We start from the raw sequence: 144,179 nt of genomic DNA on the forward strand, positions 1-144,179 counted from the left end.
TTAATCTATGCATGTTGGCGCCCAGCTACAATTATAACTAGTTGAAACAAAGTGATCAATTAGTATAGCTGTAACCTATTAATAATAACACCTTTGGTACATTTATTATTAATCATCAAGTTTTTTTTTAAATATGAACTCTTTATAATCTCAAAAAAATAGAGTTGTTGAAACTTAAATTGTCTTGTAACAACTAGTATATTTCACATTTAATTTTGAGAGTGCTAGCTTACCTAATCTTTCAAGGACATAGAGGGAGGGGTAAGTCAAATTTGTTTTACTATAACAACATTAGCCTTTAGATTAGATGAAGGCCAAATTATAAACAATTAGGGCCATAGGGGGGGTAAACCATGTTTTTTACAAGTTGATCTTATTTTACAGAGTTTTTTCTAAGCTTCAAGATGCTTTTTATCGTTTTAAAAAGTTTGAATTATTTTTTGAGATATGACCAGTCAAAGCCGGGCCGCATAACAGGTTCCTTATGGCAAGGGAAAACTAAAACAGCAAAAAAAGACTGTTTCATTTAAAATCTATCTCCTCCTACATTTTTCAAGCAATCTTCTTCAAACTTTCACAGTCTAATCTTTATACAATAACAAAAAAACATTACTTTGAAATTGAAAAAAAAATTTGTAAAAATATTTTTTTTTGAAAAAAAAAACACTTTTTTCTTTAATTTTTGTGATAAAATTTTTATTTTTTTAAATTACTAAAATTCTAAAGTAGCGTTTTTTTCCTTTTATATTTTTTAAGGAACGTTTCCTGAAAATTTGAAAAATATTGCTTGAAAAATGAAGGAGGAGATAGATTTTTAGTGAACTTTTAAATTTTTGAGAAAATTGACCCCAAAAAATTTGCGGTCCATACGTTTATACTGGAAATTTTTTACAAAAAGTTAAATATCTCAAAAGTTAAATGATATTTTTGAATTCTATAAAAACTGGCTTATAGTTTCTACTTAAAGCTTTTATATAAAAGCTAAAGTTATTTTTCGTAAAAATATTGCAAAAATCATTTCCTGAAAATTTGAGGTAATTATCTCAAAAAACGTAGGAGAAGATAGATTTTTAGTGAAATAGTCTATTTTTGCCGTTTTAGTTTGCGCCTCCCATAAGGAACCTATTGTTGCCTCTGACTTTGACCGGCTATATCTCAAAAATTATTTTGAATTTTTTTAATCTTTAAAAAGCATTTTGTAGCTTAGTAAAAACTATATAAAATAAGATCAAAAACCAAAAAATGGTGTTTACCCCCCCCCCCCCCCCCCTATGTCCTTAATAACTTGGGAGGAACATTAATTGATCATTTTTATTACTATACCCCTCAAAAATTATCAAACTCAAATGCACTTTTATAGGATATTTCTGATCATTTCCCACTCTATGTAAGAATAAAGTACTGTAACCTAAGTAAGACCAATATAAATTCAAAAATTTAATTTTACCAAAAATAATCTAAAAATAACACTCAAAAACTAATAATTAATACTTCTACAACTTTCAATAAACTTCAAATATATAAAATTATTATTTCTATAGACTCAATACATTCAAAGTTCAAATGCTTAACTGATAAATCAAAGAAATAAGTGATAAAAATATTCTAATGAAAAAACTTTCAAAATCTAAACTAAAACTTAAGTCTAAACCCTGGATTACCAGAGGTATTCTTAAATCTATTAGGCATAAAAACAAACAAAATACTTTGCAAAAATAACTTTAGTAACATACACCAAGTAAAAGAATATAAAGTTTACAGAAATAATTCAATAAATATTAAAACAATGGGTCATAATAAAAACTTAGCAGAGCTGTAAGATTTTTGAATGATATTACAAACAGACAGAAAAAAAATATTTTTTTTCCTCATAAACTAGAAACAAATGAAAAATATTTTGTTAATCCAGATGAAACTGTAAATAACTTGAACCTACATTTTGCCAACATTGGAAAACAAACCTATTCAAAAGAGAAAAATTATCTAGAATCCTCTATTAATAGCCCAAAAAACCACTATAACAGTTTTGTCTGGTTTGATGTAGATGAAAATGAATTAGTTAGTATCATAAAAACTTTAAGTTCAGATAAAGTTAGTGGTGTAGATAATATTTCTCTTAAAATCTTAACTATTATAAACTATCATGTAGCTCCAGTTATTAGTGAACTAATTAATCAAGCATTTCAGGAAGGTAATTACCCAAATTGATAAAACTAGCTGAGATTATTCCTATATTTAAAGCAGGTTCAAAAACACTTCCAGGAAACTATAGACCAATTTCACTTTTGTCAAATATTAACAAAACTATAGAAAAAGCTATGTATAGTCGTTTATACAATTTTTTATTAAGTTCATTATCTTGAATACTTTTCAGTTTGGATTCAAGGAGGCACACTCTATTACCTTAGATCTGTCAGAGTTTGTGGAAAGTACATTGTCCTTTTTTTACAGGGGAAATGCAGTTTGTGCTGTTTTATTAGATCTGAGCAAGGTCTTTGACAATGTGGGTAGAAAAATTTTGTAAGACAAATTCGAATATAATGGAACACATGGAAAAATGCATAAGTTATTAAAATCATAATTAACTGAAAGAAAACAATTTGTTAATTTTGTAGGGTATAAATCAGACTGGGAGGGTACAGAAGTAGGAGTGCCACAGAGTTCTGTGTTAGGACCACTATTTTTTTTGGTATATATAAATGATTTACAAAACAACACCAGTCTAAAAGTATCAAATTTTGCAGACACTACATTTACCACTTAACCACATTTAAAAAAAACAATTACAAAACAGACACTGCATACCTTAATCCAGAACTGGATAATATATCAAAATGGTTTAAGGGTTAAACTTAATACTGATAAAACAAGATGCATGTAACAGATTATTGGAAAAACATAATTTTAGATATTAATATAGATAACTCATTTATAAAAAAAAAAAAATTAGTTACAAGTACTTGGGTATTACACTAGATAGTAATCTAAATTGGACTTACAGGGTTGCCAAATGTTTTTGGCAAATTTTCTCCAGGTTTTCAAAATTTTTTTCAGGTTTTTAAAAGTACACATTTTTGGGTCTATTTTTAGTTAAAATTAAGATTAAGGTAAGAAACTGTGTTAAAATGTATAAAAAGATTAAAAAGATACTGTAAAGCTTCTTTAAATGTGTTACTTAATAAATAAAAAAATTGACAATGACAAAAAAAAATTATTGATACTATAGACTTTTTGAGTCAAATCAAAATTTTACTACTTAGCATGTAAAAGTTGTTAAAAATTCCAGGATTTTCCAGGTTGTTTTCAATATTTCATAAATTTCTGGTTTTCCAGGCTCTTTAGCCTACATTGTCAAATTCCAGGTTTTTAAGTTTTTGCCAACCCTAGACAGAACACATAGACAGGGTTGTTACTTGTTTTTTCAAAATCTTATCGGGTTTTCCAAATTTCTTCTAGGTTTTCTTAATTTCTTCCAGGTTTTTCAGATTTTCTTCCAGGTTTTTGAAAGCACATCTTTTTTGATAGTTTTAGTAGTAAGTTATTATTTATTTGAAAAAACTGCTGTTCAAAATATATAAATTACTTAAGAGTTACTGTAAGTATTGCAATTTATTTTATTATGTTGGAACCTGTACTAAAATTTTTAGAATGATCAAAAGCAGGATGTTGGTTTAATACAAATAATTAAAATCTACTTAATTTTTTTCTTAGTTTGAAGGTGTTATCTTTTATTAATTCTTGTTAAATTATTTTATTTAATGATTATTTTATATTTTATAAGTTGCTATAATAAGTCAAAATATTATTATTTTTTAAACAAGAACTAAGTTCTAGAAGTAAGTGCTAGAAATGAAATAAAACTTACCGCGTATCCCATTATGATAAATACTTACATCAGTTTTATTTCCTCCTGCTATTTAATATTTTAATACATTAATATTTTGCTCCAGTTGAATGATTTTATATTAATCATTTTTTACTAAATAAAACAGCAAGTGAAACTGCTATTTCATCAAAATATACATACATTGTAACTAATCAAAATAATACCTTATAAGCTTTATAAAACTTGTTTTTTTAATTTTAAGAAAATAATTAATTTTTCTGAAATTTATTATAAATCATCTTGTGCTAAAATAGAAGAATGACAACATACAAAATGTACATTGTTTAGTTTACTATATTTTTTGTTAAAAAAGTTTGAAGAGTTTTGTTAATAGTACAAAGTAATGTTTTTAATTATTTTCTAATGACTTCTACTCACCAACAGTATCAACAAAAAAATAATGTTAAAACATTATTGTTTCTATAACAACAAAGTTAGCTAAAACTACAGATTTATAAGTTATAAGAACTATAAGTATTTTAATTTAATCAATTTTATAAAAATTAACAAAAACTCAAACTTCAAAAATTCCAGGTTTTTTTAAGTTTTTTTTGCCTAAATTGTCAAATTCCAAGTTTTTCCAGGTTTCTAGGTAAAGTGGCAACCACGATAGAGAGTTTAAAAGTTAAATTACTAAAATCAATAGCTATTATGTATAAAATAAGATATTATTTAAATGAAATGCTTTGTATTATTTCTTTAATTCACTTTTAATGAGACATATAAGGTATGGTTTGCTATGCTGGGGTAGGGCCAATTAAGTTAAAAATAATGAGATTAACAGACTTATAAACAGAGCAATAAAATGCATCAATTTTAAAATTTAAAAGACAATGTTGGCAAAATAAAAATAACAAAGAAAATATTAGACATTGAAAAAATGTTCAAATATGACTTACGAATTTTTATGCACAAATTCAAAAGAGATATATTCCAAGTTAATTTTAAGCCTTACTTTTCAAACGTTAAAAATTTATAATCATTTAATAATATTTTCAGAAACAAACTGATTTATTCTCAGAGTAAATAGTCTTTATGATCTTAAGTCATTATCCTATCTTGGTTGTAAACTATGGGAAGAATTGCCCAGAAAATTAGAAGATTAGAGCTATCTTAGTGCATTTCAATTTTGACTGAGTGATAAATTACTTAAAAGACAATCAGAAAAATATCAAGCATAATCTTTACACATCATTAATTAAACTTATATCTCTGTTATTGGTGTTTGTACTTTCTCTGTTTTTGAGCTGATTGCTGCTGGTCTCATAAACTGGGTGTAAGTAGAGCTGGATTTGTATAAGTTAGTCTCATTATTGTTTTTTTTAATTGTTTCTTGTATCTAAAATCTAATATTTTTTTCATCCTCATTGACAGTGTAATTAATTAAAAATAGGTGTACTATTTTTGTATTATTTTTTATTATTTGTTTCACTAGATCTTAAGTGTTATATCTGTTTCAGAAGATAGAGATCCTAAATTTAGGTATATAAACTTCATATTATTTAGTTATTTAATGTTATCTGTTAAAAACTTTAGTTTTATGTTTGTGTACAGTTTAATTAACTCCCTTAAAATATTTAACTATTATTTAATATTTTAAAAAAAAATTTAATATTTTTATTTTCCAAGTTTAGCTGTTCAGTATTAGGAGTAATTATATTTTATGAAGTTTAAACAAATTTAATAAACTACTAGTGCTAGATTAATCTGAATTGTTTACAAATAAAAAAATAAAATAAAAAAACATTTAATAACTTTAATGTTTTACCTACCAAAAGCACATATACAAAAATTATAGACACTATTTGAAAATACATAGTGCTCTTACAGTATTATTATGATTACACTAAATATTTTATGTATAGTGATATTACCAATTCTGCCCTCTTATTTAATTTTGAGTTATTTGTTGCATTTTTTGTGGTTGCTCTTGTAGTAAGGGCAACAGGAAAAATGTGAATGTAAATGATCCTAAAATCAAAATCTAGGGAAGGAGACGGTGTGGAGCCCATGGTAGACTTTAGTTTCCATGGTCAATATTGGCAGTAATGGGTTAAAAAGGGTGCTTACCATATTTGAACTTATAAATAACAAACAACAACATGTAAAATTTCTCCAATGCAAAACAAAAAAGTGAAAAATTTAATTTCCGTAGAGATTACGTCAAAGGTACTCATTCATTCGAATTCAAATTTTGTATACATAATGAGTATGACGTTAGAATTCTAGTAAATTTAATGATTAAAAAAATATTCATTTACAACATCAAAATTAAAAAAAATGGTGCTTTCCATAGAGATTATGTCACAGTTACTCATTCAATCTTACCAAGCAGGGTTAAGTACAAAGTACAGAAGCAAACGTTTGTGAGTCAAGCTAAAAAAGATTTTTAAACTTGATGTTTTTAATTTTTAATGATTATCAAATTACTTTTTTTTTAATTAGCTCAAAGGATTAGTTACAAGCAAATGATGCGCAGCTCCAAGACTGAAACACATGATGAGCTCTAACTCACTCACTAGACCTTCAGAAAACATTTATCATTGCAGAGGGGAGAGTGAGTTATGATGCTTTTCTACCTTAAAAAAATGTCTTTCTCCACACCAATCCATTTACCTTAGTTGTGAGGGTCACACTTTTCTTTCATAAGAACAAAAACGTAGAAATACTTATTGAAGAGTATGTTATGCAAAGTAAGAAATCACAATAGGGTCTATAAATATTTCTTATTTTGTTTATTATACTTATGATAAAAGATTAAAAGGGTAGCTATATATTTTTTAAAACCAACTAATTTTTGATCAAGCAAGAATACCCTAACTGAAGACCAAAAGTGAAAAAACAAAAGTGGCAAATATCTCAAAAGTTAAAGAGCGTCATTCCATTTACGGCACTACGACTTTTACGGTTTTTACTAAAGTTCTTTAGTTTTCACGCTCACTCGCATCCTTGTTGTTACTTCTACATTAATGTTTTATACATCACCTTTTAGCTTAGAGAATCTAGTTTTTGAATAAATATTTTTCTTTATAGTGTTTTACTATGAGTGGTGCTGTATCCCATAGAAAAAGTGGTACATTATGGCTTTTTTTCAGTTTTTTTTTGAAAAATCTGACGAAAATCAAATATTTTTTCCTTGAAATTTTTTTAATAAACATAAGTAACATTCTTCTCATTCGCTATGTACCATTTATTATAAAACAAATTATTTATAAAGATATCGTCGATCTACTGTTTTCAGTATATTATGGTAAATCTCAATAAATATAGAACTAAAAAAAATTGTTTAAATATCCACACATACTATTTAATATGCATTATTACCATACACAGTTTTTTATTTAACTGAATACTTTAAAAAATATTGTTATATTAAATAACTGTGAGCTATTAAGTCTTTGTAGTACAAAACAAATGCAAATTATTTGTTTTAAAAACAATTTTATAGGTGGCGCTAAAAATCATAAAACGAATTAAATACATAACTTGATGTTTTTTTTCATCAACATAACAGTTAAAACATAAGAGAACAAAAGTATACTGTTTACAAGTAATATAATTATATTAAAAACACTACTTAGTTTTTAAAATGTTTTTTGAACTATATTGTTAAAGTACTTTTTATTTAATAGTAAACTAAAATTGTAATTTTATTTTAATAAGATTTAAATTGTAACTGAAGATCCCTTAAAGGGTGAAACTTAGTTTTGCAAACAAAAATCTTTATTAATTAATCATTTATATCTGTCTCCTTATTTTTAAATAAGTTGAGAACTAATTTTGTTCGATTTAGAACCTGAAATATAAATAAATATATAAACTAAAAGTATAGAACACAAATTTTACAGTTTTTACTTAAATTCTTTAGATTTCACATTCAATTGCATCCTTTTTTTATTTCTTTAATAACGTTTTATAAATCATCTTTTATTGTAATGAATGAAGTTTCTAAAATAATTTTTTAATATCAGGCAGTATGAATGTAAAAATAGCAAGTTTGATTGAAAAAATATTTTTAATTAATAAACTTTTTATATATACGAAGTACCAAAATTTAAATATTTAACAAAACAATTATTTGTGCTCTTTTTATTTTTTGTTGTTCTCATAACATCACAACTATTGTTTGTTGTAGATAAAAACATACAATTTTTTGTTTTTGATTTGCAGATGTAGAAACTTTATGTTTTGATTATTATTTTTCAAACTGCTAACATGTGATCTAAATATGAATAGTTGACAACATACTTTTTTTAAGTAAAAGTTTTTACAGCATATTTTAGTTTAATGTATCTAAGTTAAAAATATTTTTTCTTTTTTTTTAAGTTCGGTTGAAAGATCCTGTAGCCTGTAGAAAAAATGGTTATACGCACGAATATGTGCCTATATTACTCAACAGAATTCACAGGAACATTTTCGATTTTATTTAATATTGGAATTTTTTTTGTGTAAAAAAACTTATTATTAAAAAAAAAATTAAACTAATTTTTCAAACTTTTGGTTATAAATTATTGTGATTGTGTGTTTGTAAATGTATGACTGTTGAAAAAAGTTTTTTTAATTATCTAAAAAACTTTTTACAATAAATCAAATAGTTACAACCACAGTACAATGGAAACTTAAAAAATTAGGAAAAACATCAAGAGTAACTATGTTAGCTTTGTTGACAATTTAAAATAAAACACTAGTTCAGGGCTTAACGAGGGTAAAGGTAAAGGTTACTCAAATACTATATCTCAAAAATTAATACAACATTACACAACCCAACAAAATTATATCAATTTTTAAATATCAAAGTGGACCCACCGTATGTCTCAACTTTTGTAAAAAAAAAGTAACCTTTACCCACGTTGAGCCTTGAACTAGTGTTTTATTTTAAATTGTCAACAGAGCTAACATGGGTAGGTTTCAGAAAAGCACAGCATCACTTTAGCACGGGGTGACACTTTAGCACGGCGTCACTTTAGCCCAGAGTGATACTTTAGCGCGGAGTGTAACTTTAGCACGGCTTCACTTTAGCACGGAATGACGCTTTGGCACGGAGTGACATTTTTGCACGTAATATTTTTAAACTTTTTAAAATATTTGTTTAGATGATGTTTAATTATCTAAAATAGTTAACATAACAAACAAATAATAGTGAAAATTAGTTCTCACACTTTTATAAATAACGTCTTAAAAAAAATTATAATTTAAGTTTATAGTATGGGTTTAAAATGAAATAAGAAAGTTTATAATTTTTCTATATCTCACTTTTTATTTAAAACTTACGCATAAAGTTTAGCCTTATTAGAATAATTTAAAGCATTTAAAAAAAAAAATAATAATCTTAGAGCCTGTATTTATTGCTAGCTTTATTAAAATAGTTTTATTTCGAATACTTTAAAGTAAAAGTATCAAAATATTTTCATCTAAAATTAAAAAGTAAAACAAGTTAATAAAGTTTTTAAATTTATTTTTATTTTAGTTTTAACTAAAGCTTACATTTTTAACTCATTTAAAGCCTATTAAATTTTAGTTTATATGTTGCACAGTTCGTTTTTAGATTTTTAAACAAAACAGTACCTAATGAGATTTAATATAAAAAAAATTGCCAAATAAAGTCTGTCCTAAGATGACACTCCGTGCTGAAATGACACCGTGCTAAAGTGACACTCTGTGCTAAAGTGTCACTTCGTGCTAAAGTGTCACACCGTGCTAAATTGTCACATTGTGCTAAACTGTCACTCCGTGCTAAAGTGTCACCCGTGCTTTTCTGACCCGTTCCCATAGTATTTTGAGTAAAATGTTTTCTGTACAAACATATGGACTGCAATTTTTTCACTGTCAATATAATCTAAATTAATAAAATATCTATATTCTCCTTTATTTTTAAGCTTTTTGACTTCAAATTTTTACTAAATGTTCCGTAAAATATAATAAATCATAGTTTGTAACTATAAAATTAAACTAACTTCAAATAAAAATTTTATTTTTATTTAACTAATTGCTTTGGTTTAAAATTTACAGAACTTTTAATATTAAGACTGTAAATTATCGTGATTTTGAGCCGGTCAATTACTAGTAAAAGTTAGATAAATATCAAAAAAATAGTTAAGTTTAATATTTATAGTATTACAAAGGTAGAGTATACAATTTTTTTTCTATAATTATTGATGTTTACACTCCAACTTATCATAAAACTCAACTTATCATAAAATTTTTAAATATTGCACTATGAAGTTCAAAACTAAAATATCAATAATAAGTTAAATTAGTTCTCGGCAGTTTATAACTGACAATTGTATATTTATGTAACTCTCGTTTTTTAATAGTTTGTGAATATACACATTTATGAATTTTAGCATTGATTAAAACTTGGTATGTTTTAGATGTTGAAAACTCGTTAAAGTTTTACGTATGGATACTTTTAACTCGTTGATTTTTTTTGTATAAAGCTGAGCGAGTGATTTGGTGGAGATTAGTTAAGCCTTCCCTATTTCGGCTATCTTCAGAAAACTGAGGTGTTTTCGCTATTATACAATAAGCACCAGTCGAGTAATTTTTTTCCGATTGTTCCAACAAACGGATGCTTCCGTGCTATTGTACTTAACAAAAATTTTAAACTCAATCAACAATTTATCCAGACTATATCTGCCTGATTAGTGCTATAAGGACGAAGCAGAGCGTGGATCATTTAGGAAACTGTCCTTGAAGGCAATTCGGTGCAACATTCATTATTCAAAGTTTATCAAATAACCAAAACAAAGTCAATAAACAACGTTTTTAGTGATATTCTAAGAATCTTTTTTCTTTTCTTTTATTTTTCAGGGAGTTCACAGGAAACAGGAAACCAGTCTAAACACGCCCCTGGCTTATACTATGATAGCAAAAACATCTAGACTTAGATGAAGACTAACATTTAAATTATTAATAAACTATAACTGTTTCAAAATTATAAACTCAGCTAAAGCCATCACTGTTTTAGTTTTTATGTGATATAGATAGTTTTTACTAAGCAATTTTATTTAAACTTAATTATAGTAATTTGTCTTAACTAAAAAAGATTGTTCAGCTTACTGAAATTTAATAAGCTTATTTGAATAAAGATGTGCAAAATAAATATTTTTTTTACAACCAGGTTTCGGTGACAAAAAAATTGCCACCTCTTCAAGTAAAATAAATAGTAAACTGTTAACTATTTTAATTTACTTGAAGAGGTCGCAATTATTTTGTCACCGAAACCTGGTTGTAAATTTAATAATTAATTTGCACATCTTTATTTAAATTGTGTCTTAAAAAATCAAAATGTCAATAAGTTAAAACAACAAAATTCATTTTAGTCGGTTTCATAAAAAAAATTAGTTTAAGTTAATCAATAACATAAACTTTAAAGTTTTATAAATAACCTGTTTATAAATAAGCAATTTCAGAGTTTGAGTTGTCAAGAACCTGGTGTTTATTCATTAGTTTATTTAGAACATAGTTTCACAATTTAACCGATTATATAAACTAATCTAAATTGTAAAACAAAACAAGAAAGAAGTCAAATATTTCGGAAAGATTAATGACTTTTTAAAGAAAAATTGTTCTAAATTAATTTTTTCAAATGTCATTTTCCATAACTTGATATTTTTGGTAACCCTAAAACCATTATATATTATCTAATGTTGAATACAGAGTTGATGAAAAAGCTCCAGAAGTTTAAAGCGGTTCAGAAAAAGTAACGACTTACGTTCAATACTCTATAGTCTATACTATGCTACTTTATTGCAGCTATTTATCTGCTGCTTTACTACTTTACGACATTTGCTAATTAGTTTTTAAAAAACATTGTCTTTTGAGGCCATGGGGAAGGGGGTAACCCATTTTTGTTAAATTTAGTCTTTTTTTTTTTATATAAAAAATTATGTTTTTACTGTTTGAAAAAATTTAAATAAACTTTTAAGATATAAGCGATCAAAGATAAAGAGTTCATTTGGTTTTTTATTGGAGTTACAAACTTAAGTTCAAAATATTTAATTTTAAAAACAATACAATGTTTCACTCGCTTGAAACTAGTCAAACGAGGTCATCAGTTGAATAAAATCTGTAAAATTTTTTACAATAACATGCAGGAAGACAATAGGCTAAACTTAAAATATAAAAACTAATATATTTATATTTGAGGTTCTAAATTGAACAAAAATAGTTCTCAACTTATTTGAAAATAAGGAGACAGATATAAATGATTGATTAATAAAGATTTTTATTTTCAAAACTAAGTTTCACCCTTTAAGGGACCTTCAGTTACAATTTAAATCTGAAAAATAAAAGTAAAACAAAACATGGAGATACTAAAAAGTAAAACAAAACAAGTAAATTAGAACTTGTAACTTATGGTTCCTACAAAAATTTTAAAATTAGTTTAACTTAACTCCAGCTAGCTAGTAGTTTATCAAGTTATAAATTTAATTCAAACCCCTTTGTTCATGGTAATATGTAATTCATTTAGTTTATATATTCACTTTAAGCTGATTGTATTTTAAATTTAGTAGTTTTATGTTTAATACCTAAGTTAGAGTTTTCAACTTATTAAGTAATTCTAGTACATACCAGGGGCGTAGCGTGGGGAGAGACACTGGCGCATGCGTGCCACCCAAAAAAGAAATAAAATAAAAAAATAGAATGTAATATCTTTATCGTTTATTGTTTTTTTTTCTGCATAATTTGCCTTTTTTCAACTATGTTTATCTAGTATTCAAAAAGTTAAACGAAATTAGTCGTCAAGTATTTAAGTTAAGAAAATTACTCAATATACTAATTAGGTGCGCAAACGAAAGTGCGCACCGATGTTGATGAAAAACTCCGTAAGGAAAAATTTATAAATTCATTAACTTCATGAAAATTTAGACTCAAAAAGTACGCAACTAATTAGTGCACCGCTGTGGTATAGCCTTATGGAATATTTTTCTACATAAAGTTTACAAAAATACGTCACGCTTAAAGTAAAATTGAACAATTTTACAAGTTTTTTTTTATACTACAATAAATGTTAAGACTACTGCTAGTTTTCTGAACTTTATTTTTGTTAACATACAAGAAAAAGCGTGTCGGTCTATAAGAAATAAACTTTGTTTGTGATTTTTATTTTAAACAAATACAATTAGATGAATTAAATTTTAAAAGTATACTTTTAAATATTTTACAAGTTGTAATAAACTGTAATAACAGTTACAAAGTTGGTCTACTTTAACTTCTGTGTAACTTAATCTAAATTGTGTGCAATGAGGTGTTGTTATCACTGTTGTATTGTATATTAAAGAGATTGATATTTTTTTCGTAAATAAAACAGATACTTTCGTTTTATTGAATATATTTTTTTTTAAAGATATAAAATTTACTGTAAGTAGTAAAAACAATTTTTGTTTAGTAAGTTTACATTTGTGCAAGTATAAGTAATTCTAATGAAGTTTATACTTTTTTTAATTTTTAAATTTTGTAATATATAAGTATTTTTTAAAACAGTTACTTTGAACTTATTTTACTTAATGAATTTATTTCAACTATATTACTTATAAAAAGATCTTTTTATAGCTAATTACAAAAGTTTTAATTTAGGGGATTGTTTGAGAAAAAATTTGCACACCCCCTGACCAAAATACCACGCTACGCCACTGGTGCATACAATTTTCATGTTTAAGACTCGAAACTTATCAAATAAGATCATATGTACTTATCAAAATGTTCCTAAGTTTTAAAATAAAGCTTTTTAAAATGTACACATGAACATATTAATTCATTCCTTTTATTTAAAGAAGTTCCCCGTCAGCGTTCGCTATTTCCATCTTTTCATAGGTGCAGGTCATGCAGATTCTCTGCAGACTCCTTAAATGCCCGATGTGGTGTAAAAATTTCCATTCAATATTGTAGTTTGTATTATTACGTTTTAGCTTCCAAATATATTTGAACAATTTGGTTCCGTTTTCCTTGTAAACTTTCATATCACTATTGTGGCTATACCACCTTGTTTTAAAAGTTTCTTCTGTGCTCTCTAAACATTACTTTATAGATATTTTTTGTCGTATAGCTTTATATATAACGTTCTTAGTTAGGCATTTGTTTTTTAGCGGGCATAATTTTTGTTTCTACAATTACAGAGTGGTTCATCTGTGTCAGTATTCTCTATATTATTAAAAAAAATTTTTATTGTGTCCATGAGTTAACATTTTTATATTGTTCATACAATACGACAACTTACAATTATTTATATGTATTAACTTGTTTAGACTGTTGTTTTGTTTAAAATGCTTGTTGATTAGGTCGAAAAATATTTTTACTATACTTGTCTTTACTGATTCGCAAAATGGTGGGTTGAAATAAATTATTTTTCTTGTTCTGTTTCTTTTCTTTTTGTTAAAATCTTCCTTATAAGTCAGTTTGTGTTTAAAATTTGATTTGTCTAAAGCGTTTTGGTATGTGTATATATTTTGGTCAAAAATATTTCTGTTTTTAGATAATTTAATCAGTCTATTTTCTATCACTGACGGTAATTTATTTTTAATTATTTTAAAATGATTGGAGTTTCTACAGATGCATCTAATTTCTGTGTTTTCTTTTTTGTACGGTTTAAACAAATTGTTTGAAAGGTCTAATGTTATGTCTAGAAAGTTGTACCGGTATCTATCGTTATTTTAAAACCAGTATCTCTGAATACTTTTATTGTTTTTTTCTTTTTGTTTTCTAAGTCTTAATTGTTTTTTGGTTGGATAATTGCAAGGCCGTCGTCTCTATATAAACCGATCTCTTTAATATCATAAAGAGATTTAAGCTTGCTCAATGCATATAAACCGATTAGATCGCATAATTTGGCACCGAAGAAGGAGCCCATGGGCAGTCGAATAGATTGCTGTTGTCTTTTTTGATCCAGGTTTTTTTGTTAAAATTGTTTTGCATGTGCGCTTTATTAATTTAATGTCCCTGTCTACTATTGTAGCGTATTTTTTTGCAAAGTTTATAGCGTTAATCAAATGATTTTCAGTAATGCTGGGTTAGAAATTCACAATATCGAAATTTATAAAGCATTTTTTTCAATTCAATTTGGGTATTATTGAACCATTCGATTACTTCAAAAGAGTTTTTCCACTAGACCAATCTTGACGCGTATCTTATCTTCGTCACAGCTCTTTCCAAGATGTTTTTACTTATCCTCCCAAGTTCGTTTTTGTCTGGGTTTAATAGTCTTCACTCAATTTTGAGAGGGAATTGTTTGTTGTGATCCTTTACTGTTATAAAGGCGTCCGGGGTTGAGAACTTAGGTATGTTTTTGTTTCTGTAGGTAATTATTTCTTGGGACTCGGCATTTAATTGTTCGATTAGGTTTTTGTTTGAAATTTTATAAGTTTTAGTTAGGTTGTTAGTTCAGAGTTTCTTGTAGTTGTTTGAATTTGTTTGGTATAGGTCTCTTGTTTTATCTGCGAAAAGGATGATTTTGTTTTTAGTTAGTATCTGTTTTAAGTCTTTTTACAGAGCTTCTTGAAATTTAGACTTATAGGCGGTGAACTTGATTTTTCTTACTACATTTAAAAGGTCGTTTTCGAACGCTTTAAGTTCTTCACAGGCTTGTGCTGATCTGGAACTTTTAAAGATGTCCTCTTCTTTGTGCTCATATTGGTCGTTGTTATCGCTGTTGTGGAAGAAAACCTTCCATCTGAGCCTGTTTATAAGTTTTGTAGTTGCGTAGTTCATTTTGGTAAGGTATTGTTTCTTGCTTGCTAACGGGATGTCTTTTAGACTGTATTCAAATTTAATTTTCTTAATGTCTTCCATGTTAATATTGCTTTCTTTAGTAAAGTGCTCAATTCAAGGTTAGAAGAGCAATATCAAATTTCGCTTAATAATTTCGAAACTTTAACTAATTCATAACTCGTAGAAATGATTTTGAAAAACTTTGTTTTGATGTATGTAAATAAAAAATTATTAAAAGACATCTTTAACTCAAAACTAAGGTTACAAACTTAAATGGCAAAATGTTATTATTTTAATAAAAATTTATCTCCTTCATTTTTTGAAATTAAAAAAAAAAAATTTTGTAGTCCAATCTAATTAAAAAACTTGTAGGAAACTGATTTTTTTTTTTTTTTCAATTAACAAAAAAAAAGTTTTTTTTTTTAATTTTGATCATAATTTTTTTTTAAATCTGCTTCCTTCAAGTTTTTTAAAATGTTAAAAAGAAAGTATCCTGAAAGTTTGGAATAATTTTCTTTACAATTGAAGGATGAGATAGATTTTTGATTAAATTTTAAAAAGTTCGAAAAAAATGGCCTTGAATTTTTTTGTTCTATATACGGTTGCATCGGATTTTTTAAACTCGTTATATCTCAAGTATTAATAGATTTATTTGTTATATACAAAGCATCTTATAGTATATACCAGGGGCGTGTTTTGACTGGTTTCTTGTGAACCCTGTGAAAAAAAAAGTATAAGAAAAAAAGCTTAGATTATTCAATTAAAACATTATCTAATCCAGGGGTCGGCAGGCACTTGGTGCTCGCGGGCCAAATTTCAAGTTTTCAAAATCTTCGAGGACCAAAGTTTTAGTTTTAGTAATATTGAACAAACTTTTGGCTTTAGTTTTGGTCACACCAGAGATAGTTTTACCTTTATTTACTTTATTACTTTAAATGACTTTTAGCTACACATAGAATGCCTATTTAATATATAAGTATCTATTGGAATAGAACTTAAATTGTTTAATATACTTAAGTTTTAATAAAATATGTACTTTCTTAAACACTTAATGAGTTAAACTTAATAAGTTATTTTATTATTTTACTTACAATCCAACTCTCTAAAAATCGAGCTTGAAAAACATTTATGGGTAACTTTTATACATTTTTATGTTATGAACCACCTTTTATATTTAAAAAAATGTTAACTTTAAAAAATAGTTTTTGTGTCTTAAATAGTTTGCACTCTTTTGAAAATTCAGTAATTAGTTAATTAAATAAAATTAATACCTATTTATACTGAAGATAAGCTAAATCTTTTTTTTTAACATAATTAACTCTCGAATACTTTTATAAAATAATTTATTAGTAATTAATTAGTCTTTTACACGGTTTTCACTTTAAAACAATGTCTAAATTATACCAAAAACTTATTAAAAGTTTGAATAGCTAAAAGTTTTCTGTTAATTAAACTAAAATACATAACTAAAATATCATTATTATAAAATGCACAATATGAAATAGACAAAAAATTACAATTAGTCATAAAAACTGTTCTGAGAACTCGAAGATTTATTCAAGATCCACCTGGTTTTTATAAAATTTATTAAACAGCTTTAACCTAGTCGGAGTTTTTAAAGTTTTCAAACTAGCCAGTCTGTTTTGCAACCCTGTTTAAAATAAAGTTCACAAAATAAAGAAATATTGAAGTTTAAAAAAAGTAATTTATTATTTAATTATATAACTAAAAAAAAGGTTATAACTCAGCTTGAATGGACAATTAAGTTTTAAAATGTTTTAAACAAATGTACTGTAACAAATGTTATAACATTGTTTCCGCCTGTCCTTTTGATAAGCAAATATTCTTTCAAGTAAATACAATCATATTTAAAGTGATATTTTCCAGCCTTGAAAAGTGTGTTACAAAAGCACTTAGATAAAGTATAGGAAGTTTTCGAGTTTTCTAATACTATTAATGTTATTTAATGCTTACTCTTAGGGTGTCTTACTTAGATATATTTTGCCACGAAGGCCTTATTTTATTTTATTATTAGCCGATTCACAAATTTTAAATTAAGTAGCTTTTATACAATTACTTAGTTTTTAGTAGCGCATAAATTATATTACAAATTTTAACTTTTCCCTATTCTCTCCCTTAACATGTCCTTAACCCCTGGTAACCTTATAGTTATTACGACAGTAGATCTGCACCTTAGAATAATATTAGGTCAGACGGCTACAGCGCCAGTGGGTCAGTTACTTACAATGCCAGTGGGTCAGATTGTTATAGCCGTAGGTCACATTGGTATAACACTATTACAGGTGGTTATAGTCGCCTTAATAACAGTAATTCAGATCGTTATGACATTAGGTCAAATGTTTATAATGACACTAATTCATTCAGTTATAATGATTCTAGGCCAGGTCGTTATACCACTATTAGGTCAGATGGTTATAGTATAAAATTTTATTAAACTACTAATGATTAAGCTATTTTTATTAAGCGTTATAGTAATTCTTTATCAGCAATAAAAATATTGCATTTAAAAAGAGCAAATGTGAATTATAAGACAAGCTATAAGAACTATTTTACGTTTGTTTGGAGTTATTGCGAGAAACGAAAAAAAAATAAAAAATCGCTTAAGTCAGTTCGAACAACGCACATGATTATTTTTAGTAACTACAGACTGATCAGAAAAAACTGTTAGGATAAGTTATAAAGTAGCAAAAGTAATTACTTAAAAAAGATACCATTTAGAGTTGAAAACTAAATTAAATAACTTGTGTTAAACTTAATAGAATATTTTTGTTTATTTCTTCAATATCAACAAGAAATTCTGTTTAGGAAACATCTGAAGATTATTAAGTCGCATAAATCAAATTAGGACTTATAACAATCTATTAAGATGAGAAAAATTATAAAACCGATACTATTCATTTTAGAATTTTTATTACAGATGGTTTTACTAATTTTGACATTTTAGAAGAATTTATAGGTTTAGTTCCAATACAAAGCGCAACAATAGGTAAAGACATTTTAAAAGCAAAGGTGCAATGCATCAATATAAAGTTTTTAAAAGTACAACTTTTTGCTTCTATTTTTAGTATAAAATTAAGTTAAAGGTAAAAAAAAACAGTCTTAAATGATATAGAAAAAAATTAAAAGATACTTATAAGCTACTTTAAATGTGTTTTTTAATAAAAAATATTTATATGGTAGATTTTTTGTGTCAAATCGAAATCTCATTACTTACATGTAAAAATTGTTTAAAATTCCAGGTTTTTTGATAGTTCTCAAACTCAAGGCTTTTTCAGATTTTTTAATTATAAATTGTCAAACTCCAAGCTTTTCCGGATTTTTGGCATCACTAGTTGTTCACACTTATATGTATACAATTAATATTAATTCAAACTATATCAGCTGCAAGACTTAAAATTTAAAATATATTTTAATTCAAACCAACATTGTGGATTGAACAAAATATACATCATAAATTTAGTTTACCACTCTTTAAAGCAAAAAAAGTCAGTCCGAGTGACCAAAACTAGCCTGATATTTTAGCATACAAAAAGCAATTTAAGACAAAAAAAACGGAAAAATGACTAAATTTGCCTGAGATTTGAAATCTTCAAATAGTCGCAGTCTGAGTGTGTGGCAATTTTTATTTGTTCATTTAATCGAATTTTAATTTTTATGAATAAAAATGTACAAACTTAATAAACTACCATTTCTCAGTAATAGGTAGTTCAAAAAAACAGAAACTGTTTATATTCGTATACAACGCATAAAAATTAACTTATTTTGCCAAAAAACATTGTTTGAAAAATCAAAAAGTGTATATAACAAAAACTTTTTAATTTATGTCATGTATATTGTTTTAAATGTGTCTGCACACACTTAGATATTACATGTATAAACAATCATGTTAGAAAATTATGCACAAACTAAATTTTATTTCGTTAAGTATTAAACAAAAAGTGGTTTAAAATATGAGCATCTTTGTTCATTGGAATTTGTGCATGGGAACTAATTTAAAATGTAAAGAAAACTTCTAAAAAATCAAAACCAAAACAAAATTAACCTTATTTCTTATGTTATTTTAAATGTTTTTGGGCACACTAAAATATAATATTTAGTAATAAAACATCTGTAATAGAAACTTAGGTAAAAACATGTTAAAAAACAAAACTGTAAAGAAATGAAGTTTCAGTTAATTACTGTGCATTACTTTTGTACAAAACGGAAAACATTTGCATTTAGTTTATTCACTAAATAGGTATGAAATAACTACCTTACTAATTCAAAGCACTTTTTACAGAAAATAATTTGCTGTTGAAAGAAGAAAGTCATTATGAAAATAAGAAAAAAACTGGTGGAATGCCAACCTGTCTTTTTCACATTATTAAGCTAAATCAGTAAAGTCTTTTAAAATGTTATACAGGGACTTAAAACTAAATTAATCAAACAAACTTAAGTTGAAATATGTTTTTGCTCAGCGGGCCACATTTACATGCTTGCGGGCCAGAAATTTTTCTTTCGCGGGCCGCATTCCATTTCAAAAAATTACGTGCTCGCGGGCCGCAGTTTGCCGACCCCTGATCTAATCGGATATTTTACATATTTAAGTAGATTTAGCTGTGCTTTTATGAATAATTTCAATCTATTATGACGTATTTTTAAAAGATTTTATGTTAAAAAAAGTAAAAACTGTATAAAAATGTTATAATTCAAAAAGATGCACTTACGAAAAATGAAAATTTTGATACAAAATAAGCCAATCAAAATTGTTTAAAAAACTAATTTTGAATGCTAATCCAACTCAATTGGTTTCATTTTTAACTTTGGAAATTTTCACTATATGTTTCGTTTTCAAAACTATAACTAACTTTTGATTTAAACCTGATGTTTTAGTAATTATTTAACTAGAATATATGTTTAATTATTGTTTTATTTATCAATTTATTTACATATCATTAAATATTTTTTACTAATTTTAAGACACTTTAGTTACTAATTTTGATTGGTTCTCGTGTTCAGTGTCGTGTTAATAAATATTTTCGTTATTCATGATAGCTTCACTTTTTAATGCAAACTTCTGCATTGTCATTAATAAATGACCTAATGTATATCCTTTAATTTATTTACCAAAATTAAAATATTTTTATTACTTATCAATTTTTTGCTTTCTGTTTAAGTAGTATTTTTAATTTTTGAAAGTAAAAAATGATTATGTAGATAAGAAAACTTAAGACAATTATATGATAGACATTCATGAAAATTTCTAAAGTGTTTATTAAAATCTACCACACATAATACTTTGTTTTTGAAAAAAAAAATTGTGCTACTCACTGAAAAAAGTCTAGACACGTCTATGCTACTTATATGTTTGTTTTTATTTCTAAGCAGAAAAAAGTATTTTAAACACTGAGTTTTTCGGTTAAATATTGCGTACGCGTACTTAACTAATAGTGCATACCTAAGAAATGCGTACTTAAGCGGCAAATTAAGAAGAAAAAAAATGTGAATCCCCTTTGAAAAAAGTCTAGACACGCCCCTGGTATACTTTAAACTTTTAAATAAGAGCCAATGTTAAATATTATTTAAAAACTTGTTGGAACCCCTAGCTCCTTAATTAAAAGTTTCGGACGATGAAGCTAATAAAGACTGTATCTATTTGGGCTACAATCACCTTAAAATAAATTTATTATAAATAAATAATAAAAAATATTATCCAAGTGTTCAAATGAGCTGTACAACTATCTCAAATGAGCATTTTGGGTCAAACCATAAAAGTTTGTTAGTAAAATAGTTGTTTGGTTAGTTTCAACTATTTAACTTAAGGTTCAGCAAAGTATTACATAACAAAGTTGTGTTTTTTGTTTACATAAGATATAATTAGTCGTACTAGACAATAACTATTGCTCAACTTTTTGAAATTTTTAAATTCATAAACTTGTAGTTATTTTACAAATTTAACTTATTTATTAACAGCAATATAATTTGTAGAAATTTATAACTGAGAAATATTGCAATTCAAATTCTACGGCTTTAATAAACTAAATAATATTTTTTAAAGAAGCAATGCGTGTAATATGATCAAAAAAAAAGCAGAAAATGATTAAAAATTAACAAATAGTACTAAAAACTGATTAAAAATAGTAAAATGGTAATTAGGGGCATAATTAAAGTTAAATTAAATAATTTTATCGTAAAAATAAATTCACTTCATTATGATGTTATTTTGGAATAATATATTATAATTTTACAAAAATATCTATGAGTGTTTTAAAACGTTATACAAAATGTTTAGTACTTTATACTAAGGTGAATCGTGAGAATTAGTGTCATTATCTTGTGGTGGTGCGTAAGAGAACCCGTGGAAAACATCATCAGCTTCTTGTACACTAACACTTACCTGTTGTGAATATTAAAATTTTTACATAATCAGTCGTAAATCTAAATCTCCAACTTATATATGATCTTCTTAAACTATTAAGTACCTCTTAAAAACTTCATGCTTTATCTAATTTAGAACCAGCTTTTTAGAACTTTTTTATTGAAAGGATTTAATGAAACTGTTTTATTCATCGCTTAACAATTTCGAAACTAACTAATTCATAACTCGTAGAAATGATTTTGAAATACTTTATTTTGATATTTGTAAATAGAAAATTATTAAAAGACATCTTTAACTCCAAACTCTAGCACTATTTGATTGAACTAAAAAAACATTTAAAAAGACAATATTTTGTATAGTTTAGAGATTATGAATTAGAAAAGGTGATAAAAACTAACCTTTTAACTTATAAACTTCGATAAAACTATTATATTTTATTATTAATACCATCGCTTCGAACTTCTGTTATATTTAGTTTAAAACAGTTCTTTTATACCTTTAAGCTTAAGCTTTTTTTTTAATTTCTAAATTTTTTAACTTAACATAACATTAAAAACTGATGTAATTTTTTGTAAAAAACACAAAACTACATTAACAAAGTATTTAAAACGTACCAGCATATTTTATGTCAATAAAAAGTTAAACCAAATAATAAACATAACTTATTATACTTGACTTTTAGTGTTAAATTTTAGTTTCTCGTGGAACAAAACTTAAGTCGCAACAGTTTGATGATTATAAGTTATTTTTCTATTTTTATAAAAAATAAGTAACGTTTAATTAACAAAAATTTTCTTGTTTTAAAACAATTAAAAAAAAAAATACATGCATTTTGTAAATAAAGCAAAGTTAATAGATTACAAAAAGTAGTAATTTTAAATTTAGTTTTTTTTTTGCTGATCAGCATTTTTTTAAAGACCACCCTGCACATTAAAAAAATTAGAAGAAACTCTAAAACAATAAACCGTATTGCTGTTGGAAATTAAAATAGCTAACAAAAATAAAAAGAATTACTGCCTGCATTTTTAACAATTACCAATAAGTATATAAAATATTAATGTTGTAACACTCTGCCGCGATTAGCGGTAGAGAGTCGTCGTTTTTTACTCGACTCTCTTCTCTCGAATTATTTTTATACTTATGAACACTCGATTCACTTGAGTGTGGTTGGCTTTTGTTATTGTCTCTTATTAGCAACCATGCATGTTTTAGCAACTTGTTAAAGATCGTTAGTAGCGTATCGATGGCAGTTGTTTTTAACTTAGGCTCTGAAGCCGAGGTAATTTATTTCGTATTGTTTTGCTAATACAGTTTCTCGTATTGTTATCTTTTTGTTGTAGTTATCGTTACTTTTCGCACATATATACATTGTAAATACACTTTTAACTTACAGACTGGATTTCAGTTAATCTGTAGTATGTATGAGTTATCTAACAACTTTATAATCCTACCTACAGTAAATCAGTAGTATAAGTTATCTAACAGCTTTATAAACCTACTTTCAGTTAAACAGTATTATAAGTTATCTAAAATTTTATAAACATACTTTCAGTAGTAGAACAGTAAACAGTAGTGTAAGTTTACTAACAACTTGTATACCTACTATAGTTATTAGCTAAATCAGTTTAAACACTAGCTTAAGAACTAATTTACGATATTACTATATATTAGCGCGTTATAGTCAGTTATAACCACGACCATTTCAATAAATATATAAGTAGCATTCATCCTAAGACGTTTTAATATAACTAAAAAAGCAACAAATAATTCAATCTTGATAGTTTATAATTATAAGCCACCACATTTATAAGTCTTACATTAGGTCGAGAAGTGGTCCATTTATTGCAAATTTCACAAGTTGTACAACCACTAGTACTTCGACTCTAAAGTTAGATAGTGAGTTATTAAACACCAAAATAAGAAATGATTTGTTTTGATTAGGACTTTATTACTAGCAATAGTTTAAATGACACTACAATATGAAATTAAATTACTTTTATTGGTAAAAATGATGGTCGATGGCAGTCTTTAATTAACAAGTTTCATTTATATAGCAAGAGTGATAACGGTGGTAAAAGTTAAGCAATACATATTGTCTTCGGGTTTAAGGTCTAAAAATAGATAAAAGTAAATACAAGCTTCAAACATCTCTTTTAAAATATATTACAGATTTAATAGATAGCAATGTAGACTTTGATTTAGCTGGGAACTTTTAGCACGGACAAATACGGATTAAGCTTAAACACGGTAGTACTCTTTGTTATATGAAAAAAAAAAGATAAAACAAAATTAATTCAAAAAACAGTTATAAAGAAAAGAAAATATTTTGCGGTAATCTTTTACAACTTTTAACGGTTATTTTAGTTAGTTTTAAATATTTTATTTTTTGCATTTTAATGTGTCTGCTTCAAAACTGATTTATTTCAATGACTTAACAATGCTAACAAACTTTTAGTTAAATATGTGTAGCTTTCATTAAATTTTTGCTTACTAAAATGACTAATAAGCTGGTATGTTTTAAAGTCTAGTGAAACAATTGTATCACAAATGATATTTTTTATTATAATCAATTCTTAAAAATATGTTTTTTTAATAAAAAATGCTATATACTTACTATATTTTTTTGATAAATGTTTTTAGTAAATTTTTACTAACTTTCATTAGACTTACTAAATGACTAGTCCAGGGTTACCACAGGTAGAGCTGAAATTTTTTTTCTGACTTTTCCTGACTATTTTGTAATGTAATTTTTATCCTTTTTTGTAAGTTTTCTTGTTCAAAAAATCAAGAAGTACCACCATAAAACTTTCTTTAAATTGTCTTAAATTGTGCACAATGTATGTGTTTTTGTTATAATTGCCACATGCAAAAAATCTTCAGAAAATCGAATTCCACCAAGGTGTGAGTTTCTTCAAATCGTCTAAAATCTTGAAGAGGGTGTTTTTGTAGTATTTAACAAATTAAAAAAAATTCTAGCTGAAAACTTAAAGGTTGCCGTATTTGTAGTTCTATCCTAATGAACACCATGCATTAAAAAAATATTTTTATCATCATCTTTTAAATTATTGAAACATGTTGGTTTTGACTTCGAAATAATTAAAATATCATATACGTATAATAAATTTACCTAAGTCTTATAATTTGATCTGGAAAGAAAAACAAAAACGATTAGAAAACCCTATAAAGTATTAGTTTTCTGTACAAGTAATTCTAATTAAACACCTTAAAACAAAAAATAAACTCTTTCTCAACCACATAGTAAATACTTTTGTGCAATCATAAGAGTCTTTAATTTATTCCAAAATTAGTAAGACATTGAAAAAAGACTAACTGCAAAAGCAATATTTCTTAGAAAACAATATTAGCAAATACAGTTTTAGTGATGATAAACTTTCTTAAAAGAGCGTGTTAATATCAAATTTCCTGACTTTTTTCGAAAACCCCCATTTTTAACTGATTTTTGTCTTTTTTTTTAGTTTTTCCTGACTTTTCTTGACTTTGTGGCAACCCTGCTAGTCTTTTAATTGAATGCTTTATAATTTTTGGCACTTTTTTTCCCGATTTGCAAAATTTCCTCCAGGTTTTCAAAAGTACTCAATTTTGGGTCTATTTTTAGTTTAAAGTTAAGTTTAAGGTAATAATCTGTGTTAAATAGCAAATGTGTTTTTTAATAAAAAAAAAATTAATGATGTCAAAATAATTTTAACTATATGGTAGGTTTTGGTGTCAAATCAAAATTATTCTACTTAACATGTAAAAATTCCAGGTTATTTAGTGATTTTAGTTCAAATATCTAGGTTTTTTTTCAAAATTTCTGAAATTCCAGGTTTTTTGGACTAAATTGTCAAATTCCAGGTTTTTCAAGGTTTTCAAGTTTTTTTGCAACCCTGTATTTTAGAAAAAATAAATGAATTTTGAAACGTACAGTGTGTTATCAAACTCGATTTACATATCATTACGTCATTTTCTTTAAATCTTAAGTTGACATATTAACTTTTGGCCAAAAATATACGTAATCTGAGAAAGGCTTGATGCATAAAGCCCAAAACACGTGTAAACTTCACTAGTGTTTGTTCTATATCATATATATATTTATATATATGGTTCACTGAAAAGAGTACTTTTAGTATTAAATATTTAATTCACCGTAATTAAAAATAGAATAAAAACTTACAATGTTTCCGTCTTCTTGAATAGACTTAGTAACAGGTTCTTTTGTAAATTCAGGGTCAACATGTCTAACATCCTCAGGGCCACTCTGTTTCAAACTTATGTCAATTAATTTTATTTATATGCATTTTTTTGATATATAAACAACTATTTATTTTTAATAATTTTCATAACTGATAAATATTACTTAATTTACTGAAATGTAAAGCGCTTATTTGAATAATAATGCTAGTGCAAATTTAAGTTTTTTTACACTACAAGGTTTCGGTCAAATATAACAAAGTAGTAAACAACACTAATAATGTTGCTTATCTATAATTTTATTTAAAAACTTATTCATGCATGAAAATCTAAACAAAAAAAACTAAAACATTGCATGATCAAAAAATTCAAGCTTCTAAAAATATAGTTTGGTAAAATTAGTACTATCTTACCAAATTGATTGAATTAAATTAATGCAATGAGTCATAAATGGAATTAACAACTATTAGAAAAAATATCTAAATTAAATAACAAGCTATTTAAAAAATTTAATTTAAACCAAGTATCAACAAAACCAATGACAACAGTCAAAAATCAATGAAAAGAAAAAACTACTTTGTATTAAATTAATATAACTGTCAAAGTTTGAATGGAATTAAGAACTATATAAAATCTTTTTAAAAGTCTAAAAAGTTTTTCTAAATTGAATTAAGAACTATCTAAAAATTTGAATTTAAACCAAGTATCACGAAAACTCAATAAAAGAGTCGAAACCTATTTTGTACTAGTATAGCTAAAAGTCATTAAAAATAATAAAGTGAATAAAAGTAAAACTTTCTCTAGTGTGACTAAAACCATAAGATTATTCAAATGTAACTAAAAATGCGACCCGCAAAGACTCCAAAAACTTGAAATTTGGCCCGCGAGCACCAAGTTCCAGCTAACCCCTGCGCTAATCCTTACACTCGGTTGGTAACTTATTCTTATTTATTTTTTTTATTCATTTATCTTGTTTTCTAATTTTTACTGTTTTTTTTTAACAATTTAACAATCGACCGAAGAGTAATTATTAGTTATATTTACGCGAAGCTGGTTATTATTAGTGATGTACCGGACCCGGATTTTTTTTTCAAACTAGAATCCGGCCGGAACCGGATCCGGACTTTTTTTTCAAATTAGAATCCGGCCGGAACCGGACCCGGACTTTTTTTTCAAATTAGAGTCCGGCCGGAACCGGACTTTTTTTTCAAATTAGAATCCGGCCGGATCCGGATATCAGACAAAAATGGCAATATCCGGCCGGACCCGGATAGTGAGTCCGGTACATCACTAGAATAAACTAGCCTGAGTCAGAGTGAGGTTTTTAAAAACTGAAAAAAAAGAACTTTAATCTTATAATAAGTAGAACAGCTAGCCTCAAGGTTTACAAATTTAGGTGTTATTTACCATTAAAAACCTGAAATCAAGTTCTTGAACAAAATACACTAGAAAATTACAAAATATTGAAAACTGGATCAGCTCAAACTCATTCAAAATCTAAAAGAAAACTAGCCTAAGTTTTTATAAAAAACTAAACTAGCCTGAGGCAGTCCAAGATTTTCTAAAATTCCCAAAAATCTTCAAACCAGCAGGGTTGCCACTGTTTAAGTCAATAAAACTAGCTAGAGTGAGTATAAACAAGCCTGAGTCAGAATGAGGTTTATAAAAACTTAAAAAATACTTTAATCTTATAATCAGTAGAAAAGCTAGCAAAGGTTGACAATTTGGTAGTAAAGTTGTGGACTGATTGTGGTGCACTTAACTTATTAGTACTATCCATCATAATTAAATCCTACTTTATTTAATTAATATCTAACAAATACTAAATTCTAACTGAGACTACTTTCTATAATCAGACACGACAGTTTTGAGTGATGAATCTTTTATATAAAACACAACAAGAAATACTAGCATATACAAAATTATTAATTACTTTGGTTACACTTTAAAAACTGGAAGCTATTTAAATCTATATCAAAAGACTTAAAACAAAAAACTAAAAATTAAATAAAACTTTTAGTAAACAAGAAACTGTAAAATTTTTAATAAACTATTAAACTATAAACCTGGCTTAAATATTTAAACAATTAAACACCTGTTGAAATATTCGCTTTTAAGACAAAACACTACTTACAATAAGCATTCACAAAAACGTTCAAGATATTTTGTTGCTTCAAGCTACACATTAAACTAACTAACTGCTTACATATAAACTGCCTGTCATGTTCTGATGTTTTGTTACATCAGTATTTAGTTTGAAACATTTCGTCATATGATTCTCATTGGCTCGTACATTCAACCGTATCAACTCTAAATATTCTCTGAGCACAATTTTAAACAATAAATAATGCAAGTATTCATTCCAAAGTTTTCAATTTTACAACATATGTAAAGAGTTGCATTTCATGAAATGTTTATTTATAGTTTAAATGTAAACAAATGTAAATTAGTCACGTGTACAAAATGAGCCAATCACGGTAGATGTTTAATTTTAACTGACGAAAATGACTCTTATTAATTTTCACAGGGTTTGTTTTTGAAAAAATGGTTTTCAGTATGCTATTTTTTACTAACTAGATCCGGGTCCGGACTTTTTTTTCAAATTAGAATCCGGCCGGATCCGGATATCAGACAAAAATGGCAATATCCGGCCGGACCCGGATAGTGAGTCCGGTACATCACTAGTTATTATCTGACTCCGTGCGTTGTAACTATATCGGTGATGTTATTTAAATGTTTAGACTTGACTTAGCTAAGTTATTTAGCTAATTTAGACTATCTTTTAAGCTTAGCCTAATTAAATAGTTAGATTGTTAGAATGCTTTAACTAACTATATATAAAGAAATCGAGTTCTAGAAATAAAAAATGTACTACGATGGATATAAACTGCGATAAACACATTAACAAAACATAGCAAACTATACAAATAACTACTTCAATTCAGAAGTTAATATAAAAAACAGTCGCCTTCGTACAAGAAGTACGAGGCGAACACAACCTTTTAAGCACGATATGTTATTATTACAAGCTAAAAACTAACTGGCCAAAAAACTAGCGCTTTTTTAAATCTAAGCATTTTTAACTTTGAGAGAAAAGGAAGAAAAGAACAGTGCAAGCTGTTACATTCTCTCGACTTAAACCCGCTATTTTGGAGCTTACACTTATCTCTAAGAAAATATTGTCTTTAATTATTTTTGAATTTGTAAAAAACACTAAAAAACCTCTAATATAGAAGCATAAATGAAATATGACGGTCGACTATCGTCGACTTATATCTTGTTATTTGTAAAAAAATACTATTTCACTTAATGCTTTAAATTCCGTAAATTAAAGTAAATGCCCTAAATTCCGTAAATGACGCGCAGAATAAAAAAGTTTTAACAATTTACAAAATGAAAAAAAAAACTGAAAGAATTTTTAGAATTTTTTTTCGCTAATAGTGCTCGCGCTCCGTTGTTTCCCGTAGACGCTCCTCGTACATGCTCGGTCTCCTCATCTGTACTCCAACTCGGCCACCTTGCTGATGGTACATCAGATCTCTTTGTCACTTTCGCCGACTTTTTGATGACTTTCGATTCTCGAGCCGTTTTCGTGCGAAGTTCAAAAAATGTTTAAGCAACTACTTGAATTGATTTAATTACAAGTAAAAATATAAAGAAGATACTATTTCAAGTATTTTCAAGTACTTTCAAGTATGTTAATAAGAAACTTAAAAATATTTATAGCTTCAGTTTAAACGAACTATTTTTTATACAAAATTTAGCGTATTGAAAACGTTTCACATTTAACACGAGTTAGTTGACAAAACAAGCAATTACATGCATCTCAAAAGTTTAGACTTGTTTTCGTAAAAATATATAGCTCTTGAACTTTATACTAATTTATAAACGTATTCTAGAAAAGTTGAAAACAAATTAGTTTTTTAGCGTTAAAATGTTGAATAAGATTTTTAATAGCCCGAATGACCTTATTAAAATTGTGTTTTTATAAGTAAGCTGAAGTGTATAACAACAAAAAACATGATTATATATTTTTTATCAGCAATTACTAAGGTTATTATAGTACACTGTAGATTTTATAGTTCAAAGTTTGAACATAAAATTGTTGTTTAAAAACAAATTAAAATTAAGTTTATCAAATTAAGGTAATTTTTTATATTAGTAAGAGCTCAATATAAAATTTTAGTTTAAGTTTAAACTTTAAAAATACTCCTTTAATTTCTTATGACTCGATTTCGTCCTAAGCTTTGTTCAGAAAGCCTCTTAGACTAGTTGTATGCTATAATTAAATAAAATAAATTGCTCTTTTGGTGGTCTTAACTTTTCGTTCTAAAGTTAATTAACCGTAAAGTTTCAATAACATCTTAGTTTAATTTACTAGCGGTGAAAAATAGCGTTTGAAAAAAAACTCAAAGTTTCACAACGGTTTGTTTTCAAACTAACAAGTTTTATGATTTAAAATTTTTAAATTGCCATCGATGGAAAATGAACCAAAATAATTCGCGATTATTTTTAAAAATGCGTGCATTGTTTAAAAATATTTTGTTTTTAAAATTTTTAAAGCGCCAATGGAAAATGAACCAAAATAATTCGCGATTATTTTTTAAAATGTGTGAATTGTTTAAAGATATCTTGGTTTTAAAACGCCATTTGTGAAACATAAATCAAACTAATTCGTGGTTTGTTTTAAAAATCTGCTGTAAGCTATTTTCGAAAGGTTTTTGTTATTCGCAATCGTTTTGCGTTTCAAGTAAGAAATGTGTTTTTTTGTTAAGATTCCGCGATCGGGCCTAACATTTTTTGTTTCGTCGTTGTTTGGCATCGCTGATGTGCTTTTGTTTAGAGAAAGGGACAACTTTCGTGATTTTGTCGCTTTGCCGGCCGAAGTAACGCTGGAGAAAGTGTTTGTAGTCGCTGCTGTGCTTTTGTTTAGAGAAAGGGGCAGCTTTCGTGAGTTCGCCGGTTTGTCGGAAGCCATTTCTGAACCGGCCGTTGGCTCTAATTGTTTTGGTGCTGGCTGAGATGGTTCTGATCGTTGGCGCTGGTTGCATAGGTGCTGGCTTCGGTGGCGCTGACCGTTGACTCTGACCCTGGTGATTCTGGCTGCGATTGCGCTGACCGTTGGGACTGCCCGATGTGGTGCTGACTAAGATGGCTCAGATCTTTAGTGCTAGTCGTAGACTCTGGCCCTGGTGATGCTTGCCGTGGTTGCTAAGAACGTTGGTTCTTATCAGGTATTTTTGTTGCATTACGTGACGCTGTACTTGTGACGTCATAATTCGGTATGGCGACAGCGCGATTGCGTTTTGATTCTCTAGCAGCTTCTCTGCGATCGAGTTCGGCTCCTTCGGCTTCTGATTCGCGTAATTCGGTTTCTAATTCGCGTAATTCTTGTAAAGATTTGCTAGCAACTGTTCGCGTTCGAGTTCGGCGAACGAGAATAGTGATTTTTTATTGACTTTAAAAACCTGATGACGGTTTTAAATAAAAAAACATCAATAACTATCTATAGGTGATAATTTTTTGTTTTATGCTTGACTTTCTATTAACAACAATTATAGTAGGCTTCTAATTGTTGATTTAGCTTATAATATTGTTTACTGACAGAAGGTATAGTGTTTATTGAACTGATACTACTGTTTGCTGAAAGTAGGTATAGTGTTTATTGAACTGATACTACTGTTTGCTGAAAGTAGGTATAGTGTTTATTGAACTGATACTACTGTTTACTGAAAGTAGGTATAGTGTTTATTGAACTGATACTACTGTTGCTGAAAGTAGGTAGAGTGTTTATTCTAAACTAATTTTGGGTCACCATTACGAAACGTAGAAAATAAAAAGAAGAAGTTACGGACTTAAATAAGGTGCGTGTTAAACAACTTGGGTTCACCATTTAACTATCGACCGAAGAGGGTTAATACTTATATACGCGATTCTGGTTATTATCTGACTCCGTGCGTTATAATAATAGTATCGGTGATGTTATTTAAATGTTTAGACTTGACTTAGCTAAGTTATTTAGCTAAGTCGACTTAATAAATTGCGAACTAAACTTAGACTATCTTTTAAGCTTAACCTAATTAAATAGTTAGATTGTTAGAATGATTCAACTAATTATATATAAAGAAATCGAGTTCAAGAAATAAAAGCTGTATTATGATGAATATAAACTGCGATAAACACATTAATAAAACATAGCAAACTATACAAATAACTACTTCAATTCAGAAGTTAATATAAAAAACAGTCGCCTTCGTACAAGAAGTACGAGGCGAACACAACCTTTTAAGCACGATATGTTATTATTACAAGCTAAAAACTAACTGGCCAAAAAACTAGCGTTTTATTGAATTTAAGCATTTTTAACTTTGAGAGAAAATTATTTTTATAACTCTCGTGCTAAAATGATCCTTGTGCAAAAGTGACCCTTTGTGCAAAAATGTCTTCGTGCGTATTTGACGCGTTCCCGTTTTAAACAGTTTCATTTTATTTTTTCTTCAGCAAAGCTTTAGTTTATTAAACACGTTTTGCAGAAATATAGAATTTAAAAAATTTATGACTTAGTGAAAATGACGGTTTTTTGTGCAGTAAATTAAGCTTGAAAAATAAGCTGACTTTAGTTTTGTTAATGGTTTAAGAATTTGTGCATTTTGAAAAAGTTTTAGTTCTTGATATTAAAAACTTTGTGAAGTATGAAAAGGAAAGGTCGTATTAAAAATTTTTTTTTAAACTGCTCGTGTGTGTGGCTTAATTTTACTTTGATTTAATATTCAATTAGGTTTAATTTTGCTAAAAAAAGTATTTTTGGTAATGAATGTATATATTTTATCTCTCTCTTATCTTGTTTAGTGTAATAGTCTTGCCTGATATATAAATTTCGAATATTTTTAAGTTGCCAAGTTTGTAGCCGAATTTAATACTGAATTTTGATTTGTCCTGTTTAGTGTATATATATTTTTACAAAACTACGGTTTTTTCTAAAACAACTGTTTTACTATTCTGTTAAACAGAACAGATCCTTATTCAGTGTATTAAGTAGATAATAAAATAAAACACAAGTCAAAGTACACATGAAGTTAAGATAAAATTTTGATGAAAAGTTTTAAAGGGCCTCTATCTATATATAAATAATATATTTATAAATAATAACAAATTAAAAAGCTCAAGTTTTGCCTTCCGGCTTCTTGGTAGCTGATTTTAATAAGAGCAGAAAACTCTTTCCAGCTACATACGTTAAAAGCAAAGTTTATAGAATTTTTTAAAACTCAGTTTTTGTAAACATAAACGATTTGCCTATCAAAGTCGACAATTTAAGATATTATATTAAGTATATTTTATTTTTCTTAGGTTATCTAAAATATTTTTTAGCAAGGTTTATTTAGAATATATAATTTAAATTCAAATTTAATGAATTTAGTGCATTAAAACATTAAAAAATAATTTTAATTTACTTCTTTAATTTAAACCAAGTTAAAACAAAAATATTCATAAGCATAGTTTGTTGAATTATCACGTCGTTTTTATAGCTTAAATAAAAAATGTGTTATTTAAGATTCTTGTTTCATTTAATTTTACTAACAGCACTTAATTTAAAGCACTATAAAAATATTTTGTTTCTTAAGCAGTAGTTACTTTGAATGTTTTATTGAATTTTTATACCAAAAAAGTTATTTAAAATATAAAATATTTTACTACTTTTATAAACTGGTGTACAGAACTAATCAACGGTGCAAAAGATTTTTTGATTTTTTTTTAGATTTAATAATTTTCTTCCAGGTTTTTGGAAATAAAAGTTGTTTTTTGAACTTTTTTTTAGTACAAAATTATGTTTAAGATGTCTAAACTGTATAAAATTATTGAAATATACTGTAATGTTACTTTGAATGTTTTTTTTAATAATACTTGATACTCTAAAAGTCTAAATAACACAAAAATAAAACTATTGTATACAATAGATTTTTCTCGCCTAAACATTATTTAACAGTAAAAATTTAAAAGTTCAAAGTTTTATAGCTATTTTGTACAAAATTCCAGATTTCTATTGCTTAAACCTCATGATTCTAGGTTTTTTGGCAACCCTGACTAATGTGCACTAATTGTTCATGCTTAATAAACACGATAAACACATAAACAAGATACAATGCTTTTAGTAAAAAAACCAATTGAAAAGAAAATTTAATTTTACTGTCTTTTAAATATGAACAGTTACACGTTTATTTTACAAGTACTTTCGTTTTATTTAAAAGTATTTTTACGAGTAGAACGGCTTCCACAACAGTAAATAAATATATATACTGTATAAAATAAGGTACTTAACTCTAATTGAGTATCTTTCCCTATTTATTCTTAAAAAAACTTAAAAATTGTTATTCAAATCTATAATACTGTAACTTTGTAAAACTTGTAATGTTGAAAAACACTTACTACATTAGGATTGTACGGAGGCGTAGATTGTCGGTTTTCTAGTCTTTCCCAGTCTATAGACACAAAAAACTCATGTTCTTTTATTTCTGTCTGATTTAAAAAATAAAACAATAAATTTAGTGAAGTTAGTTACATTAGAATATTAGAAAATTTTTAGTTAGTTTATTTGACCATTACTATACTGCTTTAACTTACTTTAAGAGTCAACATTATTTAAACAAAACTTACCAAGTCATTCAAACCAGATCCTAACCTACTTTCTGGCTTTTTTTGTAAAAGCTGCAAAAAATAAGTATAATCAACAAAAAATATCATAAAAGCTCAAAATTATAAAACCTTAAACAAGAGTTTAATAAAATACAAAGTTGTAGCGTGCTTATAACAAACAGTAAAAGTAAAAATAATCTAATTAGTAAATAGTTAATATAGTTGGTTTACCATTTAATGTAATTTAAGTGTTTATCATAAGCCTCTGTTCTTCGATTTTTATCATTTCCAAGTTTTAAAATTCATTCTTCTTGCATTGGTTTAGAAATTTTAAATTTCGTATAACTATAATAATTGAAATCGATATTATTCGAAACAATAACTGCTTAAGTTAAATACTCAAACTACATCTTACTTTTCTCGGCTGTAAAGTTCACTTTTCTTGCATCGCTTTAGAACTCTGTCGTATTTGTACAATAATGATCGAAGAACAGAGCCTTAGTTAAATACTCAAACTCATTTAAATGGTAAAGCAACATTAATAAGTGTTTACTGAATACAGGGTTACCAAAGTTTTTGATTTTTTTTTCTAGGTTTTCTAAGTTTCTGCCAGGGTTTTAAAAGTGAAGTTTTTTAGTCCAATTTTAGTATAAAATAAAGATTAAAGTAAAAAACTGTCTTAAATGGTATAAAAATATTGAAAATATATTGAAATCCTATTTCAAATGTGTTTATTATAAAAAAATTCTAAGTAGTACGGAATTCTTTATTGTATAGTTCATACTTTTTTTTTTCTAATATAAATTACAAAACTTTTCGTGTATAAATGCCATATTTTTCCAGGTTTTTTCGTGATTTTTATTCTTATTTCCAGGTTTTTTACAGAATTTTTTAAATTTAATGTTTTTTTTTCCTAAATTTTTAAACTTCAGGTTTTCCAGGTTTTTTGGAAACCCTTTGATAGCATATTTTGCTTCCTTTAACTACGCTAAAAAAATTTATTCTGTAGAAGTCTTATTTGTACAACTCATAATATTTTTAAAACGTAGTATGTAAGCTTAAATTCATGTTTTATCACTTGATGAGAACATTAAGTCTATATCAAAATACTTCGTATAAAATATAAAACCAATAAAAAAGACTAATTTCTATTTATTTAAATCAAGCTGCAAATGGTATCTAAAGAAAAATGGAAATTTATTTATCAATTTTAGTTTACCATTTACAACATATTAAAATATTGGGTTAAAACGTTCCTTAGCTTTAAAGGCTTCCAGCTTAAATGTTTTATATTTAATCAAGTGTAATTTTTACTTTTAATCTTATTTAATATCAATTTACAATTTAATAAATATGTCATTATAACAAGAACTAATTACAAATTTATGTAACTTTATTTCAAGTAGATACTGTATTTATACTTAGTTTAAACAAATCACAAGTAATCCGATTTAGTATAAGTGCTATTAAAAATCTCACAGTATTAACTATTTTGCATTCTATTTAAATTTGTAGTAATTAAATTATTTTTATAAAATTCAAAAAAAAAATATATATGATAACGTATAAATTAAAAACTAACTTTGTTTAGTATCAATTTTGCAGCAGCTGAAACAGAAGATCTTAATCTAAGGGGCTTGTATAAAATATTTTCATACATCTCATTTGTGTTTTGACTGTAAAACGGAGGCTAAAAATCAATAGATCTAATAGTCATTCAAAAACAACTAAAAAGGTAAACATTTATTTTTATTATATTGTTTTAGTATAGAGTTAAGAAACTTTTTCAGATGTCGGTTTAAATTTATTAAAAAAAAAATTCCTGGGCCGTGTAACTTTGAAATTAAAAAAAAGTGAAAAAACTTATTTAAAGCTAAATTGAATGAAATCATCATTTGATAAACAGTACTGTGCACAGAAAACTAGGCTTATAGCACATTTCAAAACTTTTGCCAAAGAGTGCTAAGTTTTATTTGTATTCCAAAAATTGTTTTCAAGCTAAAATTAATTTGTATGGACCAGATATTTCTGCTGAATTCCGTCCTAACTTGCCCAATCGTTGTTTGTGTTACCGTAAATTTTAATACTCAGAGATCAATAAACATCTAGTCTATGAATTTTTTCAACAATTTATAAAATATAACAGCATTAGTGTTTTGTACAAAAACCTTAAATTTTTATAAGTTACATTTGACAATTTAACTTTTTATCATATTTATATACCATTTGCAACTTGTATAGCAAAAAATTAAAAAGTCAACGGTTAAATTGATGTCTGATATCGGTTTTAAAATAACTTTAGAAGCGCAAATAACGAATTTTTTAGATGTTACTTTAAATTTATCTAATAATACTTACCGTCCGTACCGTAAACCGAATTCTTTATTAAACTTTATTTATATTAATTCTGACCACCCTTATCATGTAAAAAATTGCCTCCCGGTAATGACACAAAAACGTTTAAGTACCCTCTCTTCGAATGAAAAGATATTTAACGAAATAAAAGCACCGTACGAAAATGAATTAAAAAATTGAGGTTTTAAATGTAAATTTAAACGATAAAATGTAGATAAAAAACGCAAAAAACCGCTTAACCGACATATAATGTGGTATAATCCTCCATATTGCTCTTCAGTTAATATAAACTTAGGTAAAGAATTTTTAAAGCTAGTCGATAAGCACTTCCCCGAAAGCCACTTTTATAACAAAATTTTCAATAGAAAAACAGTTAAAATTTCTTATAGTTGCATGAGTAATGTTAAAACTTTAATACAATCGCACAACAAAACAGTAATTTCAAACTTTAAAAATAGACATATAAAAGCTAATACAAATAATAATTCTAGTAATAAAGTTAGTAATAACGTAGATATGTACAATATTTTTAATTATACTAATCATATTAATAATAACAGTAATAATAAAAATTATAATCTTAATAATAGTAATATTAACAGTAATAATAATGACAATCCTAATAGTAAAAATTTTAATTATGGTAACAACAATGTAAAACATATTAAAACTTTAAACATTAAAGATATAAGCTGTAATGATAACTTTAATATTAATGATAATGAAAATATCCATATCAATAGTACTAATAGTAGTGTAGATTATAATAATCAACGTATAACTAGAAGTATTTCTAAAATGATAAAAGAAAACTTATAACAAGTAAGTGATAATAGCGCTAAAAGTATAAGCAAAATGCATAACAATAAAACTATAAATAAATATTCAAAAGTTACTAACTATAATAGTAATAAGTTAAGTAATATGCCTAAAACATGTAATTGCCGTAAATTAAACAAAGATAACTGCCCATTAAAAGGTAATTGTTTAATTAAAAATGTAATTTATAAAGTTAAAGTTGAAAGTAAGGGCCCAGATAAAATTTATATCGGAAGTACAGCAGGTAGTTTCAAGGATAGATATGCTAACCATAAACATACTTTTAAAAGTATAAATAAAAAACAAAGCACGCGTTTATCGGATTATGTCTGGAGCTTTTTTCACAGGTACGGTAAAAGGCCAAACATGGAGTGGAGTATCGTTTCAAAGATCAAACATGCATCCAACGGAGTAAGTAGAATTTGCCCAACTTGCAATACAGAAAGAACAGTAATTGCAGCAGAAGATAAAGACCTACTTCTGAATAAGCGGCAAGATTTATCGAATATTTGTCCCCACAACCAACGATTCTACTTAAAATAACTCAGTCTACTTATGTACTAATTTATTTCACAACACTCACATTACAATTACATACACTTGCAAGCTTAATACTTCATGTTTTTAAGCTGTATAAATTATTGACCAATTTGTTAAATTTATTATGACGTAACATTTCTGCACAACTCAATTTAATTTTCATTTTAAAAACTTGCCTATTCTTAGAGCTTTTTGAGGTTAATGCCTACTTTTATTAAATTTTTATTTTTTGTAGACAATTTTATAATTTTATGTTTTTATCCCAAACTTTGTTTTTAAACCATAAAGTTCATTTATAGTTACTACCAACATAAACACTATACATAATTATACTTGCTTTTTCTGCTTTTTTTTCTAATGTGTGTTAATATTTTATAGACTCCGTAAGTCTGTACTTAAATTTATTTGAGAGCAGTGAAACGCCGTTAGTTGAAATAAAGTTTTAGCACAAGAACATCTGTGGTATCAATAGATTATTCATTTTGTTTTATAATTTATTACACAAAGCTTTTCTAAACTATACGAGTTTCATTGTCAAGTGATATATTTTAAAGGAAACTTGAAAAATTTTTTGGTAAGTGAACAGCTTTAAAAAATAACTTCAAACTATGACGTATGAATAAATTCAAATAAATACAAAATTTAGAGATTTAGCAAGTAAAAATAAAGATATTTTTACTAATATATTGTTAATAATTTTGTTTTTCCATTTAAAATGCTATTTGCGTATTTAAATAAGGTCGCTCTTCCTAAATCAATATTGATTCCAGGCTGTAGAGTTTGCTTTGCTTACATCGTTTCAAAACTTTAAAGTTTTGAACTATGTTAGAGTTTTGACAGGGTGTGCAATTAAAAAGATGTTCAAATATTGCGCTGTTTTTATCTGTTCCGCAGTGGTCTGTAATTCGTCGGAATATTTGCCGTGGTTTTTCTCGAATGTAAGAGATGCTCTGATCTGCAGAGCAGGTATATTTATAAATAACATTTGCGTCAAATACTTCTGAGCATTTACTTTTGTTGCTGAAGTAGTCAGAAACTTTTTTGCTAGTGTAGGCCGGTCTAATATTAATGTTGTGCTTTTGAAAATGAAAAAAAAACAGAAACCGAAAACTACTCTTATTTCTCAACAGTTTATGTAGGTAGTTGTTCAATAAGATTCCAAAAACGAATATCATCCATACTTCAAAAGCACAACATTAATATTAAATCGGCCTACACCAGCAAAAAAGTTTCTGACTACTTAAGCAACAAAAGTAAATGCTCAGAAGTATTTGACGCAAATGTTATCTATAAATACACCTGCTCTGCAGATCAGAGCATCTCTTACATTCGAGAAAAATCACGGCAAATATTCCGACGAATTACAGACCACTGCGGAACAGATAAAAACAGCGCAATATTTGAACATCTTTTTAATTGCACACCCTGTCAAAACTCTAACATAGTTCAAAACTTTAAAGTTTTGAAACGATGTAAGCAAAGCGAACTCTACAGCCTGGAATCAATATTGATTGAGGAAGAGCGACCTTATTTGAATACGCAAATAGCATTTTAAATGGAATAACAAAATTATTAACAATCTATTAATAAACATATCTTTATTTTTACTTGCTAAATCTCTAAATTTTGTATTTATTTAAATTAATTTATACGTCATAGTTTAAAGTTATTTTTTAAAGCTGTTCACTTACCAAAAAAATTTTCAAATTTCATTTAAAATTTATCACTTGACAATGAAACTCGTATAGTTTTGAAAAGCTTTGTGTAATAAAATACAAACCAAAATGAATAATCTATTGATATTAAGTTGCAAATGGTATATAAATAGGTTCAAAAACCTTCCTACAATAGAACTTTTTATCAGTTTTACGATTTTTTATAAAGACTTAGTAATTAATAAATTAAGAGCATTACAGTTGCAACTAATGCATCAATGTGCTGACTGCAAGATGCTAACTTATATGATAGGATTGGCTTAGTTTAGTGTCACAGTGTTAGTTATAAATACTTAAGTTCACAAGTAAATTTGAATATATCTTAATATCTAAAGTTTACAACTAACTATGAATATATCTTAATATCAAACTATACAGCATCCTTCTTTATTACACTAACATATGTTTCTGTGTGTTAACGGATTAAGAATCAGAAAATTATTATTATATATTCCGGTGAACTTGTTTCACTCGGATCTTTTATTAACAAACACTTAAATTTATATTTTGATTAGTTATATCTTAATATCAGAATATCTAAAAATTATGATTGTTAGTAAAACAGTTTAAAAAATAAGTTTTAATTAAGACGTATGAATAAACTCAAACAAATACGAAATTTAGAGTTTAGAAAGTAAAACTAAACTAGTGAAGTTAACTAATAAAAATTTAATAAATTTGGTTTTACATTTAATACTTTATGCGAAGTTAAGTTAGGTCGTTCTTTCTCAATCAATATTGTTTCCAGGCTGTAGATTTCGTTTTGTTTACATCGTTTTAAAACTTTAAAGTTTTGAACTATGTCAGAGTTTTGACAGCGTGTGCAATTAAAAACTTGGTCAAATATTGCGCTGTTTTAATCTGTTCTGCAGTGGTCTGTAATTCGTCGGAAGACTTTTTGTGATGTTTTCCAGTAGAGGAAACTCTGACTTAGTTCAAAACTTTAAATATTTGAAACGATGTAAACCAAGCGAACTCTACAGTCTGGGATCAGTATTGATATAGATGAAGCCTTCGAAAGAAGATTTATACTATTAAGAACAGCACACGAATAAACCTTCACAATAACGACTAACTTTTACTTACAACAGCTGTTGATCCACTTGACTTTTTTCCTTTAATATTAAACAAAAGATTGTAAGACTACTGAAATCAGAAGTAAAAAAAACATAGTTGTCGTGAGACTGGTCAAAGTCCCTCTAGTACCGCCTAATAAATTTAAAGCTAAACTACCTAAAAATGATGTTGCAAAATTTTTTTTGTTGATCTATTCTACATTTAAATCGAAAACAAATGCAAACTATCACTAAATCGAGCAACAAGACTCAGTTGATCAAGAGATTGAGACAGAAACTAAGTCTTTATTACTTGAAGAAAATTTATCTGCTGAAGAATTAAAGAAGCTGAAGTCTTGTCTTGGTGGAACTCAAACAAGAAAAATACACACGTCTTGCCAGGTTTGCAGGAAGGTATCTTTCGGCACCACCATCTTCTGTTTATTCTGAAAGGTTATTTTTAGAAGCTGGTAACTTGTACCAACAAAAGCGGAATCGATTGCTTCCAAAAACCGGCAAAAAACTTTTATTTTTTCATCACAACTTAAAAAAAAACAAGAACAAGTTTCTTTGCAGCTTAATGGCGTTGATATGAGTAAATGTTATTTAATAAACCACTTACTTTAATACATGTAAACAGTTGCTAAAAAGGTTATTTTTCATCTTATAGTTTAAAATTTTGTAAATAGAAGTACAATGTAAAAAAAAAGTTCGTTATTTTATAAAGGATTGTACCATACATATATTTTTCTTTTTTCGTCATACAAGGTACAAAATTCAAGTTCATTCGTATAAGTAGCTTGAAATATGATATTTAAACTAAGAGTTCGTGTAATTAGATTTTTTTTACAACATTCTTTTTCCTAGTGTTCAAATTAAATATTTAGACATTAACCTTGTGTTTTTTTTTAATATTTGTATCAAACAAAACTTACCAATCAATGATATATAATTAAATTTTATAAATTTGTTTTCGATTGAAACTACATAAAACTTAAAACATTTAGGATCCGGATCCGGCCGGATCTTGAAATAAAACATAGATCCGGATCCGGGCAGATTTGAAAAAATAGATCCGGATCCGGTAGATCATTTAAAATATGAAATATAAGTCGCTTTTTATAAAATGCAAAAATATTAAAAACGTAATGAAACGCAGCTTTCATATGCTATCCATTGTTTGATTGTTGAATGTTTATTGTTTAAATATTGAATGTTGAGTGTCACAAAATTATCCAATCAGAATGAGGCGTGAAAATAATGTAATTACAGTAACCTCTCGCTTATTTAGCACATTGTGTCCACCAAAAAAATGCGTAAAGATGCGAGAGACCGAAAAGATACGAGAGGTACCAAATATACTTACTATAATGGCTGTTTTTTTATTTTGCTTCTAGTTAAAAGTAGACTGGGGACTTTCCCACTTTTAATAATTTGTTTACTTTATTTATAAATATGAAAACAAAAGATAAAACTATACATATATTAAGGAAAAAAAAAATTATATAAAATAATAATACTAGTAGAGTAATTCTACTAGTTTTAATAACAAGCGTATTTTGTTTTTATCTTTATTTATATGTGACTTATTTGATACTTAACATTTATATTCTATTCTACTTATCAAATTGAATTTATAATTAAGCATTTGTTTACAATTAATAAATTGTTTGGTGTCTATATTAAAATTTGTTTCTATAGTCTTTTACAAAAGTATGCATTTGATTCTGTAATGGATTTCTTTTTTTGAACAAAAATATATAAAGTATAAGAAAAATGTTAATACTGAGGTATAACTAAATGTTTATCAATTAGTCAAGGAACATAAGTTTACAAATTCAAAAGATATAGAGAGGTGAAATAGCATTTAAAAACATATTTTATACGAAAGGTATACAATAAACCGAATTTGTGCAATATTAAAAAAAATTTAAATTTTTTATTTTTTAGAATTCTAAAATGCGTAACTAAACGACAGTGCGTAACGTCACTAGTGCGTAAAGATGCGAGAGGTTACTGTACATTTAAAACATAAGAAAAAGATAGAATGGTAGTATTACTATGATATTAAGTTTGTATTGAGATCTTGCTTAAAGATACAATTAGACCTATTTGTAAAACTGTGTTGTATTTCAATTGTATGTTTATGGTTTAAACATAAGAGTTATAGTATACAATACTGTTTTAGAGTTCTTTAAATATTTTATAGTTCATATTAGTTAAAGTTTTAAAGTATTTCTTACTTAAACTTGATTTATTATTAAGTTTTAATCCTCTTCAAAGTTAATTGCAAAAGTAATTGAACTCTTAAAGTATAGTTTATATAATATTGTTTTGTGGTTCTTTTTATGATGATACATTGCTCAAACTGACTGTCTGATTTGTATAAAATAGTATTTATATGAACTATTCTAATATCAGGTATTTAAATAAATAAGTATTTAATTATGAGTAATAGCCTCAACAAATTAAATAACCCACAATCTCTGTGTGGCTACAAACATATATTTTGAGTAGATATAGTAAATTAAAAAAAAAAGTTTCCAAAAAAACGTATGGACCGCAATTGTTCTATAGTGAATTATTTCAGAAATAAAAAAGTCATTAAATGCTATTTACTTTTAGAGTTAAAGACGTAAAACTTTTAAAAAACATTTCTTTTAAGGGCATAGGGATGTTCACCTTGATTTTTACAAATTGATCTTATTTTGTAAAGTTTAATCTTAGCTATTAGACGTTTTTAATCACTTGATAAAACTAAAAGTAACTTTCAAGATATAAGCTATCAAAGTCGGTGACCTCAATAGTTTCCTAATGGAAGGCACAAGTTAAAAATGCGAAAAAATACTATTTCACTAAAAATCTATCTCCTCCTTCATTTTTTAACCAATCTTCTTCAAATTTTCACAGTAATTCCATTAAAAATATCTAAATTTGTTTATTGCAGGAATTTTTTTATTAAAAAAAACCTAACATTAAATGTCTTTTTAAATATAAAAGGAATGTTTCCTAAAAGTTTGAGGTCTCTAGCTCGAAAAATGAAGGAGGAGATAGATATTTAGTTAATTTTTAAACATACGAAAAAACAGACCTCGAAAAATTTCCGATTCATACGTTTATATTGAAAACTTAAAAAAAATGTCTATATATCAAAAACTAAATAAATTTTAATATTCTATAAAATATATATAGTATCACTTTCATCTCAAAAGTTACTATAAATTTATTACGCGGTAAAATGTGTCCGATAGCTAAAATAAAACTTAATAAAACAATATAAAATTATAAAAACAAGCTTGGACCCTCATCCAATAAACATTTTTTATAAAGAAAATCTTCATAAACACTGTTTAGTAACTCAAATAAAGATGTAATATTAAAGTTAACAATAAATTAAATATTGAATGCAAAAGTTTTTTGAAAAAGTTGAATAAAACTTCAGAAGGTGTACAGCGGCGTAAGTACACGACAAGTGACTATATAAACTTTAAACTATCTAAAAAGCTATTATCACTAGACCGGTAAACTTAATATTAAATTTAACTGGTAGGATTTATAAACAATATTTAAAAACTTACTAGGCCATATAACATTTCGTAAAGTACAGCACCAAGACACCACCAATCTACAGCTTTTGTATAAGGCTGCTTTTTTAAAACTTCTGGTGCAAGATACTGTAAAAAGTTAGATAATATTTTAGATAATAATCAACTAAAAAGTCAAATTTTATAACAAATTACTTTTTTTTTGTTACTCTGTTACAAAATCTAGTTGACAGACTATATATTTTCTTTTGTAAAATAATTTCAAATCACGACAAATTATAATCTTTTACTTACGTAAAATATTTTACTTTTTGATATTAAAATAAATCAAATTTTCATCTACTTACTTTAAAAGTTGTATTAGTTATGTTGTATTAGTTATTTTATAACTCTTTGTTTTCTAAATGTTTACTTTATTCGTGGTTCCTTTTAGGAACATAGTTTTAGCTTATCAGATTGATCAATTTTAATGATTAAGTTATGTTTTAGTTATATGTTTGTGTTAATGTATTATATACTTTTAGCTTGGTTTAAGTTTTAAGAATAACAATCAAAGTTCTCATTTGAATACATGGAAATAAGTACAAATTTATCAACTGACGAATTTAAATATATAACAATGTTTCACTCTATTGATCATGAGATTAGTGAGATCCTCAACTATAGTTAATGTAGTATACTAGAATCTGAGTACACTATAATTAAAACTCCGATAGTTTAAAATAAGATCTTTTTAAATTAAATAATTAAAATTATAACATGTCACTTTTCAACGAAAAAAAATAATTTAAAACATCACCATTTGGATTACGAGATTAAAGATAAGAACACCCATACAGTTATAATAAATGACATTCTGGCTTTAATCGGTGTGTTTCAACTTTGTAGTTTTTATTTCAAATTAATCATTTAACCAATTATATAATTACGAACTTGATATCAAAATCAATATTAAAAATCTATTTGTAGTAATATTTCTGTATATTTTTAAATTTTATTGCGTTACGTCGTTTCCCTGCAGAGCAGTTCATCAGACATAAACAAAAGCTGTAAATTTTTGTCCAGAAAGCCGAAATTCTAGCGCTCTAAGATTTTTAAACAAAACTAATAAATTCCGGATTTAACAAAATTTATCCAAGTGGGAGCGAGGCGATTTTTTTTGTTTAAACTTTGATATCTTTATAAGTATAAGATAAACTTTCGAATAAACTACCATAAAAATACTTTAATACAAAAATATCGTATTTACTTTCTCATAGTTTAAAAACATTTTAAGGTTTTCTAAATAAAATGATTGATTTCTTCAAAACTTATTCAGTTAAAAAATAATATATAATGTAAAAACAAATTGTGCAGTTATCTTCCTTTATTGTACCAACATATGTTTCTGTGTGTTAACGAATCAACACACTTCAACTGGGTTGTTAAATGGAAAGAATAACTCATTTATATTTTAAATAATATTTTTATTTATAATTATAAAATATTATTGTATAATATATTATAATATTATTATAAAAGAATAATTTATTTATATTCCAGTGAAGTTATTTCACTAGGATCTTTTGTTAGCAAACGATTAAACCTATATTTTGAACAGTTATATATAATGTAAATTTAAAATGGAAACAGATTATTTTTGTACGAGTTTTAATTGTTCTAATTAAGATCTTTTTTAATTTAAAATGTTGCTTTTTAATAAATAAATAGTTTGCTAATTCTTTTTAAATTTGGAACTTTTTGATTAAAACTTGATTAGTTCTTGCAAAAGTATCGCTCTGTGTATTTCTGACACCTACCCTTTTTTAATGTATATATACTTTTTGCGCTTATTTTAATTACTCTAGTTAACTTACAATTATTTAGGCGTTTTAAGCACGATTTTAATTTTACATGTACATATTTTTAAAATCCTTAGACTTGGTTTGAATACTGTAATTATAATTTTTTTCTTTATTATCAAAACTTTATACTAAGCACCTAATAAACAGTTACAACTGTTACAAAAAAAAATATTTGAACTTGCCTTATTTTTAGTCTTAAAATAAAAACATTTCTTTCTAATCTCGTTAGTAAGCAACTTCTTAAAGTCTGACAAACTTTATTTCAATATACTTTTAGCTCGAAAATTAGATAGATATAATCTTTGACTACATAAAAATTCAGTTTTTGAACATAATAAAGAATATTGATTTTGTACGGAATTTTATACTTAATACAAGTTAAACACGATTTGGACCCACTATTGGCCACCGACAAAAAACAGTTTAATTCAAAAATTATCTGACCTCTGGAGTTCCACAAAAAGTAGTTGTAGTCTGATTGCTTTCAATTCCTTCTTTACATAATCCAAAATCAGTTAACTTTATGTGTCCCTGCAAAAAATAGTAAGTAGCTTAAAAAGTACTGCGAAGTATAAAAAGAAATATAAAAATCAAACAAAATAAAACCTTTAAAAAAATAATTCTTTAAAGAAAATTAATTAAATTCGGTGAGTTATTTTGTTTTTACATGATAATATTTGCTTCTAACAAATATAGAAACTTTAAAGCTATAAAAAAATAGTTCTCTAAATATAAAGTTATAGTGAAAGTTTATTCAATATCATTATCTAAAATATTTATTTTGAACACTTTTTTTTTGGCTTAAAAAAGCTTTCTCAATCGGCAGTATGCATTAAATCGACATGTTTCTATAAATTTATCGTAAACTTCGTATGCAACTTAATTTACTTTTATATTTTCTACAACTAAGCTTGTTAATTTAAAGTGTTCTTTACATCAAATAAGTAATCTTTACAAATTATATAAATTGATAAAAGTTTGTACATATAAATAATAAAAACTTAATATTAAATTTTTACATCACAGTCAAGAAGTATATTTTCGGGTTTTAGATCTCTATAGATTATGTTGAGTGAATGCATGTACCCAACTGCGCTTGCTATCTCAGCTGCATAAAATCGTGCTCTGTTTTGTAATTAATATTTATAATTTTTGTATACTTTTAAATTATATAACTTTAAATTTTGCTATTTAATACTTGTTTTACATGGTATAATGCTTTAAATTTAGTCTTATAATACATTTATAGTTCTGTAATAAATTGAAATAATTCAAAATAAATTTATTAAAGTTAATAATTGGGGTTAGAACAGAATTATAAAACTAATAAATTAAATAGTTTTACAATTAAACAAGCATTGTTTTTCTTAAACTTTAGTCTTTTAATGTTGAAAACTAAACTATATAAATTGCCTTAGGCTATAAACAAATGGTATTTGTAAAAGAAAATGTTTTTAAGTTTTTTATGCTAAAATAAAATTATGCATTGATAAACTAAACGTGAGAATTCTAATAGACATGGTCACTTGACTGAGAAAAACAATAAAAATTAAGTAAAAATACATTGATTTTTTTTTTCATTTTGACCATTTTTGAGGTAACCTTAAAAAAGCTTACTTAAAATACAATTTTCTGAATATTAAAAAAAAAGATTCTGATACAACAATTTTAAGTTAAACGATCTCATTTAGTTAAATAAAGAGACTGGTTGCAAAGATTTTATATTAGTTTTAAAAAATATGCTTGTAAGTAAATTTTTATTCTCAAAAATAACTATTTAAATCAAGTGTATATGAATTACAGTGTTTTAGTACTAAATTCTATTAAATTATCGTAATTTTACATAGCAAAAATTACTGTATTATATTTTTAAATTAGTTAAAGTTTAGAAACAGTTTGTGAATGTATAAATATATTGTTATTTGTAAGTTTATATTTTATATGAAACAGTAAAATATAAAATGTAAAACAAATCTGAAAAAAAACGGTATTTTAAGTAACTAAACTTTAAACTTAAGCTTATAAATGTAAGTACTGTAAATTATTATTAAAAAATATTGTATTGGTAAAAAATATCAATTACTAAATAACCAAATCAATAAAACAGTTTATGTAGTGTAAACTAATTCAATTGAAGCCAGAGTGGCTATTGAACTATTGATACAAATGAACAAATTCAAGTATTTAAACTACAAATAAAAAAATACTATTTAGCATTAGTTTTCATTTGTTATAAAAAGTCATTACTAGTCGTTTTTGTTTCTATATATATACGTCTACAGATTTTAAATAAAAATATTAAAATTATGCTTATTAAAAATTAATAACAGTAAGAAAAAATTAACAAATCATCAAATTGTTTGCAAAACATAAATCAATATTTCTTACTGAAAGTGAACAAGATTTTTAAATTTTTAGAGCTTATACTATAGTGTATTAAAAAATATTTAAGTATAACTTTTTATTTTTTAAAAGATATTGCAAACATAAGCTTCCAATTAAAAATGCAAGATTATTTGTTGATGGTAACTTCTTTTCTTAGTATCAATATTAACCATTGTTGTACATAAAAAATAAATTTTGATACATGCCCTTTTAAGAAAGTTTTATTTTTATTTTTTTCTAAAATAATTGTACGAAACATAAAACAGTTAACTTATAAACACTATGATAGACTTTGAATCTTAACAAACGCTAAAAAGTAACTAGTAGCCTAGTTATTTATGTAAAAAGTAATACTAAAATTAAAAAAAAGTTTACTCCTTCCCCCTATGCTCTTAATTTGTGAAAAAAAAGTTTCAAGAGTGAGTGTTTATTTTTTCGTAGTAACTAAAAATTTCAAAAACTACAGTCGTTTTTTAACAGATATTAAATCAATTACAAATAATTTAATTTTATACAAACCTTCGGCTGTTTTTATTTAGTTTATATGTGATTGATAACGTAACTTAATTAAAGTTGGAAAAACTAAAAAAAAATAAAATTACGCTCTTTCAAAAATAAAATAAGTACTTTCATATTAAGTAAAAAAAAATTAACGTGTTCAGGGTGGCCAAATGTTTATGGCAAATTTTCTCCAGATTTTAAAGTTTTTAAAATTACACGTTTTAAGGTCTTTTTTTAGCCAATACTTATTTTAACAGTTTATTACTAACAAAACAATGTTTCACTCCTATACTTGCATATAGGAGATCCTCAGCTGTTGTAAATAGGTTTTATTCAAATAGAAGGTCTTTTTTTAGCTTAAAATTAAGTTTAAGGTTAAAAACTGTCTTAAATAGTATATTGTCATTGAAGAAACATCTTTAAGCTTCTTTAAATGTGTTTTTTAATAAAAAAATTGATGATGACAAAAAAACTTTATCTATACGATAGATTTATTGTGTCAAATCGAAATATTACTTCTGTTTGTTATAGTCTATATTTGTCTAAACTATTTATTTTAATTCGAAAAGTTGTTTAAAGTTCCAGATTTTTTAGTGATTTTTGTTCAAAGTTTTAGGTTTTTTCAGGATTCCAAGTTTTTTAGCAACCTTGCGTGTTATAAATACTTACTCCTTTAAGTTAAACAAACATACAAAATTTGTAGTTTTTTCGAGCAAAATACCTTATGTTTAAAATGTGCTTAGGGAAAGCAAAGTTGCTGAAATATTTTTGTGTTTTACTATTTTTAATTTTTAAGTTTATATAAAGAACACTCTAAAACAGGGTTTCCCAAATTAGGGGCCGTGACTAGTAAAGGGACCATAATTTTAAACTTATACTAGATATTCTTTAGTTTATAAAAAAAGAAAAATAAAGTTTTAGGCGTATTTAACGGTAGTTTTGAAAACTTATACCAGATATTACGGAAAAAATTGAAATTAATTTACACAAGACCAGGGCTTCCCAAAGTGGGCCATTTGAGAAAGTTAAGGGGCATATAACCCATATTTGAAACTTACATTAGGTATTCCTAATTAGAGTTGATGTTGAAGAGAAAAAAAGGTCTTAGATGTATTTAAGGGTAGTTTTTTGAGAACTCTTATTGGAGGGGCATTGAATTTTTAATATCTTCAAAGGGGGCCTTATAGAAAAAAGTTTAGGAAACACTGCTCTAAAACAAGTAAAGAGTTTTAAATATACGTTTATTTTTAGTATATTAAAATTTTAAGACATATATCTCACAAGTAATATTATACATCTGTATTGTATAGACCAGTGTTTCTCAAAGTAAGCAATTGTACATCACGAAATCATTTTACTGTGCGGAAAAACTTGGATGATTAATAAAGATACTTTTTAATTAAGATAAAACTATAGAAAATTAGCTAATATTATGTTAATACAGATCCTAAAGAAGCAAGTTCGTTGGATTGTATAATAGTAACAACAATTTTCGCAATACTTGTAATTATTCAACTGCAGATGTTTTTCTGTGTTAAACAAGTTTACATAACTCCACGGCGTTCAGTAAAAATTAGTACTGCAAGAAGAAAATAGAAAATAGTTACTAAGTACACTTTATTTTATCTATTGTATCTAATATTAATTATTAATCTATTATAACTGTGGATTATATTTTAGTAAATACACATACCATATTAATCTGCTATATCTTATCTATTTCTTGCAGTATTTATTTTTACAGGACTCAGTGGAATTGTATTAACTTTTTATCACAGAAAAACATATGCTAATTAAATAAAAAAAAGTACCGTGCAAATTTTTGCTATTACTCTATTTCAAATAAGTAAAAAACTAATGTTTTATACTTTTAATTACCTTGATTGTTCTAATAAAATTTTAATATATATTGGTAAGATTATTTCTTAAAATGACTTAATATTCGTAGTTACAATCGAAACAAGTATTAATTTAATTATCTGATGTGCACATAACTTTTATACATTTTTTGTGCACAGCTTTAGAAACTTTGGGAGTCACTGTTGTTATAGAATAAAGTAACTAATTAAATAAAATTGAACTTTAACACTACAAAACTAAACGCTTAACAAAACATTTAATTTACTTTTAGTTACAAAAAAAATGAAATATAGTTAAAAACATTTATAAAAATATGAAAACTATATAGTTTTTTCAGTAAAGAGAATGAAAGTCTATTTTAACCTATATTCCGAAAAAGTTCTTTCTCGTTGCAAATGGAAAAACAGCTCTCCTCCATTTACATAGTCAAGCACAAAGTATAATTTTTCAGCAGTTTGAAAACTGTAGTGAAGTGAAACCAAAAAAGGATTGTCAAAATTCTTCAATAAAACATTTCTTTCAGCCATGATATGTTTTTGCTGAGTCAAGTAAAAAAAATTAAAATTTAGTTAATACGCTAAATATTAAAATAAAATAGTTAACATTAACGTTTTAACTAAATAAAACTCAGGTATAGCCAATTCTTATGATTAGTTTTAAAGTAATTTTAAAACCTTAAGCAATTAATTTCTTTTCATTGAGTATTATTTTGATAAAGATAATCGAAGACAGAAAAGTATTAAACACACGAAAAATGACGTAAATTTCAAAACCGGAAACATTGTAAAAACTAAAAACAATTTTATTTATACCTAATTGAAATTCCACAATTTTTTAGATATGATGCTTTTAAACTATTTGAAACTAATTGCATAACTTTTAGTTCAAAGTGTAAAGTTATATAACTTAATTTTTTATTTAACTTAAAATAAATGAATAAATACAAACATATTAATAACAAAAATAAGCAATTTTTAAACTTTTAATTACATAACACAAAAATAAAATATTATGAGGCACAAGTTTCCTTTATTTCTTTTCTACCAGTTAATATATATTTATGTTATTAATTGGACACTACGGTCTTTTTCGATAGAAATATTTCGTTAGTCTATAACAGGGGTCGGCAGCCTTTTATTAGTGGTGAGCCAATTTTTCTAGCACTTTACAAAAAAATTTCCTACGGGCCGCAGTATAATACTTTTTTAAACCAAAATGTGGTAAAATAAGTATTAGTAGAGTACTATTAATGAGTAATTACCAAATTGTGACACTAATTGTAAGCTTTTATTAAACTTTTTTTTTAATACATACGTTCTGAGCAGAAAAATACTTTGCGGGCCGCAGATTTTGAATTTCAGGGCCGCACTTGGCCCGTAGTTTGCCGAACCCTAGTCAATAAAATAGACTAGCTTGTCAGTCAATTTTATATAAAAAAATAACATAAACATTATTAGGTACCGATGGTGTGGGAACTCTTAAAAATAATCTATTTAAAACGGGAATCATAAGTAATAAATGTTTTATGGTTTAGGGCGTGGGAATATTTTGTAAAAATAATGCATTTTGATAAGCTTTCCAACAATAAAATTATTTATTTGAGAGAACTAATGCGTTTTTTAATGCATATATAAGCAGTTTCGGGAGAGCATTCGGCGGTTATTGGTGTGCTTTAAGTTAAGATGCATTTCAAACATGTTAAATTTAAGATTCTTTCTTGATTAAGTTATAAGATACTTATTACAATTGTATTAATTTGTGTTTAAATGTAGTTCTAGTATAGAGTGATGTAATTGTATCTTTGTGTTGTTTAGTTTATGTAAATAAATATACGTGTTGTTTTGATTATTGTACTAATCTACTTTACTAATCCCTATTACCCCATAATATAATCTGTGTAACGGGATAATTCAAAACGCAAACAATTCTAATTAAATTCTAAAACATATTACGTCCTTAAATTAATCAGTTTTAAAGTAGATAAATTAATTTTCCATAAACGTTCGAAGTTATTTTTATAACAGTTAGAAAAATGTTTACAAACATTGAAAAGTTTGTTTCTTTTTTTTTTTAATAAATTTGGGTTTAATTTGCAATTTTATGTTTTTCCATATTACGAAGAGTACAGCGATGATTTAAGGCTGAAAAATATTTTCAGATCTACTTAGCAAAAGCAAAAATATATATATATACAATTACTTGTTTTGTGAAGTTCGTAGATGGTAAAGGAGGCTCTAAACTTTACTTGGGTGCCAATTATAAGTTTGGTAAAACAAGATAAGTTTTAAAGACTTAGAACGTTGAAATTAAAAAAAAAAAGTTGTTGAAATAAAAATTTGTTTTTATAAATTAAAAAAGTTCATCTAAAAGAGTTAAATTTTAGTAATTGACTTATTGTTAAAATTTGAACACGGTTGAGTAAAAAATGAAGGAAATAATCGACTTTAGTGAAATATTATTATTTTGTGTTTTTGGTTGGTACTTTCCATTAGAAACTTGTGAGTTTACAATCGCTTATATCTCAGAAGTTACTTTGAATTAGGTTGTAAACGTCAGAAAGCTAAGATAAATCTGTCAAAAATACGATTAATATTTAAAACACAGGTGGACCCCTATAACTTTAAAATGTTTTTTTTATTTATGTTTTGCAAATAAAGTTTTTGATTACTTAGTAAAATTTTATGGACTACGTAAATAATTACACACAAAATACTTTTTGTTTAACTTATGGTATTTCTAACCTGACATCTAAAGTTCATTATCGAAAGCCTTTATACTTTCACATTTACTTAATATAAAGAGGTATATATTTATAACAAAAAAAAGTTCAATGTACTTTCAAGCTTAATGTTTAATCATGAAACCATCTTTAAAAACAATGATAAATTTATGCAGTTAGAACCAATACTAAATTTATGAGTATTATGATGTAAATAGTTTATAAGATTCGTTAATCTTGTAAAATTTTCGTTGATATGGAAAATCCTTGGTCTTTGTTTTTTATTAAAAACAGTTTTGTGTTATGAACTGTTGGGTTGTACAGGGATGATAGTCTATTAATATTTTCCAACTGTTCTAGCTCTAAATAGAAAGGTTAAAAAACAAGCTTATGCTTACTTCAACTCTTTTGGTCTATGTATCACGGTAGGTGTCAGAAATGCACGAAGGGACACTTTTACACAGTATAACTTATGCATAGCATCAGTTTAGCACGGATTTTAGTTTTTTATTTCCTATCACTGTTACCCCTAACTGTAAGGACCTATCGGTATTTTTTATTTATTTATTATTTTTTATTTACTATCACTGTTACCCCTAAACCTTGGTCGGTAAGCGGTTCCTTCTACCGGCTAAGTGAGCGGCGGTTTACAATTTGTAGCTTAAACAAGTCTACCGTGTAAAAGTGACTACTTGTTCAAAAGTGACTACTCGTTTAAAAGTGACACGTCTTGATGAATCACTGTGGAGTCATCACTAGTGGTTACAGACTATAAGTAAAAACTATTATTAATCAATAATAGAAGCACTTTCAACAAACGCTTTATTATAGAATCTTGAATTCAGAATCGATAAAAAACGTAGTTGAGTACAAACCTCCTTTCAGTACTTCGGTAAAAACAAATATTTGCAGGAAATTAATAAACTTAGTAAAAACCATTGTAATAAACGTAACCTATAAAGTAAAGTTCTTAATAAACATAATATGTGAGCTAGTTATTTATGTCTGACAAATTTAAAGAATATGATTAAAGCGCACAATTAAAAAACTCTAAACAAAAAAACAAAATACAAAGTCAGTGCAGTTGTGCTAGTAGCAGTGAGTACCCTTTAAAACAGGACAATTGTCGTTCAATTAAGAGCATAAGTCGGTAAAGAAATTTTTTTACATGTTGATCTTTTTTTAAAGGTTTTTAACTTAGCTAACAGTTTCTCTTTACCGATTCTTATAATGAAAATTGTGGCGACCAAGTCGGAGAATTCAGTAGGATTTTAATGCAATAAAAAATAATAAAGGCAAAAAAGACCACTACATTTAAAATTTACCATCTTTTTCAGTTTTTAAGCAATTTTTCTCAAACTTGTTTAATATAATTTTAACTTAATCATAAACAATCCTATTGTAAGTTTTTTTAAACTTAATTTAGAAAAATTATCTAAAAAAATATTTTTTCCTTCTTTTAGTCATTAAATTTTTATCAATTTTTTTATTGTCAAAATAGAAAATTTTCTTATAACGCATAGAAAATTTCCTAAAAAGTTGAGGTCAATAGCTTAAAAAAATATTTTTAGTTATTATTTAAATATCCGAATAAGTTAACTATAAAAGAATTTTGGTCTGTACGTTTGTATCAAATTTTTTTCAAGTAACTATGTCTCAAAAGCTAAATAAAATTTTTGCATTTTCAAAAACAAACTTGTATTTTGTACTTTAAGCTTTTATATAAGGACTTATGTTTCTTTGTAAAAAAAAACCTAATCTCCCTATGCCCTTAATGTTGTCTTTAAGACTACAGCATAAGACAAACCTTTACATTGGATTGTGCGCAACACAGCTCAGATATACCGACCATAAAAAATCTTCAAATGTTGCATATATCAAAATGATACTATACTGAGCTTTCAAAGTATGTTTGTAGATTAAATTGTACAAACATTGACTAAAAACTCACTTGTGAGGTGATTAAAATAGAACAGTCTATCGCTAATAGTAACAGTATGGTGGTAAACTGGGCAGATCATGTATAAAAGAAGCTACAGCCATTTTTTATCCATTAACATACAAAAAAAAAAATTAAAAAAATAATAATAAATTCATGTCTAATTGTACACATATCATAAAACATCACTTAAGTTTATCAGGTTTTAAAACTAATTCAATACTTTATTAACAGTCACTTTAAAAAAAGTGTGACTTTTTGTTTTAAAAACTTTAAGATTTTGCATTAGCAAGTCTTATTGAAAACTTTTTTGTATAGTTTTGCAGTTTATTTTATTTCTACTGTGAATCATTTTTACTGAGGAGACAAAATATGACACTTTTATTTATTTTTTGTTATCAAACTTTCATTTAAGCCCTCAAAACTAAGCACAGTTAAAGGAAATTATAAAAACTTATTTAATTAAATAAACAATTATGAAAAACCTCGTTTCGTCTTGTAATAGACCTTTTCTGTAGTACTTTAACAGCATAAACTTTGTTTTCTTTTTTATGCGTAGCAAGCAAGACTTTACCAAAACTACCTTTTCCTATGACCAGCTTGTAAGCAAAATCGCTAGGTTTCGCACTATTATTATATATATTTGTTTTATATAAAAACGACTACTAGATTTTTGTGAACTTTAAACATTTAAAAAAATTTATAAAGGTTAATTATGATAACTAAACTGTTAAATTAAAGAATCCAAATTACTTACAAATGAGATTTTAGACTATAAACTTTCTTTTAAATTTTCGTTATTTTAGTAATAATTTCCATATATAAAGTTGATTTTTTTAAGTTGTCGAGGACGGGTAGGAGTCTAATATGCAGAAGGGTCAAATTTACACGAAGACGCTTTTGCACGAAGGGTCACTTTTGCACGGCGTCCATTTTGCATGGGTTGATTTTTTTTTGTTTTACATTAACTTTAATTATTTTTTTTTTACTTTTACTATTACTCCTATCCCTTACCCTTGGTCGATAATTTTTTTATCCTTTTTTTTTTTGTTTGTTTATAATTTATTTTTATTATTTTTTTAATTACTATTTTTTTTTTGATTAATAAATTTTAATAGATTTTTTTTTCTCTTTCTTTTATTACTGTCACCTTACCTTCGGTAGGTAACTTTTTTTTCTTTTTTTTTTATTACTATATTTTTCTCTATTTTTTTTGTTATTTTTTTTTCTTTATTTTTACTATCACTGTTACCCCTAATCTTGCCCTTGGTCAGTAACTTTTTTTTGCTTTATTATTGACTAATCTTATTTTTTTGTTTTTAACCTTTTTTTATTTACCTTATTTACTCTCGTGCAAAAGTGAGCCTCTGTGCAAAAGTGTCTTTGTGTAAAAGTGACCCCTCGTGCACAAAGGACCCTTCGTTCAAAAAAGTCTTCGTGCAAAAGTGTCCCTTCGTGCATGTTTGACTCTCCGTGCAAAAATGTTTTCGTGCATATTAGACCCGTTCCCGTCTAGAACACCATATTAACAATTTTTTCAGCATATATTGTTTTGGCAACAATGAAGCTAACAAAAAATACAACATGCTTACTCCTTGGATATTTATAACTTTTTAAAGTATAAAATTTCATATTCTAATGAATAAAGTAAAATAACATTCTTCTTTTAAACTATTGTCTTTTAACCAAAAAAATACTTATTTTTTAAAAACTATGCATTTATTTAACTTTTTAGAATGCATTTGTGCTAATATATGGGAGATAGTATAATAAGTTTCAACTTACTAAGGATCAGCACTTGGTCCTAAATTTATTTCTGATCCTTCTTTATTCTGAAACATAAAACTTGAAATACACATAAGGAGTAAAATATTCGTTGAATGATATATTTTGAACATAATGGCATATTAAAAAATTGTACTATATATTTACATTTTAATTAAACAATGTTTTACTTGAAGTATGATTTGCTTAAAACACTGTAATAAAAATTTATGTAGTCATTACTTTTTAAATGAAGAAATCAAAGTAAGAAATTAATAAGTTAAAAATATATAACTTGATTATAACTAGGTTTTTAAAAATATAGAAGTATTTAGAAAACAATTTAATTATCAAAAGACATTAAAAAATGTAGTTTTTTATTATTAAATGTCGTTGGAATAACCTTATTAAGTCTAAAAAAAATTTGAAAACTTATTTAAAACCAATCTAATACATCAGTGAGATTCTTTTAGACCTCATTGGATTGTCATCTATTCTGATTTTTAATATAAAAACGTACTTTTAATTACTCATTAGCTCAAATTATAACACTTCAAATTCTAATGGAATGTTAAAAGAGCCATATCTCAAACAAAAAAAAAAAAAAAGAAATCTACCAAAAGTTAAATTAATTAGGATTGTGATGGTAAAAAAATAAAAAAGGTATTAACAGGTTTGCCAAAAATTTTTGAGAAATTTCTTCCAGGTTTTCTGATTTTCTTCCAAGTTTTTTAAATTACTTCTTTAAAATAGTTTAAATTTAAGTTCAAAATTAATTTTAAGGTAAAAAACTGTGTTAAATACTACAACGACATTGAAAACATATCTAAAAGCTACTTTAAATGCGTTTTTAACAAAAAAAAATTTGATGATGAAATAAACTTTTTATCTATATGATGGAGTTTTTGTGTCAAATTGAAATTTTACTAATTAACATGTAAAAATTGTTTAAAATTCACAGTTTTTTAGTGATTTTTGATCAAAATTCTAGTTTTTTTTTTCAAAATTTCTCTAATTCCAGGTTTTTTTTAGCCTAAATTGTCAAATTCAAGGTTTTTCTACGTTTGCAGATTTTTTGGCAACTATGTATCAAAATAATAGAACATAATCGCTAAAAATAACCATATTTAGTAAGTTTAAATTTTTTCTTTACTTTGTCTAAAAAAAAAAAAATTTTTTGATAAATAAAAAAAAAAGCCAAAAAGACCATATGAAAATTATAATGTTATAAAAAAGTTATAAAAATAATACATATTAAGAGATAATCCACATTTATTCAAAAGTATTACATTGTGAAATATGGTGACCCAAAATACACAACATACCATAGATTCAGCTTCATCTATTTTGTTGCTTATTCTGTTTCTTGTACTGTCTAGAGCTAAAAATGCACGGACGTCTGGGCTGTAGTTTTTGTATTTTTTACTATTTAACATATTTTTTTCATAAATTTTTACATTTAAACAATACTAAGTTCAGTTTACTAGATTTAAGTTTAATAAAACATTTTTGATTATAAAACTTCTATAAATTTTTGTTATAAGTTTCTATATAAAGTTTCTATAAACGTGAATTGATTGGAACCATTCAAAATATTTGTTTAGGAAATATAACAATGGTTTCTTGTAACTATATTGAAAGTTTTAGAAATTTTAGAGTGTATAATTTATTGTTTTTTTTAGTATAACAATCAATAATACTTGTTTTATGTATGACTTTTAAAAGTTGTTTTTTTAACAGCATAAGGGGGAGGTTCAACATTTTTTTTACAAAAACTATCGTTGGCTCTTAATTGAAAGCTTACAGTATATACGAGATACTTTTTATAGAACATAAAAAAATCAATTAACTTTTGAGATATAACCAGTTTTGTAAAAAAAATCCGATACAACCGAATGGAATCAAAATTTTCAAGATGGTTTTCTCAAAATTTTGAAAAATTCACTAAGAATATATCTCCACCTTCGTTTTCAAAGCAATTTACTTCAAATTTTCAGAAAATGTTTTTTTCTGATATTACAAACAACTTGTAAGAAAGAGATTTTTGAAAAAAAATTAAAATAATTTATTTTAAAAAAGTTAAATAATTAGTTTTCTACAAATTGTTCAAAAATTATTAAAGATTAATCTGCGAAAGTTTTAAAATAATTGCTCAAAAATTGAAGGAGGAGATAGATTTTTAGTGAAATAGTCTAGTCTTGCTTTTTTAGTTTGCGCCTCCCATAAAAAAACTAATGATCTCTCTAACTTTGATCGCTTATATCTAAAACATTCCTTCTAATTTCAAAAATCTATAATAAGTAACTAATAGCTTAATTATTTTTTTTTTTAAAACAAGACTAAATTTCAAAAAAAGTGTTCAACTGGAAATAAATATAGAACTTCGTTTATAATAACTATTTGCAAATCTTGTCAAATATTAAATTTTAATGTAGTCAATGATTATACATATTGAATATTTCAATCTGAATAAAAATTTTATTATATTATAAAATATTAGAATTAAATAGTAGCTCTCTAAAATTTTATTTTACTTTATGCTTTTTTCTTAAAATATACGGTCTTTAAACAAAATATTCTTTTTATATTTGTAACAGCCTGTAAATGTTTAATAGATGTTAATTATAAAGTGTTGATAATAAAAATATACTTTCTAATGAAATTATTCAATGAAAATTATAAAAAACTTCTTAAAGGTATTTTCATAGGTATATTATTTAAAACTGTTTAAAAAACAATAATCTTAATTTTCTACATCATTTTAGTTAGTGTTTTAATCTACTAAACCAAAATATTTTAAATAAACATAATTGAATTTTGCAAAAAATATATCACATTATGAAAGTCTACTAGAGTAAGGATAAAAAAATTATATATGCAATATACATTTGTGTAGTTTATCATAAAATTTTGGTCAATAGTACTCAACAAGAATTTCCAACTAAACATTTATTTAGCTATATAATAAAACAGAGTTTGTTACATATGTTTCACATATACAGTTGTATATGGTCCTCAGGAAACGTATATTTATTATGGAATTTTAGACTATTGAAATTTTAAAGAAATTATGACCTTATAATAATTTTGATGTTGAAATATTGTGTACATTTTGCTGAGATATATCATATGCTGTACTGTTTTGTTCTGTTATTAATTTAAAAATTTGTGTATTTTGAAAAAGTTTACTTTGCGTAAAACACGGAACAAAAAATATTGAAATTATAAAAATGTTTTCAAACTGTTCGTGTGCACGGCTTAAATTTTCTTTACGCTTAATTAATTCAGGTTTATTTTTGCAAAAAAGGGATTTTTGAGCATGTATACAAACAGTTTGCCTTTTTCTTTTAATATTTTTTGTACATAGATTAAGTATTTTTTACAAACAACCAAACCTGGGAAAAAAGTAGATTGAGACCAATTAATTATCTAATGCAGGGTTGCTAAATTTTTTTGAGAAATTTCTTCCAGGTTTTTTAATTTTCTTCCAGGTTATTAGAAGTACACATTTTTGGGTCTATTTTTAGTTTAAAATTAAGTTTAAGGTAAGAAACTGTGTTAAATTTTATAAAAAAATTGAAAAGATACTGTAAAGCTACTTTAATAAAAATGGTTAGAACCATCAAAAATATCAGTCTCAGTCTTATACAAACGCTTTGAAGAGATCTTTCGTTTATTAAAAAACAAACATTTTTAATTCTGTAGAAAACAAAAAATATACTAGCAACTAGAGAAATTTAAATACCGTAAATTAAATATATTTAGTAAAATAAAAAAATTAAAAATTACCTATTTACTAAAATTCTGAATTTTATACTTTTACTTCAAAATTAATAGAACACTTATGTTTGAGATTAGTCAGTAAAGTTTGATATAATTTTTTTAGTTTGAGAAACTGAGAAAACGACACTTTAGAAAATTATTTTTGTTTACTGTAACTAAGAAAAACTGTTTCTATAAACAAACAAATAAAAAAATCCCCTAATATTGTACTTGATAAAGAAAAAAACTTTTGATGACATTTTGAACATTTTTTTAAAAACTATTCTTTAAAAACACTGTATAAGTTAATTTTATGCCTTAGTTTTTTCAATCCACCATTGTTCTGTGTAGTCTAAATTAGTTCTTACAGGGCTTTCTAAAAACTGGACTGTGTATGCATTTTCAATCTGTTCTGGCTTTTTTTTTGTGAAATTTACTATAATTTATAATTAGAGCAAATTGGTATTTTATTTCATGGTTTAGTTTTTTTATTTTTCCATATGTTTCTATGGGCATTCCACCTCTTAGTAAAGCTGTTCATAGTTTGTCCAATTTATAAATTTTTCCATGTAGCTGCATATTACCCATAATTTTTGCAATTTAAATGTTGTTTATTTTTCATATTTTGTATTGTTTTATTATTATTTATCATACTTTTATTATTGTTTCCAAAATTTCCACATAAAGCACACTTTTCACATTCAGCTGTTTTGTTGTTTTCTTATTTTGTAAAATTATTTTGTTTATTAATATAAGTGTTTTTGGTCTCTTATAAGTTAATCTTAATAATTCTGTACTATTATGTTGTTCATTTTTGCTAAAGTTTATAAATTGTTTAAAGCTGGTTGCCCAAGTCACTTTTTCACTTTGTTCTGATTGTTTTATGTTATTTGTATTATGATCTTTATTACATACTTAATCTAATTCATTAAAAGTATTATTTATTATTTTTTTCTAAAACTTGATCTACAGCATTTAATTTAAAAGTTAATTGGTGCCTGTTCATAATCTTCTGTTTTTTCATTTAATATTTCAAGTCTATTAGCTTTTGATAAAATTATCCCTCTTAAAACATGTTTTGGATGGTAAGAATTGCCATTTAAATATGTTGCTGATTTTGCTGTGGGTTTTATTGTGGTTTACTGTTTTAAATCCGTTTATTTCAAAGTTATTTATTGTATGTATTATATCGAAAAATTCCAGTTGTTTTCCTTCTTCTGTAGTTGAGACTTTTTTAAATTGTAGATTTAAATCATGGGATTGAAATCTTTTGGTGAGTTCTTTTTGAATAAAATTTGATCTATTTGCCGGGCACAAAAAATAATGTGGTCTATGTATATTTTATAAATATAACAGAAGATTAAAAAGTTTACTTTTTTGGTTAAGAAGTGGAGGGCAATATTTGCCCGTGAGACGCTGAAATTGTCTCCTGTGGGTATTCCTTGGTTATTTTTGTATAAGATGTTTTTAAAACTAGCATAAATATTTTCTAAGCAGAACATTATTGTTTCTACTATTTGTTTATTTTGGTTATTGTTATAACTAGAACATACTTTTAGGCAATCTTCAACGGAGTTTTTTATCAGAATTCTTTTGAGGGATGGGTGTAGGTTTTTAACATCTGCTGTGATTATATTAATTTCTTCTTTAATTTCATTTTTTTCAACTAAATAGATCTTCTAAGTATTGGTCACTATCTTTGCAGTATTCATTAATTTCAGTTTTACAGTAGTTTATTGCAACATTTTTTATAAGGTTTTTGAGCATGGTGGTAATTCTAGATAAAAAAGTGTTGCCTAGAGCCCAAATCATTCTTGTGGGTATTTCTCTTATATTTTTTGTTTTAATTTGTTCTGGATTTAATTTATGAGTTTTGAATGTTCGATAGGTATGTCCTAGGTTATCACTTGAAAATATTTAGCTTTTTGACCTGTAAACTTTAGAATTAGATAAAGTATGTAATAAAGATCATAATACAAATAACATAAAACAATCAGAACAAAGTGAAAAAGTGACTTGGGCAACCAGCTTTAAACAATTTATAAACTTTAGCAAAAATGAACAACATAATAGTACAGAATTATAAGATGTAACGTTATAAGGCGTTAAATCCTGGAGATCCTGATAAGCTAAGCTTATCGGAATGTATACCACAGATGTTCTTGTGCTAAAACTTTATTTCAACTAACGGCGTTTCACTGCTCTCAAATAAATTTAAGAACAGATCTACGGAGTCTATAAAATGTTAACACACATTAGAAAAAAAGCAGAAAAAAGCATGTATAATTATGTATAGTATTTATCTAGGTAGTAACTATAAATGGACTTTATGGTTTAAAAACAAAGTTTGGGATAAAAGCATAAAATTATAAAATTGTCTACAAAAAAAAAAAATTTAATAAAAGTAGGCACTAACCTCAAAAAGCTCTAAGAATAGGCAAATTTTAAAAATGAAAATTAAATTGAGTTGTGCAGAAATGTTACGTCATAATAATTTTAACAAATTGTTCAATAATTTATACAGCTTAAAAACATGAAGTATTAAACTTGCAAGTATATGTGAGTTTTGTGAAATAAATTAGTACATAATTTTTTTCACAGGTACGGTAAAAGGCCAAACATGGAGTGGAGTATTGTTTCAAAGATCAAACATGCATCCAACGGAGTAAGTAGAATTTGCCCAACTTGCAATACAGAAAGAGCAGTAATTGCAGCAGAAGATAAAGACCTACTTCTGAATAAGCGGCAAGATTTATCGAATATCTGTCCCCATAACCGACGATTCTACTTAAAATAACTCAGTCTACTTATGTACTAATTTATTTCACAAAACTCACATATACTTGCAAGTTTAATACTTCATGTTTTTAAGCTGTATAAATTATTGAACAATTTGTTAAAATTATTATGACGTAACATTTCTGCACAACTCAATTTAATTTTCATTTTTAAAATTTGCCTATTCTTAGAGCTTTTTGAGGTTAGTGCCTACTTTTATTAAATTTGTTTTTTTTGTAGACAATTTTATAATTTTATGCTTTTATCCCAAACTTTGTTTTTAAACCATAAAGTCCATTTATAGTTACTACCTAGATAAATACTATACATAATTATACATGCTTTTTTCTGCTTTTTTTCTAATGTGTGTTAACATTTTATAGACTCCGTAGATCTGTTCTTAAATTTATTTGAGAGCAGTGAAACGCCATTAGTTGAAATAAAGTTTTAGCACAAGAACATCTGTGGTAGTACAGAATTATTAAGATTAACTTATAAGAGACCAAAAACACTTATATTAATAAACAAAATAATTTTACAAAATAAGAAAACAACAAAACAGCTGAATGTGAAAAGTGTGCTTTATGTGGAAATTTTGGAAACAATAATAAAAGTATGATAAGTAATAATAAAACAATACAAAATATGAAAAATAAACAACATTTAAATTGCAAAAATTATGGGTAATATGCAGCTACATGGAAAAATTTATAAATTGGACAAACTATGAACAGCTTTACTAAGAGGTGGAATGCCCATAGAAACATATGGAAAAATAAAAAAACTAAACCATGAAATAAAATACCAATTTGCTCTAATTATAAATTATAGTAAATTTCACAAAAAAAAAGCCAGAACAGATTGAAAATGCATACACTGTCCAGTTTTTAGAAAGCCCTGTAAGAACTAATTTAGACTACACAGAACAATGGTGGATTGAAAAAACTAAGGCATAAAATTAACTTATACAGTGTTTTTAAAGAATAGTTTTTAAAAAAATGTTCAAAATGTCATCAAAAGTTTTTTTCTTTATCAAGTACAATATTAGGGGATTTTTTTATTTGTTTGTTTATAGAAACAGTTTTTCTTAGTTACAGTAAACAAAAATAATTTTCTAAAGTGTCGTTTTCTCAGTTTCTCAAACTGAAAAAATTATATCAAACTTTACTGACTAATCTCAAACATAAGTGTTCTATTAATTTTGAAGTAAAAGTATAAAATTCAGAATTTTAGTAAATAGGTAACTTTTAATTTTTTTATTTTACTAAATATATTTAATTTACGGTATTTAAATTTCTCTAGTTGCTAGTATATTTTTTGTTTTCTACAGAATTAAAAATGTTTGTTTTTTAATAAACAAAAGATCTCTTCAAAGCGTTTGTATAAGACTGAGACTGATATTATGATGGTTCTAACCATTTTTTATTTTTGTTTATCTAAAATTCAACATTGTCCGGTCTTGAAAACCAAAAGAGGAAGACTACCTTCATCCCATTTTAGTTTCTAAAGCTACTTTAAGTATCCTTTTTAATAAAAAAAAAATTTGATGATGACAAAAATGTTTTATTTATATGATACATTTTTTGAGTAAAATCTACTATTGAACATGTGAAAATTGTTAAAATTCCAGGTTTTTTTAGTGATTTTTTTTCAAAACTTCTCAAATTTAAGGTTTTTCTAGGTATTTTTTCCTGAATTTTCAAATTCCAGGTTTTTCAAAGTTTCCAGGTAAAGTGGCAACCCTGTATATTTAGAAAATTCTGCTGGAAAGATTTTTTTTTTAATTAAAAAATAAAAATTTTATATATAAAATTAACAAAAAAAAAAAGCTTTTACTCAGTGACCTTAAACTGTCTTGAGTGATTCTGAGTTCTTTCAAATCTTTAGAATTTTTTTATTCTCCAAGTTTATAAAAATCTAGTTCTTGAACAAAATAGGTTTTGAAATAACAAAAAATTGTAACTTAATTAACTAAATCTCGTTCAAAATCTAGAAAAAAATCTATCCTGAGGTTATTAAAAATCCTAAAACTATTTTGAGTTTTTCATAAAAAACAAAACTATCCTGAGTCAGCCTGAGTTTAAAAATAAAATTATAATACTCTGAGTAGTCAAGAGTTGTCCTGAATCATCCTGAGACATTCAAAAACATCTAGAGTTTGTGACAATCCTGTAACCAGATTTTTTAATGTAGTTCCACTGGTAATACTTTTCAACATTGTTTAAATTTTTTGATTCCAAAACTTATTTAATTTTTTTTATACTTACTATGTTAAGACTTCAATAGTTGACACAACACTTGATATAAATTCATTCAGGCCCTGTCTTCTCTGATTTATAAATGAAGGTTCAAAGTTGTTACCAAAAAAACGTTTTGATGGCAATCTCCATTCTTTATAAGGAAATTTCTTTTTTAACTGCAATTTAGAACATAAATTGTAATTCAAGTACACGAACTCCAGCAGCAGGTCTTTTAAACTTAGCATTTAGTAATTATATTAATTCTTTAAATATTTTATGAAAACTAGTATATTTTTTTAATTTAGTGATTCAAAGATAGACCTGAAACTATATAGTTTTTTTAAAGTTTATTATAATACAGTTTTTTTTTTATAAAATTATTAGTTATGAAACTTTGCTTAATATATAATGAAATTAAAGTTATAGATGTTGATTTTGAAAATTATTTACTTGTATATACTTAGTATTTAGAATTTAGTTCTATTTTAACTCACAGTAGAACACAGTTTATCAAATTCTGCATATCTTCTAAATATAAACCAACAATCTTCTCCAAATTTTACTTGAACTTTGTACGCCTTTAAATTAAAGAAATTTTATAACTAAGCTATTACTATCACAAAAGTTAAAGTTGTATATAAAAGTGTGTTCCCTAATTATTTTTTTTAAGTATGAATAGACTTAACTTTTAATTAAACTTAAACTTTTTTTTAAATATTTCAATAGCAAACAACTTCTGATAGCAATGTAATCTAATAAATTTCAAGATGTAAAAAAATAATTATCTATTTCAATCTTATTAAAAAAGAAAACTAAATTAAATGATATGATACTATTTTTAAAATTTTAATTATATGTTAATAGAAATAAATGTTTATAATAAATATATTGGCTTTTAAAACTTACTGTATATCTTTTATTTGATTTGTACTGATCTTTAGATTGGGATACTTCTGCTTGCATTTTTCATTTAACTTTAACAAATTCTGTACAAATTACAAGTATCTTGAAAATACTTTAGAAAATATTCAGAGCCATCTTCTTATTAGCTAATACTTTAAATATTTGGTAATTACCTAGGATGATGTTGCACCAATATCAAGCTGAAATTATATTATACTTGGTTTATTTTTTAACCATAATTTTAGGCTACAAATTTATATTTTGTAAGTACAAAAATAAATTTTAACTTATTTATCATAAACTAATAACAGTAAAACTTAAATTGCTTTTATTTTAAAATATAAAACAATTATATCAATACAATATTTTAGATTGATAACAACATTGTAAAATTAAATTAATTTAATACTTTAGTTTTTAGAAATAAAAGCAATAAAAGATATCAAAGCAAAAATATTTTACACTTTCTAATTTTACATTCTGATAAGATAAGTATAGAGTTGAAAAGCTCTAAATCTAAACTATACCTTAATCATTGAGACCTTAAGGTAAATAAAATGAATTTTTGATTAAAAAAAGCTACCGATCGAGGGTAAGGGTTAGGGGTAACAGGGATAGTAAAGATAAAAATACCTAATCAAAATTATTTTATAAAATAAAACTGAAAGGTAAATTAATTAAAAATCAAAATAAAAACTACCGATTGAGAATAAGGGTTAAGGGTAGCAGTGATAGTAAAGAAATAAACTAATAAAAAGTATTATAGAAAAGAAAATTAAAAAATTAATTTAAAAAAAAAAATAACTGATAAAAACTATTAAAAAAAGTTAATTGTCCAAATTTGAGTAATCGAGTTCCCTATATTTCACTTTTATACTTATCTTATCAAAATGTAAAATTAGAAAGTGTAAAATAGTTTTGCTTTGATATTGGTGCGAATTCTTCCTAGGAAATTACCAAATTTAATTCTTACCATGTATTTATATAGCTTGTTTTAAACAAAGTGTTTTTTTAAATTAAACATATCATGCTTAAAACTATAAATTTTAGCCTAAAATTATGGTTAAAAAAACATCTAATACAATATAATTTCAGCTTGATATTGGTGCAACACCATTCTAGGTAATACATCATTCTAGATAATTACGAAATATTTTTATATTATGTCTTAAATAAAAAAACTATTAATTTTATACTGTTTTCTTTGTTTTTATAAATTTGGGTAAAGTTGGTGAGGGATAAAGGTATAAATTAAAAATTTTGGGAATAATGATTATGGATAGGGGTTTAGAGGTTATTAATAAACTGCTGTATTATTACTTGACCTTATTTGTATAATGTTATGAATGAAGTTACAATATGTGCTAAACTGCAAATATACCTACTATATTGGATGTATTGTTATAATGGATTTGATTAGAAACAGCTAGGGGACTTTCCCACTTTTAACTAGTTACTTCATTTTTTTTTCCAATTCAAATAACTTCTTTAACACTGTTTTACAAAGTCTAAAGATATATAGAGGTAGTTAACATTTAAAACTATAGAAATAAAAATTAAATTATTTTTGTTCAATTAATACAATTGATTTAGTTTTCAACATTTATGACTTTTCAAATTAATTATTTATGTTTTTTAAATAATTTCCAACATGACAAGGGCGTGTCTAGACTTTTTTTAGTGGGGTAGCACAATTTTTGTGTTCAAAATTGATGTATTTTGTGTAGTAGCTTTTAATAAATATTAGATCACATTAAAAATTTTCATGAATGTCTACTATATAACTGTCTAAAGTTTTCTTCGTTTCATAAGTTTTATTTAAACTTTCGGAAATTAAAAACTACTAGTTAAACAGAATTCAAAACTTTGATAAATACTAAAGCTCTTTTAATTTTAGTAAAACAATTAAAATATACACCTAGATCATGTAATTATTGACAATGTGAAAATTTTGCCTCATATTGTGAAGCTAATATGAACAGGCTTGGTAAAAAGCAAAATTATATTTACTCAGCGTAGAATTAGTAACATGAAACGAGCAAATACGTTTCAGTGCTTAATTGGCATCGCATGAAAGTTGATAGCATTTTATTAATTCTAAGCATGAATAACGAAGACATTCATATTTAAGAAATTGAACACGAGGAGTGAGGACTAATAAAATTAGTATCTAACTTGTCTTAATATTAGTAAAACATATTCAATGATACGTAAATAAGTTAATAAATCAAACAAAACCAGTAAAATAATTTAGCTAAACATTTAATTTTCATCTAAAATAAATAATGCTTTTGTAAACGAAATATAAGCAAAAGTGAAAGTTTCCAAAGTCAAAAATGAAACCCTTTGAGTTGTAATAACATTCAAAAATATTTTTTAATAATTTTAAATGGCTAATTTTGTATCAAAAGTTTAATTTTTTATAAATGCAACTTTTACAATTATAACATTATTATACAGTTTTTACTTTTTTTTCAAAAAAAAACTTACAAAACTACGTCATATTAGTTCAACATTATTTAAAATATTAGGAAAAAAGCACACTTAAGTCTACTTATAAACATTTTTTGTCCCCTGTTAGGTAACATTCTAATTAAACAATATAAGCTTATTTTCCTTATAGTTCTTTTTTTATCATAGGTGCACAGGAAATAGTAAACCAGTCAAAACACGCCCCTGCTACTAGAGAAACAATAATTAAAAACTAGTAAGGTATATCTAATAGCTATTTGTTTCTATATTCTAAACAATATAGAGAAAAATATACTGTGCTGGAAGGAAAGATTTAAGATAAATTTAAATTAATTTGTATTCTGTAAAAACTATTTGCAATTTAAAACCACAGTGTTTTTTATTTAATATTTTTTTTAATAATGTAAGGTTTTCTAACTATTTTCAACTCTTTATCAAAAGCTTACTGAAAAATTAAAATTAGGAAAAGTATCAAAATTCTAAGTTGATCATGACGCAGTTATACAAGGTTACAAAAAAGTTTTAAAAATAAAGTTAAAGACAAAAGCTATCATTCAGTTTGCGGTAACACAGCGCAAAAACTGCGTACTCAGAAAAACTAGTCCTTGATTATCTACGTTAAACCTACTACTGACATGTTAAGAGCCTCTTTACATGTAAACTTACATATACTTTTAAAGAATTCACGAACAACAAAAATATCTACCAGAACCAAACGACAAGCTACACTAACAGACGAATTTTTAAGAGCATCTAGTTCTAAATTAATTTAAGTTGAATATACATTGTTTTAATTATATATCCAAGCTTTTTAAAACTTTTTTATACGATATATACACTTATCTTTTTTGTAATCATGAGGTGTGTGAATGTCAATTGCACTTTTAGTTATTATGCTAATTAAAAACTGTAACATGTTTTTTTTTGTTCTGGACAACACGTTAAAAGGTATATGTGGTGTACGACTCGTTAAAGGAAATTTTCTTCGTGCACCAAGTCCTAACTCGTAAGACCAAATGTTTTGAACCTTTTTTGTCGTTCAATAAAAGTTATTTTAGTAATGTAATTGATATAAAACTTGTGAGTTCATACTTTTTGTCAACCCTTAAGTTTTCGTTTTATTAAAATTTAAAAAAATAATTATAAAAACAGTGTTTTGTAACACTACTTTCAGTGTCTTTATTAATCTTAGCAAATTTTAGGCAATAATTGGCAAAAATTTTGAAAGTTCTGAATTTTAAAAACAAGTAAGCATTTTGTAATTTTATTTATTTATACTCTTACCATTAACACACTTTACTAAACATATTAAAAAGTACTCAAAAATACAGTTTAAATAATTAAAATTAAAAGTAAATGAAAAAAAAACTTCATTTTTGCTGACTCACCTTTTTTTAAGTTTTTTTTTTTCAGCTCTCAGACTAACCTTAAAGTATACTGGCCATTTATGTCTAATGCATTGCATCCGTGTTAAAACGGCAGTTTCATAAAAAGACCAAAAAACAATTAAATATCTCGATGAAACTAAATAAACAATTATTCAATCAACACACAGCTTAATTAGTCTCACTGTAAATAAACAATTAAAAAGTGTGTGTTGTGTCTATTGACATAGTTGATAAAATTCATTGCTATTGACTCTCAACCATTGGTTTTATTGATAAATTATCAACTAGTTTTGATATTTGTTTCTGATCGGATTGTCGTGTTATTCAATCTGGATTGAATATTGACTTGTTGGTACAACTTCAGTTAAGTCCCAGCTCTGTTTTTGTCACACAGTTTGATATTGGTTCTGATCAGATTGTTTCTGTATTGTGCTGTATTGAATATGGACTAAAATAACTTTTTGAACTGCTTATACTTGAATAATTGCAAAGTTTTTAGGGTTTTTCTTATTTTGAGTTATTGTTGTAATGCTTTTTTTAATTGGCAACTGTTAAGGGTTTTTATTAGTTTGAGCTATTATTGTGGTACTTTATAGCGGCTTTACTGCAACAAATTATATATTTAAATTTTTTGGGTGTTTGGATTGTATTTATGAGTTTGCAAATATTTTAAATTTAACATAAATCAAACTAATGGACTTAATTTATCAGCAACCCTCTAGCCTAGATTTAGCCAAGTTATCTAGCAGGAAACCTTTAACGCGGTTTAACCTTAACAATAATGTTACCAACAGTCCATCTCTAAAACTTTTAAGTGTATCAGGGGAGTATCATTAAGTAGTTTTATTGATGTTGCTGTTATTAAAGTTAATTAAAAAAGTAACAGGTGACCTAGCAATCTGAAAGTAAAATGATAAAAAATTTTGTACCCGTTACAAACAATTCAAGTTTATAAAACAAAAATTTCTACGATAACAGTTTCTGGGAGTCATATATAATTAAATGATTAGAAGTAAAAATAAGACGTGTTAAAAAGTTCTACTATTAAGACCAAGCAGTTATAACTAATCTAATAATTTATATCAGTGCTGTCGCGTGGTATTTTTCTTAGGTGGTGCAGAAAAAAAAATCCGAGTTGCCGGTGCTTTAAATGACCTACTCGAGTTGTCCCTGCTCGAGTTGCCTCTGCTCGAGTTGTCCCTGCTCGAGTTGCTTCTGCTCGAGTTGTCCCTGCTCGAGTTGCCTCTGCTCGAGTCGCTTCTGCTTGAGTTGTCTTTGATCGAGTTGCCTTTGCTTGAGTTGCTTTTGCTCGAGTTGCCCCTGCTCGAGTTGTCTCTGCTCGAGTTGCCTCTGCTAGAATTGTCTCTGCTTTGCTTAGCTTTGTTTCATTTTTTGTTAACAATCGCTTGTGGAATGATACTTAAACCTGTACTGTTTTAGGGAATTTTAAACTTAGCTTACTTACCGCAAGATATTGATTTTGCGGTCATTCTTGAAAAGTTTTTGCTTTTTTGATTTCATTTGCGGCAGTGTAGTGAGCAAAATAGTAGTTGTTTAAATTGGAGTTTTATAAGATATTTGTTCTAAAAAATAACTAAAAGGTTATAGATATGTACTTAATATTTTCTTTAAAAATTTTAAAGTGGTGCAATTACAGCTGTGCAACACCCCTGGTTTATATTGTTTTATCTTTTGATAAGCTCAAGTGGGTGCAAACCTACAAAGTTAAGTAATTAATGAACTTTACCGAAAGATCAACAACAACAGCATCCGAGACAACCTACGACCGGTTTTGTCCTAATTAAGACTCCTCAGACAGGTATAGTCGCGTGAAACCGCTGTTGAGGTCTAACCAAGCGGGCTTAAGTACGAAGTACAGAAGCGACCATTTGTTGGTAAAGTTGAAAAAATCTCAACTATGTTGATGATGGCCGTAATAACTACTGGTTAAAACTGATTAAACGAGTACAAGTCATAATCTCACAATAAGCTGACAATGTCTGAGACGTTGGGCTGTGAATGATTTGGCTGTATCAATTTTTTCAACTTTACTCACAAACGTTCGCTTTAATACTTCGTACTTAATCCCGCTTGGTTAGATCTCAAAAGCGGTTTCACGTGACTATACCTGCCTGATGAGTATTAATTGGGACGAAACCGGTCGTAGGTTGTCTCGGATGCTGCTGTTGTTGATCTTGCGGTAAGGTTCATTAATTATTATTAATGGTGCAAAACATCTCAACTATGTTGATGATGGCCGTAACAACTACTGGTTACAACAAAGGTTAGAAAATATAGTAGTTTAAAGTGGTTTAGAGTAGACTATATTTCTGTCTAAAATTCCATATTAAAATAACTTACAATTTCCCGTTTAATGTTAGGTGCTACTGTTTTTTTGCATTATAAAGAAACTTAAAGAAAAATAACAAAGTAAATATGTTAATTTTTTAATAGTACAACAGTACGTTACATACATGGCTATTTTAGTTTTACTGGTTGTACTATAACATTTATAAGTAATTTGTACATATTTTGTTTTCTTTGAATACTAATATACACAGATGCTATTTTTTGGAACTACCTATTTAATACAAACTAGATTTAGGGATGGTAAATTTATTAGGTCTCTATATTGTTAATCAAATTAGTTCAAATTCAAGCAAATAAACAACTTTAAATTGCCACACATTCAGAGAATAAATTGCCACACATCCCACAGGGTAGTTTGAAGACTGATATATGTTTTATTCAACACAGTTTTAGTTTTAATTATAATACATTTTAAATCTTGCAGCGAGTCCTTTTAATGATGTGACGGAAATCCCCCAATATTTGCTGCGTCAGCATAAAAAAATATAAAAAATTTATGTTTTAACCAATTTTTAATATGTTTGGGTATGGTGGGTTAGGGTTAAGGGTATAAATAAAAAAAACAAAATTATTTTGGGTAAGGTTGGGTATAAATATTAAAAAAAAAAAATTTTTTTTAATTTTGTTGATGATTCAGCAAATATTAGGGGAAACACCTTTGCTTTAAAATCAGACCCTCTAGCAGCTGCTATAATTTGAAAATTATCTAAAATAAAAATTAATTGTATACATATAAGTTAAATTAAAATTAAAATGGGATGAAGGTAGTCTTCCTCCTTTAGTTTTAAAGACCGGACAGGATTGAATCTTTATTAAGTACAATATTAGGGGAATTTCTTTTAATTTTTGTTGTTTATAGAAATAGTTTTTCTTAGTTACAGTAAACTCTCTTAGTTACTTAGTTTCTAAAGTGTCGTTTTCTCAATTTCTAAAATTGAAAAAGTTATATCAAACTTTACTGACTAATCTCAAATATATGTGTTCTATTAGTTTTGTGATAAAGTATAATATTCAGTATTTTGGTAAAATGGTAATTTTTATTCTTTTTTGTTTATTTTTAATTTTTTGTAGTTGCTAGTATATTTTTTTGTTTTCTACAGAATTGAAAATGTTTGTTTTTTAGTAAACGAAAGATCTCTTCAAAGCGTTTGTATAAACTGAGACTGATTTTTTTTATGGTTTTAACCATTTTTTCTTATACATATAAGTGTGAACAATCAGTGCTGCCAAAATACGTTGAAATCTGAAAAAGCTTGGAATTTGACAATTTAAGCTAAAAAAATCTAAAAAACTCGGAATTTGACAGTTTTAAACAAAGTCTAGAATTTTAAACAACTTTTACACGTAAATAGATAAAATTAAACACAGAAACATATGTCAGTGTAATAAAAGAAGTACACAGTAACCTCTCGCCTATTTACGCACATTGTGTCCACAGAAAAAGTGTGTAAAGATACGAAAAGTAACTAATATACTTACTACAATGGCTGTTTTTTGATATTGCTTTTAATTAAAAGCAGACTAGGGACTTTCCAACTTTTAACAATTTGTTTACTTTATCTATAAATAAAAAAAAACAAAAGATAAAATTATACATATGTTAAAAAAAGGATTTAAGTTTATATAAAATAATAATACTTGTAGAAAATCTTTGTATATTTTAATTTTATTTATATATGACTTAAATGATAATTTACATGTATACTCTTTTCTACTTAGCAAATACAATTTATAACTAAGCATTTGTTTACAATTAAGAAATGGTGTGGTGTCTATATTAAAATATGTTTCTATAGTCTTTTACAAAAATAAGCATTTGGTGCTGTAATAAACTTGTAAGCTCTATATTGTTTAAGTTCTATATTTATTACGTATCACTGCTACTTTTTGCTAGGAAGTTTCACAAGATTTCTTTTTTAGATGTTTATTCATATATAGGGCAAGAGTGCTGTATTATTTATTTGTGTTTTAAACTCTCATTTATTCATTATACTTTCATTATTTAACACAGTCATATTTTTTTCAGAATTTCATTTAATCTCTTATTGTTAACAAAATTTCTTATATACTGAGGTATAACTAAATGTTTATCAATTAGTCAAGAAACATAAGTTTACAAAGTCTAAAAATATAGAGAGGTTAGTTAGTATTTAAAAACAAATTTAAATTAAAAAAATACAATAAACTTAATTTGTGCAATTTAAAAAAAAATAAAAAAAATTATTATTTGATTTTTTTAGAATTCTAAAATGCGTAACGTCACGGGTGTGTAAATATGCGAGAGGTTAGTGTACTGTATAATTTGTTATTATTATCATACAAACATTTTTTTTCTTATCACCAATTTTTTTATTTATTAAAAAACATATTTAAAGTAGCTTAACAGTATCTTTTGAATATTGCTATATAATTTAAGACAGTTTTTTATCTTAGTCTAACTCTATACTAAAAATAGACCCAAAAACTTGTACATTCAATGACCTGGGTAGAAATTCAGAAAACCTAAAATAACTTCTTAGAAACCTTTGGCAACCCTGGAACTGTTTACATTTTTTCCAAAGGTTAAAAATAGCACAAAAAATTGTATTTGATGTTGTTTGTCAAATTATAAAACTCCTAAATTTAGAAAAAAAAAACTATTTCAATCAAGCTATGGCACGCATTAAACTTTGGTTGTAAATGCGCGTTACACTTTAATTGACTTTTTTTGGAAGTCTTATAGGATCTGAATTTAATTTCTTACAATTAAAGGTCTGAAAATCGTGTGAGAAATTTGTCTGATAAGTTTTTATTTGCATACAAAAAATCAAAATCTGTTATTAGTTTGATGTTTTTTAAGATTATAGAAGTTTGTATAGTTGTTTTCTTTTATCTGACACCACAATAGTCTTAGCTTTGTTTCAAAAGTCATAATATGGTACCTTTTCTGATAGAAAACTTGTTTTTTTTTCCATGTAATATGAAGTTTAGATTCTTCAGGTATAGGACATACCAGAAATGCTGAAAATAATATCGATTTTTTATTTTCATAAACAGTAATGTCACCGAAACTGTCGGTGGTAGAGTTTGTTTGACAACACTGTTTTAAACAGAAATTTGAACCTTAATTCATTAAAAAACATTTTTATTTGACAAAAAATAAGATCGATTTCAGCTAACACTTATCAATTTACTATTGTAAAATGACTAATTATATTGGATCTACAGCAAGAAACTTTAAAATAAGATACAACGAGATATGCACAGTTTCAGAAACAAAAATCTGAGAGAATCGACGAAACTGAGCTCTTTCATTCAGGCCGCCAAATTTAACAAAGAAATGAACAAGAAAAACGTTAAGTTGAAGATAATACATAAAATTAATCAACGCAAACCGAGCAAAATTTGCTCCCTGTGCAATGTAGAAAGACATGATATAGCATTTGCTGACAAAAAAATCATCACTCAACTCCAGAACTGAGTTAATTGGCAAATGCAGACACTTCGCTAAATTTTATTTAAAATCATAACATTGTCATGTCCATATTTACAAGTTTTACTGCAGGTTTATACTTAGCATATGACCACCTTGTTGTTTTACATTTTAACCTTCATATATAACACAGTTTACTTATTAAATATTTAAAATATATGTATGGGATATTTAATTTAAACACCCGACTGCTATTTTATCAATCAATTACTTTAATAATTATTAAATACAATATATATGTAATTTAAGTCATTGTGATTTTATGTATGTCGCTGTAACTTAATTATCGGTCAGTACTTTGTAAACTCAATAACAAGTCTGTTTATTTTGTGTTTTGTTTTCTTAAATTTTTAATTTTTTATTTTTACATTTGAACTAAATCTGCTTCCTAATTGTATATAACTTTGATTTAATCATTACAAACATTTAATATATAATATACATGCTACATCGAGTTTCTGTGACTTTTATTGTTTTCACCGTTGTTAAGTTTTATTAAATTTTATTGATACACTAACTAATGGTTAATGTTTTATTTTGTTCAAAATAGATTACAAACATAAAAACTAAAATAACATACTTTGCAATACTAATTAAATAGTTGAAATAACCTCATTTATATTCTTACGTAATTATTAGATGCAATGAATGTATTTTGTTCATTTATTAACAACAGTAAAATTTGAATCAGTTTTTCTTTATATTAACGTGAGTTATTTGTTTATATTATGCTTTTTTGTTTTGTTGTGTATTGTAGTTTACTTTACTTATTTTAGACTTTGTTATGATGACAAATATTATATAGTTTTATAACAGTCGGATTTAGTATTAAGTATTTTACCTATTATTAACTATTATCCGTATAAAATATTTTATTTTAATGAAAACATGTATACACCTACTTTATTCTATGCTTCTATTCTTTCATTACAGTATTTCTTTCCATTAATAACCCAGTTGAAGTGTGTTGATTCGTTAACACACAGAAACATATCTTGGTACAATAAAGGAAGATTACTGTACAATTTGTTTTTATTTTCTAATTTTATCAGTAAATTTTATAAGTACATTACATTCGTGCTTGCATATTATTTCATTTTATTTTTTTTAATTCTCTTTATTTATTTTATTAGTATTATTTTTATTGTAATATTGTTGCATTTTGTTTTCTAGTTATTTATTTATTTATCTATTTTCTACTTATCCAATAGGTTTTACTTAATTGGCCACTAAGCATTTTGGAATCTCTTTGTTCATTCAGCAAGCTCATTTTATTTAATCAGTTGTAATAAGAATATAATTAGTGTTGATTAGTGTTGTTTAGTAGCATCTAATAGTAGTATATGGATTTGTCTATCTTACTTTATAGAGTTTTTAATCGTGATCATTGCGTTTGCATGAAACACCGTGTTGAATAAAACTCTCAATCTGAAATTGTCTAATTAATGTTTATTTGTTCCTTTCTAGTTGAGCTCTTAATTGGAACTATAACTCAATATAAAGTTAATACAATTAATTTTTAGTTGTACAGATCTTAAAGTAGAGTAGACTGTGTTTTTGACATTCTTTTCAAGAGCTGTTGCTTCTTTACCTAAATATGGCAGTCTTAAATACATAGGGCACTTACTTGGTCCTTGTTTAATAGGTTTTTCCGATATAAAGATTGTATTGTTGATTGTTTTACTGATGATATGTGACGGATAACCAAGAGCTCCAAAAACACTTTTAATTTTATCTAGATTTATTTAAACAACTTCTTTGAACAAATCTTGTGTGCTCTGAGTTCCAAACATGAAATTAAGCCAACTTTTTAGGATGAAGGACAAAACGACTGAAAAGGAACATATTGGCAGCAAAAGTTGGTTTTTTATAAACAGTAGTAACTAACTCAGTAGATGTAAGCAATAAATGAACATTCATGAAAGGTAAGCAATTATCTTTATCTTTTTCAATAGTAAACTTTAAATTTGGGTGTAAATTATAAATTTGGTAATCATTGTAAAATATCAAAAATGTCATTTAGATATCTAATATAGTTTATTGGTTTTTAAAACTTGGAAAAGAGCATTGATTCAAAGAACCTAATCAAAATGCTGGCTAAAGTAGGGCTAAGTGGACTACCCATTGCTACTCCATATATCTGTTTATAGATATAAGAATTAAAACTGAATTCAACATTTTTTACTGCTATTTTAAAAAGACTTAGACAAACATCTATTGGAAAAAAAGGAGCTGTATAATTAGAATTATAAAGTTCATTTAAACACATGTTTATAGTTTCACCTACTGGTACATTGGTAAAGAGGCTTTGTATGTCAAAAGAGCACATATTATTTGAAATTAGATATATTTTTCTTATGACTTTAACGAATGAGAAAGAGTCTTTTATGCAAAAAGTGGAAACTTACTAGAAACTCGTTCAAAGATTTTGGTCAGTAGCTTTGAAGTTTTGTATTGTACAGAACTATTCATATCCAAAATGGGTCTAGTTGAAATACCAGTTCCTGGTGTAATATTAAATGAAGTTAATTGATAAAAAACATAAGTCCGAGATCTGGTTATAAAAAAAATCATACCACCATCATGTATTTAGCAATAATTTTAGTAGCAACATTGTTTTTGACAAAAACTTAAGATCAACACCCCTTATAATGGTGCATTGCTTTTAAAATGTCTTTACCGATTGTTGTAAATTTGAATTGGAAATAAACTTATAATTTCTTCTAAAATGTCAAAGTTAATTAAAACACATCTAATATAAATTCTCAGATGAGCAGTTTTTGTTGTATCATTGATCTTATCTTAACAGATGGATTAAAGTCCTAATTTGATTTATGCGGCTTTATACTCTTCAGACACTTTCTAAACATGACTTCTTGTTGTCATTAAATAATAAACAAAAATCTTTTACTACCTCCAACACAAATTCTAAAAAAAGTTTTCAATTCTAAATGGTATCTCCTTTTTAGTAATTAGTTTTGCTACCTTATAACTTGCTTTGACAAATTTTTTCTAATATCAGTAGTTACTGAAGATAACCATGTGCTTTGTTGAAGCTGACTTAAGCAGTCAATTTTTTTTTTACGTTTCTCGCAATAACTCTTAACTAACGTTCTTTTTAATCCTTATAGTTCGTCTTATATTTCGTATTTAATCTTTCTAAATGAAATATTTTTTATGCAGATATAAAGTTGCTAAAATTCTCAACAAAAATTAAGTTTTTTTTACTTTGTTTTAATTTATGGCCTAATAAACTTGTACTATTTCGTTAAAAATACTCAAGAAAGTTAACTCTCCTTTCAAGCTGACTTAAAGTTTTTTTTCTGTATATATTGAGTTCACTCTTGATAAACTTCGTTACTTCTTTTTTTTGTAATCTTTGTTTTAAACAGGGTTGCCAAACAAACAGGCTAGTTTAAAAAATTTAAAACTCAGACTAGGTTAACCTTTTTAAGAAGTTTTTGATAACTCAGAAATGTGTGATACTTTTTTTTTAAATACTTTGAAGAAATCTTCAAACTCTTAGAATAATTTTTAAACAAAAAATTAAGACATGATTCATTCAGAAATATTTTCATTTAAACAAACAATTGAAATAGATTTCAGCTGACACTTATCAATTACTTTTGTTAGCAACAAGTTAAAAAAAAAATTTTGAGTAAATAAACAGTTAGAGGTTTCATCAGAAAAAAATCAATTAACACCAATTAGCATAGTTAAGCAAAATTAATTAGAGTTAACAGTTTATAAATACATTATTACAGATTAATTAATTAGTAATTTAACTAAGATAAGCAAACGTATAAATATAAAAACAAAACAACAATAAACATAGTAAAATAAGGGATAAAAAAATCATAGCAACTTATAAAGATTATTTGTATTGTTGCTTGCATAAATTAGGTTTAAACGTTTTTATAAATAAAGATTCTAAAACACTTAGATGATAATCATCTCAAGCTTTACTTATAGTTGAAAAATTACTGCCACTATAATTCTTTGCACAGTCAGAATTGTTTGATAAGTGTTTGGCAATCGCCATGACCTGTTAGATGGCTTTTTCAAACCGGTGTCCACCCAACTTCTGAGGGTGTTAATTTAATTTTTTCTGATAAAACCTCTAACTGTTTATTTACTCAAAATTATTTTTTTTAACTTGTTGCTAACAAAAGTAATTGATAAGTGTTAGCTGAAATCGATTTCACTTGTTTGTTTAAATAAAAATATTTCTGAATGAATCATGTCTTAAATTTTTGTTAAATATGTGTAGTACAAAAAAGTTATAGAGTAGTTTTTATGAATGTAGTATAGTTTATTGATTGTAATCTTTTTCTAGGCTACTTACATTTAGTTTGGTATTTAAGCTTGATTAAGAGCAAATTTTTAGCTTTTTTAACTTTTAGTAAACTTAGGCTGGTTTGATATAACTCAGACATTTTTGCTTTTGAAGTGGCAACCATGGAAAAGACTAATTATGTTTAAAAATTTGTTTTAAATTTTAACAATACAAACAGGTAATATATATAAATATATTGTTAAACTTTTATTGTTTTACGCCGTTTCCCTGCCGTTTCCCTTACCCCGTTTCTGAAATAAAACATCAAACTTATACTATATGAATGCAAATAAATACAAGAAGCTAATGAAAAATAGCATAACTAGCGAATATTCAATTGACAACGAAAATACCATTAATGCCATTAACAACGAAGCAGCACAGATCCTAAGTAAACGAATGAGTTTAAAGAAAAAAAAAAGTTCCAAAATATGAAATCAATGAAGCATTCCTTTCTATCAAGGACCATAAAGCGAACTTTCCACACGATATCAACTGTAGAATAATTAATTCATCTAAAACCCACTTAGGTAAACTGTCAAGAACCATTCTACAAAAACACATAACAACCATAAGAAAAAAATCCATGCCTAGCCAATGGAAAAACTCTGGCGAAGTGATAGATTGGTTCGAAAAAATCAACAACAAAAACCACAAATGCTTCGTGAACTTTAACATAAAGAACTTTTACCCAACTATCAAAAGAAAACACCTAATAAATGCAATTAACTTTTCCAACCCTTATTCAAGGTTCACAGAATTTGAGATAGAGACAATTATGCACACATGCAAATCAGTAATGTTTTACGATAATAATATGTGGAAAAAAACCAACACCAATGACAACTTCGATGTACCTATGGGCTCATTTCACGGCGCCGAAATATATGACCTTATAGGTTTATACCTATTACACCATTTGTCTGCGATTATAAACACTGAGTCAATTGGACTCTACAGAGATGATGGACTTGCCGTTATCAATCAAACAAATAAGAGTAATATTTGCAAAATAAAAAACAAAATTACAAGAAAACTAGCAGACATAGGATTCGACATTACAATTAGCGCAGGTGAAACCTCCACCAACTTCTTGGACATACATTTAAACCTCCTAACTGATGACTATTGCCCATATGTAAAGCCAAACGCAAAGACCATCTATATTGACAAAGATTCTAACCATCCTAGAACAATTAAGAAAAATATCCCAAAAATGATCGAAAATAGAATCTCAAAACTAACAAAAAGCAAAGTATCATTTGATAACGCGAAACAAATCTACCAAAACGCTTTAACAAAAGCAACTTCCATCATAAGCTCGAATATAATCCCACAATCAATAACAACAAAGCAAAAAACAGAAAATGATATTTTACAACCCACCTTTCTGCGAATCAGTGAAAACCAAATTTGGAAACCTCTTTTTAAAACTGCTTGACAAGCACTTCCCAGAATCAACAGAACTACACAAAATCTTCAATAGAAGTTCCATCAAGATATCATACTGTTGTTCCCCAAGCATAAAAGCATTAGTTAGTGGACATAATAAGAAGCTGCTAGAAAAACCACCAATAGAACCGAAGCTATGCAACTGCAGAAACAGAGTGCAATGTCCAGTAATGAATAAATGCAAATTAGAAAATGTAATCTACGAAGCAATCGTCTCATCTGAGAAAAGTGAGAGAATGTCATATATTGGATCCACCCGAAGAGCATTCAAAAATAGATTGTACGAGCATAGAGTATCATTTCCAAAACCCAACAAGAAGAAGCCCGCCAACTGTACACAACTCGCCAACTACATGTGGAAATTATATGAAAAAGGCGAAAAATTCACTATTGAATGGAAAATTCTCAAACAGACAAAAAGCAGACTCAAACCAAATTTCATGTGCTCACTATGTAACCTTGAAAGACTGTTTACAGCAAATGCTAACCAAAGAAAAATCCTTAATAAAAGAAATGAACTAGTCACGCAATGCCCTCATCACCCTAAGGAATACTTTTAGTTTATTTTTTATCGCATTAACTTAGTTTATTTTATTCTATTTAATTTGATTGTTACATTGTGTTTATGTTTGTATTGTATAAAGATTTTGTTTTAAAGTTACAACATTCCCGTAAAAAGACAATTTCTGTTTTCTAAAAATCCCCTATAAATCTTAGTATTTACATTTTTTCCAAAGCCTAATATATTAAATGCTTAGTAAATAAATTATCAAAACAGTATAAAATCTATAGTTAATAAATTATTTAAACTAAACTTAACTATATTTAATTTTTAAATTAATTTAACTTAAAAATTTAACTTTTGTAAACTACATATTAATTAAAACTCATATTTCAAATGTACATTTTATTTTTCTATATGTGTGTATTTTTATTTTCCAATTCATCGCCCTGTATACTTTTGTTTTCAGCTTTTTTTAGCGTCTGATGAACTGCTCTGCAGGGAAACGGCGTAACGCAATAAAAGTTTAACAATAAATTTATATAATTCATATCTCCCACCAAGGATTGATAACTCTGTCTAGTTCTGTTTTGTATCAAAAAAACAGGTAATATTATTGTTTAGTTAATAATTACTGAATTTTTTAAAGAGTGCAAATTATTTAAAACACAAAAACTATTTTCAATAGTTAATCGTTTTTTAATGAAAAGTGGTTGATAATATAACGAATGTATAAGAGTGACCCATAAAGTTTTTCAAGCAAAGCTATTATTAAAAAAAAAAGAGTATAATAAGAGTAATAAAAATATTAAGTTAAACTTATTAGCTGTTTAACATAGTACATAGTTTATTTAGACTTAAGTGTGTTAGTCAATATAAATTTTATCCCAAAAAATATGTTTAATTTAAATAGGTGTGTATCTAAAACCCATTTAAAGTAATAAAATTAATTATAAAAAAGTATATTTTAGTGCAAGTAAAAATAAAACCAAAAGATTATTCAACTGTCACTAAAACTAAAACTGTGACTCGCGAAGATTTTGAAACTTGAGTTTTTGGCCCGCGAGCACCAACTGCCTGCCGACCCCTGAACTAACTAAATGAAGTACCTAAATTTCTCGACAAGGGAAGTTTAATGCAATGTATACATTTTTTTTTTTCTGTAATCAAAAAAAAATGTTCACAATTAAAACTTTTCTATAAGATACATAAATTACGTTTAAATTAAGGTAAGTATATTAAAAAAAAAAAGGTATTTTTGATAGTCCAGTATTTAAAAAGTTTTAAAACAGGATTTCCTAAACTCATATTCGCCTACTTGGTAAAATCGTAAAAATTAATCGCTCGTTACAAGTTAATTAACCATTTTTTATTTTGCCCCTTAATAGTTGCCACCCACAAATAGCCAAAATCGCCTACTTAGAAAAAATAGTGGTTTTAATAAAGACACTTTTTATACCCTTTAAGTGTACAAGCTATAGTTAATTGTTTTTCTTAATAGTGTATGTTTACTGCCTTTAAGTGAAAAAATAACTTAGAAGTGAAAGTTAACTTTCAAAACCACAAGTTTCATATGTTGGTCATCCAATAAGTAGTAATCTATTGGATCCATTTAGTTTAAGAATTTCAAAAGTTTTAAATGTTAAACTACACTTTGATGATATTTTTTTATTCTTTAATTAACTGTATTAAGGATGGGATTCAATTTGTTAGATTTACTAAAAAAGCGTTTTGAGGGCCAGAAAAGTTAGAAAATAAAACTCGGTAGACGGCGGAACTTTAAAAAAGTGTGCAATGAACACTTTTTGAATACTTAAATGCTAAGTTATAAGGTAAACCAATTCAATAGTATATTTGTTATAAAAAAAGTTAATTGCTTGATAGTTGTTTTCAAGCTAAAAATGCATCGTACTTCAGAGATTTTTGATGGTGGACTAGGTCCAAATTGCTATTAGCTGGAAGTAGGAAATAAAATTTCGTAGAAAATCAATACTTTTAAATGTTTTCAAGTATTACATTTTGTATAGTTCAAACTTATATCTATAGAATTTTTTAAACAAAATAAAGAAATTCCTATTAAAACAAAAGTAATCAGACTTATAGGTAGTTGCTCTCTAAATTAAATTCATCTTGTTAACTTTTATCTGAAATCATACTCACAATTCGTTATGATTAAACATCTTATTATTTTAATAGTTTTATCCGTTGTGATTTGTAGAGTTATACTACTTTTAAAAATTATGTATGAAACACTGTGAGTCTTATAAAGTTATTTAGTTTGAGAAAAATGAAGCGTTCTGCAAAAATTTATGTCGTAAAATTCTGGCCTATTGTTCACAAAATGCTGAAAATCTATTCCACCGACTAAAACGGTTGCCTAACCCCCATTAATAATTTAAAATGTGTACAAAAACTAAATAAGGCAAAATTAAATAAAAATTATCACTAAAAATACTGCATAAAAATAAAGCTTCCGTTTATTTAAAACATTTAAAAAATAATTGTTTTATGAAAAAAAAAAGAATAATACTATTAATCAATCTGTTAATATGCTTTACTTATTAGTTAAGGTAAACATGTTCTAAAAAAGACCAAATAAAAAACTTACATTTGTTTTATAAACATTATAGAATTTTTTTAGCAACGAGAAAAGACTTATAAGTATGTAAATCTACAATATACATCAACTACAACTTGTAAATGTACTAATATCGTATTTTTTATGCTTGATATTATGTATTTTCAGGGAAAGTTTTAGTTCTTAATTTAGCGTGATCATTTTTAAATTTGTCAAAAAAAAGTTCTTTTTAATGAAATGGATCCGGCTGTAACAAGATCTAGATCTGTTGTAGAAATTAAGACCTGGCCAGAGCCTGTCCAATCCGAATCTTAGCAAAAAAATCGGTAGATAACTACTTCTAAGTCTTTTCACAAAATTTAGATATACTTCTTTAAAATAGTTAATAATTAGGATAGCTATAATGGTATTTAGGTTTATAACACTTATTTACAAGTATAAATGAATAAAATAATACAGTAAGTATTAACCTATACAAAGACTAAAACTTTTCGTTCAAATAAGTGCCTCCGAACAAAAAAATATTAAGTTTATGATTTAGTAATCAAACTAATCATCAAAAAATGTTATCATAGTTTAAGTTTATACAGTTCTAATGGTTTTGTTCAAATATAAAAACAAAACTTTTCAATATAAGTTTTACAATTTAAAATTATTTGTAGCTATTTTGCCTTGATACGAAATATTTAATTTCATATATAAATGCTTTCTGTGTTATAATACTTAATAACTTTTTAAGCTGCTGAACTTTTGTGTGAAAAGCAAAGTTTAACCAAAAATATTACTTTCCTTTTTATGATTTTACTTTTACTGTGTTTTTAAACTTTATATTGATTACAATATTTCGGCTAGAGAATATTTTTAAGAGTTTTAGTCAAAATTTTACCTTAAATTAGTCTTCATTTTAATATTTATTACGCTTTTGATTTACAAAATATAGTCGTGAAAAAAAAATGTTTACCCTTTTTTTTTTCTTCATAAAAAAGTTTTATTTTAAAACTTATACATAAATCGATTATTTAAACAATTAAATAAAATATTATTATTTTTGTTTTGTGTGCTCATTAGATAAAAGTGCTTAAAAACTAACCTATTTTAGTATAGAACAAACAAGTTTAAAACTTCGCTATGAATTATTACGTCATTAACATTCAAATTCAAAAAAAATCTGTTTTAGGACTTTTTTATTGGAATTAGTTTATTTCTTACCATTTAAAAGTAAAGTTTATTATAGAAATTACAGAAAATAAATAATTAAAATTATAAAGAATATACTTTAAATCTAAGTTAAGAAGTAAAAGGTTACACATTACAATAAAAGCAAACTTTTTATAAAGTTTCAAGTTGTACACAATTAGTGATTTTCAGATTTTCGGCTTGCAAGTTCTAATGAATAGCGATTTTAGAACTGAGAGTTAGTACGTGTTTCTTGCACTATAAAAAAGTTTAAATCTGCTGTCCATGTAGTTCTGGGCAAAACTAGGATTGTTGGAGAGGTGTTGATATATAAATGATTGCTCTCCTTTGAAGTTTTTCCTCGCCATCAAAATGGAAGCTTTTTTGTTACATGCTGCTCTCGACTGACATCAAAGCGTTGAGATGTGAACCGGCGAAGTCATTTTAGTAAAGACAACTTAAAACGTATACTACGTTTCTTAACTCATGGGGAGCTGAAACAGCTAATCTATTAAACGGACGATTGGTGTTATACAAATCACCTTACAAAACGTTATTAAAGCTCGACTTAATAGCTAGTGAAGCTTTCCTAGTCATTCCTATTTGGTTTTCACCCATGTAATGTAAGCGGAGGTAACTTGGCTTTAGTTTCCTTAATTGTTCGTGTAATATTTTTTGTAGATAACATAATTATAAAAACATATTCTAAATATTATCTAATTTCTTATCTAAGCAGTCAATCGTTTAGATCTTAATAAATATATTTGTAATGCATTAGAAAATATTCAACTTTATTTTTGTATATCTGTCAATCACAGGATTTCGATCTTGCAAAATTGATTTCAGAGAATTTGCAAGACGTCATTAGGACATTTACGCTATCAGGCCACACAAAATTTGTTTGTGTTTTTTTTTGTTAGACAAAATATGTTTCAATAAATGTGATTTGGACTGAAGCTTTTTTTTCTGTATATAGAATTATAGTTTTTAATTTAACTATGACTAATAATGCTGATGTGAAAATAATTTTTCGTAGTCTAATTGTTAAATTGTAACAATAAAGCTAACAATAGTTCATTTTAAAGCTGAGGAAAAGTTCAAAGGAGAGCATTCATCTATCCATATATGAACACCTCTTCAACAATCCAGTTGAGTAGAGAACTTCGTAGATAGTAAATTCTAAATTTAATATAGAGCGAGAAACACGTACCACTTCCCAGTTCTAGAATCTCTCTTCATTAGAACTCGCAAGCGGAAAATATGCAAACAACTAGGTGTGTAAAATCTGAAAATATAAAAGTAGCGTGTTTTTATTGTTGTCTGTTTTTGTAATATTTTACTTATATTCTGGAGTCTTTAATAAAGTTAAATAAGATCCCAGACATATTTTATGCAAGATATAAAATTTACATTAGATTTATCGGAGTCTGTAAGGAAGTGTAAAAAAGCAAAGGTCATGTTGTATGTTACAAAACTAAAACTGCGGCCGCGAGGATTTCTATTTCAAAATTTGGCCCGCGACAATGCTTACAAAACTCTGGTTTTTAACAAGCCTTATCTGAAAAGCAAGTAAATTTTTTTTTTTAATTTTCAAACTTTAAATAATTGATTTGTATGTTTTTATATCAAACATTATAAAATAGACCAAAAATTTCAAAATCTTTCAAATATTTTCAATAACTTAGATCAGATAAAATAATAATCAGAATTAAGTAACAGATCAGACGCTTAAAACTTTAGAACTAGAGGTATCAGATAACTTAGATTTTTAAAGGTTTCTAAAACTATAAAAACTTGTACTACAAAAAAAATATTTAGTTTATTATTATAGTTTATTAAACGACAAAAAAGCGCTCAAAATATTTGGTCCTTTGACCTGGTGCACGAAGAACCTTTCGGTTATTGAGTCTTACACCACGGATACCTTTTAACGTCTTAACCAGGACAATTTATTGCTTGAAATACTTTTAAACATTACATAAACAAGCAAGTAAAAACGGTTAATATACTAGGAAGATTACAGAAATACAAATATTATAGTATTATTAATGTAAATATTTGATAAAAAACTTATATTTTATAAATTTTTAAATTATTTTAAACTTTATTCATGAACTATTATTTTTGAACTACATTAGTTTTATTGCTTGCTTTGAAAACTTTAAATAAATTAAAAAAATCTTTATTTTGTAATATTTTTCATAAAAATTATTTTGTAATGTGATGTAAACATTTATAATAGTTGAACTAATTTTTGTATAAGTTAAAAAATAATTGTAAACGTTTTGCGTTCGTAATTTAGATAACAAAGTAGGAAAAAAGCTCTGATTTATTTTTAACTTTAATAAGTTTCAAGCAAAGTAATGCTTTCAACAATTTAGTTTAGTATTTCAACTATCTTTTTGTGACTAAAGAAACAAAGTTTAATTAAAATCTTTTTTTTACAAAATCGTAGAAAAACTTAGAAAAATATCTAGTAAACTTGTAAAAAAAATAAATAGGTAATCAGATGTAAATAACAGTTTTTTATATTATTTAAAAAAAATTTAAAACAAGCTATGTTTAAGTAGTTTACTCAACAACTAAATTTAATTACTACTTAAGCCTATGAATTAATATCAAAAGTGGTCTAAGAATATGCATGCTTAAAAGATAAATACACCAAGTACAATAGATTTACATCAAAACTACTATTAGAAAAAACAAAAGAAAATTTAAAGGAAGTACAGCTGTTTCAAGTCACATAATAAATTGAACAAATTATAAATATTAAAAATTATAAAAAAATTCATCTGATAATTTCAAAATCTTAAAATAATGTAACAGTAAATTAAAAACCTCAACTCATGCAGCAATATTTATTAAAAAGTTCAATCCGAGTCTAAATAAATATTTTTTTTTGAACTGGACGTTACCTACAGGAACGGGTCGAAATTGCACGAAGACAAATTGCACGAGGGCACAAAATTTCACGAAGATTCTTTTTTTTATGATTGTTAAAATGAAGTTAACTATAAGAAATATTTTCGAAAATTTTAATTACTTTTAATTAAATTTAACTCAAAAATTTTAAAATGTTATCACATTTAATATTTTAAGCTGTATTTAATTACCTAACGCATCTTAAAAGAATAAAACACTTTTTTGTAGAGGAAAATTTCTAAAAATTCTGAGTATGTTTTAAATGCGGTTATCAATTAACATAATTTCAACTACAAGCAGTTTTGCTGTAAAATATTTCTTATTTTGTCAAAAATATTTAAATTACTTGTTGCTCAAATGTTTTTTAATAACCAATTTACAGTTATTAATAAACCTAAACATCGTAAAAAAATATACTTTTACCTTTTAGTAAACTTACCAACTAAGATAATATATTAAAATAAATTTAATTATGAAATCAACAAAAATTTTGTTTTTTATTACTTTAATAAATGAAATAATTTCAGGAAAATTAATTACACTAAAAATTGCTAAAAATTTTAACAAAACAATAGTATGCATAAATTTTGGTTAAAAATTAAGTTTTTACTTTTGATATCCGTTGCATATATCAGAGGTCTTCAGCCTTTTATAAGTAACGGGACGTAGTTGATTATTATTATTTTTTTATAATTTAAACTTTATAATTAAAAACGTGATAAAATACGGAATGATAAAGCACTAGTAATTACTGATTAACAAATTACGAGTCTAATTGTTAGTGAAAATAATACAATATTTTAATGTTTAAAAAAATTATGTTTAAGCTTAATAAAGCATTGTAAGCAGATATATATTATATGTGAAATTTTCAGTTTGTGAACCCAATATATATAATTTATTTATAAAGTAATGTTTCACTCTTCTGTTAATAGCTTCTCTATTTTAGCATTTACTTATTTATATGTACAAATATTTTTTTGTAAAATGACAGTTTTTGTTCTTGCTAACAACGATTTGCTGCCTTTTTCAGCTTTATCAAAGCGTTATCTAATTAAGTTTTAATTATCAAAGAAAATGAACAAGTCAAAATTTTAATAATATGAAGTTGATAAAAAAACTATTGATTCTAACTGGCTTGTTATTTATTTACTATTGTAAATTTTTTTAACTTCATTTCTTTATATTTTCGATTATGTTATGAGCAATTTTGAAACAAACATTTTGGTTGTGTAGACGGTACTGTTGTCTCTCTTTACTTTTGTTTAGTAAAGTTTCTTTGTGTATTCTCTGTTATCTCAAACTGATCTTAGCTGCATAGATGAATATTTTAAAATGTTACGGGAGTAGTTTTTAATAATACTTTTACAAGTAATTAGAGCTAAATAAATATTTTTTTAAAGTTTATTCAATATTTTTATTGTACAACAACGTTAAAAAAAAGAACTAAACTTATAAAAATAACGACATTTCTCTCTGCTACAACTAGCTCAGTTCTACAGGGTTTATGAAACAATATAAGTATTTCAAAGAATACAAGCTAAATGTGTGTTTGCTATAAACATTTATACTAAAATGAAAACCCCTAAAAATAGGAGTGCACGACTGTTAAAATACTGTCATTCAAAATCCGACAATTCATATTTAGATAATTCTTAATTATTTTCAATTTTCACTTTAGAAAAATTCTCTTTACGGGTTTTTTACAACCATAACCTTATTAATTAGACTTAGTTAAGTATCACTTAACTAAGTCTAATTAATAAGGTTATGGTTGTAAAAAACCCGTAAAGAGAATTTTATATTTTAGTGAAAAGAGTATTTTATATATATTTTTTCAATTTTGATATGTTTTTTCGAGTTGTGGCTAATGTTTTAAAAACTTAATTAAACATGGTTATTTTAGTTATTATTATTTTGTAATTTAAAAAACAATTAATTCAATTCTTTTATATTATTTTCTTATAAATTAGACTTAGATAAACTTTTTTTTTTTGAAATTTTACTTGTTTTGTAGATGTAGCCCCTTAAAATAATTTGAGAAAATTTAGATTGTTATGTAACCATATATAAGAGTAGCAAATAAATGATAAATAATACCTACACTAAATTTCAATAACTCATGTAGAGTATTTAATTATTAAAACATTAACAGAATATGTTATACTATAGTGTTAATTAAGTTTATATAACATAAACTAATAACTTATAATGATAATTTCTAACCTTATAAGCGATATTACAGTCATATTATTAGGTACTTTAAATCTGAAAAATATAATGTTTTAGAGTTGTTGTAAAAAACTTTCTTATTTTTAAACAAATCTCGTACTTTTTAAACTTGTGTTGCTATATTACAACGAGCCTAATTCGTTTAATTTTCTTTTTAACTCACCCCAGGCACGTAGCTCGCTACGTTTCTGCAAATCTACAGAAACGTAAACACTTGTTTCGATTATTCAGCTTTTACTTAGTTTTGCACTCCTGATAGATAATTTGACAATTTCTACACATCTACGGTACTCTCTAGCATTTTTAGTGTCGTAAATATTGAACAAATAGAATACATCTTTGTTGGTTGGTGTAGTTTTCTGTTATCAAATAGCAAACTATTGTAAAAAAATCCATTTGAAAGCTGTAGATTCGGTTTAAATGATGTGAGATAATAAAAAAAGTAAGTGCGAAAGAGGATCTTGCACTATTGAAATGTTTGTGGTGAATCAAAAAGAACTTAAAATTTTTTGAAATTTATATTTTTTTTGTGTTACCAAAGAGTACAGATAGAAGATATATAACAAGATGAATTTTAAAGTAGATGAACCTCAAAGTGAACTAACATGAAGAATTAACATTTGTTTTAAATCAAATTGACCCTCTGAGTTGAATGTTTTAAGATTAAATCCCTGTGGTTGACAAATATACAAAAATAAAAAATTTTGAAACAATTTGATAATATCATTTCCTGAAATTTTATCAAGAAGATTAGAATCAATTAAATCAGAAAAAAAACACAATAAGACAAATAGCTTGCAACAAGAAGACAAACTGAAAAACTCAATAATATAACCATTTTTTCAAGTGAATATAAACAAATTATAATTTTTTTTTTTTTTGAAATTTATTTTTTAATTAAAACTTGTTTGAGAGATTTTATAAATGCTTAGGTTAGTTAAAGTTTTTATTTTCTCAGATTAATATAAACAAATTATAGTTTTTTTATTGTATTTTAGAACTTAATTTTTCAATTAAAACTTGTTTTAAAGATTTTATAAATGCTTACCTTAGTTAAAATTTTTATTACATTTTTTAGAAAAGTTGAAAGATTTAAATTGAACATTGTTAAATGCTTTATGAGTACTTACTATGGAAAAGTCTTTGGTTAATAAAAAGGTTCTAGCAGGAAAGAAAAGTTTTCAGGAAAAAGTTTTAGAACATTTTATTAGGCAAAAAAATAGGAATATGAACATTTTTACAAAGGAAAAAATACTGTCTTGTAATTTATTTTTATTCTTCTCAGCTAAGTGCTAGTTTTTATGTTAAGAAAATTCAAGAAAAAAAATCCTGGAATTTATGTTGGTCATAGGGTAGAACTGTTGTTAATACCTATTTTACTTGTATTTTTATATTATTTGTTTACAATAAGTTTGTTTTCTATGTATAGTGTTTTATTATATGAAGATTTTTTCAAAGTTTTTGGTTTTATTCCTAACTTTCAAAGGTTTTTCATTATCTCTGTTTTTTTCATCTTTATATTAACAAGTGTTAAGTAGTTTACAAAATTACAAAAAAATAAATTAGTTCATTTGTATTTTCTAGTTAGCTTTACATTTTGAAAAATAGTTTTTGAGTTTTATTTGTATTACTACTGTAAACTTGGTACACTATGTGTGGATTTTAACAAATTTAGTTGTTTTACAGATATTTAAAACTAAGTTTAAAAGGTTAAGTTTTCTAAGGTTAAAATTGTGCAAATATCATTTGAAAGTAAAACCACCCGCTTGGTACCATTGACACTCAAAGCTATTATTAAAGTCAATTAATCTGAAGTTCAGTTTGTTACAAAGAGTTCCAGATAATTACTTCAAGAAAAAGCTCTTTGATTGATGTTTTCAGACAACTACGTAAAATATAAAGTTTGTTTCAACCTGTTTTTAAATATTACTGTAAATTTTATTTTTCTACAAGCCTTGTTGTCTACAATATAAAGTTTTTTGTATTTTATATTTTCTTTAAACGTATCAAGAATATGTATTATATCTGTTGTTTTAAAATAAGTTTAATATAACCTTTTCAATCTAAGATTAAAAAGAATAAGTTAATACTATTTATTTTAACAAGTGTATAGTTGTATTATTAATTCATAACAAGTTTAAAAATTTTTTTAATATATTATATGTTTAAAAATCTTTATGTTTGAATTTATTTATATGATTTACATTGTATCTGAAAACTATTGATGTTTAATATTCAAAGTTTGTGGTTATTTAACTAAGTTGTTTTATTTAACAAGTTTCTTTGTAAAAAAAGTTTGATTCTTTTTTACAGCTTTTATTTAACAATTTTATTTTTAATAAGAAAATGTTTTATTCTTTTTTACAGCTTAAATCTTTATGCTACTAAAGCTAGTAATAACATTTACAAGGACATGTACTCTTCCTTTCTTTATTAACTATTTTTGACAAAATAAAGTAATTGTACATCTGAATTTTATTTAATGTTGTGAACTTTTTTATTTTATATCTCTTTTGTTTTTTATTCAACTCCTAAAATTTATAATTTTTATCTAATAAAAGCAACAATTTTTGCAAATGTTTTCTGAATTGGGTTAACTGTTTTCAAACTCATATATTTTAGGCTTATCAGTAATACTAATAAAGTTAAATTGTTAATTAATATTTTTATTTTAAATGAAAGGTTTTATAGGTTCATAAAAGTTTCAACACATAAAGAATTATAGGGTGTCAAGAGCAGTACAAATTGCCTTGTATTCTGTTATTCTTCAACATTCAATTTATTTTAAAACTTTTAACAGAACTGCACACTTTCATATAAAATTAAAGGTAATTAAAACTACTCTATTACCGTTATGACGTCATCAGACGTTATTCTTGATTTTTTTTTACAGATTCGTATTTTTTTTGAGCTAGCTACGTCCCTACCATACCCGATTAACAAGTAATATTTTTGAACATTTAATTTTATTGATGTGCAATATAACTTAAATTAGCGTACAATTCTAAATCTTTTTTTTTTTATAAAATAGTTTAAAATTATCGTTTTATTTACTGATGTTGTTTAGTAAGCTACTATCTGATCAAACAGTTGATTATTAATTTATGTTATAATGGTTAAAAACTTTCAAAAGTTTTTCTACCATTTAAAACAAATAAAATACTAAGTCAACTCTAAATTTTGTTTGTAATCCTTAGAAAAGTAATATTTCTTTTTACATAACTAGTTTGTGGAAAAATACTGTATAACATTTATAACGAAAATCAATTGTTTAAATAAAAATAGTTGACAACTGTGAAATTCATAACGTTTGTAACTAGTTAACTTAACTTTTAATTCTGATTAATAAGTTAAATAAATATAACTACTAGTGATCTACCGAATCCAAAAATTTTGAATTCGGCCGAATCCAAATCCGAGTCTTATTTTCATATAAGAATTCGGCCGAATCCGGATCCAAATCTCATTTTTGAAATTTGGATTTGACCGAATCCGAGTCCGAATCCGAATATTTTAATTATTTGAATCCGAAAGATTTAATCTGCTTGTTATGTAAATACAATACAAGTTTATAAATAATGACTAATTAATATATTATCACATATTTCGCAAAAAAGTTTGAAAAATATTTATAACGTACTATAAAATAAATACATTTTTATTAAAAAAAAAAATATTTTAAAAGCGAACAAAAAAACAAATTTCTTGCTGAAAAAAAAATTAAGCTACATACACAAAACTTATTTTCAATACTTTGATGTCCATGCAAGCAACATTAACAACTAAGTTGTACATTTGTTATACATAATAAATAAAGTATAGACTTAAATAAATGCTTAAAGCAGAAAACAAATTAAAAAAAAAAAAAAACTTTTAACATTTAACTAACGAGTTAGTTTTTATTGCGACCATACGCGAATTAGAACATAAACTTCTGCAAGTTTTCATATTTATAAAACAAAATGAAATTGAAAAAAACATGTAACCGTAATAAATTTAAATATAATACCAACTGTAGTAAAGACTTAAAAAAGAATAGAAAATTACAATTGTTATAATAAATTTTTAAATTCCACTTACGATTACACTTTTACCATAACAAAAAGAAACATAGATTAACTTAAGCAATTGTTTAAAAATATAAAACGAACTACAATCGCAAAAGATGTCTCTGTTGTACTACAAAAGACTATTTTTGTTTTTTTCAAGTTGTGTTAGAGAAATAGAAGTTTTTCGCCGGTCTTTAGAAGCAATCGATTGCGCTTTTGCTCGTACAAATTCCCAGCTTCAGAAAATAATCTTTCAGAATACACAAAAGATGATGGTGCAGCAAGATATTTCCTGGCAAAACTGGCAAGGTGTAGGTATTTTCTGTTCAAGTTCCACTAGTTTAAGACTTTATCCTTTCCAGTCTCTGCATTCAAATTTTCTGTTGCAAAAAGCACTTTATTTCTGCTTCAATTTCTTCATCAAAAGAATCCTGTTGCTCGTTCTCCTGTGTTTGATTCTATTTAAACAAAGGATAGTAAATTGAAAACTTCTTTGGATCAAAATTTACAGATTGTTGTGGTTTTGGTTTCTCTGGTGGCAATATAGGAGAATCACCACCTTGATTAGCCTCGAAACAGATGTGCTTTTTATCATTTAGTTTTATTTTTCAAAAGTTTAAAAATACCCTGGTTTTTCTTGAGTACCCTGAGTGTTTGGAAATCCTCGATTGCTATAATTAATAAAAGCTAACAAACAAATTATTTAAAAAATGTGGTTTTCGTAAACTATACTTCCGCAATATAAAATAGTATAAAATTATCCAAATCATTTATTTAAAGCTGTTGTATTTAAAGATATATATCAAATAAAGGTCTCCAGTCTCCACTTATTGCTAAAGACAGGGCTTCCGAATGTTTTTGGCAAATTTTTTCCAGGTTTTCACAAATTCCTCAAGGTTTTCAAAAGTACACATTTTTAGGTCTATTTTTAGTTTAAAGTGTTGTTTAAGGTTAAAAACTGTGTTAAAATGTATAAAAACATTGAAAAGATACTGTGAAGCTAATTAAAAAAAATTTTTTGATAACAAAAAATTGTGATGATGACAACATTTTTTATCTATATGATAGATCATTTGTGTCAAATCAAAGTTTTACCACTTAACATGTAAAAATTGTTTAAAATTTTAGGTTTTTTAGTGATTTTTGTTCAAATTCCAGGTTTTTCTAGGTTTTTTTTTTCAAAATTTCATAAACTCCAAATTTTACCAGGTATTTTGTCTAAATTTTTAAATTCCAGGGTTCCAGGTTTTTGACCAACCCTGTAAAGAGAAGGATATAGATTCAATTATTTTAATATTTTGGTTTCATAACAATCTTTCACTCAAAAAAATTGAACATCAAATAAATAAAAATTTAATAAACATTTTTGATCTATGGATGCTATTGGGCCAACATCCAAAGTCTCAGTTGGGTCTGTTGACTGACTGTGGGTATATTGTCAACCTGACCTTTTTGCCCATACTTTTCCTGCAGACGGGGTGACTTTCTAGCACGTTTGTGCTTAGTACCTTCTGTGGGCAGCTTGATATTTGTATTTCTTATATCTTATATATACACAATAAACATAAAATGCTTTTATACTAACTTATTATAATACATCACTGAATTTTATATATCAATACTAAAGAATATTCTAGACTACTTTATATGAGATAGGAAAAATAGTTTTGGTAAAGTATCTATTATACAAAATAACAACACAACAATATTACAAAAATATTTTCTCAAAAAATATATGCTGCTTTTAAAACTTTTATTAATCACTAGGCAAAAATTTTTAGATGTAATGTTGCATCATTGATTTTAAGCCTTAATTCTCATAATTGCATCAAGCTCTAAACATTTTCTTAATATTCTGAGTTCAACAATGAACAATGCAAGTAGTTACAGCAGTTTATTACAACTTAATTAAAGTTTTATTGTTAACAGATTTTATTTAATTTAGGACATTGTTTCTTAAATAAAATATTAAAATGTTTGAAGTTATAGCATATATGTTACAAATTAAAATTATCAATTAACTAAATAATAAAATTTTAACAAAAAGTATATAGCTAAAAGTATGCAAGCATCTGCTTTAATGTTACATATTTAAGTTTTTTTTTTGTATTAATAATGCAACAGTTCATTACAACGAGCAAACATAAAAAACTAAATGTTGAAATGATGGTTTTTCCATTATAAAAATCACAATTTTTATACATTAAAGTTTATTGCAAACAAAATACAAAATAGAAGTACTTTTCGGACACGCTCTTCAATATTTTTTCGTGTCAAAACAAGCTGAAATAATGATTTACTGATAAAAACCAATAAAACTAAGTATTTAAGAAAACAGATTAAATTTAACACAATAGTAATAATTAACAAATTAAGGCAATCGTTTAATCAGAAATAATATAAATGTAACACAACTTTACTAATCAACTAATTTAAGTTCAACGAATTAAACAAAATGGTCGAATAAACAAATTTCTTTTGTTTACAGAGATCTGGCTTTAAGCATAAAATGTATATAGCTTCTAAAGTTTTTAGGTGAAATTCATTACGAGCAACTGATATTATTTTGAAGTTATCCACTTTATAGTTTTCGACACACTTAGGATTAGTAATCAGGTGTTGGCCAATCGCTGAACTACTATTTAGTTTTTTCAAATCATCAAATTTCTTTTCCTCGTTACATGACTTTATCTTGTTTAAAAGGTTTTTTGGAATGTGTTGGTTAATTCTTGCAATCAAATTGTTACTCGTTCTACCCACGTATGTTTTTTTACATAAACATACAAATTTATAAATTACATTGCTGGTGTTTAGGGTGGGTAATTTATCTTTGTTTTTAATCTGAAACAGTTTATTGGTTGAGTATACTATTCGTAAATTAACAGATCTATAGCCATTTTCTACTATTTTCTTCAAATTATTATGCAAAACTGTATTCTGATTGTATGGCAACTTAAGGTATACCGGACACTTTTTTGGACCAAATTTTATTGACTCAAACCTTGTCTTTGTTTTTTGTATTGTGTTCTTTATTATGTCTAGAGGGTAACCTAAAGTCGCAAAGATTCTTTCCACATTTGATAATTCTGTTTTTAAATATTTTTCAGAACAAATTTTCATTGCTCTATATGTAAGGCAACTGATTAGATTTAGTTTTTGTCTCATTGGACTGTATGAGTTATAAGGGACATAGTCCCCACTGAAGGTACTTTTTCTAAAAATGTTCGTATAGAACATTTGATTCTCCCTATTGACCATAACATCTAAGAATGCTAAATTGTTTTCAGTTGCTGTTTCCATAGTAAATTCGAGGTTTGTATGCATTTTTATCGATAAAGACAGAGATGAATTTCTATTAAAACTGAATAGCATGCATACAAACCTCGAATTTACTATGGAAACAGCAACTGAAAACAATTTAGCATTCTTAGATGTTATGGTCAATAGGGAGAATCAAATGTTCTATACGAACATTTTTAGAAAAAGTACCTTCAGTGGGGACTATGTCCCTTATAACTCATACAGTCCAATGAGACAAAAACTAAATCTAATCAGTTGCCTTACATATAGAGCAATGAAAATTTGTTCTGAAAAATATTTAAAAACAGAATTATCAAATGTGGAAAGAATCTTTGCGACTTTAGGTTACCCTCTAGACATAATAAAGAACACAATACAAAAAACAAAGACAAGGTTTGAGTCAATAAAATTTGGTCCAAAAAAGTGTCCGGTATACCTTAAGTTGCCATACAATCAGAATACAGTTTTGCATAATAATTTGAAGAAAATAGTAGAAAATGGCTATAGATCTGTTAATTTACGAATAGTATACTCAACCAATAAACTGTTTCAGATTAAAAACAAAGATAAATTACCCACCCTAAACACCAGCAATGTAATTTATAAATTTGTATGTTTATGTAAAAAAACATACGTGGGTAGAACGAGTAACAATTTGATTGCAAGAATTAACCAACACATTCCAAAAAACCTTTTAAACAAGATAAAGTCATGTAACGAGGAAAAGAAATTTGATGATTTGAAAAAACTAAATAGTAGTTCAGCGATTGGCCAACACCTGATTACTAATCCTAAGTGTGTCGAAAACTATAAAGTGGATAACTTCAAAATAATATCAGTTGCTCGTAATGAATTTCACCTAAAAACTTTAGAAGCTATATACATTTTATGCTTAAAGCCAGATCTCTGTAAACAAAAGAAATTTGTTTATTCGACCATTTTGTTTAATTCGTTGAACTTAAATTAGTTGATTAGTAAAGTTGTGTTACATTTATATTATTTCTGATTAAACGATTGCCTTAATTTGTTAATTATTACTATTGTGTTAAATTTAATCTGTTTTCTTAAATACTTAGTTTTATTAGTTTTTATCAGTAAATCATTATTTCAGCTTGTTTTGACACGAAAAAATATTGAAGAGCGTGTCCGAAAAGTACTTCTATTTTGTATTTTGTTTGCAATAAACTTTAATGTAAAAAACTAAACATATGATGAATAAATAAGAGCGGTTATCCAAAAAGCTGCGATTAAACGTTTTAACTATGTATTTAATTTTATTGAGAGTCTCACAAAAATAATACGTCATAGTTTTTATATTATGTTCAAAACTCTAAATCAAAATTGATAAGGCTTTTATAAGTGTGAAAAACCGTTTTTTTATCCACAAAAGCGTGAAATCATTAGCTAGTTTTACATTTCATTAAATTTTGACAAACAATTAAGTAAAATACAAAAAGTTTAAAATGGTCTACCGAATCCAAAATTTCGGATTTAGACGAATCCGAGTCTTATTTTGAAATTAGGATTCGTCCGAATCCGAGTCCGAATCTTGGATTTGGTAGATCTCTAATAATTACATAACATGTATTTGATGGGAAGGGTTCAAAATTACACGTAGACAAAATTGCACAAAGATACTTTTGCACGAAGACAAATATGCACGAGGGAACAAAATTGCACGAAGACAATTTTGCACCAAGGGTCAATTTTGCACGGAAGGTCATTTTTGCACGAGAGTAAAAAAAAAATAAAAAAAAAAAAACTAAAACATAAATTAATAAAAAAACAAAATAAAATAAAAAAAATTATTATAAAAAAATACTAATTAAAAAAAAAAAAGCTACCAACCGAGGGTTAGGGTTAGTGGTAACAGTAATAGTAGAAAAAAAAGTTAAACCAAAAAAATGATAAAATGAAATTAAATTAAATTAAAAAATTATAAAAAAATAAGAAAAGTTCAACCCGTGCAAAATTGTCTGCTTGTGCAAAAGTGACCCTTCGCGCAAAAGTGTCTTTGTGCAATTTTATCCCCTCATGCTAAAGTGTCTTCGTGCAAAAGCTTCTTCGTGCAATTTTGTACCCTCGTGCAATTTTGTACGCTCGTGCAAATTTGACAGCAACCCGTTACCTACACATTAAGATTCTTTGATTAGTTGTTTCGTTTCGTTTTGTGTTTGCTACTGCTCACTTATTTGTATATCTACTTCTTTAGGAGAGTTTTACTAGTTTGTATAAAAAATGGGTGTATAATTTATATTCTTAATAACTTTTATTTTAGTTCTTTACACTAATGTCTATTTACTATAGTTATTGTTGTGATAATGAATAATGTTAAGTGTTGAAACCATGGTCAAAAAATACTTAGAATACGAAATTTAGTTTATATCTGTATAAAATGGTATATAATATCTAAATCATCTTCCCCTGTGTTGCTTTTTTTTTGAAGAAGACTTAAAACTTTCAAGTTTGTATAAACACTTCTAAGTTTATATTTAAAATTTTTTTTGTATTTTTTTATTATCGGTATCAAACGCAATATACACAGTTAAATATCTTTTAAAATTTAATGTACAAGGGATAATTATAATAACTGTTGTTATTTACTATATAAGGTCTCATTTTGTAAAACTTTTATAGTTTTATGTAACAATTATGTCAAAAACATTAACTTTTATAAATTTACAACTTTAAGCCGAGCTCTAATAATAATAAATATTGAAACCGTTATTTTTCCGTAACTAGCTATTTTATTCAAAGGTATCTAAGTTCCACAAATGTTATAGTTTATTAAAGTTTAGCTAAAAACTTTAGTGCTTTTTTATTAAAAATAAACAGTTTTATAGTTAAAAACTGATGATAAATCAAATGGTAAAAACAACATAAGATATTCACAAATTATGTTGTGTTTCTCGTTGGGCGTGTCTAATTTTCTATACTGTCACTTTTTACTCAAAAAATTAAAACATTAACACATGACACTGTAGCTATGTCATATCATGTTGTATATTATTTATAAGTAGTGTATGACAGACGACTGTTTGTGTTCTAGCATCAAAAAGGTCACCTTAGTAAAACTATCCGGAAGTGCATTGTTTTGAAAAGAAACATATGGTAAGATATAAAAAAATAGTTAGTTAGATAATTTTTGTTATGTTCAAGATATCATAAAACAATTTTTGCATTAAAATATTTTTTATAAATATTAGAGTGTGTTAAAAGTTTTTGTACTATTTAGAAAGCGTTAACTGGTCGAAAAAAAAACATATAAATAGAATAGGAAAAAGAAATACAAATACGCGTAGTAGTTAGTTCTTACAAGTGTGTAAATTACATACTTACAAAAGAAGTTGGTGAAATATTTTAATAACTTTTCTCTAATAGAAATCCGTTTAAATATTTGGGAGTATACCTTTTGCATTTAACTTTAAAAAGCATCAAACACAGATAAAAAAATTAAAATATTTAAATTCGAAAAAAAAAAGTTCTTAATAAAAAGTTATAAGAAGTTTTAAAAAATTTAAATTAAAAAGCAGCTATAAAAATTCGCTTAAAACCAACTTTTAATTTTTAAATTAGAACACTTAATTGTAGAAAACTGTTTAAGGTAATTTTACTTCGTTAGTAAAATTAGTACTATATCCGTAGCTAACAAGAATACTACAAAATGTAAAGTAATGGATTGTTGCTAATTTTTTTGGCTTGATTAAATGGTAATATCAAACTTTAATTGTTTTAAACTTTAGTTATAATTATATAGTAAAACCAAAATCCTTATTTAATTTAACAGTTATTTAATTAATAACATTAGCAACAATCTTATCATTTAATCGCTTACCATAAATGTCTTTAATAATATTTTTTTAATAATATTCTACCTTGCTAAAATTTGATTTTGAAGTCTATTAGTCCCTTTTACAAGTTTTATATAGTCTACGGCTGATTAATTTTTTTATGTAACAAATACAGTATGGTTGTAGTAAATAATATGTTGAAAAAATAAAACCTTTTTCTATATCTTTAAATTAGAACAGTTAAAATAGTTATAAATAATATAAGCAGCATCATCAATTAAAGTTTAAACTAGCTTTTATGACCCCGTAGCTCTTCATTTTAATTGGACAGTGATACGCTGTTAACTAAATTATGTATTATAGTACTGTGAACAATTATTTAAGTTTTAAACATATACAACTTAAGTGTTTTAATCTAATCAAAAAGTAATTTTAGTTGAAGCTAATTTAAAACGTCTAAAAACTTGTGAAATTTGATAACACTAAATGGTTGAGTAATTAAGGGTTGGCTTTATTAGTCAAAAGCAGCAACCATTTTGCATTCAAAATGACAAGTGGATGCGACGGTTTCAAACAAGTTAGATTTATTTGTTACTCTTTCAAACTAAAAAGTCATTCTAGCATAACAGCTATCATATTACTTATTTTTAAAGAACCAACTTTTAAGTATTTTTTATTTCAAATCATTTAGTTTGTACTTTCTTTGAATTTAAAAAAGGTTGAACACTTTCCTGAAAAACAGTGTTGTTTAAAATTTTGCTTCAAGTAATGGAAATCAAAGTATTTAAAAACTTGTTCTAATATGCAATCATGCTCGTAAATACAACTTTGAAAAATAAGAAGTAAAGTTTATACACTTTGAAAAAAATATTATTTTTAATTATTCTACTTTACAACTTAAAAAAAACTGTTAAAGAATTTAATCAATAAAAAAAGTGCTTAAAGTTTTTGACTTATATGAACTACAATAGAATGCAAAAACTTTAACTTCTAAAGTTTGGTTTATGAAAATATAAATACAGTTTAGTCTTTGAATATTTTACTAATTAGTTTTATAGGCTTCTCTCTAAAAAACTTTTTCTTCTTTTTATGAGTGATAAAATAAAGTTAACTAATAAAAACTATTTTCAAAAATTTTCATTATCTTTAATTAAATTTAACTCGAAAATTCTCAAATGACATTACACTTAATATTTTAAGCTGTGTTTAAGTACCTAACGAACTAACAAATCTTAAAAGTATAAAACACTTTTTTCTAGAGGATAAAAAATAAAAATTATAAGTATGTTTTAAATGTGATTATCAAACAACATAATTTCAACTACAAGCAGTTTTGCCGAAAAATACTTTTTATTTCTTCAAAATATTTAAATTACTTGTTTGCATATCTTAAAGTAACAATGTGACACTTTGCGACGATTACTGCATGTACAATATATCTAATAAGTGCTATGCAATTTAAACCAAGGTTTCCCTAAATCAATTTCTAATTGCAGAAATTTTAAAAGTAATTGCTGCTGTATTTAATATCTTCTGAATACTAGTTCATTGCCAATTTAGTTTTTCTTTCTATAACTAGTTATTGCTTCCAAGATGCGATATCGCTTATTTAAAAAAAAAAACATTTTTTATTATAAAACGCTTTTGTTATTAGATATGTTTATAAAGGAACTAACTTTGACATACATTTCGGCATTACAATTTTTGATTATGATTATAACTTAAGTGCCTAAGTTTTGAAAAATAAAATGTTTAAGAAAAGTTCAAACAAACTAACCAATTTACAGTTATTAAAAAACTCTAACAACATAAATAAATATACTTTTACTGATTAGTAAACTTATCATCTAAGATATTATATTAAAATATACTTAATTATGAAACCCGCAAAAATTTTGTATTTTATTACTTTAATAGATGAAATGGTTATAGGAAAATTACTTACACTAAAAATTGCTGAACATTTTAACAAAAACATTAGTATGCAGAAATCTTAGTTAAAAATTAAGTTTATACTTTTGATATCCGGTGCATATATCAGAGGTCTTCAGCCTTTTATAAGTAACGAGACGTAGTTGATTATTAATTTTTTATAATGATATTTTAAATTTTATAATCAAAAACGTGGTAAAGTACGGAATGATATAGCACTAGTAATTACTGATTAACAAATTACGAGTCTAATTGTAAGTGAAAATAATACAATATTTTAATGTTTTAAAAAAGTATGTTTAAGCTTAATAAAGCATTGTAAGCAGATATATATTATATGTGAAATTTTCAGTTTGTGAACTAAATATATATAATTTATTTATAAAGTAATGTTTCACTCTTCTGTTAATAGCTTCTCTATTTTAGCATTTACTTATTTATATGTACAAATGTTTTTTTGTAGAATGACAGTTTTTGTTCTTGCTAACAATGATTTGCTGCCTTTTTCAGCTTTATCAAAGCGTTATCTAATTAAGTTTTAATTATCAAAGAAAATAAACAAGTTAAAATTTTAATAATATGACGTTGATAAAAAAACTATGGATTCTAACTGGCTTGTTATTTATTAACTATTGTAAATTTTTTTAACTTCATTTCTTTATATTTTCGATTATGTTATGAGCCATTTTGAAACAAACATTTTGGTTGTGTAGACGGTACTGTTGTCTCTCTTTACTATTGTTTAGTAAAGTTTCTTTGTGTATTCTCTGTTATCTCAAACTGATCTTAGCTGCATAGATGAATATTTTAAAAGGTTACGGGAGTAGTTTTTAATAATACTTTTACAAGTAATTAAAGCTAAATAAATATATTTTTAAGTTTTTTCAATATATTTATTGTACAACAACGTTAAAAAAAAGAACTAAACTTATAAAAATAACGACATTTCTCTCTGCTACAACTAGCTCAGTTCTACAGGGTTTATGAAACAATATAAGTATTTCAAAGAATACAAGCTAAATGTGTGTTTGCTATAAACATTTATACTAAAATGATAACCCCTAAAAATAGGTGTGCACGACTTTTAAAATACTGTCATTCAAAATCCGACAATTCATATTTAGATAATTCTTAATCATTTTCAATTTTCACTTTAAGAAAAATTCTCTTTACGGGTTTTTTACAACCATAACCTTTTTAATTAGACTTAGTTAAGCATTTTATATTTTTTTCAATTTTGATATGTTTTTTCGAGTTGTGGCTAATGTTTTAAAAACTTAATTAAACATGGTTATTTTAGTTATTATTATTTTGTATTTTTGAAAACATTTAATTCAATTATTTTATTTTATTTTCTTATAAATTAGACCTAGATAAACTTTTTTTTTTGAAATTTTACTTGTTTTGTAGATGTAGCACCTTAAAATAATTTGAGAAAACTTAGATTGTTATGTACCATATATAAGAGTAGCAAATAAATGATAAATAATACCTACACTAAATGTTAATAACTCATGTAGAGTATGTTTTAATTATTAAAACATTAACAGAATATGTTATACTATAGTGTTAATTAAGTTTATATAACATAAACTAATAACTTATAATGATAATTTCTAACCTTATAAGCGATATTACAGTCATATTATTAGGTACTTTAAATCTGAAAAATATAATGTTTTAGAGTTGTTGTAAAAAACTTTCTTATTTTTAAACAAAGCTCGTACTTTTTAAACTTGTGTTGCTATATTCCAACGAGCCTAATTCGTTTAGTTTTCTTATTAGCATACCCGATTAACAAGTAATATTTTTGAACATTTAATTTAATTGATGTACAAGATAACTTAAGTTAACGTACAATTCTAAATCTACTTTTTTTTATAAAATAGTTCAAAATTATCAATTTATTTTCTGAGGTTGTTTAATAGGCTACTACCTGATTAAGCATATATTATATGTTGCATGATAACATATATTAAACATATATTATATGCTCTAAATATTTGTTCCTAGGACCTAGTGCACAAAAGAACCTTTCGGTTATCGAGTCGCTCACCACGGATAACTTTTAACGTCTTGTTCAGGACAGTTATATGTTTATTATTAGTTTATGTTACAATGCTTAAAAACTTTCAAAAGTTTTTTCCACTGTTTCAAGCAAATAAATTACTTAGTCAACTCTAAATTTTGTTTTTAAACCTTAAAAAAAGTAAAATTTCTTTTTACATAATTAGTTTGTTGAAAAATACTGTACAATATTTATGATGTGAAACAATTGTATAAATAAAAAAAAGTCGGCAACTGTGAATTTCATAACGTTTGTAACTAGTTAACTTACCTTTAAAGTCGGAGTAATAAATTAAATCAATATAACTACATAACATGTATTTGATGGGAACGGGTCAAAATTGCACAAAGACAAAATTGCACGAAGGCACAAAATTGCACGAAGACAAATTTGCACGAGGAAGCAAAATTTCACGAATACAATTTTGCACAAAGGGTCAATTTTGCACGAGTTACAATTTTGCACGGAGGGTCATTTTTGCACAACAATAATAAAAAAACAGAAAAAAAACAGAAACAAATTTAAAAGAGAAATTAATAAAAAAACAAAAAGAAAAAAAAAGTTACTGACTGAGGGTAAGGGTTAGGGGTAACAGTAATTTAAAAATATTAAAAAAAAATAACTAACAAAAATTATTGAAATAAAAACAATAAATAGTAATAAATTAAATAAAAATATTAGTTACCGACCGAGGGTAAGGGTTAGGAGTAACAGTGATAGTACAAATAAAAAAAATAAAATAGTTACAATTTTTAAAAAAAGTTACCGACCGAGGTTATAGGTTAGGAATAACAGTGATAGTAAAAAAAAAATATATATAAAATTAATAAGAAATTCAACCCGTGCAAAAATTTATCCGTGCAAAATTGTCTGCTCGTGCAAAAGTGTCTTCGTGCAAAAGTGACCTTTTGTGCAAAAGTGTCTTCGTAGAATTTTATCCCCTCGTGCAAAAAAGTTTTCGTGCAAAAGTATCTTCGTGCAATTTTGTACGTTGGTGTAAACTTGACAGCTACCGGTATTTGGTAGTATAAGTAAAACTGAACGTTGACTTTTTAAAAAAATTAAATTATTTAATTTATATATACTTTTATTCATCACACATTAAGCGATCACAACATATTTTTAACAAAGTTGAACGTAATGTAAAGCATTATTGAAAGCTTTATTTTTTGCAAACATCGTTTCTACTAGAGTGAAAAACTGTTCAAGTAGCATGTTTTAACAAAATTTTCTGTAAATTATAACTGTTTTTAAGAAAAAATTGTAAATTTTCGATCGGCAGTCTGTATATTAATAACATTTTTAAACTGGTATTCAAATAAAGTTATTTTACTCAAATATTTATGAACTTAGCTATTTAATATAAAGTTACAACTCTTAAATATTTTCTAGTTAAAAACTCAAAACTTTTAATCATAAAGGTTACTAATAAATTTGAATAAAAAGTTTTTTAATGGCAACTTTGTGTACATACCAAAATAAAGAAATAAAAAACGTGACAAATCTATGGTAGGTATTATTATCTGACAAAAATATCACGATGAAGCTAAGAAAATTGTTATTTATTTATTAAACTAGTAAATTTTAACAAAGCTAAGAATTTTAAAATTTAGATTTTAAATGTTAAAAAATAACACACAATTTTCGAATAAACTACAGATAACAAAAGATGTAATATTAACTTTTGACCAAAAAACAGAGAACAAAAATAAACAATTGCACAAACAAAAGAAAGCGATAAAAGTTATAGCGACAGAGTTTTACCATCAGTTTAGTTTAAAGCAACATCAAAAGGCTCCTTGACGCATTCTCCCATGTCATTTTATCTTAGTATCCTTTTTTACAGTTTTTTCACGCTTGATGACAACACGATTTAGGCACGTTTAAGATTGATTGTTTTTGTTAAAAAAAGTAAATTTCACACAAGCAAAAATTCTTTAAATGACAGTGAATAGAAAATTAATTCATTAAAGATTACCTTTGTATCTTTCACAAAGGCAAAAAGTAAATATATATCAACGTGTACATGCTTGTAAACAAACGATTATGAGTATTCGTCAGAAAATATAAATACTGTTCATTTAATTTCAATTAGTTAATTGTTTCAAAATTTGCCGAAGTATTTTTAAAAGGTTTATAAGCTTAAAATATATTAGCTTCATTTATTAAAAATGACAGTTATTAAAAACAAACACTACTAAAAAATTTGTACTAACTTTTCACATTAAATGCAGAAAATAAAAATACTAATGTTGTTTGTAACTAAAACAAAAAATAATTATATAACGTTGCTACAAAGATAGCTTAACCTTAAATAGTTATTGGTATTTTGGTAAAATAATTGCGTTTAATTGTTTTTATCAAAAAAAAATTTTTAAGCTAAGGTTTGAGTGTTTGATCTCTTTTATATATTTGAAGCGTGACTTTAAACTTATTTAGTTATATTATAAGTTGAAATACGTTCTTTATTAGAATATATATAACTAATAAATATTCTCGCTATACTTTTAGGTTTAAGTTTATTTAATTTTATTTAAAGTGTTATGATGGACAATGTTTTCATGAATATTTGAAATAACAAAAGTTATACTGCTTAAAATTTGATTTAAAACCACAAGTAGAACTAACAACTAGTCATAAAAAACTTAATTAAAGATATTTATTTTAGTTCGTACATTCTAGCAAAATATTAGTACCTGAATATTGTGAATGTAAAAAAAGTACAATAGTCGTTAAAATAACTTAGCTTATGTGTCTTAATAAGCATTTGAAAAGACTCGATTCAAACAAACCTTTGAAAGTAGAGCTAATAAATTTAACAAAAGAACAACTAGCTATGAAAACATTAAAATTATTAACAGTAAGTGACATACAATGTAATCTTTTTATTGTTGCTTAATCCTTAGACTGGATTATGGGATTACTTCATTATACTTAACACAAATAGCTGTAGCTCAACAAACCGCAGTGTAAAACGTGTACATCTAAATTAAATTTAAAGTATCCGTTCTTAACCTTTAATACTTTAACTATGCAACTCGAAGATGTTTTACAAAAGCTATAATATTTATATAAAATATTTAAAAAATCTACTTAAATAAAAAAAAAGACGATGCTAAATAAATTGATAAGTAATGATTATATTATGTTACTGTCTTATAAAAAATTTAACTTTTATACCTATTTGTATAGAAATTACTTACGCAAAAGATTTAACATAATAAATAAGCAGAATTTCAGTGTAGTAATATCACTAGTTTTTATCAAAGCACTGCAGATTTATTCACATGTGGCATGTCCCATCTTATTTTTTAATAGTATAAAGGTATTTGTCGATAAATAAGGCGTAAGAGTAACGTCATATGTCGTTCAAGTCTTATAACAAAATAGACGCGTAAAATATTGAATAACTGAGATTTAGTAGCAAAAACGTATACTTTAATTACAATGTTATAAAAAAATGTGTTATTTTTAAAAATAAATACTTGGTCTGATTTAGCCTCCTTCATATATTTAAGCTATAGTAAAAACACTACCTTGTTAAATATATTTATTAAAAGATACTTTATCAAAAAAGTAATTTATTCAGTTAATGTAGTTATACCCTCAGTTATATTATCCTAGCTTAACTAAAAAAATATTTGCTGGACCGTTAAAGCTAAAATCAGAACTTGACAAAAGCATTTGCAAACAGGTGCATGCCGGTAAAATGCTGTCAAAGTGAGCTGAGGCATTATTAAAAGTTTAAGCAGAATCTTGTTAAAGTTAACTTATGATAAGAAAATTTTTGTGCTGAGAAGTCTTTTGTATTACTCTTAAATAATTTTATATATTATAAGCAATGTTTTTAGCATATATCCTACTGCTTTATTTCACAAATACTAGTTTTTTACTATTATATTTATTTATTTCGGCCACGCGACGAAACTTAAACTTATATTTGTTTAAAGTTATAACTTTTCAAAACATATTTTTGTAAATATTTTAATAAGTATTTAGGGTAGGTATTTAAACTTTAATTTTAAAAAATTAAATTTGCTGTTGTAATGCATTAATAAGTATGTTCATTCAAACAGTAGAATATTTACTAGAAAATCCCAACGATTTATATAACCTGTAAAACTAAATAATATTAAATAAACTAATCTAATATATAACCATTTTTATTTAAGACTTGAAAAAATGTTAAAATCATTAATCTTAAATAGTTAAAAAACATTAAAGAAAACATGATATGTATACATATTTATTATTTTATCATATATTTTAATTTTGTAGACGTACTAAAGTTTTATCAGCTAAATATTTTTTTTAATTATTACTTATACTCTGAAGGTTGTGAAACATTTCTTTAAGTTTCAATAAAAGTTTTTGATACTCATGGTTATTAATAAAAAAAAAGAAATTGTAACAAAATTTTATTTTCATAATCCTGTACAAACTTAAAAAAATATTAAAGCTTAATTTCTACTTTATATAAAAATTTCTATATTAAAGTTTAACCTAAGATCATTTACTTTTGCGTAACTTTTGTAATGAAACTTTAAAACTTAAGCTCAATGTGAAGAGTGTTACACTAATAAAGTTAACTCAAAACTAGTTTTACTTATTAAATAAACAACGCAATATCTTTATTAAAATAATCTATTTTTTATACAAATAAAACTCATTTACTCTTTTTTTAAGGCTTTGCGGTAAAGTGTTACCAAACTATCATGTTTTATCAACGCGTATAAGTCGCTAATAAGTCGACGATGGCAAAATTGTTTAACTTCAGATAGTTTCAGCGTGTGCAAATAACAATTCTGTACAAAATAAATTTAAAGAAGTTTTATACACAGTTTATGGTGTAAAAATGATTTTGACTCAAAGCCCTTTTTATATTTACAAAATGTTATTTAATAAACTTAAGCAACTACTCTACGTAATTAAATAATTCACTTTAATAAAAAGTTTAAAATAACAAACCAAATCAAAAAAATACACAACTATAATAACATATATAAAATTAAGTTTAGTATAAAATTGATTGTGCGATTAATTATATAAGTGTTATATATTAATAAACTAAGATACTTATAAAGATACCTTTTTTTGTTGAAGCATTGTATGTGATAATTAAAAGATAAAGATTTTCATTTAATCGAACTAAAATTAAACTAAAAAATAGTGCTTTACAAATTAATTTAGTTAAATAATAAATGTTTTCAACTACTTGCTTTAAAGATGGTAAACAGTACTATATATATTTATACTGGGTATGTTTTATTAGATATCATCTTTAAGTTAGTTTATTGAAATAAGTAAAAGGTGTTTGTATGTCATTTGCTTTCAAAATATCTACTAGTCAAAAAAATTTTGAATTAAAAGATTAAAAGCGTTTCGCAAACACATTTTATAATTCTTTTTTTTTGAGATTGGAGGGAAAATAATTTGTTTTTTTTTTTATGACGACAATGCGTATATTTGGTTTCATGATGTCAACAACACAAAATTTGAAGAATTTCAAAGGTTTAAGTCGTTAAGTGAAGAAATCATTTTAAAATTTATAACTTATAAGGTCATTAAGCTGAATAAACAACACTTTTATGCTGATAAGAAATTTAATAAGAATATTAATTTTCTTATATAAAAGTAAAGTTTATTTAATATTTAAACACTTAAACTAATAAATAATAACAAAGACTATAAGTATATACGTTGTTATACCATACTTATAACTTTAAAAAATAATTATTATGTAAGCTAGAAAGAGCCTAGTAAGAATATAAGTTTTAAACGCTTAGCTTCTTTAAAATGTTTTAATTAATTTCAGTTTGTAGCAATTCATGTAAGTTTATTGAACGAAAAACAAAAAGCGCTCAAAAAATTTGGTCTAAGGACATGGGGTACAAAAACACCTTTCAGTTATCGAGTCATACATCTTGCATAAAGTTTAAAGTCTTGTCCAGGACGTTTGTACATTTAATAATTAAAATTCAAATATGTAAAATGCATCTTATGTATTTTTATTACTAAAGTTTCTTTTAAATTTTTTAAAAATATATTATTTCAGACTTATTGTAAATCTTTTACATTTAATAATTTTCAAAGTGTACAATCAAAGTTTTCATTATTTATAGTACAAAGTTTTTTGCACATTATACATTATTTAGAACTAAAATTCAAATAGTTTATGTCGAACTTTTTTGATTGACTTTAAATACATTATTTTAATACTATTCAGATTATATTTTTTAAACTAATACAGTTATACAATTTTAATCAGTTTGTGTATAATTGCAATTGAACATAAAAAGAGTGATGTATACAGAGGTTCAGTTTTTTTATTCATTAGTTATCTGTGTTTGATTTCACAATATCGGTTACTTTTGATCTTATTAAATCTTTTTAATGTATCTTCGTAATTGTTCACAAACTTATGAAAAGTGTAAAGTGTGTAGTGTTTTTGAAAAAGTACTAAAAAAATGTTTTCATTAAACCTAAATATTACGCTTCTGTTTTTGTATATAATTTTGCAATACAAAGATGTTAACTTAATTATTTTTTTATTTCTTCATATAATAACCGAATATTTTAGATAGCTAGCAAAAAAATTATATATTTACCTTTAGAACTTTAAATTTTCTTAGTTTTTTAAGAACAAATATTTAGAAATAGTTAAACTACTCATTTGAATTTAGTTTTTTATTATAACAATTAATTATCTACAACATACTTTTTACTATAGTTACAGCTTAAATATAAAGTTAAAACTCCTACAAACTTAAATAAATAATTTTTGCAATTTAAGATAGTTTGCTTACATACAAACTACATAAACCGGGTAGTATTTTTATCAAAAATTTTACGAATCAGAAATAAATTGCATTACAATATCTGAATCCCAAACTTCCCTTCTTAAATTTTTTTATAATTGTCCTTTTGCAAAAAAAAATTCAAAAATAAGTAAACTCCTTTTAATGGATATCGCCCCTTTACTAACTATTTACCCAATTGTTTTCCCTTTTATCAGTTATTCCCCACTGATGGCCCAAGTAGCCCCAGGGAGCGATATTCCTTACCTTTGGAAACCCTGACCGAAATACTCTGCATTTTAACTAAAAAGTGTTTCATTACTATTCTAAAATATTTAAAAGTGTGTAGAAACATACAGGGTTTTGAATGTTAAGTGTTTTAAAAACTATATTGTGTTACAAAAAGTGCGTAATAGCTTAAATACATTTTATGAGTTTTTTAACAACTCTAAAGCTTTATTTATAAAATTTTTTGGCAAATTTGGTATTCAAGTAAATTATAAAGTCATAACTAAACTTATTAAAACACTTTTTGCATTTTTAGAAGAAATTAAAAATATATTTATTAAAGAAAATGTGTGTCTGAAATCTCATGAAAGAACTTAATGCTTTATTAAAAATATATTAGTTTATACTCCGATATAAAAAATAAATAGAAACAAGAAAATCAGATTTTTTATTACTATCAAAGTTTAGAATAAATTTGACACCGAACACAATTAATTTATTCTTTAAAATGCTAGCTTTATTTTATTTTTACTAAATTATTAAATCTTAATTGTTTTTTGACTGGAAAAGTTATAGTTTTTAGTTTATATTTTATTATAAAATTTCAAAACTGGTTTTAGATTTAATTTCCAACTAAATTACTTGAACAATATTCCCTAGAATTTTTACTGTTTTTTGTATATATGTTTAGTTTTAATAAAATTTAATTCTCCGTATTAGATTTAGATCTTTTCACTTATAATTGTTTGTCTTTTAAGCTTACATGCAGTTGTATATTTGCTTTTAGTTTGAGTTTCAGGTAGATATTTTGAATGATCTTATCATTGCTTTTTTAGTTTACCTAGAATTTTTTAAAGTTTAATCTGCGGGAATGTTAAATAAACTATACAAATTCACTCTCATAACTATATAGGTTACAATTAGGAGAATTTATTATTAAATTTTAGTTTGCTAAAAATAAAATCAGCTTCTTAAAGATTTTTTTTTGGGAAAAATCTTTAAATATGCGTTTGCCGTCACAGAAAATCAAGAAATCAAAATGTTACTCTATTAAAATTAAATCAAAATCACTGCTTCAGACAAAATTATACTTGTCTGGAAAGTAGCAAAAGCCTAAAAAACAATCTTCTTAACAAAAATATTTATGCATATGTAAGTACTCAGTAGCTTTTTTAATTGTTTTACATTAAATAAATAGGTTTAATATAATATACTTCTATTAGTTATAAACTTTACAAACTTTTTTTTATGTTCTCGGATAAAATCACACCAGTTAGTATGTAAAACTTTATCTAAGCTTTTGCGTAATAAAATTGTAATTTTTCAGTTAAAAATAAACAAAATTATATGGTAATAAACTGTTATGGTTATGTAGTATTAAACTTAAACGTGGTTTAATTAAAAAACTTTTAAGATAATCTAATAATAATTTCTTTTTATTAACTAGTTTTTAAATTTTAAGCAAAGTTACAACTGAATTACATACAAAAAAAAACAATAAGAAAACTAACTTTCCTAATCAACACAGCAGCAATTTATAATAAAATTTTAAAGTGTAAACTTAAGATGGTTTTTTTTGAAAATTTCATATTGCTTAAAAGAAAATATTGCTCAACATAAAACAACGAAATTTTTTGTCAGCACCGGTGGCGTTGAGCTTTGTATAAAGTTAATTCTAAAGCTTATTTAAATATTACAACCGTTTTAAAAGTTGATAACGGCTATATGGCTGGTCTACTTAAAATTTTTATGAAGACTAAATAATTTTGGCCCGACACACTGTCGACTGCCGTTAGAACCTATACTTATATGCGAATTAATTGTTTAAGCTTTAAGTTCAATAACTTTAATTGTGACTTTATGGTTGTGCTTTACTACCCGGCTCAATTTAAACAAAATAATGATTGAATTTAAAATACTAAATTGAAAGTTAAGTTGTAAAAAACTAGTGAGTTAAAAGACAACTAAATAAACATACACTTGTATATAATGTTTAACTTTTTGTTATTCAAAATACAAATTTACAAACTAAGTTTAGCTTTTCTTTAAATTCTTTAACATTTTAGTATATATTCATACTGCAGCATTAATAGTTAAACAACTTTTTAAACACATTTTAGTAATCGACGCGCAAAGCTATAGTCAAAAGACCTGGCGATGTAAACGTCATTTAGTTATTTTAAATACTTTAAGCTGTTTTTTTTAACATTTAAAATTAGTAATAACTTAACAATACAAGAACTTTTTTTTTTCTTGCGGCGCCACTTTATTTTAAGTAACATATTGTTTTAATAGTTGTAGATTCGACAGCTTTTTTAAATGAATTGTATTTTCCATCTGTAATATTTTAAGCATTTCTGGTATAAAAGTAGAGTAAGAATATTTATTTTTGAACTATTCATATAAAACAAAACTGACGATATAACAATTTGATAAAAGCTAAGAAGCTATTTGAAACTAAAAGGACCTTATGATTTTAATTTTTTGCCTTTATTACAACAAATATAAATTATAACATACCAGTAGTACTTTTTTTATATAAAAAATTAATTTTTAAACAAATTAATTAAAATTTTATGGTCAATTGAGTTAGTTTCAACGTGTTTTAATTAACAAGGGATTTAAAAGGCAGAAACTATTTTCATAATAGCATTTTAAATTTTTTTTTCAAATCACATGCTTTTACAGGGTGGTCTAAAAAGTAATAACTAATAACTGTTTAGTGTAATTTAACCAAAATATTTAAAATTTGTTAAACTAAATCACAAACAAATATTAAAAATATTTTAAAAACGAAAGCTTGTAACACAATAAATACTGCGTTTGCGAAGTCTCTTCCAGTATTAATATAATGTGTGACGGTTGAGGTTGTTATGTTTGGTTTGTAACTAAACAAGTTATAACAGACCTGACTATTGTGTATCAAAATTCTTACTTATTTTTGTTTTATTGAACAATAACAAAAAAAAATATTTGTAAAGTTGTATTTAACTAGTTTAACTATCATTATAAACTCTATTTTTTTACTATTTTGTATGTATTTACTACTACACTGTAGTCTTTGTTTGCTTTTTTCTAGTTTACTACTTTTGAAGTTTTACAAAGTTAAAGGTATTTAAAGTAAGATTATTTTGTATTAAAATATTCAGTTTGGTAAAAGTTGAACATAAAGCGTTTAGAAAACGTCTACAACTGATTAAACATTTTACGGTTTATTTTGTTTATTTAAACAATTTCTATAAAATTTTAATGTTAAATAAGATTTTAAATTTAGTTTTTGTTGCATTTTTAGTAATATCTAAATAAAACTAGATTATCATCTGTAAAAACTTTATGCGTTTCCATCTAAATATATAAAGACTCAGTCACTTTAAAAGACCAAAAGCTAAGATATCATTTTAAACGACCTGTATTTATTGATGAACAACAAACTATTTAAAAAAAACTTAAATTATGTGTGTAAGATCAAGTTTCTATAAAAAAACTAGAACATTAATACCCATTTCGAAAAGTTATATTTCTTTTTTCAACAGCTAGTTAGTTTTTGTACAAATTATAAGTATTAAAGTATAAAAGCTTAAAATAATTGTCTTATACAAGTTTGATAAGAACTGAAGAATTGGTAACGGACAACTATTTTAAACTTAAAAAAGATAAAATATCCAACTATAATTCGAAAGTTTTTTTTTAAGTATGTTATATAAACAACATCTATTTAATATGTCGTTTTTAGTATAGTTAAGTAAAACTTTAAATTTACGCCACTATTTACAAACTTGATAATCTTGTACTCCTTTGACGAGTGAAAAAAAAAAGTTAAGTTTAGTTGCTAATGATTGAGCAAATCAAGTTTAAATTATCGCTATTCATTTATTTGTGTTAAAATTTTTACGACAATATACATGGAAAATTCTAGGTGCTATATATATTAAATCAAATTCTAAAAAAAAAAATTAATAATATTTAAAGTCAAAACATGGTTATAGGATAAGTAATATTTTGCAGGTAAAAACCTTGCTGAACACTAGCTAGCTGTTGAAAAGAAAATTATAACTTTTGAAAAGCGTTATTACGTTCAAGTTTGTTAATAGTAGTTAAATCTTGCACACTTAATATTTTTTCAGTTAATACCGTTTTTTTCTAAATAACTTAAACCTGATTTGCTAAATCATTAGCAAGCATTTAACCCAAATTCTTATTTTACTCGTAAGGGGAATACAAAGTTATCAAGTTTGTAAATAGTGGCGTTAGACTAAAGTATTACCGAATGTATTCAAATATGTTTAAATTACCGATTAAATCAATGTTTTTTATTTGACTTACTCAACAATTTTTTTATTTCTTTAAGTTATGTAATTTATCCATAGTTTAAAAAAAATTTTAAGTTTTTATGTTTTTTTGAACTCATAGAATTTCGTAGTTTTTGTCTTAGAAAAGCCGTTGCGGATTTTTTTGAAACAGTACTTGTTTCAAAGTGTAAAAAAAATAGATAAATAATCGTTTTAAGCTTAATATCAAAAGTGTTTTTATATTAAAATAATGCATCGAATGAAAAATTAACAATGTCCTTTACAAAATTAATTACTTTGTTTAGAAAAAACAATTAGTATAGAACTGAAAACTTTTTATTATTGATGGTAAATTTAGTTCATTTATAACATACAACTCTAAGATTATAAAAATAATTTATAAACTAGTAGTCTAATTCTTTTTATTATGCAACATTTCTGTTACTTAATGCTAGAAAGTTCATACTATTAAATGATAAAATACATCATAAGCACAGTAAAACAATTTTTATTCAAGCAACTGTATAGGTACACACTTTGAGAAACACTTTTTCATACTATTAATAGTAGTTTTGGTAACATTTTTTTATTTAGTATTATTATCATTCTATCTAATTTTTACTTCTTTATACATTTTCAGAGTTAATAGAAAAATAAATTTATAAAACATAATTCTTGGTTAAGTTGTAAATTAAGTTATACGATAAGTTTCTAATTTGAAAGTACAAACTATCAACAAAAATTACTTTTGTAACCTTACTTCTAAATACAACTACTAGTAATTTTTTATCAATAGCAATCAATTATTATAAAAACATACTATAAAAGATATCAGAAAAATTAATAACAGGCATTCTAAAATAAACTTCAAGTAGTAATTATCTACTTTTATTCTATTTGAAGTTATATTAAGACTTTACAGAAGGTAGTATTTTGAATTTAAAAAAGAGTAAAATTAATTTTAAATTTAAACTATAATCTAAATGAAAAAGTTTTAATACTATTTTTTACTTTATTAAAATTATTAATATATTCTTTTTAAAGCAAGAATTAAATACATACAACAGTTATTTTGTTTTATTAATAAGCTAGTCGTGTGCCTAACCCACGTCAGTTTTGACAACCGTGTATTTTGGTCACAAACAGCGTGACAGCGACAAATCTTTTCATTGTTTATACTTTGACTATTTGTAGATTAACACTGAACTTGAAGAGCAACGTCTGATAAACTTAAATTTACAGAACATTTTACTTAATGCCGTGTTTTTTAATTGAAGTTTTTAGAAAATTCTTATCATTGTTCACATATTAAACTATAAATATTGGTAATATTAGTAACCGTAAGTAAATATGCTTAGTCAACTTAAACTTTTTTACTTTAAACTGAAATTGTTGAGTTTATTAAATAATTTTCAAAGCAGTTTTAGGTTTTAATTAGCTTAAAAACTTATGTTTACAGTCTAGTTTTGTATGTTTCTATGTTTTTCACGTTGTAAAAACTTGTTAGCTTATATCTTATAAATTGCTTAGATTTTTTTTGTGTTTTTTTTTTATCATCTGTAAGCTAAGAAAATTTAATAGATTCCTACAACCTTTACGTCAAATTATTCGATTCCTACAACCTACTTGTTTTATTTTTCTAATTTGCTATTCAATCTAGGTATGACAACTTATTTATATTTTAAGTATTAATAAACTCTTTATTTTAAGCCTGCTACTATTTTTAAATTTATATAAAAGTAAAATATAAGTAAAAATAATCTATAAGATTAGAAAAAAAATTGGAAATAACAGACTGAAAAAGAATTTAGGGATGTATAGAAGACAATTTGAAACATTTCAGTTTAATTATAATTGAAAACGGTAAACAGCAAAATAGCTAACAAAAATTAGAAGAAAAAATATTTTGCGTTTTAATTTGTTTTTTAACGAGGCATTTTATAAAGTTATTATTTAACTACATTGATAGTTTTTTTTAAATTATACTTTCCATTAAATATATCTCAATTACTAAACACTCAAATAATCAAAAATTCCAATTATTTTAAGTAGCAGAACTAAACTGTAGTGCTTTTTAACTTACAACTTTTTTGTCTATTGAGATAGATAAATGCTTGTTATTAAAAAGTTAGATATTTACTTTTGTTAATTGAAAAGTGACAACTATTGATGCCAAATCATGTAGTTATTATATACATTCACAGTCTCTTATAACTAATTAATGTTACTTAGAAGTGCACACGCCACTGCAACGACCGCAATAGACATGGATTAAATCATAATTAATTACCACTTTGATTTAAATATTATTAGTGTTCTCGTACTTTTTGTGTACATTCTAAAACCACATATTTAAACTTTATTAATGCTGAGGACAAAGTTAAAATAAAATAAAGTAGTTTAATTACTTTTCATTTTGATAAGTTAATTGTATTTTTTATAATAAACTTTTGTGCATCAAAAAACCTAATAGCATCTTCTTTAATTTAATCAGTTTAGTTTTTTACTAGCTTTACCTAAAACATATAGTTTAATTTCTAAAAAACATAGTAAGTAACTTTATAAAACATCCTAACTCAAATTTTTTAAATTTTTACTGATTTTTACTACTTTAAGTAAAAAAAGGTGTTCTAAAGTTTTTAAATTGTTGAATATTTTCAGATTTTAATGTTTATTTTTTATCTTCAATACTTAAAAAAAACTTAAATGTAAAATGGCTCATTACAGCTTTGCCAAGTAGTTTTTCACAGTAAAGAATGAATATAAAACTTTTATTTTTTACATTCCTCCGACTTCAGAAAAGCTGCTTGATTAGCTTTGATAGATTGCCGTCTATTGGCCCTGTTTTTGACTTCTCGGTGACCGGCTTTAATTTAGCTTCTTATCTCACAACACTCCCATGATTAGTGAGCTGTAACTTTTTGCATGCTTGAACCCCTAATAGATTGATGTTTACCCTTTTGTCGTTTTTGGAAGGATTTACTTTTTTTGTTCTATGTTTTGTTTTTAAACGGGCTAACCTATTGCTACACCACAACGAGTTTGATTGTTTAACATGCGATTGATTACCCTCCACCTGGCTTGAGGACTCAAGTTACACGCTTTGTTGACATTTACCTTTTTTTTTGGCACACACTCCTAGCATCAATATCAGAAACGTTAACTGATCATTGTTGAAGGAGCTTGCAACGAAACAACAACACTTCAAAGCTTGCATATTACGTGGCAAGCTTGGTGTGCATTTTATATTGCAACGTAACGCCTCACTGCAGATAACAAACTCAGTTTAACAGTTTTTACAAATTGTAATAAACAGATGCTAAAAATAATTATTTTTATAATTTCTTATTTAATCACCTTTTAAAAATGTTACTTTTTTTTTATGTAGATTACATACTTTCAAAAAATTCCTAACATATTTCATTTGAATTGATGAATAATTGTCGTAATAGTTTTAATGAACAAAAAAATAATTTATTTTTTAAGTTTTATATCTTAGCTTATTTCTTTAAGGTAATGACACAATACTTTTCAACACTAAATCGCTCATTGTTTATTACAAATAGTTTTATTTTAGTGAGTTAAACGTGTTTAAAGTTTTCACAGAATCAAGTATTTATTGAAACTTAAAATTTTTAATTAATTTTTAATGTTTTTATATGTTTTACTACAACTCATAATTTTCTAAAATAAGTGTATGCAACTTTTATTTTAAAACGATTAATATTTTGGCTTTAACTAAAATAACTATAGGGTTCTTAATTTTAGTAACACATAACAAGCATTTTTTTTCAAGTTTTCAAAAATTGCAACAATATAAAAAATATCAGTTTAGTATTTATAAGTTTATTAATTATACGCTAGTTAAACGACAACTTCGTAAACTTTATATTTATCGTAATACTATCAATAAAAAAAATATCGTTTAAAAGTTTTATTTTATTTCATATGTGTAGTTAAATTATTTTTTATAATTACTTCTTTATTTTAAGTTTAGCAGAACTAATTATTACTTTATTTTAATAATATAGTTATTACACAAAGCAACTTTATATTCTATTAGATAAAAACAATTCAACAAATAACATATCTTTAGGTAAAATGGCTAATTTTTTTTTTGTAAAAAAAAAAAAAATTTTATCTATAAATAATTTTTTAAACTTATAGTAATTAATTAAAGTAATTAGGTACAGACATTTTTTTAATTTTTATTAGATTACATATTTACTTTATATGTCTAGAAACAAAACTTTAACTTTTCTTTAGTTTTTTATGAATAAAACACTATTTTTTAATAATATAGAATTTTTTTTAATTTTGTTTCTATAAGGTTTAAATAAAAGATAATTTTAAAAATAATGTTTTTTTAATAAATTTTAATGATAATACAAAATATTTTTTTTAACTTTTATACAGCTTCTTGTTGGAATGGAATTTTTTATTGCGATCACTTTTTTAAATCAACAAATGTATCACTTTGTATTTAATAAATACTTGAAATAAAGTAACGTTAAAAAAATTAAACTATTAAGTTTTAATACAAAATTAAGATACGATTGTATTTAATCTTTGAAACAGTTTTACTAGATAAAGTTTTATTTTAAGTATGCAATTATATGTTAATTTTTGTTACTTTAGTAGTCGTTTTTGTAAATTTAGCGTAAAAAATATTTAATTAATCATCGTGTACTATACAGTTATTAATCTTTAAGGCAAGTAAGACACTTAAGTATTTGTGTCATTTTTAACCAAGTTTAAACGTGATTTATTGAAAAACCAAAAAAGAAATAGTTAAATGTTTCGTGAGCACCGGATATTTAGCAAACTGTGGTCGCATGTGCTTTAAAACACACAAATAAGAGAGGGAAGCCATTTTGACGACAAACAAATAATTTTATAGTAAGATCAATCATACTCGAACGTGTCACAGTTCATGTGCTGCTGTTGACGGAGATATGATTTTCTTAAACTAACCAGCAACGCAAGGCATGCTGGCTATTGTTCTTTACACAAAGAAATTGCATAGCTTATCGGACATGCTCGGATTAACGTGGCTTATCCGGTCAAATTCACTTTTACTTTGAATGTGCACGATTAAAAGCTATGCACCTTCATCACGCTGTGTTGTTTAATTATATAAATTTTTGGCACAACTGTATAATCTATACGTTTGACAACTTGTATTCTTTATCAAAGGACTGTAGGTATAGTTAATTCTTTACACGCGTTTTAAGTAAACTTTCTGAACTTAATCTTTGTTTTTTTAATGATTAAATTTAAGCAAGAAATAAACTTTGTTATAATTTTTTTTTTTAACTATAGATTTAAGTATAATTTAGATAAAAGCAGTTTTATCAATTCAAAGTATTTTAAGAAAACTTTTAGAAACTAGAGCTTAAATAAATTAAAGTTGATAAATAGATTTATAAATAAATTTATAAGCAACAAATCCTTTTTTTTAATTCTAAAACGTCTTCAGATTCAATAACCTAACTAAACAAACTATAGCAAAAATTAATTTAAAAATGTAGTCTATTAATTTTGAAATATTTTAGTTTTATTCAACTTTTTTTAAGAAAAATTTAACAAAGTATTTTATTAGTACTAAGCACAATTATTGTTTTATTATATAAAACGTAACAACTAATAAGCATGCGTTTAGTTAAAAAAACAGCTGTCTTTAAAGTTTGTATATAGCATTTACTAGTAAAAAAAATCTATTTGAGAATGTATAAGTGATTCGTGAAGAAAAAGGAGATATGAAATAATAACAAAAACTGTAAACACTGGAACTGAATTTTCCTGCTTGTACTAAAAAGTATTGGATTATACATTTTGTTACAAATGATAATACAAAAAAAAACGGAAATAAAGTTTTACACTTGTAAAATAGATTTTAGCTAAAAAAAGATTAAATGATAGTAATTTTTTGGTTAAATAAAATACAATGACTGTAAACTTATTTTTTGTTTTGTTTATCTGTTTTAAACACTTGTAAAATATATTTTATTTATGTACTTAAAATGAATGTTTAAATATGTAAAGACACACACATAATAAAATACTTTAAAACGTGATTGCAGTTTCTTGTAGGAATAGTTTTTGTTGGCATAACGTCTTTCTGTATATAACTAGGTATATAATATATACACATATATAAATAAATATATTTATACTGGCATCTACAATTATTTTTAAACATATATACATCATAGATACTTAATAAAAAGAAGTAAGAATATAGATAAATCACTATTTGAAATAAAACAACTGCTCTTGAATGTTTTTGACAATTTTTTCTCCAATTTTCCCAACTTTTTCTAAGAAAGATAAAAACAGTTTCAATACCCGTACTTTGTGTTAAAACTAACTACTATCATTTTTCTCTTTACTTAAACCTACAGCAACGACTTTTCCAGGGCTAGAAATCTGTGTTACAGCTAGTCCTCGATGAAGGTTTGGGTTTTGTGAGTGTCTATTTCTACTTCTTACAGAGGTAAATACCTGATTGCATCCAGGAACCGTGCACATATGCGACTCTCGCAAGTGCACCGACTTAATATGAACTCTTAAGGTTCCTTTATTACTATAATACTGTCCACAATAATTGCACCTTACTGGATTATTTCTCCAAGTAAAAGCTTTATTTTCACGTTGAGTTGAATGAGAGAAAATAGTTCTAGACGAAATTTTTCTACCTACATGACTTTTTCCACCGATAAGAGAAACATTAGCTGAATCTGTAACTGAAGACATCTGATTTGTTAAACATGGTCCAAAAGGTACACCAGCTAAATTTTGAAAATTATTAAAAAACGAAGAAGGTAGACGAAAGTTAGAGTTTGTGCTTAAACAGTTAATCTTTTCTACTGGATAAGGGTTTTGTAAGCTTGAACTTTTTGCTAAATTTCCGAAATGAAAGTTTAAATAATTTTGATTGCTCTCCTTTTCATTACCATTCACTAAATGGTTTATAAAAGGGTTATTAAAAGAAACTTCAGTTTTGTTTTTATTTTGACTATATGCTTCTATTCCTCTTTGATCAACTAGGCTAGAAACATTACGATTTATCACTGATGGAAAAAGCTTTGGTAGAAATTTATTCTGATTAAAATAGTTATCGTTTTTAGCAAAGTTTTGGTCAATGGCATTGCTCATCATTATTTTCTTTTGAATCAAGAACATTGCTTGTTGCATAAAAGATACATTTTGATGGGTAAGAAACTTACTATTGAATTCCGAAGGTTTTAAATTATTTTTGGAAGTATCTTTATCTGATATTTGAGAATCTCTGGGTTTCTGAACATTCATATTTTTAGTCAATACATTACTTGAATGCATGTCTTGAATATCATCTGTTACATCAAAATTGATTTTTTCAGGTATTCTAGTAAATAAATCATTTTTATCTTCAAAAAGATTTTTACTATTTTTTTCGTTGCTAAAAGTAAATAAGTTTGGCGTTTGTGATGTCACCGAATCATTTTTTAAAATATCTTTAGTAACTGATAACTTTTCGTTCTCAAAAAAATTCTTATTTATTTTTGTCATGGCTTTATTTTGATTTTTTTTTAGGTTTTCCATGTTTCTATCTTCACTTTCTTCTTTCATGTTTTTGTTTTTGCTTGCTTCTTTATCTAAGAAGAGAGAGTTTTCCTGATCCTGGTCGTTGCTTATAGATAAGTTGATTTTAGAAAGCATTGGAGTTTTAAGCTGAATAGGTTTTGTTTTAGGTTGTATTGGAAATGATGAGTCATCTGACAACTTATTTGTAGAAACTGTAACTGAAGGGTTGTATAAACCTGTCAATTGTCCGAAAGGTACCCCGATCTGTCCAGCTAACTCAGAAGTCTTTCGACTAACTGTTTGATCACCATAAAGTCCGCGTAGTCGTTGCTTACTGTTAAATATTTGTTTTTAATTACAAAAAGTTCATTCATAAAAATGAAAATTTAAGTATAATTATACTTTGTTTTCAGTAATAAACTTTTTTAATAAAATGGAAAAATAAACACACCATTTTTTTTCTTGTAAATTATTAATGTAATATTGAAATTATCAAAGTTCATTTAGAATTAAAACAAATTAATTAGATAAAAATGTAGAGTAGGTAGTTAGATAAATGAAATTGCGAATATTTTCACACAGTAACAAGGTTTCTAGAATTTTTATGATAAGATAGTGCAGAACAATTTAAAAAAATATGTTTTGTTTCTCTTTTATTTAAAGCCACAGCTTAAGTGTCTTGGTTGAAAACAATGCAGTTTTTTATGTTTACTCTGTATTAATATTTTAAATGTTAATCTACTAGTTTTAAAGAATACTTTAAAACATTTTAAAATATAGGTTATATTAAAACTGTTTTGTTGGAAATAAATTTGGTGGTTGTTAAGTACTCAAGTTTTTTGTGAAATTATATTTAAAAAAAATTTAATAATAAAAATTTTTATTGCTTAAAATAATATCAGCAAAAACTCACACGTGAAGCTTTGCATTTGCTGAATGTCTATCTCTACTTCTTTTCGATGGAAACTTTGAATTACATCCTTCTACTGTGCAGTCCCAGCTTATCTTCATATGAACATTTTTTATGTGAAGTTTCACGCTGTAAAGATTTACATATAAAAAATTATATAAAAACATAGGTTCAAAATTCTTCTATGTACTTTATTTTGTTCTGAAGATACGTGTTAACGATGAAACTTAGTAAACGATACGAAAATTAGTTGTTATTTTGTATTATAAATAAAAACATAGATATGTAAAAAGTTAATACCTTAGAGTCAAAAATTTTATTTGCTTTTTTAATTTTTTATGTTAATAATATATAAGGTTAATTATTATTTTTTGAATTAACAAATCTTAAGTCGTAAGCTTAAACACTTCGGTTTACTACAATTCTACCTGTAAATATTCTTAAATGATTTTCCACAAACATAACAAGACCTTGAGCGAGTTGGAATCCAAAACCCATTTATAAATTCACCTGCTCCGTTTGCAGAAGCTCTTAGTCTCGGACGTTTGTTCTGCGGACTGTTTCTTTGTCCTAGAATATTTGTTGAATCTCTAGTTGTTTGAAAAGTTTTTAAGTTTGTTTGTTGAGAACTTTCATTGGAAGTATATAAGTTTTGTGAGACATTTTTGCTGTTTTTACTTTCTTGATGATAGGTTGTTACAATATTAGAAGGTAGTTTTGATTTAAAGCTGTTAAAAGTTTTGTCGTAACATACAGAGCTTTGAGAAAAATCAGAGTAGCTATCCATAGTTTCCATGGGTTCAATTGTTTTTTGATACAAGTTTGTATTGAAAATAGAACTTATTTCACGATCAAACTTTGTTTTTAAATTTACGTTATTCTGGTGATGTTGTATACAGTTTTGTAAATTGCTAGAACTTAAAGAAGAATTAACTGAACTACCATTGTTTTCTTCTAAGTTTTTTTTTAAGTTTTCTTGTTTTAATTGAAGACTTGATGATTCAGCCAGAAGTTTTTTTTCGTAATTTTTTTCTTCAATACTTACTGAAAGGTTTGATTTTTTATTATCAATACTTATGTTTTCATCGTGATTTATTTTTTCTTTTTTTGAAACCAACGATTTTAAATCTTCAAAAGTTTTGTTTAAATTTTTATTTTTAAAAATTTCCGATATCACTTCAAAATAGCTTGAGTTTTTTTTTGTGTTCGATATTTTTAAAAGTAGACTTGATAACATTTTTTTTGCTACTTCTTGATCCTCTAATGTTTTTTGTACTTTATTGTTGAAGAGTTTATGCACTACAGAGTTTGTTACAGTTTCTTCGGCTGTATCTGATCTAAGTGTATTTACGTTATTCGCTGGTTTTTTAACGCAAGCTTTTTCTTCATCAAAACTTTTAGAATTTTCGGTTTTAGATAAATGTTCATTGTTGGAATTAAACGTTGTAGAGGCATTGATAAAGTTCATATTTTTAGGTGAAATACAAGTTTTTGATTTTTCAGTTGCATTTTCTTTAGAGTCGAGTGTTTTAGTATCAAAATAAGTTGATAAATTACAAGAGTTTTGATTCAGGTTTTGATTTAGTTCAAAGTCTACTTTATCACTGTGGTTGACATCTGAGCAATGACCTGATGTAGATGGTGATGTAGCTGAAGAGCAGTAGCCCGCTGACGAATCCTCTTCGGCTCTTTTTTGTTCAACAGACATGTATTTACTTTGAAACTGCGATTGCCATGAAACGTTTGAAGTAAATCCTTCACTCATTCTATTGAACAATTGACAGTAGTTTGTTTTAAGTAATATAAAAACTTATAATAAATACTTCTAAGAAATTAAGATTATTTAAACTAATTTCATAAGTACTTTTAATAAACTAATTTTAATTATTAAAGTTAAATCAACTACTAATAAATATACAAATGTAAGTAGACTTTATGAGACTCTAATTTAAAAAATATTTTTCTGTTAAACATTTTAAAATTAAGTTCAATTTTTAATTAGTTTTTTTATAAAGTGGTACTTTAGTAATTTTTATAACAAATATATAGACGTACCGTTTTATTAAACAAAAAACTCCATACCGCCGTTTAATGTAAAATGGCGGTTATTTGTAATTCGCTTTCCGTCGGAAAACAATTTAAACTTTGTGTTAAGATTTAGTCCAATTTAGCTATTGTTATTATAAATAGTACTGTTTTAAAGTCTCTAGTGGTTCTTAGATTTAAAATTTGATCCTTTTTGTTTTACTTACTTTATGGTTATAACTTCTTTAACAATCTAATCTTAAAAGCTAATTGTTAGTTCAGAGTCAAAATTTTTATTATAAATTTATACATAAGTTTTATTTAAACATCATTAATAATAAAATACAAACATGTAAACAAAAATAAAGTTTTATTTAATCAAATTTTTTTGTGCTTTTACCCTTCTCAGGTTTATACTATAAAAACTATACCAAGTTTTTTTTTTTGATTTAGATACAAAAACTTATATAAAATACTATTAAAATTTTTTTAAGACTCAAATAGTATAAACAGCTTTAAAACTATACAATCTGTTATTTAAACGTCTACGAAAGAGAAATATCAAAAAATTATTTCTTACTATAAATACACTTAAATATTTATTTTTAAATAAAGTAGTTTCCAAGAAATTGGTATAACGGCAGGGACAAAAAAAATAACAATAGTAACTGTAATAAGCGTCTCTCAAACAACTTGTCGAGCCGCACAATTCTCAGATTATGTCTAATCGATTTCGCTTTAGTGACCATGATGGCAAATTACACTTGTCGCCTACGGGTAAAAATCTCTACTTGTGGTCTAGCCTTTCCTTCTGACAAATAAACATAACTACGACTCAGTGTTTGAGGTCGTTACTACTGATAAGCCATGTTTTCACAACATTAGAACTGAAATAAGCAAAAGAAAAGGTATAAAAAATTATTGATCTTTTAAGCGAAAAAATATCTAATCAAATATATGAATTATAAACTATGAAAATTTTGTTTTAGAGGTTAACATCAGCTTTTGGAGGATGTTTATTAACTGTTTATTCTAAAAACATAAAGTTCTAAGTTCGTACAATAAATTTGTAAAAAAATACAAGCATCACTTAAAATACGGTAAGTAAAAAAAATTAAACATCGAATAGTTTGTATAATACTTACATAAGGACAAAAAACGTTTAAAAAAAATATTTAAACTGCGTAAAAATATTTTAGTAGATGCATTCTTAAAAAATAATTTAAAGTTTTAACTTGTTTAAAAAGTTTTATTAATTAATAAAGTTAACTTTTTTTTTACTTTCTGTTAAAGTTAAACTTCAGTTTGTAGAGCTTTTAAGTATTCTGTTAAGAAACTTTAATTGCTAATATATGATATTAAAAACATTAAGAGTATAAAGCTTTTTGTTATATATTAAGTCGTAGGGCCAAAAGAGCTTAAATTCTTATTAAGGTCGCAAAAATTACGCTTTAAGCATGAGTAACAGTTATTAAGTACACATAAATAAAACTTCTTAAATATATAGCAATGTTTTTAATATACACAAAGCTCAATTATTTGTCTGTCATTTAAGTTCTAAATTATTCATTTGGAAATGTAAAACTATCGGGAAAAGTACTTGTCACAACACTATAAGACACACCCAAATCACAAAAAACACTTTAAACTCTTAATATTTAATGAGAAAAAGTTTTAACTTGTTACATCTGGTTAATGCCTTTATCCGTGAACTAAACTTTGGTGTTATATATATATAAATGCACACACAGTTATTGTAAAGAAAACAAAAAATTGTCAAAGGTTTAAATCTAGTTCTTATTTTTTAATTTGTACATATAAATTTGTTTATTTGTATACTTTAACTAAATAAAAATATATCTACCCTCTTTAAACATTTTATACACGGATTACTGATAATACTAATAACTAAATAGTGTAAAAAAAAGTATATAAAGTAAATCATAAACAAAATATTGCTATACTTATTAAGCTTTTCAGTCTTTTAGGAGTAATGACATAAAGCACTCAATAAGCATAACAATGATTTAAGGAATTCAAACATACTTAAATACTTGAAAATATATTTTTTTATTAAAGAAAACATTATTAGACTGTAAAAATTGTAATACAACTTTTTAGAAGTACCAGAACTTAAAAGTTTAATCGTGTAAAGAAAAGTATAAGTATTTTTGCTAAAAATTTTAACCGTATACAAAAATTTGAACTGAAGAAACTTTTGTACAAGCGTCTTTTCAAAGGCTATGGTTTTTTTGCACTAAAATTAACTGAAAAACTAAAAACACCTACAAGACAAAACAACTTATGATTTAATCAAGTTTATTTTAGTTTATAGAATTGACAAAATTTATATCTTGCAAATCATTATTCTAAACTCGAGTTACACTGTCAAATTATTATTATAAAATACTCTCTAGTCTATTTCATAAATATCTTGAAGTTGAACTATCTGAATAAAAATTTTAAACAAATAAATTTTCAGTAAAGTATTAACTTTTTTTTTTGCTAAAACAGCTGATTTTAACAGTATAAATGTTTATCTCCCATAGGAAATCGCTTTTTGTTTTTAAAAAAATGTTTATTAACATCTTTTTAATGTTACCTTCAAAAGACTTTTACATTTAAAAATTATATGTACACATATATAACTATTTATATCGAAAAATAATTAAAATTTATAACTTATATTTAATGCTTTAAAGCTTTGTATTTGTGGATCGGCACTAAAAAAATTATATGTTTATTATTTTTTATTCGGTTTTATTGACTTACCTAGTTTTGGTTTAAAAAAAAAAGAAACAATATTTTCTTTTAATCATTTTAAAACAGTATTATTTTATGTAGAGAAAATAGTTACAGTACTGATTTTTTTGATATATTAATAAATAAAATCAATTTAAGTTAATTTTAAAAAATTTTGTCGTTAAAACTAATTAAGTTTTCTAAATATATACTTTTTAATTCTAATAAAACAAAAAAAGTAATATAAGTGTTTCATGTTTAACTTTATTTCATTTGAGTTTTCAGCTTGACGGTAAAGAGCGTGATCTAAGTCTACAATAAAAATTTTAGGCTCGTATTTCAGCTTATACAGTGTAATTTAGAAAATATAAGAGTATGAATTTACGTTAAAGATATGGTTTAATTTTTTTTAGTTTAACTTTAGTTTCATACTAGCTAATGCTAACAAGACATTTTTGAAATAACTCTGGAATGATTAAAACAGATTATTTTGATTTATCTACTGAAAACTAATTCTAAAGTTTTCCAAGTAAAATTTGTTCGAATTACTACTTTCAAATACATTAAAGTTTTTTTTCTGCACTTTTATACATTTTTTTTAAGTATAATAATAATTTTATTGTTAAAATAGTAACAAAAAAACATAAACCTTATGCATACGTAATACTTTCGAGAAACACTAAGTTTTTTAAAACTATAATCTGTTGACAGTTTTAAAGTTATTTTAAAACCCTTCTTATAAGCTTACAACAATGCTTTCTATATCAATTTTCATTTAAACATAACAAATAACTTAAGTAAATTTATAGAAACAAAGTTCATTTATATTTGCTTTAGTTAAACAATTTAATAAAAACTCTCATTTTTTAATATGAACAAAAAAACTATTTATTTTCAAATGGATAAACAGAAACCAAACTATTTTAATTGTCTACAAAAAGCAACTGAAGTTATATGTATTAAAAATAAAAGCTTTTCCGGTACACTAAAAAAAAAGTATATTTATAACCTGTAAAACTTTCGTAAGCGTTTATTTACTAATATAAAGCAACTTCAAATAAACTATACGACTTTTTAAAAAATTTCTGAATTGAAAATTCACAACAAAGTTTAAAAAAAAGGTTTTTATTTAAAAGTCTCAGTGTTTAAGTCAAAATGGTTAATGCCTACTAAGCACGTTGGATATATCGCAGGCCTGATGAGAAGAGAGACACAGCATTATAAAAAAAATGCGATCAGTGAAGTGATGAAAAAACTGAGAGAGTTAGGGTTTTAATAATTAGATTAAATGTGGATGCAGTACAGCGTGTAAAAAATAACTTTGTCAATCGTACACTAGAAAGTCAATTAAAGGTAATTATTAAACTTAAATTCAAAACAGTTTTGTATAAACTGTTTTATTTCAATTATTTATGAAAATTTTCATAATGAATTACTCTAAAGTAACATTAAATAAATTTTTAAGACAAAGTAAACTAGATAAAAATAAAAACAATTTTCAAATAATATAAAGATTTTTTTTTGATTAACGAAGTTTTTTGCGTGAATAAACGATTCACCAGTAAGCAGCTAGATTAAAAACATTTTAGGAAAATATCCTAAATTTTGTATAAATAAAAATTGATATGTAAAACTGCTACAATTTTTTTTTTGTTTTATCCTCTAATATAAACGGCTTAAAAATCATTTTTTTGTCATTAAATGTTTTCCCAACATGTTTTGATTTCCTTGTATAATAGTACTGTTAAAAAACTTAAATTCTTAAGTTTATCGTTTTTATATTTAACATTTAAAATAAAGTAAATTTTAATGCAATCTTTATAAGCTACTTTCTTAGAAAGTTTGATTTTTTTTTTGTTAAACGAATAAAATTACCTAGTCTAAACTTTATTTTTGAATTCTATTTCTGGTAATCATCATAAACAAAACATGTAAGTTATAACATAACAGTTTTTTTTCAAAACGGACGGGTATTATAATGAAATATTTTTGAGTTTAAAAAATTATGCACATATCACTCTTTTAAAAAAGGTAAATACTTGTGTTATCATTTTAGTCTAGCTCTTCATCAGATAAGCATTGCTAAAAGTTAACCTTAATGTAGTAAAAGGAGTTTAAAGTTTTGTTGAAAATTGTTTTGTCATAATGAAAAAAATATTAAATTTAAAATAGAATCTTTATTTACTTACTTTAGGTTGAGTTTAAAAACAAAATATAGAATGATAAAGTTTTAGTTATAATTACTTTGAAACCTATTTGAAAGCTAAAATCTTTACAAAAACGCATCATTTCCCAGTTTACATCTGTTTTCCTTACATGGGTAAAAACTCAACATGGTTAGCTAGGCAAGCTTCACTAGCTAGTAGTTCGAACTATAACATAGCGTTTTGTTACGTGTTGTGTAGAACACCAATAGTACACATAATAAAAAAGTTTAAAATTTTACACCTTCACATAAAATTAAGCAACGTATTTTATGTTTTCAGTTTTCATTGCGGAATTTACTACGTAGGTCGTACATTGCAATGGTTTTGTTTTGGAAAAAGACAGTATGTAACAAAAAAGCTGAAAACGATCATTTTTAATTAAAGCCTAAAGGAGAACAATCATCCATCTAAGAAAATCTCCTGAATAATCGTAGTTGTGCAGAGTATTATATTTGTAGCAGACTTAAAATTTCATATAAAGCAAGAAATTCAATTTACCTATCAGTATAGAATCGCTATTCATTAGAGAAATCGCGAGTCAAAAATCTTCAAACAACGAGATGTTTCTAACTTTAAACTATATAAGTACAGTGTTTTCAAAGCTTTTTACTTTTTAATCTTTATTTAGATATAGTATTTGTTATTCTATACTTTCTAATTTAAAAAGAATTTAAAATCGGTAGGTAAATTTAAATTCAAAATAAGTAATCTTAACACCTACTTGTGCAATATTTATATCTTATTTTTTGTTTAATTTTTTTTTACTTTACTGAGGTTAGTTTTTAGCAATATCTACCTGATAAAGAGCTGAACAAAAATACTGACAAACTCTTCGATTTTTTAAACTAAAACTAGTACTAAGACAAAAGTTTGTACAAATTTTAGTACTTTTTTATAGATTAAATACTTAAAAGTAAATATTTATTTTAGATATTTAAATTCAAAGCTAATTTTTTGTTAATAAAAATTCAGCGAAGCAAGTTTGCTGGAATAATTAGTAAAAGCAACTTATGCAGTACTTTTTCTTTAATTAACTGACATATGTTTCTGTGTTTTAAACGAGTTAATAAACTTCAACAAAATTCTGTAAAAAATATAAATACTACGAGGAAATAAAAGAAGATAAAGTACGTGAGTATTTGTATGTACTAAAGGTGAGCATAATTACTATAGATTAATAGTTAATATAAGATACAATATATGTTATAGAATCCGACTGTTATAAGTTTTAAAAACATTTTGTTAATGAAATTACAAATTTAATTAAAGACTACAAAATCCTATATACATATATTGCGTTTTAAGGTGTTTAAAACTATCTAAATTATTAGTGATACAAAGCTACAATCTATTAATAATTATTAAATCTAAATTACAATAAAAGTTAAGTATAGTACAAAATAAAAACAAACTACTCACATCAAGATCGAAAAAGTAACTAATAATACAACTTAAGTTTTATTCAATGGCTATATAGCTTAATTCTGCATCACATTAGTTAAACTTCATTAGTTAGCATTGAATATTTTTGAAATAAAGTTTGTGCACAAGCAAATGGTGAAACTATCTTCACCTTCAAAACTTATAAATTCAACACTTAACATTTAATAATTTTGCTAAGAATCACAATTAAATTTATTAAAATATGTAAATTTGTTGACTAAGAAACTTTTTTGGCGAATAATTAAGGTTATTTTTTCTGCTTCTTCTGTTTTCAGGAGGTTCAAATGCTCTAGAAATTCAAAACACGCCCCTGCGTCTTTCCCGTAAAGCACGCACTTTTTACTCAAAAAACTGTGTTCAAGTGTCGATAATGCAAATTTATATTGTTCAAGTTTTACTTAAAAAACTCTTTTAGTAAGGTTTAAAAATTAACGAAATAGTTTTTATGTAATTTAATTAATATTAAGTGAAACTAAAAGAAAAGTAAAAAGAAAGCGTACAAAAGTATTTTTAATAAACCAGCAATACATTTCCGAAAAAAAATAAAGAAAATAAATGATAGAGCAGTATATATCTAAAATACACAACTAAAATCGATAAAATTGTACTTTCAAAACTTTAAACATTTTAGCCATTAAAAATTATTTCTATACACATTTTTATTACAAAGTTTTATGTTGAAAAGTTCTTTAACTAGTTACTCAAGCAATCACTTACTAAACTTCAGTTTAGGAAAAACAAAAGTTTTTACAAAATTGTTTTTAAATTTAAAACACTTACTTAAAAGTTAAATAATCCAAAAGCTATTTTAAAGTCTGTTATAAATACAATATTTGGTGTTTCTAACTACTATTTGTTTTATTATAGTATTGTTTGATGTTTTTGTCATGCTAACACTTGAATTTTTTTTTATAGTCATGAACTTTACTCAAGTCAAAATTGTTTATTAAAACACAAGTTAAAATTAAACTTTGTCAGTTTGATATATTATAGAATAAAAGAATCATTAAATCAGAATTAAGTAACTATTTTTTTGCATTATTTTATTGAAAATAACTTTTTTTATTTTTTTATTTCTTATTATTACATATTAGCTTGCTGAGTAGCTAAAAAAATTATTTCAAGTTGTTTTATATTAAGACAAAAATGTAAATTATCTAAAAAAATTAAACTACTTTATAATAGAATTTTGGAACAAATTTTTAAAATATATATAAATTTTAACATGGCTAAAGTCTTTAATTACTTCTTATTTAAACAAAAAGTAAACAGGACTTCGAATCTTTTACTTTGTATTCATTTCTAAAAACTTAGTTTGTTTTATAAATGTTCTATAACTTTTACTGAGATAAATAAAAAATTATTAAACGAATTTTATTATGTCATATTAGTATTCATTTTTTATTAGAATAAGTTCACATTTTAAATATTTATTTTTAGTAATTTTTTATAAATTAAAAAATATATATTTCTATGCTATATTTTAGCTAAAAACTTCTAAAAGACGCATATAAAACACTACTAAAAAAACTATTTGCTGTAACCGTCAATCTCAAATCCTTAAAACACTATAAAAAAAACTATGTTGTTTTTGAGTACTTAATTTTCATTCACAATTTTTTTAAATTTTATATGTATTTTATATGCTTTTAAGAACTTAAAGCTTTTAGACGTTGTTTAAACCTTTAGTTGTTTAAAAAGAGACTTAAGTAATAACAAAAAAAATATTTATGTAAAAAAAGTACTTTAAGTGTTTGAAATATTTATAACTTGATATTATCGTTACATTGTTTTATTCTAAAATTTGATAGTTTTATTATTGTAAAACATCATTTATCTTTTACATAAAATAAATATTAAAGACAAATTGGGTAAAGTATAAACAATCAAAAGTGTTAAATAGTAAACGTATTAAAAAAGAAAAGTTTGATAGATTAGTATAAAATATATCTCTATTTAAAAGCTCAAAAGTTAACCTTAACTAAAAAATAGTTATTTTCAAAACTACTTCAATACTTTGTTCTACATTGTACATTAATCTTAGCTACTGAATACTAAAAATATTATTTTTTAGTTTCACAAGTAGTGTTCGCATTAATATTTCGTTTTCGAGAAAGTATATTCTGCTTTATAATAAATAATAAACCATACTTGTCCAAACTTTTAGTTGACCGAGCAACATAAATATGTACTTTGGCTACTCAGTTTTCTCTTGTTTAGTTCAGTATAAAAACTATATACTATTAGTTTATTGAACGACAAAAATCGCTCAAATTGTTTAGTCCTAGTTATAACTACAACAGAAAACAAAAAACAGAAATAAGTTTATTTCTATTTTTAGGATTGTAGAGATTATAAAAAACTAAGAAAATAATTTTTGATAGTTGCTCAACTTTAAAATGCTGACATATGATATTTTTAAGTGGCCTTTAATAACTAACTGTTTATTTACTATTAAAAGCGCTACAGGTTAAAAATTCTTAATATAAACATTTATAAAGCTAGTAAACTAACCATAAACAAAATACCGAGGTTTTTTTTTTATACAACATGATAATTTAGAAATTAAATAACTTAGTTAGATAATTTCAATTTAGTTTTAAATATTAGAACTTTTCAAATAGAAACTAAAGTTTATAGAGGAGTTTGTTCTAAACTTTTAATATGAATATTGTATCAAAAATCAATAAATATTAATATTTTAAAAAAAATAAATCTGCTTAATTTTCGTTATTTTTCAATTTAATTTTTTTTAATTTAACAGCTTTTTTTTTTAATACTGTTTAATTTGAAAGATAGGTAAGGATATACTAAGTTTTTGTCAGATTAAATCGTGTATTATAAAAATGCAGTTCTTTAAAAATAATAAGTTAAAAGTTTGATTTAACATAATTAAATGTAAAACTTATTTTTACTGATAACTAATAAGAAGTCAACGACTTTGGACTCTTCTATTACAGCTTTGCTAAATTAGGACAAGTTTTTGTTATTTATGTAGCAGATTTTTTTAACATAAAACCATACATTTATTAAATATAAATCGGTCATTTTACAAGTCTTTCAACAATAAAAAAACAACTGTTTAAAGTTTAAGATGTGGCCACATTGTTTCATGGCATAACTTATAAAAAGCATTGATTGCTGTCAGAGCGTCACTAAGTGTTAGGTAATTTAAACTTGTTTTTAAGGACGTTCACCATTACAATAGAATTATAATTATTATTAAATGAGACGTATCTGGGCAGTGATGCGAAAATTTAGTGTTGTTTGAAATTCTAAGAAGATGAATAAAAAACAGTCACTATCACAAGCAAGTGTGAAATACTTTGTAATGAACTTGTTATGCTTTTTTGCTTTTATATGTATTTATGTAAATATAAAACAGTAGTGTCAAATCAAAAGACGTAACTTATTAGTTAGGCTGTTTTTGAACTTTTTATGCATTTGTTTTATCATTAGCTTACGTTTTTTTGTTTTGTACAATTTAACCGTTTAATAAGACGTTTTAAATGACTTATAATGTATATTTAACACTTTTACACAGTTTAACACGAAATTAAAAGTGTTGTTATTTCAGGTATAATTTAAAGTTATTCCAAACATTTTATTTTCTCATATTGTGTTTTTATTATAATCATAAACATTTACTAAACATATCAAAAAACAATTTCATTATAATTTTAAATAATACAAGCATGTTAAGCAATTGGTTATACTTTGACATTTAAACAAAAGAAAGTACTAAATCATCAGAGTAGAAAATAAATATTAAACAAAGTGGAAAAGTTTAAGTAAAGTAGCAATAAATTTGCTAAATTTATAGTACAGATTCGACAAAAAAGTTTAACTCACAATTTAGGTACAACTTAGGGTTAACATGATTTTAATTAATACTATTTCAATTAAAATGTAGTAAACTGCTTATATTCTTTGGAAGTAAGTAACAATCATAAAACTACCTTAAGAAGCGTATTTGATTATATTATTTAGAAAAGTGTATACAAATTTTATGATGCTTATTTATAGAAATATATTATTTAAAGTTTATCATGATATTTTTATCGCAAAAAATTAACTAAAAAAGGCTGTATAACACTACCTAACTTTTCTTTTAATTTTTTACGCGCATATAAACTTAAATTGTAAAAATTTAATTTGAATTGTTATTATTAATTAAGTTAATCTATGTTCTTCAAAAAATCATTAGATTAGTAGTAAGTTTTGCTAACTATTGTTTACATAAAAGGCTAGTTTAAAGCAACTTTTTTGTAAATATTTTACAAAATTGTGTCACAGTTTTAACTTTTTCACTAAGATTAAGTAACTTTTTAAATAAGTACCATAGGTTAATTATATTTGTGCTACTATATTTTAAGTTGTTTTAACTTATTCTTATACCATATTCATCTTTAAGACTAAAGTATTTTAAATTGGTCAACTTTAGTTTTAAAAGTTATAAATTAATCGAATAGTTTCGTATAAATGTAATGTTATTTGAAAATATTTGGTTTTAACTAAAGACTTTATTAACCTAACGATAGCTAAATTTTGTATTTTAATATTCAAAAAAGTAAAGAGTTTTTTAATTCGGAATATTGATGTATAATCATTTCATTATTTTTTTAACCTCATTTAGTTTAATCCAAGCCTTGTGATTGAATATAGTTTTTGTTTGTTTAAAATCATTTGTACCAGCACCTGACAAAGTAGACAATACCATTTATAAAGTAAAGCCCTTACATGGGCAAAGTTTATCATGCATAACAAAAGTTCTCACTTAAATTATTAAAGGGAATTACTTACCAATTAAACCAACAAACTAATGATATAAAATTATTTAAACCTAGTACTAAAAACCAGAAAACGCAATATATTAAATTCAGTCCCGTTTATTGCAAACAGGAGAGGTTTAAGCACAAGGTCTAATATATATTTTACTACTTTTTTGAAGTATACACTTTAATTAGTTAAATTTCTATTTTTATGTTGTACTGTTTATTTATTTCAAATTAATAGTTTAACTAATTGAAAGAATAAAACCTCGGCAAAAAGTGTTTATACATGCAGAGTTAATAACAATATCAATAACATAATATATAGTTCTAAAAAAATTTAAATATTAATTTTTTTTTTCTATAGATATAAACTAGTACGATTAAACAAAAAAAAACTGTTTTTACTTTATCTGTTTTATTTTTTTTTAATAGCACGTTTGTAATTCCAGCTACATGTTAAATTGTTAATCGAGCCATGTTTTTCTCTTAACAATAAAACTTTTTTTTAACATTTTTTCATTAAATACAAATAATTTTCTACAAAATGTTTTGAAATACTTGAAAACATAAAACGCCAAAGAAGTGTGGCTTAGTAAAATGCATTTTGTTTTGACCATGACAAATTTTGTAAGTAAGTTTTTAAACTTTCCATGTAAGATTATTTCCATTTTAACCGGAAATTGCTACTGGATGATGTTTTTCTACGCTTATCTGTGTTTTTATCACTACTAAAATGTTTATTTCAGCTGAACTAGCAGTTTAAGTGATAGAAAATGATAGCAGTGTTTATTCTAAACTAGACAAACGCAAGTCAAATCTGTCATTAGCCAGTTGCTAAGCTGAATACAGTTAGCCATTGAAAATACATTATGGCATTTTAGCATACCTTTACGTTAAGCAATTTGCTCCTAAACTTCGTTCAAATGGTTATATGCTTTTTTCTTTCTTTTTTAATGCTGCGGTGAAGTATTACGGAATTAGCGTGTTTTATCAGCGCATATAAGTCGCTAATCCGAAAGCGTTGGCAAATTACTTTTATGTATCACATTAGTACCATTTTTTTCTCTTTGTTTCGAGCTAGAGCAGGTTTCTTTTTTTCAAGTTGTTATTGCTTCCCGTATTATTGGATTTAGAACGCAACCACCTAAGTCGAGCGTGCAAAAATGGAGACTTTAAACTTATTAAACTTGACTTGAAACTTTTTTGAAACGTGTCGAAAAATTAGTTCTTAGTGAAAAAAGTTCACCTTACTTGTAGTTTAAAATTCTATTTTTTAATGTTTAATTTTTATTTAGTTTGTACTAAAATCACAGTAACATTGTAAGTTATTTATCCCTAAAACATATTCTTAAAAGGTATATAAACTTGTAAAGTTTTGAATTATTTCCTTTTTTTTGTTTTGAGCTTAAACTTTTGTTTAAGGATCCACTTAAAATGTCTTGTGTCATTTTGTACATTGTTTTTTATTTGACCCCACCTACACGTGTAAGTGGCACTATTTAGCTTATAACTTATAATAATTTTCTTTTTTGTTATTAAGACTGTAAAATCTTTTAAAGCTAGTTACTTCAATAATTTAGTACTAATACAAAACAATGTTGACTATAAATTCTTGATTTTTTTTAAACAAATAAGATCATTTTCTCAATAAAAAGTAAAAAGGTGTTATACTTTTTATTTAATTAATAAGTTTTAATATATGCAGTGGTTCAAAACATGCCAAAGAACCAAAAGTTATCAAGATTTTATCAAACTAATAATAAATATAATTACCATTCGATTTTTTTAACTATCTGTTACAACTTTAAGAATTTTTTTTTTTGTTGTCATTTTTTAAATAAAAATATCACTTTAAAATGGTTTCATAAGTACTAATACCGACTATTAATACAAAAAGTTTAAACATATATCTGACGCATTTAATTTTATTGCAGTTTATTTAAAAAATTACCTTACGTTGTTTTCCTCTATACTAACAGTTTTTAACTAAAACAAGTTTATAAGTAAAAGCAAGCTAGTAGAAAATCAGGAAGTGAAACCTATATAATTTCCCAAAGAACTTACGTAGACTGTAATTAGTAAATAATATAAAAACATATAACGGCTAACTTATAATACTCAGTTAACATCATTTTACAATTTATATTTACTTATGATTGTTAAAAGATACAAAAAAAATAATTAACTTAAACAAGATTTTAATTTCTCAGTTATAAAAAGCAATTTTTTTTTTTTATTTAAAATTAATAATTGTCATCAAATAAAGTTTATTGATAAAAAGAACCTTTAATAACAAGCAGGTTTTCAAATTATTTTAGACATAGTATTTCGTAAAATCAAAAGCTTAGCAGACTAGCTGTAAAATATTTGTTATTTATAATTTTTAGTTAACTTAGTCTGCTTATACTTAAGTTTTTGTTTATCTATTCACTTTCAAGTCTGAAAAAAACGGAACGATCTAAAAAAATTATTTACTGTTTTGCACAATCAAAACAAACATAAGTTTTTAATAATTATCAATTAATTTTATCAATATTTTTTTTTTCAAAACGTGACGGTATTTAAAGGATAACAATATAATTTTAACACGACTTTTAGCTAAGATAAAAAATTATTTTCAAAGCAATTTAAGGCAAGCGAAAATGTCACAATCAAAAACACTTAGAACTGACTTTTAAAATAATAAATTTTACCTGGTTCTTAAAAAAAGTAGGAGATATTATCTAAAAAGAACTCAAAGCTTTAAACTTATATTACATACTTTCAGAGATATTTTTATTGAAAACAAGTATTCTTATATTTCTTTTGATTATTTAAAATAATTTTGTCAACACAAAAAAAAAACTTTCTAAGACAAAAAAATAAAAGTTTTACATTTGTTATTAGTTTCAATGTAACATTAAACGTTGTTTGTTTAACTTATATTAAAAAGTAGTTTTTTATACATCAAAAAATTAACAAAAGTTTTTGAAACTCATTAACCAGTTAATACCTATTTTTAATTCTTACATACATTCGTAAACTATTTTTCGTAACTTAGTTTTAGTTTTATTTAGTTAATTAACGTAACTTTGATTACAAGATTTATACAAAGACATTAACATTTTAAAATCTTTACTTTTAAAAACAACTTAAATATCACTAAAAAATATATTTTTATAATTTAAATGTTTTATGTCTTGTTTGAAAACTGTTATAAGTTACTAATAGTGATATTTTTTTAAGATTTATATACCGACATTACAGATACAAGGTATTCTATGCAATAAAACTCAAGTTTTTGAAAATAGTATAAGGTTTTATCTAATAGTAATATACAAAACTTTATGAAAAGTAAACTTATATGAACAAACCTACTATTTGAATATCATTTCAAATTTTAACTTTAAAGTAGATAATTTTTTATATCTTGAAAAACCTTATTTGCACACGTGGTTTAAAAGAGCATATATGCTAAGACAAAAAGCATATCAAAAGAATAAATATCATGTAGTTAAAACAATACTTAAAATATATTGTAAATAATGAAATAGTTTTTAAAGATAATTCTAAGTCTTATAAATTTTATTATACTTTTTACAGTATAGATAAAAACAAATTTATTTTTGAAAGATGACCTAGTAACTTTTAGTAAACTTAA

General features: G+C 25.3%; 2 protein-coding genes across 5 annotated transcripts; both read right to left on the reverse strand.

Annotated features, from left to right (window-relative positions):
• Positions 1-21,556: 21,556 nt before the first annotated feature.
• On the reverse strand, positions 21,557-67,646 carry LOC145834105 (serine/threonine-protein kinase Sgk2-like). 3 transcript variants are annotated; one of them, XM_082941451.1, is made up of 16 exons: positions 67,521-67,646; positions 67,109-67,192; positions 66,642-66,790; positions 59,160-59,238; positions 57,856-57,902; positions 56,556-56,697; positions 51,776-51,951; positions 47,686-47,791; positions 47,111-47,197; positions 44,856-44,951; positions 36,376-36,483; positions 34,815-34,865; positions 34,587-34,676; positions 26,146-26,229; positions 23,789-23,854; positions 21,557-21,989 (listed from the first exon to the last, which is right to left on the reverse strand). In XM_082941451.1, the coding sequence occupies exons 1-16, from the start codon at positions 67,575-67,577 to the stop codon at positions 21,894-21,896; spliced, it is 1,518 nt and encodes a 505-aa protein (XP_082797577.1). In that variant the 5' UTR covers positions 67,578-67,646; the 3' UTR covers positions 21,557-21,893. The 3 variants fall into 3 exon arrangements, 2 of the variants coding, with proteins under 2 accessions (XP_082797577.1, XP_082797578.1); XR_014369775.1 differs by lacking the exon at positions 23,789-23,854 and adding an exon at positions 28,369-28,483 and having other exon boundaries at positions 21,941-21,989; XM_082941452.1 differs by lacking the exon at positions 23,789-23,854.
• Positions 67,647-124,550: 56,904 nt separating this feature from the next.
• LOC145834114 (uncharacterized) lies at positions 124,551-129,504 on the reverse strand. 2 transcript variants are annotated; one of them, XM_082941466.1, is made up of 4 exons: positions 129,403-129,504; positions 127,776-129,113; positions 127,351-127,476; positions 124,551-126,771 (listed from the first exon to the last, which is right to left on the reverse strand). In XM_082941466.1, the coding sequence occupies exons 2-4, from the start codon at positions 129,110-129,112 to the stop codon at positions 125,238-125,240; spliced, it is 2,997 nt and encodes a 998-aa protein (XP_082797592.1). In that variant the 5' UTR covers position 129,113; positions 129,403-129,504; the 3' UTR covers positions 124,551-125,237. The 2 variants fall into 2 exon arrangements, with proteins under 2 accessions (XP_082797592.1, XP_082797593.1); XM_082941467.1 differs by lacking the exon at positions 129,403-129,504 and having other exon boundaries at positions 127,776-129,161.
• Between the last annotated feature and the right edge of the window lie 14,675 nt (positions 129,505-144,179).

The sequence above is a fragment of the Thalia democratica genome, chromosome 4 (assembly GCF_965202585.1).
Source record: "Thalia democratica chromosome 4, ktThaDemo2.hap1.1, whole genome shotgun sequence".
Classification (NCBI taxonomy): Eukaryota; Metazoa; Chordata; class Thaliacea; order Salpida; family Salpidae; genus Thalia; species Thalia democratica.

Excerpts from the sequence above, each read along its gene's own strand:
- LOC145834105 (XM_082941451.1), bottom strand. The coding sequence starts at position 67,577 with ATGCAAGCAGAAGTATCCCAATCTAAAGATCAGTACAAATCAAATAAA. Across the intron at positions 47,792-51,775 it reads AGAACTTTTTCGGAATATAG|AGCACGATTTTATGCAGCTG; the intron begins GTTAAAATAGAC and ends ATTACAAAACAG. Across the intron at positions 44,952-47,110 it reads CTTTTTGTGGAACTCCAGAG|TATCTTGCACCAGAAGTTTT; the intron begins GTCAGATAATTT and ends AACTTTTTACAG.
- LOC145834114 (XM_082941466.1), bottom strand. The coding sequence starts at position 129,112 with ATGAGTGAAGGATTTACTTCAAACGTTTCATGGCAATCGCAGTTTCAA. Across the intron at positions 127,477-127,775 it reads TCATTTAAGAATATTTACAG|CGTGAAACTTCACATAAAAA; the intron begins GTAGAATTGTAG and ends AAATCTTTACAG. Across the intron at positions 126,772-127,350 it reads GCAAATGCAAAGCTTCACGT|TAAGCAACGACTACGCGGAC; the intron begins GTGAGTTTTTGC and ends AATATTTAACAG.